The sequence below is a fragment of the Nycticebus coucang genome, chromosome 9 (genome assembly GCF_027406575.1).
Source record: "Nycticebus coucang isolate mNycCou1 chromosome 9, mNycCou1.pri, whole genome shotgun sequence".
NCBI classification, from domain to species: Eukaryota; Metazoa; Chordata; class Mammalia; order Primates; family Lorisidae; genus Nycticebus; species Nycticebus coucang.
In genome coordinates, this window is record NC_069788.1 from 52,236,691 (window position 1) to 52,373,470 (window position 136,780).

General features: G+C 39.5%; 1 protein-coding gene, 8 non-coding genes and 1 pseudogene across 9 annotated transcripts; 5 read left to right on the forward strand and 5 right to left on the reverse strand.

Annotated features, from left to right (window-relative positions):
* Positions 1-6,162: 6,162 nt before the first annotated feature.
* LOC128594303 (glutaredoxin-like protein C5orf63 homolog) lies at positions 6,163-6,514 on the forward strand (annotated as a pseudogene).
* Positions 6,515-16,916: 10,402 nt separating this feature from the next.
* On the forward strand, positions 16,917-16,989 carry TRNAK-UUU (transfer RNA lysine (anticodon UUU)). Its single transcript has one exon. It is a non-coding gene; the product is annotated as a tRNA-Lys (tRNA).
* A 2,305-nt stretch (positions 16,990-19,294) lies between these two features.
* On the forward strand, positions 19,295-19,366 carry TRNAM-CAU (transfer RNA methionine (anticodon CAU)). Its single transcript has one exon. It is a non-coding gene; the product is annotated as a tRNA-Met (tRNA).
* Positions 19,367-46,524: 27,158 nt separating this feature from the next.
* TRNAS-GCU (transfer RNA serine (anticodon GCU)) lies at positions 46,525-46,606 on the reverse strand. The gene has a single exon. It is a non-coding gene; the product is annotated as a tRNA-Ser (tRNA).
* A 14,417-nt stretch (positions 46,607-61,023) lies between these two features.
* TRNAI-AAU (transfer RNA isoleucine (anticodon AAU)) lies at positions 61,024-61,097 on the forward strand. Its single transcript has one exon. It is a non-coding gene; the product is annotated as a tRNA-Ile (tRNA).
* An 11,252-nt stretch (positions 61,098-72,349) lies between these two features.
* On the reverse strand, positions 72,350-78,759 carry PRSS16 (serine protease 16). The gene is made up of 12 exons (XM_053602993.1): positions 78,690-78,759; positions 78,449-78,615; positions 77,592-77,691; positions 77,304-77,433; positions 75,865-75,988; positions 75,578-75,655; positions 75,434-75,481; positions 74,806-75,096; positions 73,940-74,081; positions 72,831-73,010; positions 72,563-72,708; positions 72,350-72,461 (listed from the first exon to the last, which is right to left on the reverse strand). Exons 1-12 carry the CDS (start codon positions 78,757-78,759, stop codon positions 72,393-72,395), a joined length of 1,545 nt encoding a protein of 514 aa, XP_053458968.1. The 3' UTR covers positions 72,350-72,392.
* Positions 78,760-92,551: 13,792 nt separating this feature from the next.
* On the reverse strand, positions 92,552-92,624 carry TRNAV-AAC (transfer RNA valine (anticodon AAC)). The gene has a single exon. It is a non-coding gene; the product is annotated as a tRNA-Val (tRNA).
* A 20,716-nt stretch (positions 92,625-113,340) lies between these two features.
* On the reverse strand, positions 113,341-113,422 carry TRNAS-CGA (transfer RNA serine (anticodon CGA)). Its single transcript has one exon. It is a non-coding gene; the product is annotated as a tRNA-Ser (tRNA).
* Positions 113,423-116,169: 2,747 nt separating this feature from the next.
* On the forward strand, positions 116,170-116,242 carry TRNAV-CAC (transfer RNA valine (anticodon CAC)). Its single transcript has one exon. It is a non-coding gene; the product is annotated as a tRNA-Val (tRNA).
* Positions 116,243-128,942: 12,700 nt separating this feature from the next.
* Positions 128,943-129,016, reverse strand: TRNAT-AGU (transfer RNA threonine (anticodon AGU)). Its single transcript has one exon. It is a non-coding gene; the product is annotated as a tRNA-Thr (tRNA).
* Positions 129,017-136,780: the final 7,764 nt, after the last annotated feature.

Below are 136,780 nucleotides of genomic sequence, written 5' to 3' on the forward strand. Positions count from 1 at the left end.
ACCATGCTCATGCCTGGGAAGAATCAACATTGTTAAAATGTCCATACTACCCAAAGCAATATATAATTTCAATGGAATTCCTATTAAAGCTCCACTGTCATACTTTAAAGATCTTGAAAAAACAATACTTCGTTTTATATGGAATCAGAAAAAACCTCAAATAGCCAAGACATTACTCAGAAATAAAATCAAAGCAGGAGGAATTACGCTACCAGACCTCAGACTATACTACAAATCAATAGTGATCAAAACAGCATGGTATTGGCACAAAAACAGAGAAGTAGATGTCTGGAACAGAATAGAGAACCAAGAGATGAATCCAGCTACTTACCGTTATTTAATCTTTGACAAGCCAATTAAAAACATTCAGTGGGGAAAAGATTCCCTATTTAACAAATGGTGCTGAGTGAACTGGCTGTCAACCTATAGAAGACTGAAACTGGACCCACACCTTTCACCATTAACTAAGATAGACTCTCACTGGATCAAAGATTTAAACTTAAGACATGAAACTATAAAAATACTAGAGGAGAGTGCAGGGAAAACCCTTGAAGAAGTTGGTCTGGGCTAGTATTTCATGAGGAGGATCCCCTGGGCAATTGAAGCAGCTTCAAAACTACTCTACTGGGACTTGATCAAACTAAAAAGCTTCTGCACAGCCAAAAACATGGTAAGTAAAGCAAGCAAACAGCCCTCAGAATGGGAGAACATATTTGCAGTTTATGTCTCTGACAAAGGTTTAATAATCAGAATCCACAGAGAACTCAAACGCATTAGCAAGAATAGAACAAGGGATCCCATCGCAGGCTGGGCAAGGGATTTGAAGAGAAACTTCTCTGAAGAAGACAGGCACGCAGCCTTCAGACATATGAAAAAATGCTCATCATCTTTAATCATCAAAGAAATGCAAATCAAATCTACTTTGAGGTACCATCTAACTCCAGTGAGACTAGCCTATATCACAAAATCCCAAGACAAGAGATGTTGGCGCGGATGTGGAGAAAAGGGAACACTTTTGCACTGCTGGTGGGAATGCAAATTAATACATTCCTTTTGGAAAGAGATATGGAGAACACTTAGAGATCTAAAAATAGATCTGCCATTCAATCCTGTCATCCCTCTACTGGGCATATACCCAGAAGACCAAAAATCACATCATAACAAAGATATTTGTACGAGAATGTTTTTGCAGCCCAATTCATAATTGCTAAATCATGGAAGAAGCCCAAGTGCCCATCGATCCAGGAATGGATTAATAAATTGTGGTATATGTACACCATGGAATATTATGCAGCCTTATAGAAAGATGGAGACTTTACCTCTTTTATATTTACATGGATGGAGGTGGAACATATTCTTCTTAGTAAAGTATCTCAAGAATGGAAGAAAAAGTACCCAATGTACTCAGCCCTACTATGTAACTAATTTAGGGTTTTCACATGAAAGCTATAGCCCAGTTACAACCTAAGAATAGGGGGAAGGGGGAAAAGGAGGGGAGGGGGGGAGGTGGGTAGGGGGAAGGAGATTGGTGGGATGCACCAGCAGTGCATCTTACAAGGGTATATGTGAAATTTGGTAAACGGTCTGTGAAGCTTGTGAATGATGCCCCATGATTATATCAATGTACACAGCTATTTAATAAAAAAAATAATAATAATAAATAAAAACAATGTTGAGGGTTTTTTTTTATTTTTTTGTTGTTTCAGTTTGGGTGGGGCTGGGTTTGAACTCACCACCCTCAGTATATGGGGCTGGCACCCTACTCACTGAGCCACAGACACCACCCAATGTTGAGCATTTTTTTAATATACCCATTAGGCATTTGTAAGTAATCTTTTGAAAAATGTCTATTCAGATATTTTGCCCACTTTTTAAGGGGAATTTTTTTTTTTTTGCTATTGAGTTGTTTTGAGTTCTTTATACAATCTGGATAGTAGTCCCTTGTCAGATGAATAATTTGCAAATATTTTCTTGCACTCTGTTTTTTAGTTTATTGATTTTTTTTTTCTTGGATGGAAGCCTTTTAATTTAATGTAGTGTCATTTATCTAATTTTTGTTGTTGTTGCCTGTTCTTGTGCCTTGTTAGCCTAATTCGTAGTACATTTAGTTTTTAAGACTGCTTAGAAGCTGTGAAATTGATTTTGCCTTTTCGTAAAAGCATCTTTTCATTGATCCTCTATATTTTTTAGTCTCTGTTTCGTTTAGCTCGTCTCTGATCTTTATTCTTCTAATTCTGGGTTTGTTTCTTGCTTTTCTAGTTCTTTGAGATGCATTAAAGAACTACTGTTTTTCCTTTTCCTTTTTTTCCCCTTCACAGCCCTCATGCAGGAGGTACTTTTTTTTGTTGTTGTAGTATTTATTACAATAAACTTCTCTCTTAATGCTGTTTTGCTGTAGGTCGTAGGTTTTAGTATATTAAGTTTTCATTTTTATGTTTTAAGAAGTTTTACTGTTTCCTTCTTGATATTTTTAATGATCCCCTGATTATTCATTAGCACATTTAATTTCCATGTATTTGAACAGTTCCTGCAGGTTTTCTTTCTCTTTTTTTTTAATTTTGTTTTTCTTCTTTTCATGATTCATTCTCAAGTGAAACCATAGTTCCTCTTGTTATTGTTTTCTGGTTTTATTTGATTGTGAGCTGAGAAGATAATTTTTAAAAACTTGTTGAGATTGCTTTGTGAGTTATGTAATGAGTGTAATGAGTGTAATGAGTGTCTTTGTCTCCTTTTATATTTTTTTTTACTTAAGGTCTATTTTGTCTTAAATATAGCTACTACTACACACTTTCAGTTTCCATTTACATGGAATGTTTTTTCCACTTCTTCACTTTCAAACTATTCATTTTTTTCCCTATGATGTGAGTTTCTTATAGGCAGTGTGTAGTTGGGTCTTGTTTTTTAATTCATTCAGCCAGTCTATATCTTTTAATTGGAGGATTTAAACTATTTACATTTATTGATAAATGAGGATTTACTCCTGCCATTTGATTGTTTTCTAATTATTTTATATGCCCTTTGTTCCTTTATTTCTCTTTTATTTTTTGCTTTTATGTTTGGTTGTTTTTTGTAACCTTTGACTCCTTTCTCCTTTTCATTTTCATATCTGCTGTACCACTGAGTTTTATACTTCGATGTATTTTTGTGATGGTAGATGTAGTCCTTCTGTTTTCAGATATAGGATTCCCTTGAGCATTTCTTGTATATCTGATCTAATGATGATGAATTCCCCCAGTTTTTGCTTGTATGGAAAATATTTTTCCTTCATTTTTGAAGAATAACTTTGCTAGCAGGATTCCCCCCCGCCACCAGCAATTTGAATTTTTCATCTCATTCTTTCTTAGACTATAAGGTTTCTGCTGAGAAGTTCACTGTATGTGACTTGATGAATTTTTCCTGCTGTTTTAATAATTCCTTCTTTGTCTTTGATTTTTGATAGTTTGACGAAATGCCTTAGAAAAAGACATTTTTGGGTTGAATCTATTTGGCAATCTTTGAGTTTCCTGTTTGTTGATATCTATATCTGTTGCAAGACTTGGAAAATTTTCAGCTATTATGTCTTTTAAAGGCTTTCTATTTCTTAGCTCACCTTTCCTCTTTCTGTAATTCCCAAAATTTGAATATTAGGTTGCTTTATGGTGTCTCATATAAGATGTAGGCTTTCTTTTTTTTCTTTTTTGGTCTGACTGAATTATTTCAAAAGACTTGTCTTTGAGTTCGGAAATTCTTCTGTCTTCTTGATGTAGTCTATTTTTGAAGCTCTTAATTATATTTGTTAAATTTTATTCATTGAATTTTTTAGTTCCAGGGTTTCTGTTTGGTTCTTTTTTATGATGTCTCCTTAGTGGACTTCTCATTCAGATCATGAATTGTTTGCCTTATTTCTTTGTATTATTCATATGTATTTTCTTGTATTTCATTAGGCTTCCTTAATATCATTATTTTTTTCATGTATTTCATATATTTTGTTTTCATTGGTATCCATTGCTGGAGAATTATTGTGATTTTTTGGAGATGTCATATTTCCTTGCTTTTTTATGTTTCATGTGACTTTATGTTGATACCTGTGGATTTGGTGTAACACTGACTTCTTCCAATTTTATGGACTGGTTTTTCTGGTGGAGACTTTTTCCTATAAATGTGTCTATAGTGTTGGTTGGGTAGGGTGCTTCAATTATGTTTGGCTGCAGTAGTATAGTGTCTCTATGATTTCTTCAACTGTAATCTGCATCAGTAGTGTCTGTGACTTCCTCCTTGGCTTAGGTTGCAGTCATTAGTGGAGTTTATGTTGAGCCTTCACTGGGGGTGGGAATGCTAGTTAGGCTGGTCCTCATTGTTGACAGCAGTGGGCCAGTGTGCCAGTAGTGATATGCAAGGCCTCCAGGCAGCATGTGTGGGCAGCAATCCCCAGGCCCCTTCATGGTGCACTTGGGCACTAGCAATGGGCCAGGTGGAACTATCTTCAGGACCCTGAATGGGGTGTGAATGCCAGCTGTAGATGACAGGGAGGGTTAATACACATCTGTCTGGGTGGTGCATTCAGTTGCCAGTGGTAGTGGCAGTGGGGAGGGGCCCCAGAATGGTACCTGGACAGGCCAGTCCCCAGACTCTATTAAAGTTTCATGTAGCTACATGGTGCCCCCAACACTGGAGGGCGCAAGTTGGCTGTCAGTGCCAGTGGCCCCAGGCTGGAAACTCATGTTCTGGAGAGTATAGCTTCCCTGGTATATTGCATTGTCCATCGTCTGGGTATGAAACACAATGTGGGCTAGAGTGCCTGGGATCTGGCTGCACTGTGGGGTACCTCTGGCATCATGACACTGCAGCCCTGTGGGTAGATGTTAGGGATGTCAGCCTCCAAAGTGCTAGCATTGGAGTTGTTAGCCAACACACTGGGCCAGGAAATTTGTTGAAGTAATGTTCACTGAGGTATATTTGGATCAATAATCTTTCCATAACAAAGGCTCTAGGCACAGATCGCTTTACCAGTAGATTCTATCCAGCAGTTAAGGAAGAGCTGCTTCTTTGTTCCAGAGACTAGAGAGTTTGAAGGCTTCAACTTCTGAGTCTGGTGTAACCTTGACACAAAAATCTGACAACGACAGTACTTAGAAAAAAAAATTATAAGCCAGTCTCTTTCATGAACATAGACATAAAACTCCTGAAAAAAATATTGATCCACTGCCTAGCAACATATGTGTGAAAGATAATATAGCATGCTAAATTGGTTTAATCTAAATAATGGAAGTTGGCTGAACATTATAAAAATCGACCTATGTTAATTCATCACATTGAAAGATCAAAGGAGAGGCGGCGCCTGTGGTTCAGTGAGTAGGGCATCAGCCCCATATACTGAGGGTGGTGGGTTCAGACCCAGCCCTGGCCAAGGCCAAACTGCAACAAAAAAATATCCGGGCGTTGTGGCGGGCGCCTGTGGTCCCAGCTGCTCCGGAGGCTGAGGCAGGAGAATCGCCTAAGCCCAGGAGTTGGATGTTGCTGTGAGTTGTGATGCTATGGCACTCTACCAAGGATGATAAAGTGAGACTCTGTCTCTAAAAAAAATATAAATAAATAAATAAATTTATAAAAGATCAAAGGAGAAACAAATTATCTCAGTGGGTGCTGGAAATGTGTTTGTTAAAATTCAACATTCAGTAATAATAATGATAATTCCTCTAAGCAAACTAGGAACAGTAGAGAACTTACTCAATCTGAAAAAGAACATGTACAAAAAGCCAAGGACAAAATCATATTCTATGGGGATATGGTGAAAGCTATCTCAAAGTGGAAATAAGACCATCACTCCTGAACCTTGTACTTAGGTCCTACTCAATCAGCAAAGAAAAAGAAATTAAAAGAAAGTAGGAAATGATGAAATAAAATTATTTAAAGATTCTATTTTAATACACAGAAAACGTTTAAATCCAGAGATAAATCATTCAAATCGTTAAGAGATTTAGCAAGATTTCTGTATATAAAATCAATTTTTATTCTCTATATCCTAGTAACAAATAGAAATTAAATTTAAAAATAATTTAGTTAAGGTATGAAGCTCAGGAGTGTACATCAGAAAAAGCCAAAAGCCAGCTGCAATAGTTCCTGAAGTTTTAATCTTGTTTTCAATTATATTAAAAATGAGAAACTATCTGGATCAGAATTAAGATGCTCTAGCTTCAAGGAAATAGCATACAACTTGTCAAATCTTCCCTTGGACTCTTGTGAAATCTCTCTGCCTCTAAGACAACTGTATATATGCTTTCTGGCCTTATTCATAAAGGATCCATCCCCCATTTGTGAGGAAGCCAAGGAAGTTCTCAAGCCTTATAAAAGCAGGTTTATTTTACAGGAGGTAGACATCACACTTCTTCCAGAAAACTCTGCTTGGTCTGAAAGGTATAAATTTGACATTCCTGTCTTTCATTTGAGTGGCCAGTTTCTGGTGATGTGTTGAATAAACAGTTCAAACCTTGAAAAATAACTCCTGAAACTTGAGCCACAAAGTGCTGAAGGCTGATTAATGCCCTCATGATTTTCAACCCACTCTTTACATAAAGTATCTTTCTGAAGAAATGTCCATGGCTTCCTACTCCCTTTATCACTTTCACAGAGCCTTGTGGATGTTCTGAACTCAGGACTGCCAAATGTTGAAGCTCCTCTACTGATTGTAGCAACTGTTTATTGGCATTTTATAAAATAAGAAGAGTATACTAGCAGGGAGAGATATGATGGAGGAAGGGAGAAGTCCATTTGTCTTACCTATCCCTTTTGTGTTAATATTGAAGCACTTCACATTCACTGGTACAGTTTAAAGGAAGAAGGCTCTGGATTCCTACTGCTGCTTTGGAGGACATAAGCTTTTAATGAAGGAATAAATTCTCTTCCACTTAGCAAAGTGAAATGTGAATTGTTGATAACTGCACAGTCAATAAGGGATGTTTTAACAAATGAAAAAATATTTCATGTACAAAGAGCACTAATTATCAAATACATAGAAATATATTTCTGTGAAATCCTTCATAGGAAAAATAAAACTATCAAGAGACATCAAATAAGATTTAGATAAATGAAAATATACATTTGTGGATTGTAACATACAATATTATAAAAATATATTCACCTAACTTTATAAATAGATTAATGTAATTCCAATTAATCAACATTTTGTTGACCTTAAGTTCTTTCTAAATATTTTTATGAGTACAAAGACCAAGAAAAGCTTAAACATTATTGAAGAAGAAGGAAAGGAGGCGATACTTGCTTAATCACTTATGAAAACTTCATTTAAAGCTATATCAACTGACAGTATGCTATTGGTATAAAGATGAACAAATGGACAAAAGGACCAGAGCAAAGAGTATATTTTGTACTTAATAAATATGATATTTCAGAGGAGTGAGGAAAGAACTTTTTCATAAATCATGCTGGCATAGATAGATATTGATACAGAAAATACACCATACACAAAAATCAATTTCAAGTACATTAATGCTGAAATGTACAAGGAAAAGTGTAAAGCATTTAAAGCAAATATAAAAACCATCCATAGGACTTTCAGGTAGGGTAGAATTTCTTAATAAAACATAATGGCTCAAAATACAAGGAGAAAATCACTAATGACATTAAATTTATAAATTAAGAATAAATGAAATGAATTATGTTCATTAAAAGACACCATAAAAGAATGAAATTGAAAGTCACAGGATGGAGAAGTTATTTGCAACACAAATATCCAGGATTAACATGAAAACACAGAATATTAAAAAAAATCTATGAATCAATGAGAAAAATAAGGCAACAGAAAAATAGAGAAAATTATTGAATCAGCACTTCCAAAAAGATGAGATCCAAAATGGCCACATTAAAAGGTAATTTGGCTTATGTATTGCTATGTTACAAACTACCATAAAGGTGAGTGACTTAATATAACATTTATTTTATTCACAGATCTACAGTTTGACCTGAGTGCCATGGGATCAGTTTATTTTTTACTCCCTAGGTATAAGCTGGGCAGCTCAAAGGCTAGGCTGAAATCATCTGAAAAATCCAACAATCCAGCATATAGAGTTTGGTTCTGGCTCTTGGCTGGGACCTGAAGTTAGACTCTGACAGGACCAACTAGATGTAGGTTTTCCACACTATTGATTGGCTTCCTCGTAGCATGAGGCCAGACCCCAAGGATAAGTTCAGAGAGGGAGAGAGAGAAAGAGAATATGTGAATAAGTAAATGAAACAAGGAGAAAGTGTTTTGCCTTTTATAATTTAGCCTAACATTTTAGGTATAGTGTCACTTCTGCTTCATTCTGTTTGTTAAAAGCAAGTCAGTGAGTTCCCTACATAGTCAAGGAGAGGGGAATTAGACTCCACCTTTTGATGGGAGAAGTACCAAAGAATTTGTGGACGTATTTTGAAACAATTACAACAATCAAACCTATTAGAATTTAGGAAAATGCACATCAATCCTGTAGTTAGATGCTACTGATCTTTGGCCAGAATTGGAATTGATAAAATTAAAAAGACAAGAATATTAATTATTGCCAAGGATGTGAACTTTCACCATTACTCTGAGAGTCTAGAGAATGAATTTTTTTTTTAAGAGATGAGATTTCTCTTTGGTGCCCAGGCTTGTCTTGAGCCTCAAGCAATCTAACCACCTCACCTTACAAAGCACAAAGATTACATGCCTGGATACAACCACTTTGGAGAACAATTGGATAGTATCTAGTAAAATGAAGATATACATATCCTATTATCCTAGAGAAATATTTACACATATGAAGCAGGAAATATATGCAAAAATGTTCATAGTAGTATTGCAGAATCAGAAACAACCTGTAGTAGAATCAGAAACAACCTGAGTGAACATTTACAGTCAATTGGATAAATGGTGTTGAATACAATTCAACAATGACAATGAAGATACAGAACTACTTATGATAATATGAATAAATTTTATAAACCTGATTTTGTGAAAACAGGACACCCACAAAAAAGTATGATTATACTTATATAAATTTCAAAACCAAAATTAGGTTATATCTTTATGTGTGTGTGCGCGTGTATGGTAAAAGATATTAATGATGTAAGTAAGTGACAACCATGAAAGTCAGAATTGTGATTTTCTGCAGATACAGATTGAGTGGAGAAGGCAGAGATTATAAATGAAAAAGGATATGCCAGTAGTGTTCCATTTGTCCTGAGTTATGGTTAAACAGATATACATTTCATAACTCCTTGTTAAAGCTGTATATATATGTTTTATTTACTTATCTGTATATTTCCATAATAGAAAAATATAAATCAAACACAAACAAGGAAGCTTTTTGTGTATCAGTGTGGAATAAATTTCTAAAATATGTTATGAAGTATCAAAATCAAGGTCTGGTACATATGAACCTATGTTTGTATTTACATGCCAATGGAGAAAGAAACTCCAGAACAATAGGTAAGAAATTCATAAGGAGAATGAAGGACAGGGTAAGAAATAAGTAGGTAGGTGACAGGGATGGAAGGAAACTTTTCACTGTGTAGCCATTTATACTTCTAAACTCTGTGAGTATACTACCTTTTCAAAATAGCAAATCAAATTAACAAATAAATAAAATCCCTTAAAGTGCTATTAAGAGGCCTCAGAGAAAAGTGTGTCTTCTTTAGAATGGATTCCCATTCCTTCAGGACCTTATATGTTATCTTCATTCTTAGGAGTCAGGGTTTGTTCCTGGACAAAGAGAAGTCTAAAAAGAACTAGTGATTACATAGGTCAATAGTTGCAGCTCTCCAGATGGGATTAGAAGTCTCAGGTACTTAGTCCTACTGCAGGATTAAACTTCAATTCCTTATACAAGCACTGACTAGTATGGTAATCAGTGATAGCAGCTTTGTGGTTAGCAACTTGGTTAGGTTTATACACACAATCACAATAGGGAGCTATGTAAACAGAATCCAGAACGCTTACCTGTGAACAGACTATTCCTGTCTCCTTTCAAGATTAAACTCTAGGACTTTGCTTAGACATCCTCCCGCGGGAAAATTCACATACTGAGTACTTCCTATGTACTTGGCAGACCATTTATTCAACAAACTACCCTGTTTCCCTGAAAATAAGACATCTTCCGAAAATAAGACCTACTTATAGGAAAGATAAGATGTCCCCTGAAATTAAGACCTAGCGCATCTTTGGGAGCACACCTTAAAATAAGACACTGTCTTATTTTCAGGGAAACAGGGTATTAAAGAGTAGTTAACTTATGATGTGTATTCCTCTAGGCCAATGGTTCTCAACCTTCCTAATGCCACGACCCTTTAATACAGTTCCTCATTTGTGGTGACCCCCAACCATAAAATTATTTTTGTTGCTACTTTGTAACTGTAATTTTGCTACTGTTATGAATCGTAATGTAAATATCTCATATTAGGTGACCCCTGTGAAAGGGTCCTTTGACTCCCAAAGCAGTAGCAACCCACAGGTTGAGAACTGCTGCTATAGGCACTGCAAATATAGTTATGAACATAGTGGGCAAAACTTTCTGTCCTCATGGAGTTTGTGTTCTAATGGGAAATACAAAAGAATGAAATGAATAAGTAAAATATATTATGTAGCAGATGGTGATGAGTACTAATGAGAAAAATAAAGCCTGAAAGAGAATAGCAATGACTGTGTTTTTAAAAAATGTTTTATAATTTTAACAATATTAAACAGATAAGTCACCAAAGCACCTATTTGCGAAGTTTTTAGCAAACACCAAGTGTAAAGGCCTGACTCATGAGGAAGAACAAGGGGTCCTTGTGGTTAGAGAGGGGAAGGGAAGAGATCCCTCAGGCCACTCAAAGCACTTTGGCTATTATACTAAATGGAGGGGAACCCTGGGAGAGTTTTGGACAGAGGCACTACTGCTGTATTTAGAATAGGGAGTGAGAGAGTAAGGGTAAATAGAAGCAGGGAGACCAGTAAAGAGTCTATTGTACAAATTTAGATAAGACAGGCCCAAGGTTTACTTGGGAGGGCTCTCCCAGGGTTCCCCTCCATTTAGTATAATAGCCAAAGTGCTTTGAGTGGCCTGAGGGATCTCTTCCTTTCCCCTCCCTCTCTTACCACAGGACCTCTTGCTTTTCCTCATGAGTCAGGCCTTTACACTTGGTGTTGATGATAGATTTTGTAATGTGAAAGCAATGAAAGTTGTAAAAAGAAGGTTAGGTTATGGATATATTTTGAAAATGGAGCTGATAGATGGGATGTAGGATCTGAAGGAAAGAAGGTTTATAGATGATTGCACAGATGGAAGGTCTGTTTATTGAGATGGGAAAGATTAGTGAGGAGCAAGTCTAGAAAGATTAGGAGTTCAAAAAGTTAGTTAACTTGGAAAAGTTAAGGAACAAGTTGCTTGCCAAAAAACCAGTTTTGTGATTGTAATTCTAGAACTAAAAAATAGAAAAAAAGAAGGCAAATGTAAGATGGAAAAAGAAATGAAGAGGTTTGGGGTCACCAGATGAAGGTGTCTTGGTACAAGGAATAAAGAGGCTTAACACAGTCTGTCAGGTACTGAGGAACTCTGGGAGGAGCCCTCCTGAGTAAACCTTGGGCCTGTATTTATTCATTTATTTTGTTTTTATTAAACCATAACTGTGTACATAGATGCATTTATGGGGTTCAGTGTACTGATTTAATATACAATGTGAAATGCTTACATTGAACTGATTAACACATCCATCACAATTATATTCTTTTCTTAATAGTTTTGAAATGTACCATTGCATCATGCACATTAGGTTAGGTCCCCCCAATTACCTTCGCTCCTCCCATTCCCCCCCTCCTCTTCCCTTCTACCATCTGGACTATAGTTACGTTTTACCATTCATATGAATGTGTAGGTGAATATATATTAATTTCATAGTAGTATTAAGTACATTGTATACTTATTTTCCATTCCCGAGATACTTTACTAAGAAGAATATGTTCCAGCTCTATCCAGGTAAGCATAAAAGATGTGAAGTCTCCATCTTTTTTCATGGCTGCTTAGTATTCCATGGTGTACATACACCACAATTTGTTAATCTATTCATGGGTCGATGGGCACTTGACCTGTTTCCATGTCTTGGCAATTATGAATTGGACTGCAATAAACATTCTGGTACAAATGTCTTTGTTGTAAAATGATTTTTGATCATCTAGGTATATACCTACTAGAGGAATTGCAGGATCGAATGGTAGGTCTACTTTTAGTTCCTTGAATATTCTCCAAACTTCTTTCCAAAAAGGTCACATTAACTTGCATTCCCACCAGCGGGCCCATATTTATTATTATAACACAAGAAGATACAGACAAAAGCTGCTTGTCCGACATTAGCACAGACTAGGGAGCAGATGGAGAAGGTTAGAACATCTCCACCTTTGTTTTTGCAAAACTGCAGACCTTGAGCACAACCTCTGCCTCCAGCATCAAGAGACCTCTGGAATCTAGGGACTCTTTACTATAATTATTATTGCCATACCTCACATATACATTTTCTTTCGGAGGCCAGTTTTCTGATCTCCTGCACATACACAACTCACATGCCATTCTTGTGATTCTCTAGGTCTCTCAAGCAGGAAGTGGGTCTTATGCTAAAGATCAGGACTCAGTTTCCATTACAAAGAAACATTTGCATACACATGGTATTTAAGGATTGAGCCTTGAGCATACTAATATTAATATTTATGGAATGATCGCATAAGAGATAGTTAAAATGTAACATATAAGTGATATTAATGGAATTGAAATCTCAGGAATCCTGGTTGTATTCCAGGATCTTCTAAACCAGATTTGGGGTGTCAATGAAAACTCCCAGAAAAGAGGTAATGGGTTATGTCTTAATTTGCCATTGCCAAATGCAAATTGGAGAAGGGACTACAACTCAGGAGAAAGGCAACTGCAAAGACGTCAAAAAGGAGAGGACATGAAATAATCATGAATTTCACTGTCTTTCTGTGGAGATATGGGAGAACAAGATGGAGGAAGCAGAGGCAAGTGCCCTCTTTAAGCATACATAAATTGAATTTTTCATGAAAAGTTTATGTTAAGTGTAGGTTAGGGAATGCATATTTCCAATACAGGAATAAAAGAAAGGCAGACGAAGTGAATACTGAAGAGAGCATGTACACAGGAAGACCACAATGTGTATTGGGAGCCCCTAAAGTCTGTTGAACACTACAGCACAGACCTTGAAAAAAAAAAAGACAAGAAATGTCTTGCTGAGCCCTGAGTCTCCTCTCTTCAGACCCTGTTCAAAGGTCTTGGAGGACTTAACGAGCTGCTGCCAGAAATTGGAAACAGTACCACAGCTGGTTTTCTGTAGAACAGAAACAATCTCTTAGAGTCTAGATAAGAAAAACATGTTCTTTCTCCTTTGCTCCCGATATGACTATAGCCTTAGCCTATCTGCCTGCAGAGACCTTGAGGCTTAATTGTCTCTTTTGGTTGCTGTGTTCATGGTCACACCTGTCATTTGCTTTTGCAGCCTACTTCTAAGTCCAGTTCTTTGTGGTTCTTTAAACCGTATCTCATTCCTTGAGTTATAGATAACAAAGAGTGGAATGTAAACAGTTACAAAAGTTAAATACACCGCAAGATTGATGACATATAGTGCAGTTTTTGCTTTGCCCATTGACTTGCTAGTTTGGTGATAATGTATGTAACAAATACTGAGTTAATGCAGAGCTAAGGGTCCTCGCTGTTCCTTATCCTTCACATAAGGCAACAAAGGTTCCCCTAGGCCCACTCTTTTAACTCCTACTCTGTGTCTTTGTCTTTATTTTCTTCATTCTCATCTCCAAGCATTGGGGATACCCACAAACTGTGTAGGGACACCTACATCTTCTACTCCAACCTCTATCATACTTGTCCTTCTGTTGGAAGAATGACTTGGCCTGAACCTCTCTTGGGCTCTCATCTCTGGGTACACTGCCCAACCCCTTTCAGAAAACAGGAAAATAAAGAATCAATATAAAACTTTCATTTTTTTGAAAGTTAAATTGGACAGATTTGAAATTTGGATTTGGCAAGCAATATTTAGTGTGGTTCCTACTCACTTTTGTGTGGAATGAAATTATTAGGCTTCTAGCTCTGTAACCCCTAGAACATTATTGTGCAGAGGTAGCCTCAATAAAAGTCCAGCTTCCTGAGATGAGCTCTGAAAATACAAATCCACATTTCCCCTCTTCCCAAGCAGGGTTTCCTGGGAGGTTCCCCCTAGATTTTCTGTGTAGTTCCTTCCTCCTCTGAGCCCAAACAAAGATTTAGAAGTTAAATCTTTGGTAGAATGGGATAGCACAGGATGGAAAGACTGCTGAAGACATCTATTTCTTGAGGGTGTTACCAGCGTAGGCCTTTGGGCTCTCTATGCAATAGAAAAGCCAAAGGCCCAAAAGGAATCACAGGCAAATCTTTACTGAGGTTCATGTTTGAATGTAAGGGAGATAATGCTGGTTAAGAAGCAACTAGAGGGATCTCTGAATAGAAGACTGCAGAACTTTTAAAGGGGGTGGGGAGAAAGAGAGAGAGAATGTTAGTACTAGCACTGAAATCATAGCATGTAGAGGCAGAGTTTTGTTGGCAGCTGCCCATCTGGTGATCATGCTACTTCATACATCTCATGTGCTATTATCATGTTAAATCTCCACCTTTGGGTATGATTTTTAGCATTAAAATAAGGGGAAAAGTCTATAAGAGTTTGGCTTTGGGCTTCATCTTGGCAGCAACCAGTTTTTGCTGGCTTTGACTGAGGCCAGTGGGCCCCTTCTCCAAGGTTGCTGCCACCCATTAAAAAAACAAAACTAAATAGGCAGTGCCTGTGGATCAAAGGGGTAGGGTGCTGGCCCCATATGTTGGAGGTGGCAGGTTCAAACCCAGCCTCAGCCAAAAAACAAAACAAGACAAAGCAGAATTGCCTTCCACTGAAGCTGAGCATTAATCAATTTCTAGGCTTTTGTTCATTATTGTAAGCTGACTTAACCTTTGACTCAAGCAGGTAGTCAAAAGCCACCTTCTACCAGGAGTCCTCAAACTTTTTAAACAAGGGGCCAATTCACTGTCTCTCAGACGGCTGGAGGGCCGGACTATAGTTTAAAAACAAACAAACAAACAAACAAAAAAACTATGAACAAATTCCTATGCACACTGCACATATCTTATTTTGAAGTAAAAAAACAAAACGGGAACAAATACAATCACATTGCCTCATGTGGCCCGCGGGCCGCAGTTTGAGGACCCCTGTATACTATGGGTATCTCAAGGGGACTGATTTTTAGGAGCCTTAGGCTAGTGAAGAGATAGGAAGGAAAAAGACTCAGAGAACAATGAAACCACCTTCAGTTGGAAAAACTGACTGTGAGAATGGAATTGAATATTAACAGAGGGTTCCTGTTTAAAAACAGAGGCATATGGGGCACATAACCTAGAGGTTGAGGAATTGGGATTACCTCCCCTACAGGGAACTTGAAGTTGAATGAAATAAATCTACTTCTATACCTTCCATGTTCCTTGTCCTAAAAGTTACCTGCCTCATAATCAAAGCGTGTCTTAGAAGTATGGCACCCAAATGCTACCTTCCATGGAAAGATATCATCCTTTTGCAAGACAAATTAAGACATTTCTGATAATTGTTTGCCTGTGATACATTGCCCCAGGCCTAAAAATTCTGTCTTCTCAAGTGTCCAACATGAAACCAATTGAATCGTTAATAGAGGGGGACTTGCATATTTTATGGACAAGAGGGAATGACAAATTCCACGTTTACTTCCATAACACCTTCCAGTAAAGGCGTTTTCAAATTATTATTTATTATGTTTCAAATGATTATGTACTACTAATCGATGTAATTATAGCACAATCTAGGTGAATTATTTTTAACATACATTTCAGGTTACAAGAATTTCAATATTTACATCTATATTTGGTTCAGAGAAGTATGGTAGAAAGATCAAGAAAAAACTACAAAATGACATTGTACTGGAATAAAATTCTATGAGTGACATCAAATGACACTATAAAAATGTCAGGGGCCTAAACCCTTTCCTCATCTCCCTTCCCACAGTAAAAAGGGCTACCTGGCCCTGCCCCCAAAAGTTCTGCCAGAAAGACCCTAGCCTGCGGAAACCTCCCAGCAACCTATGGAATCTTCCTCCTCCTGAGCCTACTATAAAAACAAGCCCCAAACCACTCTCGGGGCAGCTGTTATCTTTGCCCAGGCGGGTCTCAGTCCCCTTTCATCAAACTGGGCCTGAACTTCTCTCTATTGGGCTCAAGTCTCTAGGTGCACTGCCCAACCCCTTTCAGAAAACAGGAAAATAAAGGATCAATATAAAAGCTTCACAATTAAAGTAGGGCACTGTTCATGTCTCTTCTTAAAGGGATCTTGCTAAGTATTAAGTTACTAGGGTTTCCTTTAGCAAAATTTAAACTTATGAAAAATGTTAGATGTCTACTAAAAAAATGTAGTACATACCACGTTTATAAAAATTCTTTTTTTCTTTTTTTAATAAAAATTCTTTTAGAGGGTAAGAACACCCCAGAGCAGTGAAGGGGACAAAGCACTGCCACCACAGTCACCAAACCATTCTATTCCTTTTTAATGACTTGCTTTTTTTCTTTCTCCAAGGAACAAAAGGGGAGATTTAATCAAATTTGTAAGGCTCTTACTATTGCTCTCCATTGATTCCTTCCAACTTTGCTTTTTATGCTCCCTTTTTCCCTTTTTTGTGTCTTTTTTGGCATCCACATTCCTTTTCTACAGACCTGCAGAAAATATAAATAAGTCTTTGGGTGAATTGCCTCTGTGGGGGTTAAGCATCCGCTTTGCTTCCTGAATGCTAATATCAAGCAATAGCACCATTAAACTGTGATTATTCATGTTATTCCTGTGTATGTGAAGCTGTCTTTCTGAGGGCCTGGGTAGCTCAGTCGGTAGAGCATCAGACTTTTAATCTGAGGGTCCAGGGTTCAAGTCCCTGTCCAGGCGCTACAATTTGCTGTAAAGAGGTGTCCGTTTTTACCTTTCTTGTAAAGAGACTTGTTCTGTGAAGTTTGCATGCGGTAGAGGGGGTGCACTTGGGGATCTGGAAAGGTCGCACATTCCGTTTGAGGGTGTTTTTAAAAAGGAAGTACAAATTATTGAGTAAAGTACTCACCTTGTCAAAACACAGGAGCTTTAGATTTTCAGTACCTCCCTCCCACAATTGAGCTACTTGGCAGTGGGGAAATCTCTCTGACAAACCATTTTAAGAATTATACGTGTATAGTAATAAAGGCTGTTATTAACAAAAGAATGAACAAATAAATCAGAGATACCCAAGAGAGAGCCCAGAAATCACCATATGTAAGTATAGCTAACTTATTTTTGACAAAAAGTACTGTTAAAATGTATGGGAAGCCATTCATTTGGACTGAGTTCCTGCAGTAGGCCCCAACAGATCAACCCATCGACAAACTAGGGTTCCACATCGACAAACCCAAATCTAAATTATTTACTTGTAAGAGCTGACCTTCCAAGATTTCCAGGAAATCAGGAGGGCGATGATAGTCAAATTCCCCAAACAAGCCAGTGTGGAAACAAACAAAAAACAGGAGATCCAAACAACCAATCAAAATGCTTCCAGTCAACCTGAGCTGGTATGATAAAGAAATCCTTTTGTTTTAACCACAGGGAAAATAACTTGAAGTAACCTGATGTTAACCGATTTGTTTTTTGCATGACTCGTGTCCTTGTTCCTGCTCAAGTTACCTTACAAAACCAGCCTGTTCTGCCTCGCGCTGAGAAGCCCCTCCTATTTTGTAGGTGTGATGCTGGAGGTTCATTTATGATTCACTAAGAAAAGGTTTGCAACATTCCAGAATGGCGCTGTGTAGAGTCATAGCAGAGGCAGCTGTGAACAGAGCTGGTGTTTAGGAAATTCCTGAAAGGCCTGTTCCCTGATATAAGTCCCAAGAAAAACCTGTTTTTCTTAGTTTATTGCTTTTTATTTCTTTTTGTCAAAACAGCCCCAGAGGAGATCCAATAAAAAATGTAGCTGTCGTGTAATAACTAGAGCTGTATAGCTACTATTTTCCAGGAACATCGATTTGTTTTGTTTTAAAATATTGAGCCCTTGCAAGCAAATAAAAAACCCTCCTTTTTTTTCAACGGATACCGAATTACAGCTAAATAGGAGGAATAAACTCAAGTGTTCTGTAGCACTTGAGGGTGAATATGGTTAACAATAATTTAGTGTATATTTTCAAAACACTACAAGAGAAAATTTTGAATGTTCACAGCACAAATGATAAATGTTCCAGCTGATAAATACATTAACTACTCTGACCTGATCGAAATATCACGCTATCTGCCATAAATGTGTGCAATTCTTACATGTCAACTAAAAAGTTTTAAAAATCACTTTAATATTACTATCTCATAAAAGTCAAAAGTCGGAAGCTGCCGACCTCATGGGGGTGGAGACAAGTTTCGCAACATCCTAATTTTTGCTGGAAAGTTCTAATTTTATCTTCAGTCATAAATAGTTGTTTTCTTTGAAACAATAGACTCATTTGGTTAATTTTTTTATAAATCATGTCTGCCAAATACAATGCCCGTCTTAAGAGCTATAGCTTGTCAATTATTCTTTCAAAGAAAAGTGGTGTTTCCTGAAAATTCCACTAGTTATGCTTGCAACACAATCAGCCAAAGAAATGCTTTTGGGGGAGACAACCTTTTAGTGAAGTATAAAACAGAAGTCCTTTGCGTGCTTCCGTCACGCAAAACAGACAACTAGAGTTGAAATTTAATAAAATAAGGTTTTTTTCCTGCATCAAAGCGGGGGGACTCATGAAACTCCTCTTTCTCATCCAAACGATTGGCTGGGCGAATTTTTTGACAGAAACAAATGAGATAATTAACACGATTCCTCTCCAGAGGTAGCAGCGGTCACCCCATGACTGGCCAGGTTCTGCTGAAGAAAACTACACCTAGGGTTTTGCACCACAAGTTGAGGGTAGAGCTGGGGTGGGTAGTAAGAGCCGGCGAGGGCGGCCCGCAAACGATTTCTAAGCTGATATTTGGCAGGTTGAAAAAGCGCGCAGACCTAAGAGTGATGGCCTGTGACCATCTGGTTGTCAAGTAGCTGATCTTAGACCTGCGGAGCAGAGATAGGAACAGAGCGTGCAGTCTGATACAAAAAGAAGCAATTAGAAACAAAAAGGAACATTTTTCAACGCTGAAAAAAACGATTGTGGCTGTTGGAGGAAAGTTAATAGCTGCAGTGAGTAAAGTAGCACATGAGCTTACAGAAAGCAGAGTGGCGCAGCGGGAGCGTGCTGGGCCCATAACCCAGAGGTCGATGGATCGAAACCATCCTCTGCTATTGGAACTTTTACACAGGGGGTAAAAAATACTTATAAGTAGTATTTAACTGTTTCTTCTTACCAACCACCTGCTCTAAGGTTTATTAATTCGATCCCATCTGCTTTTGAAGTTCCTCTCTTCATTCCAAAACTCATATATCTGTACTACACTGCATATGTGGTAAAATTCCTTCCCTCCCTTGTGGCCAACGAAGGAACAATTGAAAGTTCTCTTTCGCTTTCATATGAAAGTGTTTATGGAGATGGAGGTGACACATCCCACATTTACTTCTGTTAATTGCCAGGACATTCTCTTCTTTATTAATGATTTTCTTTCTTTAATAAATATTTGAAAAATGTAACTTTATTTCTCTCAACTAGTTGCTCTCCACTTCTCTATTATTACTTCTGTCGCTTTTCTTTGTCACTGGAAAGATTCTTTTTGGTTGCTGATATTGAATATTCCATCACCATTTACTGAAGACAATCAATTGGTTCCACCTCTTGAATCTCATCTTTTACAAACTGTAGGTAAATAAGTGACTGTTGTGTTGATCCCATCCATATGCTTGCCTTCTGTATAGACCAGCGTGGTTTCTTAGACTTAGTGCAGATAGAACAAATAACAGCTCAATGGTGAATACCAAATCATGCTCAGAGTACATTGATACACTTCTGTTCAATGAACTATCTTCATGGAATTTTAATCCTCTCCTTAGCCATCTTTTCTGAATCCAAGAATTATTTTACAATACCAATCAATAGTAGTAATATTTGTTAAAACTGTTTCTGGATATGAATAAGTCTTTTCTTAGGACATGGCTTGGTTAGTACAACACCAGACTTTACTTTGACAGTCAGGGGTTCAAACTTTTGTCCTGATGTAGTGATGTTTTCTAGCTTATATAGCAAAGTTCCTCTCTATTTGAGAGGGTGTACTTAAGCAACTATACCCAAGTGTATGGATATGTTTTAAATGGTAAATTCTGAAACCTGTAGGCCCTCTTGGAAGATGGTGAGTGTATTTTGCATGTGGGAGAGACATGGATCATGGGTTGACAGAGGGTAGATCAGATAGGCAGGCCTCTAAGATGATCCTTCTACCTCCTAATATTCATGCCCTCGTGTAGTTTTCTACAGCACTGTATCAGGTTTGGTCTTTGTGGCTAACATAGTGGTGGATCTGTCTCTAGTCCTGTAGCTCCATCAGGAGCAGCTCTGTGTAGTAGCCCATTTGGGGAGAGAATGCTTCCTCCCAACATCTGCTAGAGAAATTGAAAGCTCCTCCAGCTCTACTCAAGCCTTAAAAGGACTAGAGCCCTAGCTGACATCTTAATTGCAACCCCATTAAACACCCTGAGCTAGAAGTACCTGAGTATGACATTCCTGAATCACTGACCTTCAGACACAATAAGATAAAAAATATTTGGTGTTTTAAACCACTAAATTTGGAGTTATTTGTTACAGCAATTGATAAGTAATACAAATTTCAAGTTAAGTTTTATGACTAAGGCTCCCTGAACTATCCAAAAAATGCACATCCCAAATGCATATCTGCTGTAAGTGGCCTTATGGCTTTGATTTCTTGGAATAGGAATATTTCCATTTCTTTTACTCTGTGACTTCCTAAGTGACAAGATAATCTTCCCTGATCATGCCTGTGATCTTAGAACTCTGAGAGGCCAAAGAAAGAGGATTGCTTGAACTCAGGAGCATGAGACCAGCCTGAGCAAGAAAAAACTCTGTCTCTACTAAAAAGAGAAAAATTTTCCAGGCATTATGGTGTGTGCCTATAGTTCCAGCTACTGGGGAGGCATAGGCAAGAGATCACTTGAGGCCAGCAGTTTGAGGTTGTGGTGAGCTAAGATGATGCCACTGTACTCTACCCAGAGCAAAAGAATGAGATTCTGTCTCGAAAAACAAAGCAAAAAACAGTTCCTGCAGTTCACTGGGAGTGATGGTTGGGGTTTCTCTCTAGGTCATTAATAATCTGAATGTATATCACTGGGGACATATAGGATGATTCTCCATTTTCAGCAGATACCAGTGAATTCAGTTTGCCACAGTTTACAAGCTGCCAAAATTTAAGCTCAGTTTTGTTTCTAGGAGCAAGAGCCCTAAAAGCAAAAACGATTTGGTGTTATGGTGTTCTGGGTATCTGGGTTCTCATTTTCTTTTGGATGTTTTCTAACATGTCCCTTAGGTCTCTTTAATGTTTTACTACTTTGACATTTTAAAATGATCTTTTAAAGAATTGATTTACAACATATTCTACTAAAAGTACAAATCATGTGGGTATAGGTAAATGAATTTTCACTCAGGGATCCTAGAAGTAATCTCCTCTAGAGCAAGAAATAAAACATTATCAACATCTCAGAGACTCCTTTTGTGCTGCCTTTCAGTCATCCTTCCCTTCTTCTGCTAAAGTAACCGTCATCCTTACATCTAACACCAGAGTTTATTTCTGTCCTTAAAATTCGTGTAAATGGAGTCTATTGTTTGTCTTCTTTAATATTTGACTTCTTTTATTCAACTATGCCTGTAAATTAACCCATAGCATTAAATATGCAATAGTTTCTTCATTTCCATAGGAGTAGAATGTTTCTTGTTTTTTTTCTTTTTTGGAGTTTTTGGCCAGAGTTGGCTTTGAACCTGCCACCTCTGGTATATGGGGCCAGTGCCCTACCCCTTTGAGCCACAGGGGTCACCCTGTTTCTTGTATTTTTATTACACAATTTACCTATTTCACTACTGATGGACATTTATATCAGTTTCATTTGGGGGCCATTACAACAAACAATGAAAACGAGAATATGTTAGTATATTTCATAGTGCTATATGTGTGCATTTTTTCTGGATCTATACACAGGAGTGAAAGTGATGAATCAATGAGTATGCATAGGTTGAACGTTATGAGATATTGACAAACAGACTTCCAAAGTGATTATAATGATTTATATCTTAAATTCTAACATTCTTCTAGGTGTATGGTGGACTGAGGTGTTTTAATATGCATTTCTTTGATTAATAATGAAGCTGAACATATTTTTGTATGTTTATTGACTATTCAGGCATCCTCAAACTTTTTAAACAGGGGGCCAGTCCACTGTCCCTCAGACCGTTGGAGAGCTGGATTATAGTTTAAAAAAAGAACTATGAACAAATTCCTGTGCACACGGCTATCTTATTTTGAAGTAAAAAAACAAAACGGGAACAAATACAATCACACCGCCTCATGTGGCCCACGGGCTGTAGTTTGAGGACCCCGAGACACTATTGTAAAAAGGTTTTTCAATTCTCTGGGCTTCTTCTATTGAGTTGTTTATATTTTTATTATTGATTTGTAGGTGTCATTAACATAGTATTGATAAGAGATTTGTATCAGTTATGTGTAGGAAGTATCTTTTCCCACTCTGTAGTTTGATTTTTTCTTTTTAAAAATTTTAATAGATTTAAGGAGTACCATTTGAATTCCATTACATGTATATATTATATAGTGTATAGTGGTGAAGTCTGGGCTTTTTAGTTTCACTTTTAACTCTCTTAATAATGTCTTTTGATAAGCAGAATGTCTTAATTTTAATGTAACCCAAAATATCAATATTTTTTTTAATGTTGGAACATTCAATATCCTGTTTATAAAATTTTTGCCTACCCCATGATCATAAAGATACTCTCTTATGTTAGCTTCCAGAAGCTTTTTGGCTTCATTTTTCACCTTTAAATCTAAAATTAACTTTACATTGATTTTTGTTTATGTAATATACAGGACAGAATTTACTTTTTCCCTGTTAGATATCCAAGGACTGCATCAATATATATTAAAAATACTATATGCTGCTATCTTTTTCACAAATTGTGTCTACAAATATTTGGCTCTGTTTCTGGAAACCCTATTTGATTATATTGGTCTATTTTTCTATCCTTATGCAAAGTGTACACTGTCTTAATTACTGTAGCATAAGAAGCCTTGATATTCATGTGCATTCTCTAATTTTTTTTTTTCAAAATAGTAGTGGCCATTCTTGAACCTTTATATTTCCATATAATGCTTAGAATGAGCTTGTCAGTTTTCACAACAATATTGTCTTTTAACTGTAGTTGCATTGAATTCATAATCCATTTTAAGGAGAATCATAATCTTTTACTCTTCCATTTGATAAGTATAGTGTATCATTATATTAATTTAGGTCTTCTTTACATTCTATTGGAAATGTTTAATTTTTTTCTGAGTAGATTTGTAAGATTTGTAAGATTTATTTCTAGGTTAAAAAAGTGTTTTATGGAGCTATCGCAAATAGTATTATTTTAAGCATTTATTGAAGCATAATGTTGCGTGAGGGGCCTTCAGGTGGTCGATGACGTGGAGGTTAGATCTGCTTATTGAAATAGTATTAGGCAAAAATGGCTACAAGCTGTGGTGGCAAGTAGCAAACTTCTTTATTTCTAACTAGAAATCTTAAATAACAAGTTCTGCATGTACACACTATTAATCTATAATTACACAATGACTTCAGGTGTCTATTGAAAAACTCGATTAACCTTTCCCTGGAGCCTGCTAGTCTACTGATTAACTAATACACTTTTTTCTAAATCTAAAAATAATTCTCATGGAAAACATGTTGTTAACTGGTTCTCCACAGACCGATAAGTCACAAGATCGCAGTGGGGGAGTAGGCTGATTGCATGCCTGATCTCCAGGGGCCTTTAGCCACCCGGAGGCAAAGACAATTGATCTTACAAAACCACAGCCCGGAGGTTCCTAAGACTTACCAGTGACGTGTCTGCACGCCCTGGCCTCATGCCAAGCTTCTGAGAACTGGACTTTTACTTCCTGAGCACTCAGGCTTAACGGCTTTTATTTGAGTTCAGCCCGGGTTCCACCCAGACTGTGCCAAGCGAGAATATGTTTCTGCTCACTCTCGGGTTGGTGGGCACAGATACATATAGGCTTTTCGCCTATACATAATATACATATACACATAAGACTCCACATATAAGTGTAAATCTTGATGAATTTTCACAAACTGAACATACTCAAACAAGAAATTCATTGAATTGAAAGATAATGTATTATTAGTCTATTAGGGAGTGCACTCTCAGGACAGACTGATTAGGAGGAAGAAAGTGTAAAGAATCTATTCATCAACCACTATCTCTAGTTGATCAACGTTTTGCTCCATGGAACGTTAACACATAGAGGTTTTGTATGTGCAGATATGAAATATCTCTCCAGCAGCTTATGTCTCAGTAGCAATAGAGAAGCCCTATAGCAGATGAGATGAGACAAAAGGTGAAGTCCTTTGGGTTTCTACATGAGAAATTGGCTGCGGTGACAATTAAGTTAAAACAAGTGGCCAGATGGCTGGGCACCCATAGTTCAGTGGTTAGGGCACCAGCCACATGCTCCAGGGCTGGTGAGTTCTGGCCTGGCCCTGACCTGCTAAACAAAAGCAAGTGGCCAGAGTAAGAAGGCAAGAGAATCTGAGGTGGTATGTAAGGTGTATCTGATACACTCAAGGGTATGCTTGTCTTACGAAATGATTTAAGAAGTATTCTTTTTTTTTTTTTTTTTCTGTCCCTGGACAGCATTTGTAGAAGACTTGTATTGTTTGTTTCATAAATATTTGGAAGAATTCACCTTTGAAGAATTTGGACCTGCAGTTTTCTTTGTGGGAATATTTTTAAATTACTCATATTTAATAGGTATAGGTTTATTTACATTTTCTATTACTTCTCGTATCTGTTTTTATAATATGTGTTTTCCTAGGAATTTTTTCATTTCATTTACATTTTCACATGTATTAGCATATGCTGTTCATAATATCCTCTCATATGTTTTTTATTGTCTACAGAGATGCATAGTGATATCCTTTTTCATTCTCATATTAGTAATTTATGTTAACTCTTTTTTTTTTGTGAGACAGAGTCTCATTGTATCATATTTGGTAGAGTGCTGTGTTGTCACAGCTCACAGCAACCTCAAACTCTTGGGCTTAAGTAATTCTCTTGGCTCAGTGTCCCAAGTAGCTGGTACTATAGGCGCCTGCCACAATGCCCTGGCTTGTTTTTTTTTCTTTTTTAATTGTAGTAGTCATTGATGTTTGGCAGACCAAGGCCGGGTTTGAACCCACCAGCCCTGGTATATTTGGCTGGCACTCTAACCGCTGAGCTACAGGTGCTGAGCCAACTCTTATATTCTCAATTAAACTCTTTAGGAGTTACCTATTTTATTAATATTTTCAAGGTACCGATGCTTGCTTTGTTTATTTTCTATGTAAGGTTGTTTTCCATTTTACTTCTGTCTGCTTTTAATTTTACTTTCTTCTTTTATGACATATAACATTATGATTTGCTATTCTTGTTGTACATTCTTTTTTATTTTATTTTATTTTATTATTATTATTTTTTTTTTGTAGAGACAGAGTTTCACTTTATTGCCCTTGGTAGAGTGCTGTGGCATCACACAGCTCACAGCAACCTCCAACTCCTGGGCTTAGGCGATTCTCCTGCCTCAGCCTCCCAAGTAGCTGGGACTACAGGCGCCCGCCACAACGACCGGCTATTTTTTGGTTGCAGTTTGGCCGGGGCTGGGTTTGAATCCGCCACCCTTGGCATATGGGGCTGGCGCCCTACTCACTGAGCCACAGGCGCCGCCTCTTGTTGTAAATCCTTAAAAATTAACATTCAAAGATATATGGAGAACACTTAGAGATCTAAAAATAGACCTGCCATTCAATCCTATAATTCCTCTACTGGGCATATACCCAGAAGACCAAAAATCAAATCATAACAAAGATATTTGTACCAGAATGTTTATTGCAGCCCTATTCATAATTGCTAAGTCATGGAAAAGCCCAAATGCCCATTGATCCATGAATAGTTCAATAAATTGTGGTATATGTACACCATGGAATACTATGCAGCCTTAAAGAAAGATGGAGACCTTACCTCTTTCATGTTTACATGAATGGAGCTGGAACATATTCTTCTTAGTAAAGTGTCTCAAGAATGGAAGAAAAAGTACCCAATGTACTCACCCTTATTAGAAACTAATCTAGGACCTTCACATGAAAGCTATAACCCATTTACAACCTAAGAATAGGGAGAAGGGGGAAAGGGAGGGGAGGGAGGGGGGAGGTAGATGGAGGGAGGGGGATTAATGGAATTACACCTGCGGTGCATCTTACAAGGGTGTATGTGAATCTTAGTAAATGTGGAATGGAAAGATGTTAGCAAAATAACTAAGAAAATGCCAGGAAGGCTATGTTAACTAGTGTGATGAAAATGAGTCAAACGGTCTATGAACCAAGTGTATGGTGCCCCATGATCATACTAATGTAAACAGCTATGATTTAATAAAAAAAAAAGAACATTTAGATTATTTTTTTTTAGCAGTTTTTCTTTTTTAATGCATAAAATATTTTACCTTGGAAGACATAACTTTAGCTACCTTTCACAAGTTTTGATATATAGAACTTTATCATTTAGTTAAAAATATATTCTAATTTTTACTGTGACTTCTTTTTCTCTATAGTATTAAGGATTACATTTTGTTTGTTTGTTTGTTTTGTTTTTTATGGCCGGGGCTGGGTTTTGAACCCGCCACCTCTGGCAAATGGGGCTGGCACCCTACTCCTTTGAGCCACAGGCACCTCCCAGGATTACATTGTTTAATTTGAAAACATATGGGGAGATTTATATTATTCATTTTCTAATCAGTTTCTATTAGTTTCTAATTCCACCCTGGTTAAAGAATGGCCTCCATATATTTTATTCTTTTGAAATCTGAATAATCACATGCCAGTGTGTTTATTCAGAAATAGAAATAGATTCTGGTCCTTGCCAAGCCTCTTCTAACAATCTATGAATCTAATTGAATCTATAAATCTAATATAAAATTTATGCAAATAAAAGATACAAATTTAAAAATATAAGAAGAACGTAGAGAAAATTAGAGCAAATATTATGTATTTTAAACTTACTTATAAGGCATTTTCCTCACATACAAATGTCGAGTATAATAAACATAAAACTTATTTCAGGAAATAAAAGATTACAAATGAAGTCCCCTTTATTCTCGACTCTTTTTTTTTCTTTGCAGTTTTTGGCCGGGGTCAGATTTGAACCCACCACCTCCAGTATATGGGGCCAGCAACCCACTCCTTTGAGCCACAGGTGCCACCCTATTCTCAACTCTTTTTATATCTTCCAAACCCCTTAAAGATAACCACTTTTGGCCAGGTGCGGTGGTCAATGCCTGTACTCCTAGTACTCTGGGAGGCCAAGGTGGGTGGATTGCTTGAATTCACAAGTTCAAGACCAGCCTGAGCAAGAGTGAGACCCCGTCTCTACTAAAAAATAGGAAAACTGATGCAAGAGGATCACTTGAGCTTAAGAGTTGGAGGTCATTGTGAGCTATGACACCATGGCACTCTACCCAGGGCAACAGTTTGATACTCTGTCTCAAAAATAAATAAATAAATAAATAGCTATGTATTATTAAAAAAAAAAAGATAAACACTACCTTGAATTTTATTTTTAACATCTCTATGTATTTCTTTATTTTTACCGTATTATAATTTTTATTGATAGAAATTTTCATACTTATGCTCTTTTATGTTGGAGAAATATTCAGATTGAATCACAATGAATTATTGTTTCTTACATTTTTACCAAGTGCAATCAGGACTAGTGCTTAGACTGAGAAAATTAAAAAAAAATAAATCCTGGCGGCGCCTGTGGTTCAATGAGCAGGGCGCCAGCCCCATATACCGATGGTGGTGGGTTCAAACCCAGCCCCAGCCAAACTGCAATAAAAAAAAAAAAAAAATAGCAGGGTGTTGTGGCGGGCGCCTGTAGTCCCAGCTACTGGGGAGGCTGAGGCAAGAGAATCTCCTAAACCCACGAGTTGGAGGTTGCTGTGAGCTGTGATGTCATGGCACTCTACCAAGGGTGATAAAGTGAGACTCTGTCTCTAAAAATAAATAAATAAATAAATCCTCTTTTGTAGTAAAAAGAATTTTTATCAGGATTCCTCTGTTGCAAAAAAAAGTTCTGTAATGAGCAGGGAAAATTATCATATTTGAAATATCACAGGTTACTTTGGAAACTCTATTATCATATTTAATCAACATAAAAATACAGATAATTGGGTAGCATGATGAAGAAAACTACTAATTCTCTCCAGCATCAGGTTTTTCTCATGTAATGGAAAGACACATGTTAGTTTCATAAAAGAAAACAAAGCAGCTTACCAGCAAGAGGACAACATAAGTGGCTTTTGTTTCAGGAAAAGATTGAGGAGAGAGGCTGAAATTGTGAATATGAAGGACTATTTCTGCCAAAAGAGGATAATCACCACATAGAAACTGGCGATTTGTCTCCAAATCATGAGGAACAAAAATAGGAAATCCTGAGCGAGCATGGCATTTTGAAATAACATTGCATAATGGTATATAAACTGTCTTGTTTTACAGTACATCAAAGAATAACAAATTCAACAATTCCACCAGTGGAATTGCTGGTGGCAGTAGTGCTTATAATGACTCACATGTTGATTAGCATGTTGCTTATTCAGGAATAAATCAATAAGAGTAGAATTTGTGAGATTTTGGGTTCATTCCATTACCTTTTGGAATCAGCAGAACTGATAGTAATGGCCTGAAGTGTACACAGGACAGAATATAAGTGACACTCTGTTGTCACTTTATAAATGTATAGCACTGACTCACACTCAACAGCAACCCAAATGTTTCTAATTACAAAGAATGACATTATATATAGAATGCCCCTGAAGACAACTGTTTTAAATTAGCCAAAGTTATGAAGTGAGAATCAGATCTAAATGTTTCTTCAAATGGGATTGAAATAAGAAGATGTGCATGTATGTAATGAATAGCAGTAAGTACCCCTTAAGCTCAGTGACAGTTTGAAAGACAAGTAAAATTCCAGCATTGTGCTTCTTGGAAATGAAACATTTATGATTTTCTTTTAATTAAAGCCAACACAACCTAAACAGTAGCATAAATACATTCCACATCTGAAAGTTAGCAATCACTGAGTCCTTAGAGATGTCAACTCTAACAGCTCTATCATGGAAGATGGACAAATACTTGTAGCATATTTGTGGCATTTTCAGAGGCTGGATGCCATGTATTGTTCAAATGTCTAGAGATGAGATCAGGTTTATGTAATAGTTAAGCTTTGCATACATATTTATGTTATTTGTTCTAGCCCATTTTCCAGGAGCGGTCTGTTCTATTCCAAAAACAATTTTGCATACAATAAAAACAATTTTCCTTTAAACTCTAGTGTTACATTTTACTTTTAAACTTATAATTTTAAATATTTTGTTCTTTTTGTAGACTTGTAAAGTACAAAGTACTTCTTTTTATAAGAATACTTATAACCTACAAGTAGTAATACATGTATTAAACATTTCAATCCACTTTACAGCATGCTAACTGTAGCATACCATTCTTTTATAAATAATAAAATTTATTTATAGCATGTGGTTAATAACAATTGAGTAATTTCTGCCATTAAAATGCTAATTTTCTTGTTATAAAGAATTTCATTTACTTAGGGAACATATTTAATATTTTTATAAATACAGTGAGAGTTCAACTGAAGTTGACAAATTGATCAAATGAGTATGGTATTAAATCAATTTACTTTCTAGTTAGCCAACAGAGTTGGTGAAGTCTTTTTCATTTCATAAACAAATACATGTAGCCCTTCTCCTGATATTGAATTGCCATCTAGTACGTACATAATTTTCTATGTTTCTTTATAGCAGGGTATACTAAAAACTTGATCTCCAGCTTGCCCTGCAGGATTTCAAATACTACACACACACACACACTATGCCCTGTTGGTTCTATTTCTCTGGACAACCCCGACTAAGATGCCAGGGAATCTGGAGTGCAATGTGCATGCCCATGCTCAGGTGCATACCCCAGAAAGACCTAAGAGGACCTTAGGCATGCACCTCGGTCATGCCTAGGCGATTGGTCTTATAATTATAATCATACCTGATTAATATCACATATGTGGTGAAAGAGGATACAAAAACACAAATGTATAAGTAATGTGATGTTTTGCTCACATCATGTTCTGTAAAATCCTATAAAGTCAAGCTTAGGATGCAGAAAGCAAAGTAACAAACCAAAATGAAAATAAGAGTGTTTTTACAATGAAAAGAAGATTTTCACTAAGATGATCTAAAATATCAAAGAGTATTCATTATTGGAAGTGGTGTATTGAGGTCTCCAAGTATTATTTTGGAATTGTTTATTTCTCTTTTAATTTCTGTCAGCATTGTCTTCATGTATTTTTGGTGCTCCCTTATTAGGTACATAGATATTTATAATTGTTATAACTTCTTTGTTCCTATTTATCCATAGTAATATTAACTGTTTTAAATTCTATTTTGTCTATTAGCATAGCCATCACAGCTTTCTTTTGGATGAAATTTGCATAATATATATTTTCCATGCTTTTATTTTCAATCTACTGGTATCTTTGAATCTAAAGTGTGTCTCCTCTACACAGCATAGAGTTGAATATTGTTTTTACATCCACCTTGACAATCTCTGCCTTTTTATTGATTTGGTTAAGGCACTCATGTTTAATGTTATTACTGATGGATTTAGATTTGTCTGTCATTTTTGTTATCTGTATGTCTCATGTCTTTCTGGTTATTCCATTATTCCTATATTCTTTTTTAGCATTAAGCAAATATTTTATATTTTAGCATTGAATTTCTTTAATGATTTTTCCAATACATGTTTTGAGTTATTTCTTTAGAGGTTTCCCTAGGACTTGTCATGTATATCTTACCCAAACAGCTTCAGATTTATACTAAATTCCAGTGATTTAGAAATCTCACTTCTCTATAGCTCTATTCCCCTTTCCTCCTTTATGTCATATTAGTGTTATATATATGTCTATAAACATTATAAATCCAGCATGATATGATTACTTTACATAATTTTGTGTGTTTTAAAGAGGTTAAGAGAAAAAAAGGAGCACACATACACAATCTTATTCCATACTAACCTTTTTATTTATCACTTCTAGTTTCTTGATTTGTTCTTGTGAATTTGAGTTACCATCAAGAGTCATTTCCTTAGCCCAGTACAGCATTCCTCCCATCCATCCACCTCCTTGCTCTATTACTAGCAAATATATTACATTTTAATATTTTATAGGCTCCCAGGTATACTATATGCCTATCATTTTTACAATTACTTTAAAAAGCAATTAAGAGAATAAATATGCATCTATACCCTCATTTATAGCTATATAATTTCCTTTACAAAGCTAAACTTCCCTGTACAAACAAAACAAAGAATGCATTGTTTTGTTTTGTTTTGTTTTTTGAACAGGAAAGTTTAGCTTTGTAAAGGGAATTATGCAACTATAAAAGTGTTCTTTGTTTTTTTGTGTGTAAATTACCATGTGGTGTCACAGTCAGTCTGAACTTTGCTTAATATTTCTTGTAAAGCAGGTCTGCTAGCAACAAATTCTCTCAGTTTTTATTTACATGAGAACATCTTTATTTTGCTTTCATTTTTGAAAACTTTGATAGATACAGAATTTTTAACTGACAGTGTTTTTCTTTGACCACTTTGAATATCTTATTCTGCTGCCTTCTGGTTTCTATTCTTTTGTATGACAAGACAGTATTTAATTTTATCAGGGTTCCCTCTAACTGATGAGTCATTTTTTTTTTGCTATTTTTAAGATTTTTCTCTTATCTCTGGCTTTTAAGTTATTGAGCTTCCTGGACATGTAGATTAATGTTTTTCAATTAGATTTGGAAGTGTTCAGGAATTGAATTTTTTTCCTACTCCTTTCTCTCTCTCTCCTCTCCTGGTATTATTATTATGTGTATGTTTGTGTGTTTAATTGTGTCCTACATTTCTTTACTACCCCCTCCTAAAACCACTGATCTTTTTATTTCCATTGTTTTGCTGTTTACAGATTGTCATATTATATTTGGGATCATATATAGCTTTTTCAGACTGGTTTCATGCACTTAGCATTATAGATTTAAGGTTCCTCCATGTCCTTTTGTAGTTTGATAATGCACTGATTTTTAGCAATGAATAATACTTTCTTGTATGTATGTGCCAGAATTTGCTATCTATTCACCCACTGAAGGACTTCTTTGTTGCTTCCAATTTTTGTTAATTTTGAATAAAATTTCTATAAATATTTGTGTACATATTATTATGTGGGCATAAGTTTTCATTTCATTTGGATTAATAGCTAAGATTGTGCTTGCTGGATTGTATGCTAAGACTATGTTTAGCTGTGTAAGAAATTGCTACTGCCTCAAAAGTAGCTGTATCATTTGTGTTTCAACTAGCAATGGATGAGAGTGCCTATTACTCCACATCATTTTCATCCTTTAATGTTGTCAGTGTTTTGAATTTTAGCCATTTGAATAGGTGTGTAGTAATATTTTATTGATGTTTTAGTTTGCAATTTTCTTACAACATATAACTTTGAGCATCTTTTCATACATTTTTCCAACTATGTATCTTCTTTGGTCAGGTGTCTGTTCAGATCTTTTGCTTATTATTATTTTTTAACTTATTGCGAGTTTTAACATTCTATGTATTTCGCATTCCCAGTCCTTTATCAGACACATATGTGTTTTGGAAACATTTTCTTCAGTCTGTAGCTTGTGTTTTCATTCTCTTAACAGGGTCTTTCTTACAGCAGAAGAATCATGAGGTGGTCTGGCTAGGGAGTGAGCCGGCTGCCTGTAGAGGGCTCAGATTCTGGGTGGAATACACACGATATCTCATTTGCCTCCTCAGGAGCCTCGAGGCTGCGCCGGATCGCAACGGCCTTGCGTTCTCCAAGTGTGATCAATAGGAAGGGACCTGGATTCGGCCTCTGAGAACAGCTGATAGAGCCAGGTGGTGGTTCCAGTTCTCTGAGCAGATGACTGGCACCTACTGGCCGCGGCGAGAGCTGCAAGGAAAGGAGGATGGCGGGGATTCTCACCCAGCAGGCTTCTGACTGTTAGCGCCACAGAAGCCACCAAGGCTGCACCGCTCTACCGGTCCAAGTCTCCAGTCCTGCGCACCCGCAAAGCCGTCCGCAGGGAACTGGCGAAAAGACAGATCTTCTGGAGACCCTGAGCCGGGACCCTGGAGACCCGCCGAGTCCGAGCCTGTGAGCCCTGGCCACGCTGTCTCAAACAGGCAGTACTGACGCTAGGACGACGAGCCACGCGCTTCCTGTGGAGTTCCTCTCTCCACGCAGAGTGCTGAAACTCCAGCAGAGAAAGCAGAAGGCTGAGCTGTCGACTTCGGCCTCAAAATCTCAGATCAAGCTAGTGAAGCTGCCGAAGCCCAAGGCGTCCCCTGTTCCCGTGGGTGAGGAGTCTGTCAGGTGCCAAGCGCCCTGATACCCTCGCGCTTAGATCCCAACTGTCACCCGTACACAGTGCACTTCGACTCAGGCAAATCCGCAGATGTCCGAAACTTCAGAAGCCGAAACCCTTCTCAAATTCACTGGCCACACCTCATCTCTGCTTATGGGTAGTTACCTGGGCAAGCCAGGACCCTCGCCGTCGTCTCCAGCCCAGATGCGCACCGATTTGCCCGAGAAACCTGGGAACTCCCAGCCAGCTCAACCCCTTCACCAAGTTCATCTGGTTCAACCCGTCCTCCCGGCTCAACTCTCCCGGCGGCGATACAGACCTGCCAGGAGGCGGCCAAACTGGGATCCTGCCAATCCAGCCACGTGGGTGGTCAAGGAGGCTTGCTGGCGCTTTCCCAGGAAGAGATCCCAGAATTCCACGAGGGGGCCTCTTCCCTCAAATCTGGGGGAAAGTTACTTCAAGAGGAGTATTTGGTCTCTTAGACAACCCAGGGCAATTTGGAGTCCAGTAACCATCAAGATCACTCCTCCTGACCGGAGAGGGCCCCCTTCTGTTTCTCATTCAGATGTCTTCAACTCTGCAGGGCCCTCACAGTCTGAGGAGCCCCCAGGCTCATGTGCAAGAGAGACAGTCCTTAGGGCCCTCAGAGACTGCAAGAAGGGGAAAGTGAGGGTGGAAGAACCGCTCTTCCCTGACGGCGTGGAGAGTAAGAGGAGCAGTCCAGAGACCAGACTATCCGCATTTAGGCCCCTGATGAAAAATGAAGCCCTCGCTTCTTTGGTGCCCAGGCCAGGGCCTCTAAAAAGAAACGTCCAGTCCTGGAGATCAGACCATAGTGTGACTAAGAGGCCCAGTTGCTCCTTGGCGGGCTTACACACAGGTGGCCCCCTCAGCTCCAAAAGGAATGCCATTTCTAGCTCTTACAGCTCTTCCAGAGATTTCTCAGAGCCTTGGAAAAGACGTGTTCTCAGTGCATCATTGCAAACTCCAGAGTGGCCAGTAAAAAAGAAAGAAATGAATCACCAGTCTCACTCTCCAGTCCCACTGGTATTAGACAGTGAGTCCCCAGGAGCACCTGGAAGTTCTGGACAGCAAAATCAGATGTCACTGCTGCTCTCAAGCCCTGAGAACTTGCTGTCTGTGACTCCATCTCCCCAGTTTGGTTATGCAGTCCCTGATGGGGACTTGACCTTAGGGGAGAAAGCTGGGCTACAATGGAGCAATAAAGCCAGAGAGGATACAAAGGAGGCCACCACAGACCCTGTTTCTGAAACTTGGCCTGCTATTCAGTCTTCCTTGTCTCTCACCTGGCCATCTTCAGGAACAGTTCTAACCAAGTGCACAAATCTTCAGTTGGAAAATTTAAAGAAAAGGCCGAGATCTATGTGTCCGCTGACCACTTTACAGTCAACCAGAGAGGCAACCAGTGTGGCCCATTCACCTCTGAAGACATCCAAGTTACTAATCCCAGATGGGTGTTCACCGTCAGAGCTCCTTCCAGACATTTCTGTAGACTCAAAGCCCACAGCTACTTTTATCCCGTTGGTCCCCACATCATCAGTCACTGATGCCATCTGGCTACCTTCAACCTCTCAGGCTGACAGGTCTGTCAGGACCCCAGACTCACTTACCATTACCCCTGCAGCACCCACCATGCAAAGTACTTTCTTTGGAATGATGGGAAACCCAGCTCCCCATCTTTCTGCATCTACATCTTCTGCTGCAACTTCTGCTCACCTCAGGTTAAGACCCATTGTTGAGCCCCTGCACAATAGCAACATTGGAGGATCACTGTATTCCAGAATTTCAGTCACAGCTGCAACATCTTCAGGCTCTTCCCTCTCCACAACTCAGAGCATCTTAGCTCCTACCTTCAAGCCTATCTTTGGCAGCATAGGACCACTTGAAACGATGTCCCCGATAGCTCCTTCCTCTTACAAGCAGATCTCTTCTGCATTTACTCCTGCTTCTACCCATCTCTTTCAGAGCCCGGTCAAAGCCACCACTGTGGGCATGTCAACCACCTTAGCCAGCACATCCACAGATTCTGCTTGGAAGCCACCTTTGGATTTTGGTGTAGTGAATGTTACCAGTACTGTGGGCAACACTTATTCTATCCCTTCAACTTGTCACACTTTCCTGCTTGGGTCTGCTCAGGCCTTCAAAGCTGGCTTCTCCCCAGCCACAAGCTTCATTCTCCCACCACACCATGCTACCAGCCCTGCTGTACACACACTCACACTCTTCAGCCAGGTTCTTTCCAGTGCTGTCCAGATATCTTCAAGCAGCAGCACTGGTAATGTTAGGGACATGGGAAGCCATCTGTCAGCCTCAGCCCCAGTACACACAAACCAGTCTGCACTGTCACCCAGTGTCTCCAACCTGACCTCAGCATTCACAATTCCCTTGGGGTCCAGCTCAAGGCCATCTTTCCCACTATCCCCAAGAGCCACTTATCACCCTACATTTGGGGCCACAGATGGGCAGAAGAAAGGTGTCCCCCAATCAGCTCTTGCCCCAGGCTTCAGTAGCTCTTTTCTTTTGGGAAACTCAGCAGTGGCATCCCCAACCCCAATGCCAACTCCAGTTCAGCCAACCTTTGGCATTACTACACAGTCATCCTTTGGGGGATTGACATCCTCAGCTTCTACCTTTCATGTCTCTGCCAGCATCCATCCAGACTTTAAAAGAACCTCTCCAGCAGATTTTCCCTTTGGTCAAGCTAGTACAACTAGCTTAGGAGTCATCACCCAGATGCATCAAAGTGGGGCTTGTGGCTCAGTGTTTGGCAGCACAGCCCCACGACCTTTTGCCTTTGGGGGATTAGTAACCCCTATGGACTGTGGGGATTCTGGGATCAGTGTGACTGCCCCAGACATGAGCTCTACATCTGGAGCTTTCAGTGTTGGAGCAGTGCAAAGCAGGGCCACTAGCACCATGACCCACTTTGGAAAAGACTGGAGACAGAACACTCAGGGCCAGAGTACACCTTTTGCCTTAGGGAAGGCCAGCATTTCTGCAAGGGAGACTATGTTTGGAACTCCCTCCATGTCCTCCTTTGCTCAAAGAACCCCTGTTCCCAGACCAGTCAAGTCAGGCAGCAGTGTTGGTTTTGGGATGCCCTCTCCACCTGCCCAGAGCTCTTTTGGGAGAAGACCTTTTAGATCTTCAGCCCTTTCACTTTCCACTGGTACAAAATCAAAACCCCCAAAGAATCGGGAGCAAGGGCATTCCCGAAGGTATCATGCCCACAAGAAATAGCCCGTGTTCCCCAAAGTTAGAATTCTAACCCAAGTATGTCTGACTCTAAATATCTATGCTGCTGCAATATTTAAAGGCATCCCACAACCCAGAATTGATACCTTGTCAAACAGGACAAGAAGGTAAACATTATACACTGTCTACTGCTTTTTGCATGATAATTTAACATTTGTCTAGTGATGGCTATATGCCCTCAATTGCCCTTTGCATTGAACATTCAGAGGTGAAGGACAACTCCTAGTTTGGAGATTACAGTTTAGTGGGAAGATTGATATGGAAGTTAGTGATTCCAATACAAGTGACAAGTGCGAAGGGAATGGGAGCAGGGAAGAGAGTCATTTTATCCACGACTAAGACTTGAAACTTGAATTCTACCTGACAGTGTGTGTTCTAGGCACCAAGTGGAGAAAGGTATTGCAGGCCAAGGACAAAACATGCACAATCAGGTAAGGAAGATAGAGCAGGATCTATTAAGAAAAACTTTCAAGGAGTCAGGCTTAGCTGGGGATTAGCAAGGGCAAGGCACCGATATGCTTATAAATGAAGTAATGCAGTATGGACAGTGTCCAAACACAAGAGAGAGTAATGAGAAAGATTTTGAGCAGTAAAGAGACAAGTTTATACTTGGCAAAAAAAGATGTTTATACTTGGGTTTTAGATTGCTGTGCCTATCATGGGAGGGAGGATCAAATGGGAACAGACTGGAGGGTTGGAGATACGTGGGAAATTCTGTGGAGACACTAGCAAACATTAAAATTGTGAGTTTAAATCAGGTAGTTATTGGTAGTTGTCAACCAAGTATTTAACATTGCAGATGCAGGGGCACTAGGGAAGAGGAGAAATAAAGGAACAGGACTTGGGGAATCATTGACGGGATCTGATCTGGCTTAGACTACTGCTTTTTTCCCCCGCTAAGGCACAGGCTTATTAGGTGGCCCAAGAGAACTGCAAAGCCTGGACCTCTGGCACATGGAAATGGCAGTCTGATTACCAGTCTCTAAGTTTACCTCTGCCTCTCCAGGTTCAACCAACCCTCTTACTCCCAACTTCTGCTATGAGTATCCTTCTAGCTATCAGTCAGTCAACAATGCAGACTGACACTTACGTTAGCCAATATATAATATATTATATTACATATATATATATTTAATATCCTTTTACTTGCCCTTCAATCTTTCACTCAGCTGGGCTGTTCTGGGCTCCTTTCCTCAGGAAAGGGATGTCAAAGGTAAAAGGAACAACTGTCCTTTAAATCTTTTCCTGGATTTGGTTTCCAAAAACCTAATGACTTTGTGATGGCAGAGAAAGATCAAGACAGAGGTAAGTTTTAGGAAGATGCAGGGTTTGGGGACAATGGGACTGGGACATCCAGAAGTGGGGTTGCTGAATCACAATGGCAGTTCTATTTTTAGTTTTTTGAGGAATCTTCATAGTGTTTGGCATAATAGATGTACTAATTTACATTCAAACCAACAATGTGCAATATTTTCTCTGCATCCTCATCAACACTCAGTGCCTCTATCACTTTCTTACTATGTGTCTTTAGGCAGGCTATTCAGCTTCTTCATTTTTCTGTCCCCAACTGTAAAATGGTAGTTGATAAAATACCTACGTCATGTCATGAACCCAATAGTATGACAGTTTCTCATAAAGTTAAAAATATCTTATTATATGACCCAGGAATATCACTCCTTAGAATTTTCCTAAAGAAATAAAAACATATGTTCACACAAAAAACCTGTACATGGATGTTTATAGTGGCTTTGTTCATTATTGAGAAAAACATTAAAACAACCTAAATGTACTTCAACCGGTGAATGATAAATGATGATAAACTTATCTAATTGAATACAGATCATCAATAAAAAGAAATCATTGGCATATGTAACAGCTCAGATGAATCTCAGCAACATTATGAAAGAAGCCAGTTTTAAAAGGTCACATACTATTTGATTTCATTTAAATAACATTCTCAAAAAGACAGCTCATAGTAAATGATAGAGAACATGTCAGTGTTTATCAGGGGTAGGGATAGTGGTATGTATGAAAAAAATCTTCTTATCGATAAACACTCGATTTGTTTGCAAAGTCTGCATATTATAAATCCTAGTGCTAATACACCATTACCTCGGATCTACTTGGACTTATGTTTAGATATGCTACGGTGTATCCTTAGGAGAATTGATGGAATTTTGGGAGTCTGCTTTAAGAAATTCTTTATCCCATTCCCTTGAATTTTCCTCTAAAACTCTAAAAAGTTTTAGAGTTTTTTCAGCTGCATTATACTGCTAAACAAGCTTGGACTTTCTCCTCTTTGTTTGATAGATAGACAAATGCTCCAATATGGAGTGGCCATTTCCCCACCCAATTTTTTTAATAGATGCCATGCCATGTCTTTGGTAATCTATGATACCACCTCTGCTATATGTTAAGTTGTTATGAAATGCCTGTATATGTTTCTGTTCTATTCAACCTTTATCTAATAATGTATTATGAACAAAGAATGTTAATGATCGTATATTTATAACATAAGTAAAAGATGATGGTCTAAGAATGGTAATTTTATTTTTCTCAGCTATTCAGGCCTCACATTTGTTTATCATATTGCATCATCATGATTTCAGTTAACAAATTTACAAAATTCCTTCCTGCATCTTCCTCATCATTTCGCCTTCTCTCCTTGCCCAAGGCGTTCTTTCTTCTCCCTAAGGCCTAGTCTTCCACTTGGAGCCAATTTCTCCATGCTTTCTCCTCCTCTCTCTCTCTGGTGACTTTTGTCTCTACCTATTCACATATATTTCCTATCAGCATTGAAACATGCTCAAGTCCTACCTTAAATTCTAGCAAAATTTAAGAATCTGCTCCATGACTTCCCCTAGGTCTTTTTTATTTTTCTACTTTCCTCCAACCTAATTCTGTATCTCCTGTGTCTATTTGCATTGCCTTGTGTGATCTACAAAACATTCTAGTCTGCTTTCAGTCCACATTGCTTGAACACAGCTTGAACATAGCTCAAGTTCAGCATTGACTTCCTTGCTCCATCCAGTGGACAACATTTTGTCTTCATCTTTATACTTCCCAGTAAGTAGCCTTTGAAATGTCTCCTTGGCATAAATGACACTGTCTCCTTTCTCTACATCCTTTCTTGCCCTTTTTAATAGACCCTTTTGTAGGTTCACATACAAACTTTAAATAGTACTGTTTTTCAAGTCTTTGTCTTTGATCTTTTCCCCCGTTGGTGTTCTCTACCAGGACAACTTTATCATTACCCAGAATTTCAGTTCTCTAGCCCACAAGTTATAATGTTTAGATTTCTATATCCTACTGCTACATAGTAAGATTCTCTATTCAGCTACTTTATATATCATAAACTTGACTTTTGTGTATCTGAATCCTAATCAAAACAAACAAAAGGCAGTGCCCGGTAGCTCAGTGGGTAGGGTGCTGGCCACATACAGCGAGCCTAGCGGGTTTGAACTCAGCCCAGGCCAGCTAAACAACAAAGACAACCGCAACAAAAAAATAGCCGAATATTGTGGGGGGCACCTGTAGTCCCAGCTACTTGGGAGGCTGAGGCAAGAGAATTGCTTAAGCCCAAGAGTTGGAGGTTGCTGTGAGCTGTGATGCCACAGTACTCTACCAAGGGCAACAAAGTGAGACTCTGTCTCTTAAAAAAAAAAAAAGAAAGAAAGAAAGAAAAAAGAAAAAACAAACAGGACAAAAATTCTGTTTTTCCATGTTCTTTACAGACCATGTGATAACATTTTTTGCAATATGTTTAGGCTGATAATTTTTCAAATTATCAAATTCCGTTCTTTTTTTAAGAGTTCCATCTCAATTTATCTTTTTTCCTTTTGCATTTTACTATAAGGAGCAAGAAGAAAACAGTCTTTACCTTTGTTGGAAATCTCAGCTAAATATCCAAGTTCACTGCTTAAAAAGTTTTATTTTCTTCCCAACCCTAGAAAACTTTTCAGCCAAGTTTTCTGCCACTTTATAACAAGAATTTCCTTTCTTCTGGTATCCAATAACATGCTCCTATTTTCCTCCTGAGGCCTCAAAGAAGTACTTTAAATTGTTAGTTCTCCCAGCATTCTGTTCATGATACAATCTGTATTTTCTCAGATGATACTATATTAACAGAAAATAAGACAAAACCCACATGATTATTTTCAATTGATGCCTCTCCTCCAGCATCGGATAACATGCTCTTTATTTCCTCCTGAGACCTCACACCCTTTCATGATAAAACCACTCAGAAAACTGGAATAGAAAAGAATTTCTCAAAGTGATAAAGGACATTCATGAAAAACCCACAGCTAATTGTAGATGACGTGTTTCTGGGTCAGAGTTTTGAACAGGCAACCTCGCTAGAATCTATTGAAAGTCAGCCCTCCACACAAGGGTTTGTTAAACAAACAAACAAACAAATAACAGCTAACATTATAGTCCATGGTAAAAGACTAGTCTTTCCTCCTAAGATCAGGAACTAGACAAGGATATTTACATTTACTATTGCTATTCAGTAATGTACTAGAAGTTCTATCCAGAGCAATTAAGCAAAAATAAAAAAACTAAAAGGCACCCAGATGGGAAGAAAATGTAAAGTACATCTATTCACAAATGACGTGATCCTATATTTAGAAAATTCCAAAGAATATGCACACACATAAATACAAATATTAGAGCTCATAAATGCATTCAGCAAAGTTGCAGGGTGCAAGATTAACACACAGAATCAGTTGTGTTTCTATAAACTGAGGTGATATTCTCTTTAAGGATGTGTTCAGAGGTGAGGTAGACAGCACAGTTTTTCTATTTTATTAATACATTTTCTTTTAATGTATATAAGTGCTCTGTTCACATGGCATTAGGTTAAGTTAGGGGAAAAAGTGGGTAAAGGGAACATGAGTAGATAGAGGGGCTGTAAGAGAACTGAGCACTTTATTACGTCGCAGTATTTTCTCTGTATCCTCAAAGGTGCCCACTAAGTACCACACATAACATTTTTTTATTTGTTCTTTGTGTCTTCTTCATAGAAACCATTAAACTAGATTTAGGACTCTTAAAGGTGACATTACAAAATTTCTGAGCATGTGTCCGTGGATAGCATTTTCTCTCAAAGGAGTGAGAGATCATCTTTCCAATTTAACAGTTAACAAATATGAAGCTTATGAATATTTCCTAGGTCTATGGGTTTCTTAACCCATAGACAACAGAGAGAAAACCTGTCTGTTTTTGGCATACATAGACCTTGAAAACATGTTTAGCTGAATGAAATGACATGATCTTCACCTGAGAATGTGCTTCCAGAAAACGAATAACCATGCTTTACTTTTGATGTCTCTTAATTCACCTCCTAGAATTGATACAAGAGAAAATGGATTTTTTAAAGAATACATTAAAAGCCAACTTTCTTCAGAATGCTTTCAAGATCTATCAGAGCCACTACCTCCATTAAATCTGACATTCTGTCATGCATTAAAAGTTGGCACGTATAGGCAATCCTGCCTTCCTAGAAAGAGAGCAAGGCTTGACAAAGCAGTGTATTATATTGATAGGGTGTTATCAAACCACTGAGGCACTTTTTCCAAATAGTGCAGGGAATTTCTTCATCTTTCTAAGGGTCACTTCATGGCTCTACATCTTAATTTTGGAAATTGTTCTCTGGTCACTTTTGCCTTAGTTTCTTGATACATACACAGAATGTGACCCTTCCTTCCTTCCTTCTTTCCGTTTTCCCTGCCTTCTTTCCTCTCTTCCTCCCTCCCTTCTTTCCTATTCCCTTTCCTTACATTTTTTTTTGCCTGCCTTTCCTTCAGTACTTCATTTACGTGTAGTTTACATATGATAAGATGCAAAGATCTTAAATGTTAATAGAGCCCAGTGCATTTTATGTATGTGTAATTCCCAATAACTACCACCCAGATCGAGATTGAGAAAATTCTCATTATTCCTAAAAATTGCCTTGTGCTCCCTTATCAGTCAATACAGCATTCAGGAAACTCATCACTGTTTTGATTTCTATTACCACTGTTACTTTGCAAGTTCTTGACCTTTATATAAGTGAAATCACATAGTATGTTTTATAGTGTGGTTTTGAGATTTACTTGTGTCATTTTGAGATTTATGTGTATCATTAATTCACAAAACGTCATTCTTCTTGGAGCTAAATTTCACTTTATGAATAAATCAGACTATTGATATGAAGAAAATGAGATATACATAATGTTTATAATAAGGTAGGGCAAAGAGTTGGATCCTGAGAAAGAGAGTGGTGCAGCAGAAGTGTGCTGGGCCTGTAACCCAGAGATTGATGGATTGAAACCATCCTGTGGGTTTCTTTTAAGGCCTCACATTATTTTTCCAGGATCTCAGGCAAAAGATATCGTTAAGAAAATCACTTCCTGGTGCTCAGTGTCTCCTTAATTTGACCTCTCTTAAAATTTGTTACTTCTCACCTGATCTTTCTAAATACATTAAGCATTTTCTTTTCCCATTTCTTTTACCTGTCCTTCTCACTCATTTCAAAAGGAGGCAAATCTCTCTCCCCTTTTTGCCTGGGAAGAAGTGACAAATTCACCATAATTTCAATGGATTCTTTGAAATGGATATTTTAGAAGACACACCCATCTCTAGTATGTTATGGATATATATGTGTGTGTGTATATATATACACATATATATTTGTGTGTGTATATATATATATATATGTAAAGTATTTTTGACTTCTGCCTAATGACTATACAGTCTTCCTTGGTATTTATGGTCAAATTGGTTCCAGGACCTCCTGCAGATATTAACGTCTTCGGATGCTCAAGTCCCTCACATAAAGTGGCATATAGTATTTGCCTAACCTATGCGAGTCCTTTGGTCTTCCCCGGCCCCTTCTCCTTTCCTCCCTTCCCTCCTGCCTTCTTTCCTCCTTTTTGCTTCCCTTCTCTCTTCTTCCCTTCCCTTCCTTTTGTCCTCCAGTCCTTACCTCCCCTCCATCCTCCCTTCCTTCCCACTTTCATTTTTTCTTCCCTCCTTCCTTCCTTCCCTCCTCCTTCCTCACTCCTTTCTCCCTCTTTCCCTCCCTCCTCCCTTTCTTCCTTCCTTCAGACAGGGTCTTGCTCTGTAGCCCAATCTGGAGTGCAGTGGCACAACCATAGCTCATTGTAACTTTCTACTCTAGGGCTCAAAGCTATCCTCTGGCCTCCCAAGTAGCTAGGACTATAGGCACGCACCACCTCCTGTGTATCTTAAATTATCTCTCTATTACTTATAATACTTAATGCAATGTAAATGCTATGTAACGAGTTGATATGCTGTATTGTGTAGGGAATAATGAAAAGAAAAAAAGTCTATGTGTTCAGGAAACATGCGATTTTTTCCCCAGTGTTGGTTGATCCTCAGGTGATTGAATACACCAATGCAGAACCCACAGAGAGGGGGATGGAGCTGGCAGACTGTTATTGCATTTGTAATTTGGTAGGAGTCTCTTGTTCATTGCTACTCCTTTATTTGCTCCTGTGTATGCATGATTTGTAGAATTTAGATAATTAATAGGAATGCTTTGAGAATTCTTCTCCAAAGCAATACATGTTGCAATAATCATGAACAGAGATGTATCCTCACATGCATGAACAAGATTGCTGTGAACTTTATGGGAAAAACAGAAGCAAGGAAGTTAAATATGAAATAATAGAAAAATGGAATGCATTAATATTTTTAAAAGTTTATTTGTCAGGATTCCATGGGCAGTCAGGAGGATGGGAGAAAGGAAATCGTAGTAAGAAATTTGCAAATTTTTTTGAAGAAAAGTCTTATTTTATTTATTTTTTAATGCATGCTGCAAAAATAGGAGGAAATGTTTTAAATTAAAGCATTCAATAGTGAGTTTCTACATATGGCAAGAAAATATACATTCTCCTACACAATGAGCACCCTAAATTATGAGAATTCACACAAAAAATTCAAATGGAAAAATAGAAATAAGGTGATAAGGGGAATATGTTTTGTTCCTTTACTTTGCTACTTTGAAGATGTTGTTATCTGGAAGTCCCCTAGACCAATTAGTTTTCCCCTAATTTTGTCCACTGATCCTTAAAAGCATTTTGACAAAATTTAAATGTCCAGGAATAGGAGACTATTTGTATACCTATGGTACATGTATACACTAGGGTACTACCAAGCTGAATGAATATATATATAAAACTATATATGTATAGCTATATTAATTTTTGTGATGCAAGGTAAAAGGGGAAATGAGAATACATAAAATAGAAGGATAAATCAGAAAGCAATAAAGTTAATTATCTCAAGGGTAGTGAGGGTGGAGTAAGGTCAGTGAAAGAGATTGGGTAGAAGTGACACTTTTCTGAGTATCTTTTTTTTTTCATGAGAAGTGGTTTTAAAAAATGCCTAAAACTGAAAGCAAAGTTAAAGAAATAAACCCAACTATATTTTCAGTGAATATCATACCATATCAAAGGGACAAAAAGAGCTAAACCAAGTTATTTTAAAAACAATATTAGAGCAGGGTGGGAAATATAGCAAATTCTGGACTATTTTTAATGTTTAATAACAAAGTAATTCTGAAGGTATTTTGGGTGTGTTATAGGATAAACCCTGTGAGTAAATATCATTTCAGCCAGTGTTCCAGTTGTGAAAGAAAAGGCATTAAAAATAAGAGATAGGGTGGGGGAAAGCAATAGAGTACCCTATGGGGATAGATTAAAATTCGGAAATACATTGCAAAAACATGGCATATGTACATGTCCATATACCATGTATGTGTGCACATGTATATATCTATAATATATATATGTAAGTGTGTGTCTATGTATATATAGCATCATGTATGTACATGTGCATTCATGAATTTTTGCTGAAAGGTCCTAGAAGCAAAGATACTCCAGAAGCAATAGGCACATCTAGGCCCTTTTTTGGTCTCTAAAGTTATTCTTCATTAAAAGCTCACCTCTGAGAAATAACTGACTTCAAGACTGGGATAGGGTGGATGTAGTCAAACCTGGAACAACTTGTTATGCCAGAAGCCGATTAAGAAAGTCCTAAAAGTTATGATGGCAATATGTCACAAGGACATAATAAACAGCTTGAAGGGGCTCCCACTGACCAACTTGGGTACAAATCATGCATTAACTTGGGTTAATTTGAATACCAACATAATTAAAGGTAATAATGAATTGTACACCATTTAAAAATAGATTTCACAAGTCTGTAGGCATAAAAAAAAAGGCATAAATAACTAGAGGTTCAGGAAGGACTCCTGCGTACAGGAGAATGCCAAAGTGCAGACTGGTAAATGTGAAGAGAATGCTGAAATTGAAAATTCATTTTTCAACAGTCATAGTAAAAACAATTCAGGTAGGAATTATCAATAGAGGCTAAATCAGAAAACAATTAATATGGAGTAAAATATGTGTATGAACTTCATCTATTTTCTACAAGCTTTTGGGGGCAACTAAGGTTTGGAGTAGAAAAGAAAACTTCCATGAAGATGGCCAACAAGGATGGGATTTGAACCCACGTGTGCAGAGCACAATGGATTAGCAGTTCATTGCTTTAACCACTCTGCTACCTTGTCTTAAGGTCCCATAGGCTGTTGATTTCAGTAATCTGTATATCATAGTCCTTGCACTCAATTTAAAGAATTTTCACACCGGACAAATTCTTTTCACCTTCCTCCCAACAGCCGTTCACAATTTGATGATCCTGCCTTAACCAGCGGGTTTCTTCAGCCTCAAGTGTCATCATTCCCCAGTATCCACACTTGCTTTCCAGCTTTGGTGAAATTTTTTTTTCTATTCTCTCCACATTCTATATTCCCCTTCTGTTTCTTTTCTACCTGCAACATTCTTTAACCCTCCTCTTGAGTTAGGTGTTACAGCCCTTTTTACTGAAAGCTAAACAGTTTACAATTTTTGCCAGACTTTTCCTCTTGCAAGCATATTTCCACTGTATATCACAGAATTTTATCCCAATGTTATGTAGTTCTATGCTCAAAGACGCTGTCATGCAATACTGCAACAGAAAATACCTGCATAAATTGAAACCTGAATTTTTGTTATTTCCATTGACAAAAAATCTCTAAATGTTTTAGTGATTTTTCTTCTGGCTTGAATTACCTTTACTTTTAATGGTAGCACCCAATAAAAGACATAAGTAGACAATTTTGATAAGTAATTTATTATATATAAAAAATAGAATTGCAGAAAATAATCTTTTAAAGAACTGATAATATTTTTCCCTCAATTACAGTGATGGCCAGTGAATACTTCTTATCTTTGGAAGATGGTTGTTGATGAAAATTAACAGCACAAAAGACTAGTAGTTTGTGGTTTTGAATAAGTCAGGGGCTTACAAAAGGTGTTTTTGTTATTACTTAGGGCGCATTTTTAAAAGTAGAATCTTCAACAAAGTTCAATTAAGTCTATCTAAATTTAATAAAGAAATGGTATCAATAAATAAAAGTGATAGCGAGCAGAGGATTTCGGACCATATTCACATTCTTTGACAAAAGCAAAAGAAAAAATTTATTAGTCTTAGTGTATAAAACGAAAGCACTAACCTTCCGTGATATGTGTGAATGTTCCCTTTCTTTGAAAGTGTAATGTTATTAGTCGGATGTAAATGAGGAATTCATCACCTCCATCAAATCATGTAAAATATTCAACTAAGGTATGGCTGTGTCTTGTTTACAGAAGACTTTGGAGACATCAGTATTGCCAATTGTTCTTTCTGTCTTAGTAAGATAACATAGAAATTGAGAATGATTCGCAAGGGAAGATGGAAGCAGAGAGCATTCACATTCCACAGGGAACTATGTGGTCGGGCAGGCATATTTTCAAAAAGTGTTTGAGAGAAAGGAACTTCAAGAATTCCAAGGTCTCCGTTCCAGCAACACTGCAGCTGAGGTGCTCTGTTGCACCGGGCACTCGCTTCTCTGAGCTCCCTTAGCACTAGAGTTTTTCTTGCCTAAATCCCCCGGCTTTCTCACCTCGCCGCCTCCTTCCTCTCATCCGTGTCTTTCTCCGAAAACTAACCGCCCCAGCCATTTCTGGGTAACTGAGCTTTGCCAATCTGCCCAGGAGGGTGATTTTTCATGAGCTAGTCATGGCCTAGATCAGGAGGGAATCCTTGCTAGGAAAGGTGGAGGCGATGTGGAGTTAACTCTGGTCCTGGGCGGAAATCTATTGGGGTGGGAGAGGGGGGGGAAATCCATTCAGCGGAAATCTATTCATTCCCCGGGTTCTCTGTCCAAGGAAAACTTGCTCTTGGAAACTTGAAGCAGCATGAATGTGTATTGACTATTGACTATCGCCGGTTGCGTCTTCCCGGCCACTTCTATCCCTTTGTGGTCTTGTCTGAGGACAATTTTCTCTCCCAGACCCATTACTTGAGGAAATCCTTTTCTCAATTTCCATCTCAACTTTTCTGTCACCAAATTTCGTTTCTTTCCTTCTCACCAACTGCCTATCTCCTGTCTCCACAATTGTTTGCAGATCTTCTCTGGAGACTTTGATTTCCATCCAGTTCCAGCAGGGCTTCGTGATTTCCTTGGGCATTTTCTTTCCAGATTTCTCCCTTTTTACCCAAGAAGCAAACTGTGCTCAGCAACAATTAAGTTGTTCTTTGGTTGGTGATGCTAGGTTCAAGAGATGTGACTTGGGAATATTAGGAATTAAATTTGGACCAGTGACATTTACGATCAACAGGATGGATTGTGGAGAGATGGAGGAAAAAAAAGTCAATAAAAATCCTAAGGCTCCACCAAGACTTGAACTCAAATGACTGGATTCAGAGTCCAGAGTGCTAACCATTACACCATGGAACCCCTACTCCAATGATCTTCTCTGAAGTTGTGGATGACCTATTTCTCCATTCTTGGGTTTTCTTCCCTTTGTCCCCCTGAGATGTAGACACCTGCTTTTCTTCCCCTAGCATAAGTCATTGTGCTTACCCACGTGTCTAAACCCCAGACCCGCACTCCCAAATGTTTGGAATTCTCCCATCCACTCACCCACCCCAGTGTTTCCTCTTAAGTGGTTTGGGAACGTGGTGCTCCTGGGCCTTTATTTCTTTGCTGAAAAACAAGCTAATTTGTTTAACAAGACGGGACTGTATGCCAGGATTTGTGGCCGTGTTTTCTATTGTTATCTTACCTAGGGCTCACAGCCCTGTGAGTTGGGAACCATTATCTCTGTTTCACAGGTGAGACACTTGACTCAGCAATCTGAGATCCATCACTCCCGCTTCTTTATCAGATCTACTGCTTTCTTGAAAGTCATTTTTTATTAGGGTTGCATTTTGAGAATGTGTTGTGAAAAGATTTTACCAAAGTCACAGGGGCGGTGTTGGTATTTACAAAAATACCAACACCGGAAAGAAATGTGCTTGGACAGTGAGGCTGGAGGAAGATACCAGTAGTTCAGTAGGAAGGGGAAAAAGATACCAGTAGTTCGGTAGGAAGGGGAAAAAGAAACCCCTTGAGAATTTCCCAGGACCAAGTGCAGCCTACTATATAGTTCACCAATGGAAATTATGCTGGTGAGAGACTCCCAGATGGATCCAAAGAATCACACACAAGAGCCCATGTGCAGTACTGGGAAAACACACATGCACATACATGTACACACCACAGTTGATTTCTGTGATGGGTCTTGGTGAGTATCATAGAGTCGTGTCATAGGCTGAATCATGAAGAAACAGAAAATCTGAATAGCCCAATAATAACAGCACAGGGATTTGGAACTTCAAAGAGCATCGTGTATTATTCCGACCTTTTTAACAGGCAAAAAGGTGAGAACCTATAGGAATCAGGAGATAGAACCCACAACCTTGCTATTACTAGCACCATGCTCTAACCAACTGAACTAACCAGCCCCCTTTGTTTAGATTTTTTTTTTGTTTTCTTTCATATCCTGAAAAAGTTAAGTGTGTCAATATAAATTCCTTGTTGTATAAAGTTTTTTAATTTTACCAATTTCTATCTTTAATAAAAGGAATGAGAAACTTTCTCTTAAAAACTAAAACAAATAAGTCCATTTTTACTGGACTCACGCATGGCTTCCATGCCTGCCATCAAGCTACTTGGTTAGTCTGACCAATTTGCCTGGTGCTGGAGTTTCGAATCACCAAGGCTGACTGAAAAAACTGGCAGAATCATTACAGTTATTTAGTTGCTTAGTGCTTCTGTGAGTACTGTACTGGTGAACATTAACATGTACTACAAAGATTTTCTTACTTTGTGCCCACTCATTTGCCCATCCAGGTTTCTTGCAAGGTTCCTAGTGTCCATACATGCAGGGAAGCACTCTAACCTCACCTTAATTTCACCTAGAGCTCCTGAGTCTAAATGGAATTTTGCAATCATTTTGTAGAAACAAGACTCTTAGCAGTAAGTGAGCTCCTGGAGCCCAGACTGGACCTGGAGTGTTGGATCCAACCCAGCACTCTAAAAGCCTCTGACTTTACTCAAAAACGTGGCCTTGCATTGACCCTTTAGTGGGGATGCCCCAAAGTGGGAGGACCATTTCACAAAGCAGCTGTGAACTGAGAATGAATCTGTGGTCTTTTGGGGATCAAGAAGTGGGAAATGGTCGTCAAGACCAGCAAGTTACTTGGTAGACTCTGAGCCACTGAGTTCTCCCTAAAGAATCTTGTCTTATGCATCTCTCTCCTCATGGTACCTCATATTTCTCTCTCTTCTTTCCTAAAAGCCATGTGTTATGTCTAAAAATATTGTCTGGCAACAAATAAATTTTTGGAGACTGGTAATGTCCACTTAGTGGCCATAAATGTTGAGTCTACAAGCACAGATCTTTTCCTTGAAGAAATCCAGAATGGCCTAAGGGGAAAGCCTGCAGTTAGTACTTCAGATTTGCAAAGTACAGAGACCCCCTAAACCTACCCCTAACCATTATCTACCATGACATGGTGATCTTCTATTCACACCACGGCTAATATACAGGGGGAAGATAGTTGACAGAACAACCTTTTTATGAAGGCTGAGGGAGCATGAAGGATCCTGTGACTTTACAATTCTGAAGATTTCCACTGGAAAGTTCAACTAAGAAAACTTAAAAAAGAGTAATAGACTTTGGAAAACATGCACTGCTTCCACCTGGTTTTGAACTGGGGGAACTTTCACATGTAAGGCAAACGTGATAACTGCCGCACTATGGAAACATGAGTTGGATATCTGGTTTCCTAAGAGATAATTCAATTTTTCAGATTGTTTTGGCACTGATATTATCAAATTGATTGGCTTCTCTTTTCTTTTTTTAGTTAATAGATATTTATTCCTTTAGTTGAACAATCTGTACACAAAATTAAAGTGTATGGAATGTATAGTATAAGATATTTTCTCTTTTGAGTAGAAAGTGATTTAGGTCTTAGGTCTCAAAAAGTTGTCAGAGCCTGCTATGAGTATTTTCTAGAAATTAATTAGCTGAGCCTTTTTTTTTTTTTCCCCTGGGGCTGGGTTTTAACCTGCCACTTCCAAGCATATGGGATCAGTGCCCTACTCTGTTGAGCCACAGGTGCCACCTAATTAACTGAGCCTTTGAAACCTCTAGAGAACATAGGTGAAAACTAGTTCAGAGAAACCAATTGAAATTTGAAATCAAACTATTAAATTATCAAACTAAAAATATGGACAAAATGGAGCAATTTCTCTTCTGTATTTCCTTCACACTCAAATATACCCTAGGGAACATTACCTTAGTCTACTAGCAGACATAAAACATAAATGCAACACAATGTGGTAGGATGTTTAAAGTGAAGGTGAGCATACAATGGCCTAATTTTGTGAAATGCTATGGATTTTTAGGGTGGTTTGAACAGAGATGAGAAAAATAATTGTAGACGTGCAAGTTTAGATGAGAGACCATTAACTTAAATTGACACAACTATGACTTTTCCCTGGAGCCTTAAGGATGTCCTTGTATGCACCCATCTTGCCTCATCTGATGGCTGCTGCCAGACCTGATTGGTTTTCTTATTAAAAAATTATCAAGGTTACTGCTATTTTCTATTTGTTAAATCAATAATATAGAAGTCTATGGTTGATTTTATCCTACAAATTAGCAAAAATTTATTCCCAAATGAGTTATTCTTTATTGACACAATGATAATATATTATAATTTATTTAAAACTATGTTCCAGGTTGCTCTGGTTTGAATATTTGTCCCCTCCAAAGCACATGCTCAAATTTAATTCTCAATGTTGTAGTATTGAGAGAGGACTTCAAGAGGTAATTGGATAATGAGGGCAGAGTCCTCATGAATGGATCAATCCATTGTTGATTAATGAATTAATGGGTTAAACTGGCAGTGGGATTGGTAGCTTATATAAGAAGAGGAAGAGAGACTAAACTCATTCCTTTCCCTTCCACCCATGTGATATTCTGCACCATTTGGAGACACCAGTAGCACCACCTCCCTCAAATGGGACTTCTTGGTCTCCACAACTGTAAGAAATAAATTTCTTTTCTTTACAAATTACTCAGTTCCAGGAATTCTGTTATAAGCAATAGAAAACAGACTAAAAATATGCAATTATTTGTCTAATGTAAATTTTAAAAGAATGTAGATGTTAATTGACTGATCTACTCACATCACTGGTCTCAAGTATAAATACATGTTAGTTGCAAATGTGAGAAGGGATACTGACTGTAAACTTTCATTAAAAAACTCATTAACCTGACAGAGGCTCCCGTCCAGTAGGAGAGTTAAAGGACAAAAATTCAGCAAGTAACCTGGTGGATTTGAGCTGCACTAAGGGAGAAGGTTGAAGAATGCACTGTCAACTCCGCTGAGGCGAGCTGCGACCACAAGGATACAAACAAAAGGGGAACCACAGAGTTGTTCTGTTCTGTTCTGTCAGTAACATTAATCAGAGGCGAGACTGGACCTGAGTGAAAACCCCCCAACCTTCATTAAGCACCCGAGGTTTTCAGGCCTCACCTCCTCCTGCTAGAGAGAGGCAGAGCGCAGCAGCCTGGCAGACTTCCTTGTGATTCAGGCAGGTGCAAACTCCTAGAGTACCGATTCACTACAGGCAACTGGGTCAGCCAACTGCAGGGCTATCAGTGACTGGGTGTGACGGTGGGAAAGGAGGCAGCAACCTTCCTAGACTGATCTATTGGCTGGGTGGCTTCTCCTGACTCCACACAGCACTGGAGCAAGCCACACCACAGTAGTCACCAGACCCCTGTGATCCAGTTCCCAGAGACCTCTTAAACTCTATCACCCGAGACAGGTGCAGACTGAGACAATTGATTTGGACTTTTTGAACTGAACCAATTGCCTGAGGACAAATCAGGTGGTGCCCTGGGTGCACGGTGGTAGGAAGGTTTGATTTTTCTTTTCCAATTGTTTGCCGGTGGGGGGTGGGGTGACTTAATTGCTGATATTTCTCCACAGCTGAGACTTCAATCCAGAGTATCTGTTTCACTAGGGTGGAACAGAAACCAGCTGAAAACAAGACAGAACCACTTAGCCCCACCACACCAGACAGGGCCCCAGTTTCTCAGGCCACAACACTGTACAGACCCTCGACAAAGCCCCAGGGGAAAAAATCAAAGGGAGTAAAACAACCATGGGGAGGAATCAGTGGAAAAACTCTGGAAACATGAATAACTAGAATAGATCAGCCCCCCCAAGGAAAGATATGGCAGATGTAATTGAAGATCCTATTCATAAACAACTGGCTGAGATGTCAGAAATCAAATTCAGAATTTGGATTGCAGACAAGATTAACAAAGTGGAATTAGGAATTCAAGGAGAAATTCAAAACTTGTCTCAAGAATTTAACGAATTTAAAGACAAAACCACCAAAGACAGACACACTGAAGCAAGAATTTGCAGACACACTGAATAACAGACACACTGAAGCAAGAATTTGCAGCCCTCAAAGATATGAAAAATACAGTAGAATCCCTCAGCAACAGAATGGAGCAAGCAGAAGAAAGGATTTCTGACATTCAAGATAAAGCCTTTGAATGCTCCCAAACTCTCAAAGAGGAAGAGAAATGGAGAGCAAAAATGGATCATTCTCTCCGAGAGCTATGGGATAATACGAAGAAGGTGAATATCCGAATCATTGGAGTTCCAGAAACAGATGAAGTGGCCTCGCTGGGCACAGAGGTCCTTCTGCATGAAATTATGAAAGAGAATTTTCCAGACATGCCTAGAGATTCTGAAATTCAGATAGCGGACAGCTTCAGAACCCTAGCACGACTCAACCCCAATAAGACATCCCCCAGGCATATCATAATTAACTTCACTAAAGTTAATATGAAGGAGAAAATCCTCAAAGCTGCCAGGAGAAAGAAAACCATTACCTTCAAAGGCAAGAATATTAGAATGACTGCAGATCTCTCTGCTGAAACTTTTCAAGCCAGAAGAGGGTGGTCACCGACTTTTAATCTCCTAAAGCAAAATAACTTTCAGCCCCGGATCTTGTATCCAGCTAAACTGAGTTTCATTTATGATGGAGAAATTAAATACTTTAATGACATTCATATGTTGAAGAAATTTGCCATAACCAAACCAGCTCTTCAGGATATTCTCAGACCTATCCTCCATAATGACAAACCCAATCCTATACCACAGAAGTAAACTCACTCAGAAACTTCGGATCAAACTCCAATTTCCACACTGGCGAAAGGATTAAAAATGCCCACTGGACTTTTGAAAAACTCTATACCCAAAACTTCACCAGACTTATCAATATTCTCCATTAATGTGAACTGCTTAAACTGTCCTCTAAAGAGGCATAGGTTAGCTGACTGGATACAAAAACTCAGGCCAGATATATGTTGCATACAAGAGTCACATCTTAACTTAAAAGACAAATACAGACTCAGGGTGAAAGGATGGTCATCCATATTTCAGGCAAATGGTAATCAGAAAAAAGCAGGTGTTGCAATTTTATTTGCAGATACAATAGGCTTTAAACCAACAAAAGTAAGGAAGGACAAGAATGGTCGCTTCATATTTGTTAAGGGTAGTACTAAATATGATGAGATCTTAATTATTAATATCTACACAACCAACCAGAATGCACCTCAATTTATAAGAGAAACTCTAATAGACATGAGCAACTTGATTTCCTCCAGCTCCATAATAGTTGGAGATTTCAACACTCCTTTGGCAGTGTTGGATCGATCCTCCAACAAGAAGCTGAGCAAAGAAATCTTAGATTTAAAGCTAACCATCCAACATTTGGATTTAGCAGACATCTACAGAACATTTCATCCCAACAAAACTGAATACACATACTTCTCATCAGCCCATGGAACGTACTCCAAAATCGATCACATCTTAGGTCACAAGTCTAACCTCAGTAAATTTAAAGGAGTAGAAATTATTCCATGTATCTTCTCGGACCACCATGGAATAAAACTTGAGCTGAGTAACAACAGGAATCTGCATACTCATACAAAAACATGGAAGTTAAATAACCTTATGCTGAATGATAGCTGGGTCAGAGATGAGATTAAGAAAGAAATCGCCAATTTTTTGGAACAAAACAACAATGAAGACATGAACTATCAGAACCTCTGGGACACCACAAAGGCAGTTCTAAGAGGGAAATTTATAGCACTGCAAGCCTTCCTCAAGAGAACGGAAAGAGAGGAAGTTAATGGGACATCTCAAGCAACTGGAAAAGGAAGAACATTCCAACCCCAAACCCAGTAGAAGAAAAGAAATAACCAAAATTAGGGCAGAATTAAATGAAATTGAAAACAAAAGAATAATACAACAGATCAATAAATCAAAAAGCTGGTTTTTCGAAAAGGTTAATAAAATAGATAAACCTTTGGCCAACCTAATCAGGAAAAAAAGAGTAAAATCTCTAATCTCATCAATCAGAAACAACAAAGACGAAATAACAACAGACTCCTCAGAAATACAAAAAATCCTTAATGAATATTACAAGAAACTGTATTCTCAGAAATATGAAAATCTGAAGGAAATTGACAGATACTTCGAAGCACGTCCCCTTCCAAGACTTAGCCAGAATCAAGTGGAAATGTTGAACAGGCCCATATCAAGTTCTGAAATAGCATCAACCATACAAAACCTCCCTAAAAAGAAAAGCCTCGGACCAGATGGTTTCACGTCAGAATTCTACCAAACCTTTAAAGAGGAATTAGTACCTATGTTACTCAACCTGTTCCAAAAGGTAGAAAAAGAAGGAAGACTACCCAACACGTTCTATGAAGCAAACATCACCCTGATCCCCAAACCAGGAAAAGACCCAACAAGAAAAGAAAATTATAGACCAATATCACTAATGAATATAGATGCAAAAATATTCAACAAGATCCTAACAAACAGAATACAGCAACACATCAAACAAATTATACATCATGACCAAGTTGGTTTTATCCCAGGGTCTCAAGGCTGGTTCAATTGACTTAAATCTATAAGTATAATTCAGCACATAAACAAATTAAAAAACAAAGACCATATGATTCTCTCAATTGATGCAGAAAAAGCTTTTGATAATATCCAGCATCCCTTCATGATCAGAACACTTAAGAAAATCGGTATAGAAGGGACATTTCTTAAACTGATAGAGACCATCTACAGCAAACCCACAGCCAATATCATATTGAATGGAGTTAAATTGGAATCATTTCCACTCAGATCAGGAACCAGACAAGGCTGCCCATTGTCTCCATTGCTTTTTAACATTGTAATGGAAGTTTTAGGCACTGCAATTAGGGAAGAAAAGGCGATCAAGGGTATCCATGTAGGGTCAGAAGAGATCACATTTTTGCTCTTCACAGATGATATGATAGTATATCTGGAAAACACTAGGGACTCTACTACAAAACTCTTAGAAGTGATCAAGGAATACAGCAGCGTCTCAGGTTACAAAATCAACATTCATAAATCGGTAGCCTTTATATATACCAACAATAGTCAAGTTGAAAAAACAGTTAAGGACTGTATCCCATTCACAGTAGTGCCAAAGAAGACGAGCTATTTGGGAATTTATTTAACAAAGGACGTGAAAGGTCTCTATAAAGAGAACTATGAAACTCTAAGAAAAGAAATAGCTGAAAATATTAACAAATGGAAAAACATACCATGCTCATGCCTGGGAAGAATCAACATTGTTAAAATGTCCATACTACCCAAAGCAATATATAATTTCAATGCAATTCCTATTAAAGCTCCACTGTCATACTTTAAAGATCTTGAAAAAATAATACTTTGTTTTATATGGAATCAGAAAAAACCTCGAATAGCCAAGACATTACTCAGAAATAAAAACAAAGCAGGAGGAATTATGTGACCAGACCTCAGACTATACTACAAATCAATAGTGATCAAAACAGCATGGTACTGGCACAAAAACAGAGAAGTAGATGTCTGGAACAGAATAGAGAACCAAGAGATGAATCCAGCTACTTACCATTATTTAATCTTTGACAAGCCAATTAAAAACATTCAGTGAGGAAAAGATTCCCTATTTAACAAATGGTGCTGGGTGAACTGGCTGGCAACCTGTAGAAGACTGAAACTGGATCCACACCTTTCACCATTAACTAAGATAGACTCTCCCTGGATTAAAGATTTAAACTTAAGACATGAAACTATAAAAATAGAGGAGAGTACAGGGAAAACCCTTGAAGAAATCGGTCTGGGCGAGTATTTTATGAGGAGGACCCCCTGTGTAATTGAAGCAGCTTCAAAAATTCACTATGGGTCTTGATCAAACTAAAAAGCTTCTGCACAGCCAACAACACAGTATGTAAAGCAGGCAAACAGCCCTCAGAATGGGAGAGGATATTTGCAGGTTATGTCTCCGACAAAGGTTTAATAATCAGAATCCACAGAGAACTCAAACGCATTAGCAAGAAAAGAACAAGGGATCCCATCGCAGCCTGGGCAAGGGATTTGAAGAGAAAATTCTCTGAAGAAGACAGGCGCGCAGCCTTCAGACATATGAAAAAATGCGTATCATCTTTAATCATCAGAGAAATGCAAATCAAAACTACTTTGAGATACCATCTAACTCCAGTGAGACTAGCCTATATCACAAAATCCCAAGACCAGAGATGTTGGCACGGATGTGGAGAAAAGGGAACACTTTCGCACTGCTGGTGGGAATGCAAATTAGTACATTCCTTTTGGAAAGAGATATGGAGAACACTTAGAGATCTAAAAATAGATCTGCCATTCAACCCTGTAATCCCTCTACTGGGCATATACCTAGAAGACCAAAAATCACATCATAACAAAGATATTTGTACCAGAATGTTTATTGCAGCCCAATTCATAATTGCTAAGTCATGGAAAAAGCCCAAGTGCCCATCAATCCAGGAAAGGATTAATAAATTGTGGTATATGTACACCATGGAATATTATGCAGCCTTAAGGAAAGATGGAGACTTTACCTCTTTCATGTTTACATGGATGGAGCTGGAACATATTCTTCTTAGTAAAGTATCTCAAGAATGGAAGAAAAAGTACCCAATGTACTCAGCCCTACTATGAAACTAATTTAGGGTTTTCACATGAAAGCTATAACCCAGTTACAACCTAAGAATAGGGGGAAGGGGGAAAGGGAGGGGGCGGGGAGGTGGGTAGAGGGAAGGGATTGGTGGGATTAACACCAGCGGTGCATCTGACAAGGGTATATGTGAAACTTGGTAAATGGTCTGTGAAGCTAGTGAATGATGCCCCATGATTATATCAATGTACACAGCTATGATTTAATAAAAAAAAAAAGAAAAAAGAAATTAAAAAAAAAAAACTCATTAACCTGGGGGAGGGGAAAGGGATTGGGTAAATTCCCACCCAACAGGTATATTGAACATTTCGTAGGTGAAGGGCACAAGTACAACCTGGTCTTTAACCTTATAAAAGCAAACTATGTAACCTACTGGTATGTACCCCTATATTAATCTGAAATTAAAAAAAACTCACTAATTTATAAAATAATGCTCCCACACAAACGTGAAACTATTAAGGGAAGCACAATATTTGCATTATATATAGTATTCAAGAGAGAAAATTTATTCTTTTTGTTGTCTCTTTAATATTGTAATTGAAAGTGAATTATGCAAATTAATCAAAAGACACACTAGTTCCTGGAATCTGCACAATCTGAGTGTGATTGCCTTGTTTTTCTTTTAAGTCTTGATGAACAGGCACTCCACAACTTGGAGATATTGCTTCCTACCGAAAGGATTTCTGAAGGGTATCATGTTTTTTGAGATGATTCCCCCAGGGAGTCGTCCATTCTCCCTTGGCTGGCGTGCCCAGGGTCAGGCTTGGATTCATTCAGTAGCCTTCCTGTCTTTGGCCTCAGATTTTCCGAGTGACCTCAGCTCGGCTTTGTGTGAGCTCTGAGCCCAGATGAGGTCTGAAAATGTGATTACAGATACCATTCCACGGGCAGCAGGCAAAATTTCGTGAGCCGTGGTCTGCATTGGTTTATCCCAGTGGTCCTCCCCAAGTTATAAAACAATGGACTTCAGAAACTGAGCATGCATTATTCCTCATCAGTAGGCTTAGCCTTCTGCATAACCTGTTTGTCCTGACGACCTGTTTCCTCCACTGCTTGGTTCCCATGAAGACCTCCAGGACTTGGCTTGTAGCCACCTTTGTTGAATCTTTCCTCTCTGGGTCATTTCTACTGCAGGGTCAATGTCAAATAGCGCCTTTGCAGAAAGCCAGAGTTGCTTGTTGCATTGGGCAGGACCGAACCTCCAGGTCCAGGCTGGGCTGCAGTTACTTGTTGCTGGGAATCTCGCTGCAGTGCAATCATCGCGAAGTTCCACTTAGGTTTAAGAGGTTCGGCGGAAGGAGAGGCAGGCGCCTGTAGTTCTAACTACTTGGGAGGCTGAGTCAGGAGGATCGCTTGAACCCAGGAGTTTGAGGTTGCTGTGAGCAAGGCTAATGCCACTGCATTCTGGTCAACAGAGTGAGACTCTGTCTTATAAAACAAAAACAAACAACCCCCCCCAACAAAAATAACTGCGCATTAAACTATGATGAATGTCATGTAGTTAAACACTATGCTTGCATCTTTAAAAGAGAATAAATAACTCTTTTCTGTTTTGATATGGAAAGATTACAAAAATAAGTTCCAGGTAAAGAAAAATTAAGAGACAGAAGAAATATGGATAGAATGCTACTGTCTGTGAAGAAAAAATAGTTGTATAACTTTGCTTATGCATTTAAAATTTCTGAAATGATAAACAAGATATTAAAAACAATGGAAACAGTTTGGGGGGGGAGCAAAGACTGTTTAGAAATATTGGGCTCACAGAAAGATTGGCTTTAACGGCCTCTGGAATGGTGACGAGAACCACATTTCCAGAACACATTAATACCAAGATCACTTCTCTTACTTGTAATCTCTTGACGATTTGAGAAAGGAGGTTGGTTGGTTTCAGGGCTATTTTGGAAAGACAATTTATAAGTGACCTTTGTTTTGCGGTCATTCTGGAAATCTGAGGCAACAGGTAGGTAGGAAGACTCCCTAATGGTGATCAAGTCTGGTCCTAGTGGCTCCTGGCATAAGAAACCTGGGAGACTGGAGGACAATTGACAATCAGATCTGTTGGGAATATCTTTCCGGCACCAATGTGCATGGATTCAATAGGAGTAGTAGTAGTAATTCATCATGTCACACACGGTCCATACTACCTACCAGACATGTCGAGAGCAGTAAATATTTCCATAGATTCCCAGGCCGTTAGCCCAAATTTCAACAGTTTAAGTGTCCTATTTCAGGTCTACGAATACGGCTTAAAAATCAATGTTCTTTCTTTTCTTTTGGTTTTGTTTTAAGAGAGAGGTTTTAATTATTTTTATTAAGGATGGAAAGTAGTAAAGAAAGTATTTTTTTCCCCTTGTGTGACAACGGAAAATTATCTTTACATACATAGTATTTTCGAAGGGGGGGAGGAGAGAACGTTTTCTGTTGAGAACAATTGTAATGAAGGGAATCGTTACTTGCTGCCAGGTGGCCGGTTAGCTCAGTTGGTTAGAGCGTGGTGCTAATAACGCCAAGGTCGCGGGTTCGATCCCCGTACGGGCCATGTTTTTGCATTTTTACAACAGTGTACAATGCTTCGCGAAATTATGTTGTGCAGAGTTCCAAATCCATCGCCCTCTTTGTTTCTTAACCCACACACAAGCCAACTCTCCTCCCAAGTTCCCAAACATTTCACATTTCCCGTTTCCTCTAAGAGTTATACCCATGGGGCAGAAGGTCGAAGACTGGGACCCCTGCATAATGGAGAAAAAAAAGTGAAAAAAGTTTTTGACTTTTTTTAAAGAAAGTTTATTTGATTTCAAATCGTCTTTTTAAAATAGTCCCGAAATCAATCTCCTCTCTCAAGTTGCCAAGAGATAAAAGGTAAAAGGAGAAATTCTTGAAAGTTTGTTCTTTTAGATGTCTCTGAAGACCCTTTCAGATTTAGCTGACAGCTGATTGCCCAAAGAGAGAGCTATCACTACTCTGATAGTGGATAGATGGACTAAGACATACCAGGAAAAGGAAAAAATAAAAGAGCAGAGTTTGTGTTCCTTGTGACAGACGAATATGAATTCAAGTCCCAAAGTATTAAACATGACAAAAGACCAATTTTAATGTCAAAGACCTAGAATCCAATAAAATTAGAATCGTTATAAATAGCTATCTACTGAAAAACACATTAACCACATTTATGAAGTAAAAATTATAGGATACAAGGAGATTTTAAAAAGCAGTGATAATAGAGATTTGAAACTGTGGCTCAAGGAGTAGGGCGCTGGCCCCATATACCGGGGGTGGTGGATTCAAGCTCGGCCCCGGCCAAAACTGAAAAAAACAAACAAACAAAAAAAAAAAACCGATACTCTCAGTATAAGATAGATTAAATGAAACAAAATAAGTAAGGATATAGAAAAACTTAAAGCATATAATCAAAAGGTAGATCTTATGGATGTATATATATATAATTTATAATCTGGTGTAGATAATACACCTTCTTAACTGCACAGGAAACATTGAGAGAAATTGATGATACAGTCTATCACAAAAAGAACATCGTTGAGTTCCTCAAAGTAGAATATGGGCTTGCTTTATAACACCCTTTAACACTCAGCCTGGATCTTGAGGAGTGTTCTGCTCATCCAATTCCTGATTTGCTATGTATAGGGAAAGTGTAAGAGAGTTTAGGTGGAGAGTCAGGACGAGAAAAAGGAGAGGAGAGATAAATACCTAAAGCGGGAGCGGAGCTAACTTAAGCGAGGGCAGTGGGAATACTCCTTAACTTTTCTAGAAGAGAAGGGGTCGACTTTAGAAACTAATATCCGACCCGAGCCTGGCCACTCCTTACGCGTGCTGGGGTCTCTACAGAGCCCCGTGGGTCCCCACTCCTCTCTCAGAGCCCAGCTCCTCTCGGCTAAAAAGAGGGAAGCCCTAAGGTCTCGTGGGGTGCTGCAGCCGGGTGGGCTGCGCCGAGGCTCCCTAGCCAGAGTGTGGGATGGGGAGTGCAGGGCTGCGCGCTAGCGAAGTGAAGCCGCGCGACTGACAAGTTAGAGGGAGTGGTAGGGAGGCCGCAGCTCCCAGCCGAAGACTGTAGTAGTGAGGCTAGGTGAGGCGCGGGGTTCCCCTGTCATGACCCCGGAGGCCGTGGCCGCCAGCGGGGAGGCGGGCGGTGGCACAGCACTGGGGAAGAGTGCAGACAGCGGGGTGTCGAGCCCGGAGCTAGCAGAGAAACTGGGGAGCCTCCCTCCCGCAGGAGCCTAGCTTTCCTCCGCCATCCCCACTCCGCGCGCGTCCTGCTCGCCTTCTCAGCCGACTGCTGCAGGAGTGACTGGCCCGCGGTGCTGGGGCCAGCTAAGCGGCGCGGGAGGAGGAACTGCCCCACACGGGGCGGGCAGCCAGTGAGGCAGCGCAGAGCAGTGGGCGGCGGAGCGTACAAAGATACCAACGCCGGCGATCTCAGGTCGCAGGGCTGCCAGCCTCACTGCGCTCTGCGCCGCCAGCCCCAGGCGCCGTGTGTTTTATACACAGTGCATTAGAGTTCAGCTCAGCGCCAAGCAGCCTTCGACGCGATGTTCCGCCGGAGCTTTAACCATTTTGTAATTACACTCGCAGGGGCTCCACACGTGCGGGGTTTTTGCTCGCCAGCCTCTTCGTCGAGTCTTTCACAGCAATTTTCTGAGGGACTAATTACATGTCCCAGAGACGTCACTACCACTACCCTTTTTCGATTTAGCTGAAACATGTTGCCCAGACAGCCAAGATGGGGAGGCAGGTAAGGTTCTAGGGGTATCCCACATCCGCCCCCAGAACAATTTAACCAGGGTTTCCTCGAGGTTTTGAGGTCTGCGTCAGCCTGGGGGGCGCCCTCGGGCTGAACGGTGGGAGGCTCGTAAGGTGACTGACACAAGGGCCCATCATTTGGCCAATTAGGCGAAGGCAGAGAGGGTTATTATCCGGGAGGTCGCTTTCTTTTTGTTTCCTCTGCTGCGAGCATATGGAGGTAAATCTAGATCTGTCCCTGTGGCTCAAAAGAAGAGCAGGGGCTCAGGAGACCGAGGGTAGGGCAGGACTCCGCCTTGCCTAGGGCTTGACCCAGTAGGCGGCTGCTGACCCGAGAACAGGCAAATCCTTTTAGAGACCCATAGTACAAAGCTCACCTTAAGGGTGTTGTAAAATTGAGGGGACTGTCAGGGTGGGCCGGGTGGATGTGGAGATGCAGGGAGGCCGCAAGGCTGCTGCGGATTGCAGGTGAGAAGCCTGGTGGAAGACTGAACGTCTCGGTCCTCGAAGCCGCGGGAGAAGGCAGGCTGCCATCTTCCTTCACTTTTACCGCCATCCTAGTCCCTAGAAAAAGGGAAATGCGTTTTCGTGAGAGTATTGGCATAGAGAAAAACGATTTCTGGCTACCAACTTTTTTGAGTAAGCCCTTTACTCCTAGGAGGTATATTAAGAATGGAACTGTGGCTCCGGCCTAAGGACGAAGGATTCCTTGAGCTTAGAAGTTACCCCAGTCTCTAAAAGTAGAAAGAGTGGCTGGGCGTTGTGGCGGGTGCCAGTAGTCCAGCTACTCCGGAGGCTGAGGCAAGATGTTTGAGGTCGTCTCTACCTGAGCATCTGCTTGAGCCCAGAGGTTTGAGGTAGTTTCTACTAAAAATAGAAAAATTAGCCAGGCTTGTGGTGGGCACCTGTCCGGCTACTCGAGAGGCTGAGTAAAGATTGCTTGAGCCCAGTTGTTTGAAGTTGCAGTGAATTATGAGTGAGACTATTCTCTGACAGAAAAGAAAAAAAAAAAAGGCAAAATAGGGCCATTTACTTCTACGCTGCTATCTGTGGCAACTTTATTAATTGCTAGAGGAGGTGGCAGGACTAGGACGTTATTTCTGCTAATGATGTAAAATAAAGAGTTCCTCTGCAATTTTGATTTTTCTGTAGTTAAGAAAAAGGGTTGAGGGCTGGGCACATGCCCCACAATCACCTTTAAAATATGTTTGAGAAATTGTTCATTTGGTTCTTTTCATATAATTATTCTAACCAAAGCCATCTTTACTTTGATTGTAATAGTGGTTACACGTATCTATAAGTATGTCAAATACATAAAACTGTACACTTAATATGGGTGTGTTTTACTGTATGGAAACCATCCCATAATGAAGTTGCTTTAAAAATTAAAAAAAAATCAGAATCTTGCACAAACTGTTCCAGTTTCTGCTTTTTGAACATAACAAGATATCATCAGCATCTATAAAACACAGAATAAAAACTAATTATTGTGTTTGGGAGAGTGGAGACATTAATAATTGTTAACACATATTCATACACTATTTTAAGTTTTTAGGCAAAAAGTGTTTTGTTTGTCCCCTCTGTAGGAGAGCTTTATGAGTGTCATCATCCTTCCTGCTTTCCCGTTTCACAAAGCCTCTTGCTTGTATATGCTCCCTCCTTCGATGATTACAAACAGAACATCTCAGGTTTAACTTCTGTTGAACATGCCAATTTGGTGGAAAATAAGCTCTGATTCTGTCAAGTGTACAATATTGAAAATGCTATCTGATAGATCTCCAAATACTAATAAAATAGTGATTCCAAGTTACTCTGTTATATGATGAAGGAAAATTGCAGTATGATGTGTAAACATGCTAACTATTTTGTAAAAAATAGAGAAAACAAGAATTTGTATACATATTTTCTGGTGTAAGGAAAATTGGAAAGAATACCTAAATAACTACACATAGAGTTTACCCATGGATGTTAGAAATTATTTTGGGGGCTTGGCATCTGTAGCTCAGTGACTAGGGTGCTAGCCACATACAAAGGAGCTGGAGGGTTTGAACCCAGCCAGCCCGGGCCTGCCAAACAACAATAATTACAACCAAAAAATAGCCGGGCATTGTGGTGGGAGACTGTAGTCCGAGCTATTTGGAAGGCCGAGGCAAGGGAATCGCTTAAACCCAAGAGTTTGAGGTTGCTGTGAGCTGTGATGGCACAGTGCTCTACAGAGGGAGACACAGTGAGACTCCGTCTCAAAAAAAAAAAAAAAAAGAAAGAAAGAGAAAAAAATGATTTGGAGGTGGATGAGGTATAAGAAGAGACTTCTTACTGTATCTCTATTTTTGTATTTTCTAACTTTGAAATGTGAATCTATTTCATGCTCCCCAATTAAACTTTAATTAAGCATTTAAAAATAATGCCTTAGTCTATCATGAGTTCCAGGAACATGATTAAAAAGAAAAACAGATGTCTTCAACATGTTGATTCAGTCTTCAGAAGGTTTAAATGAAAGTTTTCTTCCTGTTGATGTTAATGAAAAATTTTCATATGTTGTTTAAAAAATCTTGTTTTGTTTTTTACCAATCTGGTGACAACCCAACTGGAGAAGTCGTAGTAAGTGTGGATGGTTTTTACATTTTTTTTTCTCAGATGGAAACAATCCATATAAGTCCGTTTTTTCTGCATAATGGGGATAAATCAAAAACCTAAGCCATTAGTACAGCCATCAGAAATATCTGTTGAAATCATCGTCTCAGTTCAGATCCTCTAAATTACCCATTGAGAGTTACTGCAGATATTGTTCCAAACCTTAGGATGAGCCTGAGAGACCATGAAATATGCCCAGGCCAAACAGGGTTGAAACCCAGCATCTTGATGGCATTAGTACTGTGCTCTGAACAGCAAAGCTAACTGACCATAGCAAGTGGTGCCTTTTCTTTTTCTTTTAAAAACTTATGCCAAAACGATTTTTCAAAAGTTTTTTTTTCTAGAACAAAACAGGAAACTGACTCTTCTTTTACTTTAGCAAGATATCGAGTTATATCTGCTATGGCAAGTGGAGCTAACTTTTTATTATTTTATATTTTGGAATCTCTCTTGGTTGCCCAGGATGGATGCAATTCTGCCATGGTAGCTCACTCTAGCCTCAAATTCCTGAGTTCACATGATCCTCCCGAGTAGGGACTCCCGGCGCTCGCCACCACGCCCTGCTAATTTTTAATTTTTTTGTAGGTATAGCAGTGCTCAGACTGGTCTCAAACGTCTGTCCTCAAAGCCACATGCCAACCGTGGCATCCCAAAATGCTGGGATCACAGACATGAGTCACAACCCAGGGCAAGCAGTACTACCTTCCCAACTGTCCTTAAATTCAGCAGTGGCAGTTTTAAAGCTTGCCTTCGGAGGCAATAAGACGGAGTTGACAAAAGATGCAAACATAAAACAAATCCCACTGATGGTTGGTACAGGGTCGTTACAGGGATCAAACCAGCAACCTTGGTGTTATTAAGACCACATTCTAACTAAATGGGCTAACTAGCCACCACTTGAAGCTCATTGCTCTTTTTTAGAAGATATAAACAACGACAAAATTAAAACTTTATTTTCTTGGGAATAAGCAAAAGCCGGAGATCATCAAAACCAACTTTTATAAATCCCCACATTCTTCCTATATCACTCTCCCCATCCCGAAAACGGAAAAAAGAAAAAGAGAAAAGCTCAATATTTAGCTCAAAGGAACCCTGCCTCACGTGAAAACCTCGCCTTTGTCAAACAGCCAATTCTGACCCGGAAGGTTCAAGACAACGCCTCTGAGGCGGGCTTCCTTTCTCCCACCTAGAGAAGGCCGGGAAGAACGGGAAGCTGCTCTAAGCCTGAGGTCTCGGCCAGAGGATCACGGAACCCATGTCTGAGCCGCAGCAGGTTCAGAGGAAGCCGCTAGTGTGCGTGGGTGCGGATTCTTCTGTGTTCCTGCAGACTATTCCTAACAGGTGGGCCCTTTCCGCAGTCGTCTAAGCCGGGAAACTTGCGCCTTCTCGTTGGCTGTCCTCAGGGTGGTTCCGTGGTCACCAAGACACTGAAATGGCTTTCGTTCTGCGTGGGTGTGATTAAAAAGACCAAGTAGAGCATCTTCTCCAGAATTCTGGCTCCTCTCCACCTCCTGGCATAATCAAGATCCCCAAATCAATGCCAAGAACTCAACGCCAGGTCCCCAAATAAATGTCCAGGGTCATGTTTACCTAGAGCTGGAGAGAAACGTCTAGATCTATGGAGTGTGTAGGCGTTGAGGCTCAATTTGGGCAACTTCAGAGGCAGGAGGCAGGAAATATCTGCCCCTGGCAAGTACAGAACAGAAGGCCTTTATCACTGGCCATGGAAATAAAACTCAAAACTCATGGTGGTGGTTGGCTTTGGCTCTGAGTTGCTGCCATAAGGGGAAATGGTTAATTCAGGGGTGTGTGTGTGTGTGTGTGTGTGAGAGAGAGAGAGATAGAGAGAGAGAGAGAGAGAGAGAGAGAGAGAGATGGGGGTGGGGTGGAGGAGGAAGAGAGGGAGAGGGAGAGAAAGAGAGAAAAAGAAAGAAATACAACATGACCACCAGGCTGGTTTTTTGAAGGAAAAAGAAGGAAAAATAGTCATACTCTTGAAACTGGTTGTCAGAAAACTTTTAACATTAGTTAAGCAATTTTAATTTTTGACAGAGGGTGTTTGATCTAGTATCAAGAACTTCTACCATTTCCACTAACACACATATACCTCACACTTGCAATCATAACACTGATAGTGAAATAAGATGCTCAAAAACTTCTTGAGATCTCATTGTTCTAGTCAGTAAATTAGATTGTGAAATTCTAATTGATGCATTGATTAAATGACTGTTTTTGAGTGCTTATTTTGTGCCAGACACTATTCTATGAAATAGGATATAGAATTAAATAAGCAAACTAAATTATCTGTCTTTATGAAGCTTACAGTTACAAGCACTATGACATAATTAAACAAATTACATAATATAATAAAAGATTATTAGGAGAAATATAAAGCCAGAAATTGAGGAGAATTGGAAGTCCACCCTTCAAAGCAATTTTGGAACTCCTTTTCTGGAATGACCTTCAGAGCTATCATTGTAGGACACACAAAAATACTCCAAAATAATGAACCCCATTCAACAAGACACGTTCCCATATCATGTGGACATGAATGCAGGTGTGAGACAAGTTGTTTGTACAGTGCTGCCAAGGTACACACATGGTGGCAAGTTCACAAATTTAATTGTTAGACCTCCACATACCCAACCTATTATGTAATCTGTTGTATAACCCCCACGTTGATCACCCAAAAAGGTGAAAACACCAACCAATCCTGCCAGGAGAAAAGCGGGACAAACTAGTTAGCATGTAAAAGGCAGCATATATGGAGGCTTTGTGGTTTTTCTCCACTCATGGAGACTGACCCATTCCTCTCACTTTAGAACATATTTTCACTTTGTATCATATAGCTTCTTTTTTTTTTTTTTTTTTTTTGTGGTTTTTGGCCGGGTCTGGGTTTGAACCTGCCACTTCTGGCGTGTGGGACCGGCGCCCTACTCCTTGAGCCACAGGCGCCACCCATAGCTTCTTTATTGTTCTTGTAGTAAACTGTTTGTGTGGAATTGTATTCAACTTGGTAACAGTACTCATTCTTGATACTGGAAACTGGGGGACCAGGGAGCATTCAGACAGACTTAATGGATATGCAGGATTTTCGTTTAAACTTTCTGGAATTTGATTAAGTTCCTACAATATATTAAGAATCACTCACCGAATTGTGGTAGGAACAGTGGAAGTCTTTTAGAGAGGACTGATGGCTTCCATGCCCTCTTTTCTAATGCTCCACCTTTGTGTGAAAAGGTTCTGCACTAGTGGGCACGGCAAGCCTTGAGAACTGGCTGCTCTGGGACCCTGTCTGAAGAGAGTGACTTTATTTAGAATACAGCATGGAAAAATCCATGCCCAAGGGCACTGCCGAAAACAAAAGATATCTCCATGAAGAGTAATCAGGGCAGTTTGACATGTCAAGGATATTAATAGGATAGGGACATAAAAATTAGTAGATTTAATTTAGAAATCTATCAGAAATTTAATGGGAATATCTAGGAGAAAAGAGCCAAAAAGGGCCCTGTGAAGATCACACTCAACTCTAGTGGTCTGAAAGATTGTGGATATGCACAAGGCTGCACCTGCTCAGGAGAGACCAAAGACTTTGTCTCTGGCTAAATGCAGGAAAGCACCTTGAATCTAAAGAATGGTCCCTAACCCACACGAGATTCAAGGGGGAGAGGTTTAGAGAAGAATATACACATGGACAATGGCCAAATTCTATGTAAAAATAGAACTCTGACCTAAACTTGTAGTAACCAGCCCAGGCAGCCAATCTAGTACTCACAGTAACCAGTCCAGAAGTCAAACAACTATCTGTAGCAACCAATCAGAGAAATCAAACAATAATTCCTGTACCATTTGGCTCTAAATGGCCAGGATTTGGTTAATAACTCACAATTTCCTAATTTTTGCCCTTGCTTCAAACTTAGGATAAACCAGGCAAAGCTAAATATGTACTCCTAAGCAATCGCATAGAATGTCCCTCTTCTAGTTAGCCAGCCTGCTGCTTCCAGTTAGGACATGCCTAAAATGCTCTCTTTTTTTTCAGCTACAAAATGTTTCCACTCCTTTGCTTATCTGTGAGTCTCTGTGGCCGACTACCTTGGTATAGCAATTTCTGAATAAATAGCCTTCACTTGCTATCATGTGGGTACTGTTATGGTAGGGTCAAACTCTCCGCCCCCCCCCCCAATTTGGGGTATTTTCTGCTGCATAACCCCCCAAAGATATCTTGAATTCCTAATCCCCAGTTGCTTGAATCATGACCCTATTTGGAAATACAGTTAGTATCTTTACAGAGGTAATCAAATTAAAATGAGGTCATTAGGCTGGACCCTAGTCCAATATAACTGGCATTCTTTTAAAAAAGGTAAATTTGAACACAAAGATAGGCAGGTATACATCATATATGTATGAATGTTTCCGTATATGTCTGTCCTGCCCTATTGATTTGTCTATATGCTAATAACAAAATCACATTTTCTCAATTATTGAAGTTTTATTGGAAATCTTTTGATCAGGTAGCATGAGTCCTCTACCTTTGCACTGCTCCAGACTCAACTAGAGAGCTTTCTAATGAGTGATGTTGAGAGTGTGGTCTAGTGAGGGAACATAGAACAGGCATGTTTATAAGGCCCCTGAAGTTCTGCCTCTGGGAGAAGGTTATGCCTGGACACAAGCCAGAGTAGAAACCTCTAAAGCACAGTGTCAAGGACACGGCCTCACTTGATCATAATGAAGTGTGGAATTGTTTGAGAGAAACCAGAGATCATCAGGACGCAATGTTTCTAAATTCCTCAACACCATTTATCCTCATTAAAATGAAAATCTTTTCTGTGATGCTGAAATAACCCATTAGTGAAAGTAATAGGCATATAAATCACAAACTTACTAATGCACCTTCATCTTGGAAAGTGTTTTGTAAGCTTTGGCCCAGTAAACTGATGAGCTTTTGGGAAAGAACGTCATGTAAAAATTGTAGAGGTTGTGAAATATGGAATTAATACAGGTGTATTTATTACAATAGCTCAGTTCCCTCTTTCACCCTAGTAGTCTAATACACAGAAGTTGAACAAAAATGAAAAATGAAAGATGAAAGAAAGTAATATCAGATAGTGCTTGTGGCTAGGAAACATATGAAACAGGTAATATGATCAAGAGTGGAGCAAGGAAGTAGTCAGAGAAGGCTTCTTGGAGAAGGTGACATTTAGTTGAGTTTGAATGTTACAAAGAAAGCAGCCATTGAAGGGTTATTAAAGGGAACAGCCTTCTAGGTAGAGGAAGCAGCTGATACAAAGCTGATTTTAAGTAATCAAAGGAGGCCATATAGTTCGCATGCAGTGATAGGAAATGAGTTCAGAGAAGGGTTCAAGAGCCTTTAGGTTTGTAGGCTGGAAGTGCCTGGGAGTGACATTCGATTGAGGAAAGAGATGATGAAAGAAGAGTTTGGAAAAAAAGGCTAAAAGAGCTAGAGAATAACAAAGATTAAAAGTCATAGGAAGAGACAGAGAAAGAAGTGTCAGAGACAGAAACAGATATAACCTGAGGGAGAGAGATTAAAAATACAGCAAAGGAGAGACAAGGAAAGTTTAAAGCAGTGGTTCTCAACCTTCCTAATGCTGCAGCTCTTTAATACAGTTCCTGTGGGCCGTGACCCACAGGTTGAGAACCTCTGGTTTAAAGGAATATAGGGATACAGAGACAGAGAAAGAGAGTGAGAGAGAAAGTGACTTGGAGAAACAAAGAGGCCAAGAATGAAAGTCAGAGACAAACAGCAGGGGAGGTACCAGAATAGGCCAAGAAAGAGAGGATAGTAAAGGTGAAGACACTGACCAAGAGACAGGGGCAGAAACACAGACTGAGAGACAGAAAAATAAAAAGGGAAACAGACTGAGATACAGAGAAAAACAGAAATGAAGATATTCAGAGAAACAGAAGGAGACTGAGAAAGACAAATAGTGACAAGAGAAAAAAATGGAGAGAGAGAGAGACTGAGACTGAGAGAAGAATACAGTGAGAGAAACAGTGAGAAGCATAGACAGGGTCAAGGTCTGAGCTCCAAATCACAGGGTCATCACTGGAATAGGGACAGACAGAAACTTGCAGCAGTGTCCCCAGCCCAGGAGCTGAAGTAGCAGAATTTGAGCCAGAACCTGATTAGCAGGGGGAGGATATCAGCATAAGGAATTATATCTCTTTGACATTTAACATTTAAAATGCCAATATTCAAAATGAGAACAGTCATTTATTTATATTTGCATAACGCTTTGTCTATAACAAAACACCTTTCGTTGAGAGTGAGGATGTTTGCAGACACCAGCCAGCTATATGCAGAATAGGTTCTGAATCCTAATTCCTGGGAATTTCATCCTCAAAACAAGCTGTTTTCTTTTGTCCAGTGAATGCATATGTCCAGGGCTGAGGTGGCCATGCAGGGAGTAGTGAGGGTGTAGGATTAGACCCCACCCCTAACCTGGCTATCCTTTGCCAGCCTGAGCCAGGTCTGCAGCTGCTGGGAGATGCTCTGTGAAGAGGTGGGAAGAACTCTTGTGAATCAGGTTCCAGCAGTAGTACAAGGAAGGAACATCCAAATAAGCATGCAAATTACCCAAAACTCTCTCTTACTTGGCGCCCTAGCCGGAGGCTGGGGGAATCTGAAGGTCTTTCAGGTGCCATGTCCAAGCAGTGGGAGGCACTGGGGATGAGAAGAGCTGACTGTGAGGATCCCAAGGCCTGTGTTACACTTAGCACGTGCCAGGGGTCTGTGTCCCCTAAAAAGAAAGAGGATATATGTTGATATGTTGAACTGGGGCTAGGTGGATGCTTAGGGGAGAGGTTTCTTTGGTTCTTGTTCCTATTTTGGGGGGGAGACAGGTTTTGATGGTATACTTACCATTAACAAACAGCACTTGGGTGGCCCCAGGGGTCTGTCCACCATAGTAGGAGTTAGTCTGGGCCACAGCCTGGGCTACAGATGAGGCTGAGAGCCCAAACACCTGCTCACATAGGTCTAGCTGGGAAGGCAGTGCTGGAAGCTGGGAGAAAGGACACATGGGATCCTCACACGTGACATCTGGGGAGGGAGATACATGTAAAGGTGGGATATATGACTGGCCCCTCAATCTCCTTTAATAATCATTTATATAGCTCCTCCCAGTGATGGCCAAGACATTTCTGGTCTTCCATTCAAGGAGCTCACAGTCCTGGTAGAGATCCACACATCCCCTGACAGTGACAGCCTGGAGCAAATAGGGCTATGATGGAAAAAAAGCCAGGTGGTGGGGATCCCAAAGGAAACATGGTGGGCTCAGGGAGAGCACTTTGCAAGGGATAAGACCTTAAGAAATGAGTAGGAGTGAGCCAAACCAAGAGGGAGAAGAGAAGATGTATCCCTGAGATCACTGAGGAGTCATGGTTTTGAGCAGAAAAGGGACAGGTCATATTTAAAAAGATTTCTCTAGATGTTGTGTGGATGTTGGATTATATGAGTGATGTGAAAGTCTGGAGACCAGGGAGGATGCTAGGGCAGGGTCCCAGGCAGGAAAGGATGGGGGCCTCTACCAAGATAGCAGAGGTAGGAATAGAAGGAGCAGGAGTGGACTAGAGAGTTGTCCAGGTTGCAGATTGGGCACGACTGAGTAATTGACAGGCTATTTGGATAATGGGAAGGAAGCAACCAAAACAAGGCTAAACTACCTAGTTTAGGGATTGTGGAAATCATAGGGTCATCACTGGAATAGGGACAGAGAAGCAGAGCAGGTTGAAAGAAAGATCATGCATACTGAAGCCTGATGGTGTGTGTGAGGAGGCATATAAAGGTCATATAAAAGCACAAGCACACTCTAGTACGTAGTATGGGTTTTACCCTTTCGAGCCCAACATCTTTGGATTACACAATGCCTAGAAATCAAGATCAGTTGTCCTATGGAAATGAAAATGAGTTTGGACCATACGATGACTAAAATGTATGTTTTGTGGATAAGGGTTAGGCCAGGAACTCACAGAAGCCGAACTCGGTACATGTCTGGTACAACCACTGCCGGTCACCAATGCCAGATACTTGGGGTTCTGTGGCCTTCAGCTGTGCCACTGTCTCTGCTCGGGAAAAGCTTAGGCACTTCTGACCTAGGCTTTGCATGACAATCTAGGGAACAAAAGATATACATACAGAAATTTCTCCTTTCCTCCCAGCAAACTAAGGCCCAGAGCCACAGGTCAAAAGTCCGAAGTAGAATGACTAGTTCCTGAGTTCCCCTGGGAGTCTGCAATCAGTGGGGTGGATGCCTGGGTCTCTGTGAGTTAGAGATCAAAGCACTGGATGACTGGGACTATATTATCTGTGAGACCATGGGCAAGTATAAGCTTTCGACTTCAGTTTCTTCCTCCATACATGGGGATAACAACAGTGTCTATCTCCTGAGAAGTAAATGAAATAATATATTTAAAGCATTTAGTCCACACTTGGTCCACACAATGCTGGAAAAGTGGCAGCTGTCTTTTGGATTCAGAGTGGAGGATCCAGGAAACTGGGAGAACTCAGGTCCCCCGTGTTACATGTTTTCATTCCATGAATAGTAACTGAGCACTTGCTATGCGCCGGTCACAAAGAGGGCAGTACAAGAAAGGCAAAATAGGTAACAATCACCACGGTCTCTAACATTTACACGCTGCCTGCTGGGCTTCCAGTTGATTGTTTTATATATCCCATTTCATTTCACATTCTCATCCGGCCTGTGAGGTGTCATGCCCATTTTACAGATGAGGAAACTAAGACTCAGAGAGGATTCTCGCTTGTCCAAGACACACTGCGAGGGTGGAACAGGAATCCTCCTCTGCTAACTCTTCTCAGCGTGTGGAGTGGGGCTCACCTGCGCCGCCCGACGAAGCCCACCGTAGGGCATTGGGTGGCTGCGGTTGCCCCCGCCCCCGAGGAGGAGTCCGCAGAGTTGTCGCACGCTCAGTGGCGCTCCCGTCTGCCCGTCGTACTGCACCGCGCCTCCTACCAGTGCCTGCAGCTCCCCCAGCAGCTCCGCCTGGTCTTCAGTGCGGCTCAGAGACCCGCACGCGCCCAGCTCCGCCCGCAGTGCTGCTCGAACCGCTCCTCCGGCGCTGAGCCGCCGCTCCACTTCCGCGAAGGCAGCGGACACCGCCGCCCGACACTGCGCGGAGCGAGAGGCAGAGCTGGCCAAGACCAAGACTAGCTCTTGGCTTTTCCTGCTCGGGACTGCGCCTTTCAGAGTTCCCCACTTTCCCACAGCCAGACTCCCCCAGGCTGGGGGACCCAGCCCAGAGCCCCCCCCCACTGGGATAAGGCGGATAGGATATTGTCCCTTTCCCAAGCCCTGCTTCCTACTGGGGATGCTCTTCTGTTTTTGATGCCCCGTCCCTCTCCAGTTCCCGCCTTCTTCCAAAATCTGCCGTGTTCCTGGGATCCCACCTCCTTCAGACCCAGGCTTTCACGCTGTCCCTATCCCTCTCCGTCTAGGCGCTTCCTACCTCCAGGGACCCGCCAATCGCTATGCTCTGTAGGCTTCTGGACACCACCTGTGGTCGCACCGTAGGAAAAGATATCTGGGAGGTGTCTGAGGATTCCGCCCAAGAGGAGTCCCCTCCTCCCGCACCTGGGCCCGGCATCCTTACATCATTATACTCGGAGAAATCCAGCACTGCCCGCACCGGAGCCGAGGAGGCGATGGAGGCGAAAATGAGATGAGGGAACTAAGGGAGTAGAAGCTGTCAGCCCGGGGACCCCCTGTGTTCCCGCCCCTGTGTCACTCCACTCACTCTGTGTGATCTCAGGCTCTTGTGAAGACAGCTTGAGGTGAGAGGAAGCTTGGGCGTGTTGGGAGGGTATTCCTATTATCTGAAACTGGGACCCCCGAGTTCAAGTTCCCTCCCTCTATCCCACCAGGCAGTGTCCCGGGGACCTTCAGCCGGGCCCAGGCGGCCAAGGAGCCGGCGTAGGAGCCTCCGAAGCAGATCCAGGGGCTGAGGGAGGAGACGTTGAAGAGGCGGGAGAGTGACAGTCGTGCAGAGACCACGTCAGCCAGCCTGCGATCAGAAGAGAGGCTCTGTCCGTCCTCATCACTGGGAATCCCTGAAGATTTCCCCACTGCACAGGTGGGGAAACCGGGACTCAGAGACGTGAATAGGGAGGAGTTTAGCCAGAAGCCAGGACTCTTCTCATGATGCATTTCTGAGTGCTCTCCACAGTCACATATAGTTTTGAAAGCACGCGTGCCCAGGCCAAGGGAGACCCTGCCTAGGGTTCTAAAAAGCCTCCATCCTCCGTCTCGTTTTAATAGGAGAAATAAATATTTCCAAAGCAGTTTTTAGATGAAAACCTGACAGATATAGGGAAGGGTTGGTGGCAGTCAAGGAGGGCTACTCAGAGGAGCAGTCCTTAGCTGGCTGGGATAGACGGCATTCGGGAGGGATGAGACACAAAGATACACAAGAAACGGAAAGAGATGTTGAGATATGTCTAATGTTCTTTCAGGGTCAGTCTTTCTTCCTCAACCTTTCTTACATGGTTTGCAGTTAGTGCCATCCTGCTGTTAGTATAAACCAGTTTGGCTTGAAGTAGACAGAGAGGGAGAGAAGAATGAGACAGAGACAGGCAAAGAGACTGATACAGAGAGAGAGAAAGACACCAAGGAGGAGAGGGGTGGAGAAGCCCTGTTGAGAACGATAAAGCAGGGGAAATAAAGCTAGGGAAAAAGAAATGATGAGCGTTGTTAATATGAATGAGATACACTGAAGGAGCTGGGAGAAGGCCACTCCTTGATGAGGAAGGAGTTCAAAGGAAAGTACATATAAGTCTGGAGAACAGCAAGGATCTCTGTGTAGCTGGAGCCCAGTGAATGTGAGAGTGGAGGTCAGAGTTAACTGGAAGCCAAGAGCCTGTGAGAATCTCATGGCTGTTGTAAACACTTGGACTTTATTCTCAGCAATATGGAAGACATGGGAGGAGTTTGAGCTATGGATGATCATGACTTTATGCTTTAATAGAATCACTTCGCTTCTACCTGAAAATCAATGGTAAAGGCAGGGAGACAGCTGTGGATGCTATGGCTGTCATCCAGGTAATAAATACTGGTGGTCTAAATGAGTAGGCTACAGTCAGACAGTAGTGGACTTTAGTCAGTGATAGAAACAGAGACAAGAATACAGTGTAAGAGACAGAGTCAGAGACCCAGAGATGGAGAGAGAAAGAATAAGATACTATGAAAGACAGAAAAGAAAAGAGAGGGAACCAGAGATTCAGAGGTTGACTTTGGGTGGTGGAGAGGGCCAAAGATGCAGAGATACCAGGACACAGACATTCCCATCCTTTGACCACAAACCTTTCCCTACCCCAACTCACGCATGGCGGCTAGACAGGAAGTGGAGCTGGGCCACGTCTAGGCCCCCAGCAGGTATACTCAGGCCATAAAATCTGTGCTCCAAGCTAATCACCAGGGCCCCTAAGGCTGGGGCTAGGGTTGCAGGATGCCCTGTGGAAAGTGTGGAGTAGGGGTAATTTGAGTTGGGTTTAAGCCACTACACCCCTTAGATCTCACAGGATTGAAACACATGGCTCACCTCCCTGATTCTCACATCTTCCTAATAATCATGTCTTTTGTCTTCCCCACTTTTCCCCCCTTCCTCTTACCTCGCATCACTGAGCCAGGTCCAAGACTGTTTTCACCTCCCAGATGCAGGAATACAGGTCCATCCTGGTGAGCCCAGTGTTGGTCATTAACCCAGTAACGCTACAAGGTATGTTGTAGAAGAAGAAATAGCATTTCAAGAGTGTTGACTTACTCTGAACTCCATTTGTTTCTGTTTCTCTCCCTAATTTATCTTTCCTTCCATTTTAGTACCATCTGAAATGAGCTTATTTATATGTTCATTTCTTTCTATTTATCTACTTATCTAGAATGCAAGATCTATAAAAGCAGATAATGAGGGGAGCAGATAGTACATGGAATGCACTTGCTATTTTCTGAAATAATAATCATAAAACAAATAACGAATGCAGGTGGACATGTGGGACCCAAGAAGAAATGACCTTTATGGACTATGTATAGAGAAGGCTCTGAAAAATGGTCAGTTAGTTCATTCATTCAGTAGATATTTCTGAGTGCATATTGTGAACTGAGTCTATATCCAAAGCTTGTTCAAATTTCTGTTACATGTTGAGATCTAGTGGTGGGTTTTACCTCTAATCTAGACAGGGAGTAGAATACACTAAGGGACAGTGACAGAGTGGTAGTTGATGACAGAAGGAAAGGGTGAAGGACAGAACCCAAGAAGCCAACAGAATGGAGCCCCAAGGAAGGAGAGAGGAAACTAAGGATGAGTCTAAAGAACAGGGCTGGAAGAGGATACTGCCAGCAGGTGTAGCATGAGATGCAGAGGAGTGTGGAGCCTGAGGTGTAGATAGCGGAAAAAGTGTAGATTGAGGGACAGATGAGAAAACTGAGAAGAGGGCAGGGTACAAAGTGGGTTCTCCTCTCCTGTCCTTACCTGCAGGAAGGATCGTCTGTCAGATGAGTTGAAGGGGTCCAGCAGCTGCTCCAGCCACCCCACTTTTGGGAGAGCTACATCATCTGGCCCCAGGCTCAGGCCCAGGCCCAGATGAGAGCTTTCCTGAATCTGTTGAATGTGCTCTCCCAAGCGCCTAAGAAGGGAGGCTATGGGATATAGAGGGGAAGGAGTCAGGCTAGCCCGCTTATAATGCCCTGCTAGACCCTCTGCTCACTCTTACCTGGAGCTGAGAGCCCCCAGAAGGAAACAAGGAGCAGAGGGCCCAGCCATGGGGCAGGCCCGATGGTCATACTGTCCAGTGCTCTGCCAAAGGGCCTTAGATGCTCTGTTCTTCTCTACTCCTTAGGGACTTAATTCTGTCCACAGGGGCTGGGCTTTAAATTCATCTTCTCTCATCAGAAGCTCAAGTTTCTTTTCAGACGCCTCTCCTGGCAGGTCACGCATCTGTAGGAACCATTAAAGCGGGGCAGGGACGCCAGCGTCTGTATGAGGAGGCTGCTCGTATGGCAACTGAATAACCAGTTTCTTCTGTCTCAGCCCCTCAGCAGCCCCCACTGTGCCTTTATCTGCTCCTTTCCACCCTTTAGTTTCCCTTCTTTGCCTGAGACTCCCCTTTCCTATGCCTTCTGTCCTTCATTCTCTGCCTCTCTCCTTTTGAACCTTCCATTGGCCGTATGCTCTCTTTCTTCTCTCCCTGCCCCTTGGCATATCTTCAGTCTCTCCTAGTTGTCCCATCACTCAGTCTCTACCCCTCTTTTTTTATCCAGTCCCGGCATCTCTTTTTCAGTCCTATCTGTACTCCAGTCTCTTCCAGTGCCCCTTTCTGGTTCCCATCACTCCCCTCAATCCCTTGACCCAAAATCTCACAGCTCTCCTTGAACTCTTTATGGTTCTCTCAACAGGCTGGGCTTGCTCCTGCCTCAGAATTCTCACTCTTGTCATTTCTACTCTGTGGATTGCTGTTTCCTTTTAATCCATGTGGCTTGTCCCCTTACCTCAATCAGATCTTTATTTAGATGTCATCTCTTCAGAAAAGTCTTCCATGGTCACTATCTTTTTAAAATTTGCCAAACCTTTGACCTTCCTCTATTTCTTTTCCAGCTTTACTCATTATTATTTTTCATAGCACTTATCATTATGAGAAATATTACACAGCAAAAAATTATATGGCTCACAGTCTGTCTCTCTTTCTGGAAACTAAAGCTACACAAAGGTAGGGTTTTCATCTCTTTTGTCCATTGCCAAATGCTTAATTTCTATTACAGTTCACATAGTGGGAAATCAATAATATTTGTCAAGTGAATGGGTTATCCATCAATTAATGTTGCTGGTTCTGCTTTAAAAAACATATCCAAAGTTTGATGATTTCTTACCATCTTCAGCACTACCACTTCTGAGCTACTATCATCTCTGACTTGGGAGAGGCTTTTAGTTGGTTTCCTAGTTTCTGCCACATGGGTTTATTCTCCACTCAGCAGACAGATACCTTATTAAACGTAAGTTCAGTCATTCGCTCTCTGGTTCAAAACACTCCCCTTGCTTCCTATCTTAATTAAAGTATAATCTGAAGTTTTGAATTAAAATTCCACATGACCTAGTCCCCTGCTCCCTTCCTTATTTTATCTCCTACCCTCTGCTCCTGGGCTCATTGTACCAGTCATATGGGGTTACTTCATATTTCACAAGCATATCAGCCACACCCCTTCCTTGGAATCTTTGCTCTCATTGGAATACTTTCCCTCCAAATATTTGTGTGTGTCTGCAATCGTTATTTTATCATTTCTTGTAGCTCCCTACTCAAATTTCACCTTAACAGATAGGTTTTGCCTGACCATTCATATAAAATAGCACAACCCATGACACTCAGTCCCCTGACTCTACTGTTGTAACTTCTCGATAGTGATCATATCTTACTGCATTACGCTTCCAAACCATTCTCCAGGATATAAGTTTGTTGTGGAAAGGAATTTTGTCTATTTTGTTCACTATGGACCCATAAATCCCAAACATAAACACCAAACTTCAAAGCACTTGATAGGTGCTTAGTAAATATGTAATAAGTAAAAGCCTATATGGATGAATTCATTAATTCATCAATTAATTTTCTATCCAAGAAATAATCTCCTAAGAATGTGACTTAAGAGTTGAAGCAAGGGAGCAAGGAGGGAGTAAGAGAGGGAGGAAAAGAGTGGAGGCAAGAAAGAGGAGCTGTGGGAAGAATGAGGTGATCTGGGATAAGCATGAGGCGATTCCTGGGCCAAGAAACAGCAAGTGCAAGGACTCCTTCAAGGAACATCAACAATCAGTGGTGCTGGAGGAGAGAATGAAGGAACTTGAATTAGGTGAAAAGAGAGAAATCAGGCTCGGTGCCTGTAGCTCAGTGGCTAGGGCCCCAGCTATATACACCAGGGCTGGCAGGTTCGAACCCAGCCCAGGCCTACTGAGCAATAATAACAACCACAACAACAAAAAATAGCTGGGCATTGTGGCAGGCGCCTGTAGTCCCAGCTACTCGGGAGGCTGAGGCAAGAGAATCACTTAAGCCCAAGAGATGGAGGTTGCTGTGAGCTGTGACGCCATGGTCACTCCACCGAGAGTGACATAGGGAGACTCTGTCTCAAAAAAAGAAAAAAAAAAAGAGAGAAATCAGTAGAGAGTCAACCTTACTGGCAAGTCAAGGAAAAGGGTCGGACTTTTATTTAAAGTTTGATATGTTGCCATTGAAGACCTTTAAAAATTAACATTAGTACATCTATTAATTTTTTAATAAATATCAATTTCCTCAATTGTTTTAATTGCTAAGGTGGAAACACAGGGATCTCCATTCCAACTCAATAGTAAGACCAATGCATAATCAAAAAGAGCAAAGGATGTGTATAGATATTTCTCCAAAGACAACACACCAATGGCCAATAAGCACATGAAAAGATGTGCAGCATCATTAGTTATTACTGAAATGCAAATAAAAACTATGAGATACCGCATCACTGGAATGGTTATATTAAGACTTACAAGCATTAGGAATATAAAAGAGAACAGCCATTTTAGAAAATTCTTAAACTCATTTTTTAATGTTAAGTTTAGAGATGAGTTCTCATTCTGTGAGGTTGCAGTGGTGTGATCATAGGTCACTGCAGCCTTGAACATCTGAGCTCAAACAATCCTCCTACCTTGGCCTCCCAGAGTGCTAGGATTACAGGCATGAGCCACAGTGCTCTGACTTAGTTACTTTTTAAAAGATTAGTTTTAGTAACTATGTGCTGCTCTGGGAGGTCTTCGTCATCTAATCAGATTCTCATAATTCAGCTCTCATTCCAATATCTCTGTGCTCCTACTTGGAAAGTTCCTTGTGAAGCAAATGAAACTAATGAGGACAAAGCCCATCAGAGTCTGGCCCTGCAGGCAGAATGCTTGTGACTATATGGAAGAGCTTTCATCTCCTCTCTGGGCCCTTCTTCACTGTCTTCCACCATCAGCTTGCTCTCAATAGCAGTCATAGGCTTGTGGTTCAACAACTGAAGATTTTCAGCTACGGTCAACTTATGGCCTTTAACTACTGTGAGAAATTCTCTGACAATCTCAGGACTCTGGTGCCTGAATGGTGTTTTGATATGTATCTCAGTGTTTCAAGTTTTATTCTCCAGAACTGTGTTTATTCTTTCCATTTTCTTTATGCAGTTATTTCAGGTTAATAACTGGAACATCTCTTAGTTAATGAGCTGCTCAGAACTGGCATCCTTACCTTCAGTGTCCTCTCTGCCTAGATAAGGAATAGTTGCTTTAGGTTAAAATGAGCCAAGGCTCACCTTAGAGGAATTTCCCTGAGAACAGCAGAGATGAGAAAAGGCTGGCCTGGTCAATTTTTTATCAGCTTTGAAGGCCCCTTCCTCTCCTGACATAGGTCTTTGTTTACCAATACACTGAATGACAATGGCGAAAAAATAGAGTATTGGCTGCCTTAGCAGAGACTGCAGATGAATTCCAGGCCTCATTTTAGGTCCTGATTCCTCTTCTGGTCACTTAGGCATTAGAAAGATGCAGGCCAAAATTTGCATAATAACAAAGAGTTTCTAGAATTCAAATTTCTTTCCCTAATGTCTGAGGTTCTGGAGAAGACAGCTGCTTCCCTTCAAAGGGAAAGCCCAAGAAAGTGGTCCTAGGGAGAAGATAGAAGATTCCTCAGAAAAATCAAACTCTCAAGGGAAGGGGAAGGGGTGGAAGGAGAAGGTGCAGAAGTTGTAACTTTCAGGCTGTTGTCTGTTGTTGCTCCTGGGACTGTAGACCCTTGGAGTAAAGAGACTGGGTGCTCAGCAGTAACTTTTCTCCACAAATCAGAAATGATTTGGGGTATCACGAAGAACCTCATGTACTAAGTTTCTAGCTGGGTGGGGGGTGTGGGCGGAATGGGAGAGAAGGGGATTGCACAAAGTTTTTATTTGTTTTCAGAATGGAGATCTCCAAGGTGTTATTGAAGACCATCTTCACCATCCTCCCACTGGACTACCAATGAGATGAATATGATACTGGAATTTCGTCTTCAGTGGGTTCTTGGTATCAGTGATTGGAAAAATGAATCCATGGGTCCACAGATCAGTGGTAAGACAGGATTTATTTACAGAAAAAAAAAAAATACAAAAACACCAAAGCTCCTGGCACAGAGAAAAAAACCAAGTTGGGGGAAAAAAGCTCTCTCTCTGGGCTCTTTGTCCAGGGGTATATATAGTCTCATGGGTTCTTGTAGTTATATGAGAACAGGAAATGAACGGATATAAGTCCTTTCTGCAGGGGCAAGATGAATGAGTGCATTAATGAATGAATACAGTCCCTTCTGCTGGGGCAAGGGGAATGAATGCATTAATGAATGGACACAGTCTATTCCTGGAATTGAGGCCTAGGAAACTTACATGAAACTGACCTAGGCATAGGAAATGGGGATTTCCTTTTCAGTCAGGAGTGCTAGTGGAAGGAGACACCAAGGCACTGGTGTCTCCCCAGCAGTTGAGCGGCCTCTCCAGCTTCTAGAGCCTGGGGCAGGGTCCCTCTTGCTTACCCTCCAGCCTGCAGGTTCCTCTGCCGGCTGCCTCCGCACCAACTTTGCCCAGGTGGAGGTGGTGGGTCCTCCATCTCAGCTCAGCTGAGCTGGCTGGGGCACCACCTGTCCTGTATTAAATTGATTTCTGTTGAAAATAACTTTTTGGAAAGAAGAAAAAATTCAGACTCCTGATAACATTTGCCTGATGCCCGAAGCAATTTTGAGCTCCACTTGGAAGACCTGAAAACTAGAATCAGCAAAAATGACCTCTGCACACCTTTTCCCCGTTAATTAAATTAAATGATTGTGCTGCCTACTATGCTGTGCAGATACACGTGATACTAGAGGAATGAAGAATACGGTATAGTCCTAGTCCTGGAGAAGAGGAAAGAGGAACATATCTGTAATCAGTTAATTATAGTAACAGTATTGGAGCAACAGCCATACAAACTGCTGAGCATTTTGAGGGGAGCACAGAGAAAGGAGCATCTCCCAGTCCTTCTGACCTGGGAGGGAGAACTGCCAGAGATTTCATTCCTTCCTGTAGGGAGAGATTCCTCGTGTCACTAGCAGGGAGGAAATCCACCAGCTAACCTGGGTGGTGGGTCAATTTTGTAATCAAACCTTTCGGCTGTACAGTTCAGATGGATCAGCTTCTTCCAGATCCTTCCCAGGGTCAAAAGAAGGAAGCCTTGCTTGTGAATTTTTCTATGCAGTATTTTCTGAGGTGAAATAGGCGAATTTGAGTAAAGTTTTATTTTCCCAAAGGGGCGATGTTCCTTTCTCCGAGATGTAGAGTTTTCGCCTCGTCTCCCACCCCCCCCCAAACATGGGGGAAGAGGAATTGCAAAGAGAAGAGAAGCTTGATCATGTGGTTGTAATTAAAAACATCTAACAAAAAATTTCTTCAGGAAAAAAAAAAGAAACCACAAACTTTTTGCTTTTTAAAAATTAAAAGAAAGATCACACTGTGAGGGGCTAGTTGGCTCAGTTGGTTAGAACATGGTGCTAATAATGCCAAGGTTGCAGGTCCAAGGTCTGTGTGGGCTGTGAGAATTGTGTATTATGTTTTTTGGGCTTATTTTGCTTCTGTCACTCACACTCAGCTACATATTGGAAATAGTAACCTCTTGTACTTAAAGGTGGAATTAAATGTTGACTTCATTTCTTAATCTGGGTAGCAGATAATGGGTAGCAATAATGTCTACCCATTCTGTCCCAATGCCCCTCCAAAGGGGCTCATAAAAGAAAGAAAAAACACTGAACAAATAGCATGAAGCCATAAGATAAAACTTTTAGTGAAAAAAAATGAGAGTACTAGAGTGCGGGTGGCATTTGTGGTAGAGATGTCTGATGGCCGCTGTCCACCTAGCTCCAAGGTTTCCTTGTCCCTTTTTCACAGTTCAGAATAGGTAGTCCGGGTGTGGCTATCACGTGCCTCCTTTACCTGAAGGTCTCCTTGTTTCTCGCTGCTTTTTCCACATTGTTGAAATTTCTGTTTTTTAATTGTTAAGATAATTGCAATTGGGCACAAAGCATAATTTTCTTTCCCATTTCTTCTTTTTTAAAAAAACAGTGGGCTTCCAGGAGGACAGAATGGTAAAAATGTATTTAGTTTTATAAGACACTACAGCACTGTCTGCCAATGTGGCTGTACCATTTTTCATTCCCAGAAATGAATGAGAGCTCCTGTTGTTTTACATCCTTGGCAGCATTTGGTGCTGTCAGTGTTTTGGATTTTTACCATTCTAACAGGTATGTGGTGATGCCTCATTATTCTTTTAAATTACAATACCTTCATGACTAATGATGTTGAACTCTTTCTAGGATTATGGACCATCTGCTGTTCAGATCCTTTGTCTGCTTTTTTTTCTTGCCAGAAATTTGGGATTTATTTTGACAACTTCTTTTTTTATTTTTTTTTTTATTGTTGGGGATTCATTGAGGGTGCAATAAGCCAGGTTACACTGATTGCATTTGTTAGGTAAAGTCCCTCTTGCAATCATGTCTTGCCCCCAGAAGGTGTGGCACACACCAAGGCCCCACCCCCTCCCTCTTTCCCTCTCTCTGCTTTTCCTTGCCCCTCCCCATGACCTTAATTGTCATTAATTGTCCTCATATCAAAATTGAGTACATAGGATTCATGAGAATGGAGAAGCATGAATCCTTTGTCTGCTTTTTAATCAAGTTGTTCATTTTCTTTCTTTTTTTTTTTTTTTTTAGAGACAGAGTCTCACTTTATCACCCTCGGTAGACTGCTGTGGCGTCACAACTCACAGCAACCTCCAACTCCTGGGCTTAGGCGATTCTCTTGCCTCAGCCTCGCGAGTAGCTGGGCCTACAGGCACCAGCCACAATACCTGGCTATTTCTTGTTGTAGTTTGGCTGGGGCCGGGTTCCAACCCACCACCCTTGGTATATGGGGCCGGCGCCCTACCCATTGAGCCACAGGTGCTGGCCCCAAGTTGTTCATTTTCTTACTGTTGAGTTTTAAGAGTTCTTTGTATATTTTGAATAATAAGAGTTTATAAGATCTGAGTTTTTAAATATTTTCTTCTCGTCTTTGGCTTGTCTTCTCATTCTCTTGACAATGTCTTTTGCATAGCAGACATTTTTAATTTTAATAAAGTCTACTTTATTGATACTTTCTTTTTCTTTGTGGAGCATGCCTTTGGTATTGTATTTAAAAAATCACTACCATACCTAAAGTCACTTAGATTTTTTTTTCCTATGTTATCTTTTAGAAGTTTTGTAATTTTACATTTTATATTCAGGTCTGTGATATATTTTGTGTGAAGAGTATAAGATCTGAATCTAAATTTATTTTTTTGGGAGGTGGATATTATGTCGTTCCAGTACCATTTGTTGAAAAGATTATCTTTCTTCCATTGTATCACCTTTCCTTCTTTGTCAAGGGCAAGTGCCTACATATGTATCAGTTAATTTCTGGGCTCTATATTCTGTTCCATTGAGCTATTTGTCTTTTCTTTCACCAGTGCTACACTGTCTTGAGTACTGTAGCTTCATTAAGTATTAAAGTTGGGTAGTGTCAGTCCTTTGTCATTGTTCCTCTCTTTCTATATTGTGTTGGCTTTTCCGGGTCTTTTGCCTCTCCATATAAACTTTATAGAGTAAATTTATTAATATTTATTGAACAACTTGCTAGAATTTTGATTGGGTTTTCATTAAATCTGTAAAACAATTTGGGAAGAACCAACATCTTGACCTAATTGAGTCTTCTTATTCCTGAACATGGAATACCTATTTATTTATTTGGTTTGTTGATTTTTTTCATCAAGTTTTGTAGTTTTTCTCATATCAATCTTGTACATATTTTGTTAAATTTATACCTAACCATTTATTTTTGGGGGTGCTAATGTAATGTGTTCTTCATTGAGCATGTCTGTCCTTTCACCTATAAGGCTTATACACTATAGGGAAGGAATGTGCCAGACAATTAAAATTAATCCCTCAGGAAAAGGGAAGAATGCCTAAGGCAGGATTTATGGTAACAGTTGAAGAAGTAGGAGTCCTAGAGACCTTCCTAGAACAGGGGTTAATCTGAAATCAACATGGTGGATTAGCATCCAAAGAGGAGTTGCTTTAATCTCCACAAAATGGTATTGTGTTTTTAATTCAAATTTTACCATTCATTGCTGGCAAATAGAAAAATGATCAACTTTTGTATATAAACTTTGTAGCAACCTTGCTACAATTGCTTATTAGTTCCAGTTTTTGTTGTTGTTGTTGTTTGTTTGTTTTGAGATAGACTCTCACTATGTTGCCCTTGGTAGAGTACCATGGTGTCACAGCTCACAGCAACCTCAAACTCTTGGGTTTAAGCTATTCTCTTGCCTCAGCCGCCTAAGTAGCTGGGACTACAGGTGCCAGCCATAACGCCCAGCTATTTTTTGTTGTTGTTGCTGTTGTAGTTGTCATTATTGTTTTTGGCAGGTCCAGGCTGGGTTCGAACCAGCCAGCTCTGGTGTATGTGGCTGGTGCCCTAGCTGCTTGAGCTATAGGAGCCGAACCGCAGTTTTTGTTTCTTGATTTTTTGTTTGTCTGTTTGTTTTGTTTGTTGTTCTGCTTGTTTTTGTTCTCAGGCATTGCCAGGAGAACTTGCCTGGGGTTAGCATGCTGGAGAGTAAGAGATGTGTGCCCAGTGACTGATTATTATTCACCAGATACCTGAATCAGCCCAGCTGGGACACAAACAGTTGGGTCAATCCCAACCTATTAATAAACCACAGACTTTTGGGCTAAGTAGGTTCTAATTGTTTTAAGCTACTGAATTGAGATGGTTTCTTAAGTAGTGTATTTGTGGCAATAAATAACTGGTATGTATGTTACAATATCATTCTACTCCAACAAAGTTAGCTTCTTTGCTATTCTTCTAATACACAAAGTAAACTTCCTATTAGGATTTTTGTGGGCGCCATTTCCTATGTTTCAAATGACTTTACCTAGCTATCCCATGGATTATTTATTTCTTTCCTTCAATAATATTCACTCTATTTAGAGTGAATTCAAGCTGGCTCCTGTTGCTCGGTGGTTAACATGCCCACTCCACATACCAGGGGTGGTGGGTTCCAACCTCACCTGGGCTTCATAAACAACAAAAACCAAAAAATTCAAACAAACACCCAAGCCTAGTAACCTAATTCTTTGTACTTTCAATGAACTTGAAACGCACACAAAAAAAGAAAGAAAATTACAAACTCAACCCTAATAGCCATCCTTGATTATCACATCATCTAGTATTTTATAAATGTTACTTTATAAACTTATAACTTTTTCCCTTAAAAAAAGTTCTGTAATCCTGCCACTAGAAAGGAAAGAAATTCTATTGATTGGTGCTATCTAGTGCTTAGTGCAGTAACTTGACACATAGTATACATTATACATAATATACATAAATATTTATTGAATGAATGAGTGATTCTTCTTTGTCTAAAGAAAAGAGGACACAGACTTGAAGAGAGAATGAAAGAGGAGCCAACATCATTACCTCACTTACCATTTTTTTTGTTTGTTTTTTGAGACAAGAGTCTCACTCTGTTGTCCAGACTAGAGTGTTGTGGGTTCATTATAGCTCACAGCAACCTCAAACTCTTGGGCTCAAGGGATTCTTTTGCCTTAGCCTCTGGAGTAGCTGGGACTACAACTGCCTGCTGCAATGCCCAGTTCATTTTTCTATTTTTAAAGGAGATGGGCCTCACCTGTGCTCAGGCTGGTCGTGAACCCCTGAACTCAAGCAATCCACCATTGTAAGGTTCCTAGATTGCTAGGATTACAGGCAAGAGCCACCCTGCCCAACCTGGGCAGAGATATTTATTGAAGACTAGCTCACAGAACACTTGCCAGCCGGTGGATTGACTGCTTTTGAGAGCTCTGGCCCAGTTGTATGTAAATTGAGTTTGAGACTTATATCTTAGAGAATATGGCCACTTTCAAAGTGTATAGATCACTTTTGTGATAGCTTACTGAAGGTGGAGCAGTATTTATTAAATGAAACTAATGGCATGGCAAACCGGTGGATCCCCAAGTCTGTTACTCCATAGTGGACTTTTCATAATTTCTTCTACCATTTTAAAATTTAGCATAGCTATTCTAGAATGAGTCTTCATGTATCTTTGTCTTGAAAAGGAAGAATAATTAAGAGAAATATGGGATTAAAATCTACTGGTCACATGTGGCTATCAGAGAACTTAGAAAAATTCCATATTCTCCTCAAGGGGCAGAAATTTTCTCATGCTCCTATCAGTGAATTACCAATGACTTAGAGTTATATCTGCATTATGTTCAGCAATGTTCTTCTGACTAATAGGATATTTGCATGAAAATTCAAATATGCCATTTGACCTCCATCTTCAAAAAGCTATTTCTTGACTCAACATTTTCCTTTAGCTAGTGCCCCATTTCTCAAATGACTTTATAAAAAAATCTCCGTAAACAGTTACCCAAATTTACTATCTGGAGCTCCTCTCCTCCCATTCCTTTTAAATCTATCACCTTCAGATTTTAGGGGCACCCATTCCTTTTAAATCTATCACCTTCAGATTTTAGGGTGCTACCACTTCATGGAAACTTCTGGTCAACATCACTAGTGACTTCTACATAACTAAAATTGATGATCACTCCCAAGTCTTTATTTCTCTCAACTTCTCAGGATCAATAGGCAAACTGTCATTCTCAAAACATTTTCTTTATTTGACTTCCAAGACACTGCTGTCCTATCTTTCTACCTCACTAGCTTCTCCAACTCAATAGACTTTTTTTCTACTTACCAGCCAGTCTTATGGTGGAATATTTCAGGGCTTGATTCATGTATCTCTTTTCTATATACACTTATTTATTTTCATGGTTTAAATAATGTCTACGGGCTACGTGCAGTGTCCTCTAATCCTAGCACTCTGGCAAGCTGAGGCTAAAGGATTGTTTGAGCTCAGGAGTCCGAGCTCAGCCTGAACAAGCATAAGAACCCTGAGAAAATAGAAAAATTAGCAAGGTGTGGTGGCATCTGCCTGTAGTCCCAGCTACTCAGGAAGCTGAGGTAGGAGGATTGCTTGAGCCTGGGAATTTGAGGTTGCAGTCAGCTATGATGATGCCCAGTCAACAGAATAGTGAGACACTGTCTCAAAAACAAATAACTAAATAAAAATAAATAAAATAAAACTAATAAAAAATTTAAAAAAATAACATTTATATAATTGTTACTCACAAAGTTCAATCTGCCGTCTAGACCACTCCATTAAAATCCAGACTTTTATATTGCACTGATTCTTCAACATTATACTGGGGTGTTTTAGTATGTCTAAAATGGAACTCTTAGTTTTTCCCTAATAATCCTGCTATGTTCAATGTTTCCCATTTCAGTTGATGGCAACTCTATCCTTTCATTTCTCAGGTGAAGAATTTCAAAGTCATCACTGAGTCCACTCTTTCATTCCTCACATCCATTTTCTTTGAAATTCCTTTAAATTCCTTCAGACTCTACTTTTTATCACCTTGACTGCTGGCATTCCATCTAAACCTAACAGATCTCCTTGGTTCCATTATTTTCTCCCTACAGAATATTCTTCACATAGCTGACAGAAGGACCTTTTAAAAACTTATGTTCTTGAGGACAGGAGGGTAAAAACAAAACAAAAAACCTAAATCCTTTGAAGTCAATTCACTGCTTAAACCCAACATCTCATTTTGTCAGAGTAAAGGCCAAACTCCTTTAAAAATAGTCTAAGACTCAATCTGTTGCCCATATTCTATCACCTCCATTCTGTTACCTCTCTGGTTATTCCTCCTAGTCTATTTGACTCACTCAGCATTGGTTACAGTTGACTTCCTTTTTTTTTTTGGCAAAGAGAAATTTATTTTATTGCCAAGAGAAATTTAACCCAAGGAAAACAATGTTTTTTTTTTTATAGCTGAAAGTCAATTAATGTAATACATTCTGTTAATAGAATAAATTTCAAAAACCAAGGATCATTCCAGTATAAAACCATTTGCAAAAGTTCAACACCTCTTGATAATAAAATATTCAATAAAAATGAATAGCAGGAAAATGTTTTAACCTGATTTAAGACATTTATAAAAAACCCACAGCTAACATACTTGGTAAGATTGAATATTTTCCCTCTTAGATGAGAAACAATATATAGTCTTATTACAGGTCTCTCTCTTTAATTGATAGTGAACTGGGCAAATAGCAGCTGGAAACAATTACAAAGAGTAAAGAGCAACAGATGAAAATAATTCATATAAGACTATATCATAAACTTTACATACCTATAAATTGGCACCAACTCTTTATTAACAAAGAATATGAAATAAAAACTTTTACACCCCCAAGTTGGTGTCTCTCATAAGAAAAAAAAGGTGAAATATATACAAGGGTATCCAGAGTCTGACACATAAGGCCAGTAAGAAAATCACTACAATTAACAACCTCATTTTTTCAATGGCTCATTAATCACAGAAAAATTAAGCAACTATATGAAAATTAAACCTGTCTACGTAATAAAAATACACTTTAACTTACCCACATACCCAACACACTTTAAAATGAATAGAGAAAAAAAGATTATTAACTAGGTTTAAAAACTCCAAAACTACCTTTTTAAGTCACATACTATTTTTTACCTACAAAAATAAGTTTCTTACCTAAGATTACTTACAAAATTCTTACCTCAATGTTTTCTTGAAAAAGAGGAAATACATAGGCCAAAGACCCTCTTTAAGAATGAACCACTGATAAACACAATATATTTATAACTCATACATTTCATTCATGTTGTGAATTTTCTCAAGTATTATACAATAAGTAATTTGCATCACTTTCTGGATTATTTAAATCTGTAGAATTTCTTTTCAGTAAAAATTTTCAAAGTAATTGTTGCTGGGCACGGTGGCTCTTGCTTATAATCCTAGCACTCTGGCAGGCCCAGGCAGAGGATTGCCTGAGGTTGGGCGTTTAAGACCGGCCTGAGCAAAGTGAGACCCCCATCTCTACTAAAAATGGAAAAATTATCCAGGCATGATGGAGGAGGATTGTTTGAGCCCAGGATTTTGAGGTTGCTGTGAGCTAGGCTGAGGCCATGGCACTCTAGGCCCAGTTCCAGAGTAAGACTCTGTCTCAACAACAACAAAAAGTAATGGTTAAAACTGAGAACATTTTAGTATTGTCCACATTGCTGGAAATTCAGTGTGCCTTTTTATAAGATCCAATTTCAAAGTATGTTATTCTGATTTTGAATGGATACAAGAGAAATGAAGGCATTTTCACATTCCGTGCATTCATAGAGTTTTTCTCAAGAATGAGTTATTTTATATCCTCAGATAAAAGGACAGGTAACTTCTCGATCCTCTGAGCAAACACCAACCACACTCCTATCTCAGGGCCGTTCACTCTGTTCCTGCTCCAACTGGGCCTCTCTCCCTATAGTGGCCAACCACAACTACAGCCAGGTGCAAAGTCCTCTTTTGGAAAGAAAGCATGAAAGTTTGAGATTTTGAAATATAAGCAGATTCAGAGTTATTAAAAGCACAAATCCTGTTTCCACCTGGTTTCAAACCAGGGACGTTTTGTGTGTTAGGCAAATGTGATAACCACTACACTACAGAAACTTGCGTGTTGGCCATTCTTACGTTTCTAAATTAGTTAAAATGAAACTAAAATTTATCTTTTCCTCCAGGCCTTTTTTAAAAAAAAGTTTTGGCAGAAGCACATTTTCCTCTGTATTTTCTGATTCTTAAAATTAATAGTTTCAAAACTCGATAACTCATAGCCAAACAAATACTACTCCTGGAGCTCCCCTTTTCTTCCCAAGCATCAAGCAAGGAAATCTTACTCTCCTATGAAATTTTATTTCAAGAAATTTCTTGGTATATTTTATGCTTATTTCTGCACTTCTGAATAGAAAATTAGGCAGGATATCAACTTGATGTTTTTCTCTTCATATTGGGAGCCTTTTAGAAACTTGGTAGTGAGTTTCATTGAAACTCCCTCTTACACCTAAATGAGACACTTTCTTGAGGTTTGAAACAAAAGGTATAGTCAGTGTTCATGCAAAGGTGTATAACAAGAAATGAATAGCATGGACGTGTGTGGGGAAGTTTAGAATCATGACAGAAAAATTTTATTCATTACAGCCAATTACCAATGAGCAAATATCTATATACTGCATATGCTTGTTGTTAATAAATGTGTGTGTGTGCACAAACTGTGTATTTTTTTTCCCTTTCATGTATCCATGTTGGCAGCTTCCATATTCATAATTATCTCATACATAGCGTAATGAAAAATATCTAGGAGATATCTTACTGCTCCTGAGTTGATAGAAAAGTCTCCTATGTATAGCAAAGATTTTCATTGAAGAAAGGCATATTTAATCAGCAATTGCTATTTGCTAGGGACTAAAACTAATATGAACTGGTTGGTTTCATAAGAAAAAGGGTATTTTGTCTGTTGTGTTCACCATCTTATTCCCAGCTATTTACCAGGCCCTGGTTTATAATAGAAACTCAATTAATATCCCTTGAATAAATGAATAAATAAGAACCAGGTAAAAATCAGAATTTACTTTTGAATATCTAAATTTGACCTTTTCCCTATTCTAACAAATGGGCCTTTCAAGTTTGTGTTAAGCAAAGTGCATATAAGTTTACTAAGCATTTAAAATATCCTCTTTACCTAAGCTGGTGGTGAGACTGTCCTTGAATCTGTTGGCTGTAGTTTATTTGTTGTTTGTCTTCTGTTATTTCTAATATTTGTACCTATCCTCCTCAGCAGTGTAGTGTAGTAGTTACTGCTTATGTGTTAGATGCATAAGGCCCTGGTTTTGCAAGAGATTCAAAATAAACCAAGCATCAATTCCTTTGTCTTAGTTTTTTTATTTTATAATAGAGAGACAAAGGAGTTGTTTTATAATCTTTCCCATCTGGACACTTGCATCAGTGTACTATAGGGTTCTGGCTGACATTCCTTCATTTTTTTCTGGCTACAGTAAAGGGCCCTCTAAAACCATTTCAATAAAGCCTTAGTGCTTATAATTGCCAAACATTCTCTTGGAACACAAAATTAACAGCCAATTTCTGGGACCATTGTGGAAATTATGGAAATGTGGGATGCTGCTAGCTTCAGCCAATAAAGAGAAGACCCTGAATACAGATGGCCGGAGCAAAACTTGAGTCCAGCACCACAGAGACAAATTAATGCTCAGGAATAGAAGACAGTCCTACTTGTGTGAAAAGTTGGAGCAGTAAGGGGTAAAGTATATGCTAACTGAGCCAGTATCTGTCAGAACTTAGAGTGATTAAAAATGACAAGAAGCTTGCAGATGAGGTTTGGTTATGTCCTAGATGTGATATGTGTACTACCTTCAGCTTAACCTCAGTAGATTGAGATGGTTAGTGATGACATGAGAGTTAGGAAAATTTATCATAAAAATAATTTTCTAGCCTCTTTAGTATTTTGATCCCAGTATAAATTTATTTATTTATTTTTTCATATGATTGTATATCTGGAAAATACTAGGGACTCTACTACAAAACTCTTAGAAGTGATCAAGGAATACAGCAGCATCTCAGGTTACAAAATCAACATTCATAAATCGGTAGCCTTTATATATACCAACAATAGTCAAGTTGAAAAAACAATTTGTAGGATAATATTTAGAAATAAACTTATCCTACAGCAAGCACACAAAGTAAAATCAGTGTGAGTTTAAAATGACATGCTTTTCTTCCAGAGGCTTAAGACGCTTGGACCCCCCTGGGTTACTCACAGAGTTAGGCTCTTTGGAAAATTCCTTAGGCCTTTTCTCTGAAGCAGTACACCCCGTGAAGCCTGAGATCCAAGGGCATGCCGCCCTTCCTCAGAGATACGGGCCAGAGGGTTGACATATGTTAACAACATACTGTCAGAGGTCTATAGGTGGTCTGCCCTGAAGGAAGGTCACAGTCATTACTTCATACTGAGTAAACTGAGTGAATGCTTGAAGATTATCTCTGTTCCCCTATAGCTATTTTTGTCTTTGTGCCCTGCTCAGAAAACTAGTCACGGTTTAGAAGAAGAGATTTACTACATAGGTGGTTACATTGATATGATAAATTTCCTTTCAAGTTCAAATTCAGCTTATAGATAATGGATTAGGTGTGTACGTGACTGGAAGAGTATAAAACTAAAACGTGGAATAAAGAACTTTGCTATATGCCATCAAACGGTGTATAGTCTGTTTCTTGACTTAATAATTACAGGAGCGAGTTTACACCTACAGCAAAGCTGCTGCTCGTTCGCGTCTCGGTTCACGCAACATAATTAAGGACTCTATCCCATTCACAGTAGTGCCAAAGAAGATGAAATATTTGGAAATTTATCTAACAAAGGACATGAAAGATCTCTATAAAGAGAACTATGAAACTCTAAGAAAAGAGATAGTTGAGAATGTTAACAAATGGAAAAATATACCATGCTCATGGTTGGGAAGAATCAACATTGTTAAAATGTCCATACTACCCAAAGCAATATATAATTTCAATGCAATCCCCATTAAAGCTCCACTGTCATACTTTAAAGATCCAGTATAAATTTATTAACACCCACTATTTTACTAATCTTCAGGGGTTCCTAGTGATGAAAAATCATAGTCAATTAGAGATAGATCTAATTATAATGATGGCAAATTAAGCACAGCATTTGCTTTCTCTTTATGCCAAACTACACTATACAGTTCATTAAGGGTGTTTAAAGGTATAAATACATGAATACAAACAGACGAGAAAGTGGAGAACAGCAGCAAGATTTTGAAGATCTGAAAGCAGAATAATTAGTGTTAACATAAGGAAAAAGCTTATTGTGTTAAGTGTCTTTTTAAGAAAAAACTTTAAGTTTTGCATGCATCTTTGCATGTACATATACTCTGTTGCATCTCATAATTGCATAATATTCAATATTATGCATTTAGTGCACTTTACCTGTCTGGTGTTCAAATGATGGCGTCAAGTTTGAAAATAATTATAAAAATCAAAATAATGCTGTGATTACTATCCACATATGATACAATCTGTACCTTTGTGATAATGGGAGGGCTGCACCTAGGAGCAGAATATCTGAATCATTGGATGTAAATATCTTAAAAAATATTAGCCCACTCTCTAGAATGGCCGCATCAGTAAAATCCGTTTGTGACTCTAGCAAGCTCTGCAAATTCCCAACAAGAGCTAAATTCTTTCTGCATCAGTGATTTTATGTCTAGAGAGGGTTATCTGTGACTCTTCTGTGTTTGTGGTATAGTTAACACCCCCTCCCCCCCATATTGTAGTTCTTTCCCCTGGTAACCAAAATAACAGAGCAGAAAGGTATTTATTTATTAACTTATTTTTTCTCTCTCATTAAATGTTTTATAATGTTTATAAACGGATTCCAAACCCTACTTCAGGATTTAATTTCATCTCAGGTTCTAGAAGTCTTTACAGACTTTCAACACAAGCCCTCAAATACCCATCTGAGACCTGCTTCAATTAGTTCTTAACCCACCACTTCAGCTCTGAAGTGTCTGTCAATGTCCTACTGACTTGATAGATTATGCACAAACGGTTCAGTGCCCAGCCATAATAGGTACCTAGGAAAGATACTTCATTTGAGGGCAGTTAGAACTCTTGATTAAAGTAATTTCTTATTAAAATCAATCAGCTTTATGTTCAGTCTTAAAATCACTTAGTTTGAGTCATTTAACTTTGTTTTTGTCTTAATAATAACTGGCCATTTGAGTTCTTTGGATTTTTTCCATAAATTTTAGAACAAACTGGTCTATTTCTACAAAAATATCCTCATGGGCTTTTTATTTGAATTGCATTGAATCTATAGATCAATGTACGGAAGAATGACATTCTAACAATATTAAAATTTTGATCCATGAACAAGATAAATGCTTTCATATGTTTTCTTGATTTATTTCCTGAGTGCTCTTAGTATTAAGAACACATAACCTACACATATTTTGTTAATGTTACACTTATTTGGTGCAACTGAGAATGGTATTGTCTTTATATTTTCATTTATAATTGTTCAATTCTACTATAGACAGTCCCTGACTTGCCATGTTTGTCTTATGATTTTTCAACTTTATGATGTCTGTATTGGGGCATTAAATACATTTTTGACTTGATATGATTTATTCAAATTACAATAGGTTTATTCAGATGTAACCCCATCATTAGTGGAGGAGCATCTGTATTTATTCACTATCTCACAGTCTTACTAAATTCTTTTATTATTCTATTTTAGATTTTATTATTTTAAAATTATTTCTTTTTGATTATTATTGTTAGGTGATATTATTCCTAGTTTAGATTTTTTTTGTATTTTCTGTGTAGAAAACCACGTCTGTAACTAGAAATGGTTTTATTTCTTCCTTTGTATCCTAATTTTCATGCTTTTATTTATTTTTCTTATGTTATTGTGTTGGATTGGAGTTTTAGTTGAATAGTGGTGGTAAAAGGAGACATTTTTGGCAGATACCCTATCTTGGGAAATCATTTAATTTTTCATCATTAAGTATAATGTTAGGCTGTTTGTAGATTTTTTTTTATCAAGTTAAGGAACTTACTATTTCCAATTTACTGAAAGTTTTTATCATAAATTAATGTTGAATAGTTATTGAATGTTTTTGCACATCTATTGAGATGGTCATGTGGTTTTTCTTATTTAGTCTGTTAGTATGGAGGTCCTGGAACCAATTCATCTTGAATACAGAGAGCTGACTGTACTCAGTGGAGTCTTCAAAGAAAAACCTGCAAAAGTATGCCAGCTCCTCTTCAGTAGTTCATCTTAGGGGTTCTATGATTTCCTTTTAGTCACATTTGGATTTTATCAAGTCATCATAAAATACTGAATTTTTGCTGATGTTTTTCTTTCTTTTTTTTTTTTTGGCTGGGGCTGGACTGGGTTTGAACCTACCACCTCTGGCATATGGGGCTGGCACCCTACTCCCCCAAGCCACAGGTGCCATCCTGCTGATGTTTTTCTTACTCTCTTGCATGAAGTCCTTATTTTTATCTCACTGCTATGGGTTATCCAGTACTCATGTCCCACTTCTACTTTGAAGAACATTTTTCTTCCCTTAGATTTTAGACTATTTTGTTGTTCTGAGACCTTAACACTTTCATAGGTTTAAGGAAAATTATGCTTTTGAGACTATCAGGACTTACTTATAGTTAGTTTAGAAGCAATTTTCTTTCCACTTTCTACATCCTAGGTGGAAGTTGGAGTCCTCCTTAGAATTTTAAACTGAATATAAATGATGACATCCTCTGCATTACCTACTATACTATTTTGCTAGTCCTGTGAGTGACCAACATTATGAGAAACATAGAAAGTCAGAGACTGAACTATTTACAATAATTATATATTAAAGACAGGTACCTGATGTCTCTCAATCCAAAACTCTAGAGAGAGAGAGAGAGAGAGAGCGGGGGGGGGGGGGGGAGAGAGAGAGAGACAGAGGTGCTTATAAATACAAAAGGAAAGTAATGGGAAAGTAGAGAACAGTAGCAAAATTCTGGAAACCAAATAGCCAAAGGACTAGTATGATACACAAGGAAAGATTTACTTTCTACCAGAATTGGAGAAAGCTGAATAGGAATATAACCTATTTTGTGAAAATAAACTCCCCAAATTTAAGTAATTGATAGTATATGCATAGATGTAGGTGAATATGAGACAGAAAATAGAATTTGTTTGAATGTTACATTAAAGGAATTTAAAGTTATATGACCCCCTCCTTCAATTTCAGGATATGGGGCAAAATTATGGCATAATATTTGAAGGATGATTCCATTAAGTGAGTAAAACAAAGGCTTACTGCCCTAGAGGGTGCTAACAAATTTGAAAGATGTATAACATTCTATAAGCCACTGGAATATTCTACCTTACCAATTAATTTTTGGACTATAAGATTCTGAAAATCTGTCCAACACACTTACCAATCCTTACTCATTACTTACTCTCTTCTGACAGTGGAGATTTCTCTAACCAAAATGGTCAAGGCATATCAACCCCAACAGCCTCACTCAAGTGCTCTGAGCTTCTAGTCAGTAGGAGTTAAGGGGTGTGAAGGTGGGCCTGGATACTGTCAAGTAAAGATAAAGGTCTGAATTTCACACTTGGCCTTCTCTGACACCCCAGCAGCCTCTGGTCAAAGATAGGCTCCCCACTGGGCCTTTTCAGGTAAGGAATGAGAGAGTAGAGGTATTGGGACACACCATTTTCTGCAGTGTGTTGTTAGAGTAGAATGTTAATGTGTAAAAGTTTTCTGTCTTGCCAGGTTGCTCTTTTCCTGGTCATTTGATGAGAGAGAGCTGGCATTTCTTGAGGCTTTTTTGCCTATATTAGTTGCCAATTAGTTGTTGGCTTCTCCAGCATTCAGTGCAGGATATATATGAAAAGGAAATTCAGGGAACTTACTTTCCTTAAGTTACGAGGTCTCTTGTCAATTTGCTCTCTTCTCTCAGTTTGCCTTCTTATGTCTGTTTTATACTATACGGTATCCTGGATTTTAAACTGTATTTAGTGAGAGGGACAGAGAAAAGTCCATGTGCTCCATCTTCTCAATCAGCATTTTAGTTTCCTATTCTTAAATCTATGTTAAAGAATAAATTGTGCTCCCCATCCCCAATTTGTATGTTGAAGTCCTAACCTCTAGTGGTTCAGAATGTTACTGTATGTGGAGTTAGAGCCTTTGAAAAGGTAGTTAAGTTAAATGAGATCATTACATGGACCCCAATCCAGTTACTGGTGTCTGTATAGGAAGATGAGATTAGGATACACATACACAAAGAAGAAAGGCAGTGTGAAGACGCAGAAGGAAGACCATGTGAAGGCCTGGGGAGGAGATGGCCACTTGGAAACGAAGGAAAGAGGACTCAGAAGAAACCAATCCTGTCGAGACCTTGATCTTTGGCCTCTAGCCTTCAGAAACGTGAGAAAATAAATTTCTGTTCCACCCAGACTGCAAAACTGTGTTATGGCAGTGCTAGTAAACTACTACAATGTGTATAGTGTAAGAATCACCAAACATACATACATAAAAAAGGAGGGATAAAAGGAATGAGATTTTAAAACAGTAATTTAAGGAAATATAGACTTTGGATAAAAACTTTTCTAAAATCAAAAAAGAGGTTTTGGAAATCAAAATTATGTTAGTAGACAGTAATTTAAATATGAAGTAAATGTGTTTGATAAAAAAGAATAGGAAAACTGATTAGCAATTTTGAAGATGATATAGGTAGCTTGGCCTGAAGGAAAAGGACTTGGAGTAGAACAAATCATCCAGAGAAATCTGATGTGCCTTGAGGAAACAGAAGTAAAAGACAAGAGCACAAATATGGAGCATTCACTATTTATAAAATGTGTAATCAGTGGAATCTATTTAGCAATTTTCAGTGTGTTATGAGCTAGCAGATGTAGTTCAGTGGAAGCTGCTCCAAGAACCTAGTCATTCTGTAGCCATCTGTGCTAATTATTGCTTTGTTGGTTTGTTCGCTTTTTTATTTTCTAGAATGCTTTTGGAAAAGGCATCTGAACCCTTTAAATTGTTTTGTTCTTTTCTTGTGCCAGCTGTCACTGAAATTTTGTCAGTTGAAAATACTACAGAGACATTGCAAGAGGAAAAGGGTTTTGCTTTCTGGTTCCAGCAGCTCCTTTCTATCTTCTCAGTGTTCTATCTTCTCAGCAGCTCCATTCTATTGACTTCCATAGACATGGAGAAATGAAATTGAATGTTCACTGATACATCCACAAAAATTTCTTGGACAATATGTAGGATGAATATTGTAGAATGCAAAAAGAATTAAGACATCGTGGGGATCATACAAAATTAAAAACAGTCATTTACAGCAGCCACTAAAATTCTTACTGTGGATTCTCAAATGGCAAAATCATAGATCAAAGACAAAATATTCAATGATTGCAAAGGAAATCACTGGTAATCTCATTGTGTAGGGAAGGAGAATTGTCATCAGATGAAAATTCTGAATTTTTGATGTCCAAAAAATGCAGTGCTTTAGTAATGCCATATGAGGGGTGATTTTTCAGGCAGCTTTTCATATATTCCATCCAATATTTTCTCCTTTCTTCCCTAAAGATGTCCTGCCTCCCTCAGAAACCACACCCATAACTAGACACCAGGTTCTTAGTTTTCCGCACCATATAATAATTGAATAACACAGATGTTAACAAGAATAAATTCCTCATACTATATTCAACAAAACTAGGGTTACATTTTTCAAAATTGTAAAGCTTATGGAAAACCCCACAAAATTGCAGTACAGGATCTTCTGTTTACCAATCAGGCTCTTTATTCAGCCAACTCACAGAACCCTCTTAAATGAGAAAAGTAAAAGCAGGGAAAGAAATATAGTATGAAAAAGTTACCATTTTGCACACTAGAAATTGCTTTTGGAGATGTGTTTATTGAAGGAAAATCAACCAAAAATGTGTGGAATATGACAGACACCACCATAACAGAGTCTGCTCAGAAGGGACTGCATCCCTGGTACATTGCTCAAAAGGATTGTGTCCCTTGTACATTTCTAACACTTTACTGATGTTATCACATCAATAACCACAAGGTGTAAGAGTTAATGTATAATATCATATAATAAGCAACTGTAAGTTTCTAGTAACCACATTAAAATAAACAAGTGAAATTAATTTGTGTGTATAGATAGATAGCTATATTATGAGACAGTGTTCTTGCTATATGGCCCAAGTTGGTCACTATCTCCTGGGCTCAAGCAATTCCTCTGTCCACCTCAAAAAGCTGGGTCTACAGGAATAACACTGCTTCTGGCTAATTCTATTTTAACCCCCAATATTATAATTTCAACATGAATCAATGAAACATGAAATATCCCTCCTTCTGTACTAAGTTTTCAAAAGTGTGAGGGCCCTACATGGTGGTTCATGCCTGTAATCCTAGCACTTTGGGAGGCAGAAGTGGGATGATTGCTTGAGTTCAGGAGTTCAAGACAAGCACGAACAAGACCGCCCTCCCTTCCTCCAAACAAAAACTAGAAAAAATATTTTGTAAGTGGTGGCACATTTGTAGTCCTAGCTACTCGGGAGCCTGAGGCAGGAGGATCACTTGAGCCCAGGAGATAGAGGTTGCAGTGAGATATGGTGAAGCCATTGCATCATTGCACTCAAGACTCAGTCTCCCAAACCTCAAAACAAACACCCCCCCCCCACCCACACACACAAGCACAAACGGCTATCTCTAGAATACTCTGGAGGAAAAGGAAAAAATTCTGCAGATTTTTCAAGGGTGGGATAAGGTAAGTTCAACAGTGTACGTAAATATGCTTATTATATCAAAGGTCTTTTGTGTAAGAAGGAGGTGGTATATTTCTAAAACAAGCCACTGTCACAAAGACAAACAAAACAATTGATAAAATTTACACGTTTAAAAAATGAAAACAAAAATTTAAAAGAGTAGAAGGTGATTATTTTGGTTGGCTAAAGTCTGGTGATAAAAAAATCCATTATGGGTTTCCAAATGACACTTCATTTTCCCCCTTCTTCCATGGGGGGAAGAAGTGAATATTCAATAGAAGTGAAGTGAAGGATAGAGGAAGAAGTGAAGTTTCCATTGCTGTTACATGTAAAAAGTGGGTGAAACGAACAGACAAACAACAAAACAAAAACACCAACCAAAACACACTAGTACAGTGCTACTTACAGTATGGTTGGTTGGTATCACTTTGCTAAAAATTAGAATCAATGTAGAATCACTAGAAATGAGGCCCAGAGAACTGGGTTTGGGACTCCTTCCTAATAATTCTCCAGTGCACTAAAAGTTGAGAAGCATTTACTTTAAGAAATTCTAAATCTTCTGGACCATCCCCAAGCCCTCTGTCTCTTATTTACCCTCTAATAGCCCAACAGAATGAGGTTGCACACTCCCATCTTAATTCCCAGCACCCCTTATAATACACATAGTCCAGCATCAATAAATTTTTGTGAGATAAATACCGTGTACGCCACAAATTAAGATCTCTTTTGCTTTTATGGGTTCTTCTCCCTTCCCCCCTCACCCTGGGTGACCTTGATTTTCTTCTCAAGCTCCTCCACTCTGCTGCAGCCATCAGGATACTGTTCAGAGGAACACCCAGAACTGACAACTATCCTGTTGAATCAGGCATTGCCCCAAAGCTGCTATTTATCTTGACTGTTTTACACCATCACCCTCTTATTGTACATTTAACTTTTGTCTGGCTGACCCCCTGCCTTTCTTGATTGAGATTCAGTATTTCTCCAGGTAATGTCCCTTCTCTTTCCTCCAGGGTGGATGCTCAAGGACAGAAATCTGGGTGGAGAGAGTCTGAAAAGTAGACAATCTGCCTAACAGAAAATACCTCAATGGAGAAAATATCAGTCAATTTTTATTGTATTTTTTTCTTTTGATACTCCTTGGATTAAACAAAATTAAGATGTAAGTCACATACTATAAAATCCAAACTTTAAAAAGTGTACAAATCAGTGTTTTTAGTATGTTCACAGACTTGGGCAGCCATCACCGTTATTTAATTTTAAAACATTTTCATCACCTCGAAAGAAACTCAACCCATTTCTCTCTCCAGCCACCAGAAACCATTCATACTTCCCATCATTACATTTTTGCTTATTCTGGGCATTTCATATAAATGGAATCATACAATAGGTGACCTTTAATGTCTGTGTTCTTTTCCTTAGTATGATATTTTCAAAATTTATTCATGCTGTAGCATGTGTTAAGAACATTTCTTTGTATTGTTGAATAATATTTATTTGATTTTTTGACTTGTCTTTTCAAGAGATCTCTCAGCCAACTTTCCTTTATCAGTATGGGTAAAAGAAAGGAGATAAAAAAATTTCAAATACTTTGAATATTCACTCAAACCTGTACTGTTTGGCAATACCATGAAAGGTGAAGAGCCTAGTTTAATTTTTCTGAAAGACTTTAAGAACTTGTTTTTGTTATTGGTTTGAATAATGTACACAGGAAAGTAATTAGTATACAAGTAAAAAAAAGAAAACTGAGCCAGCCAGAAGTTGAACCTAGAAACTCCTTGGTCATAGTCAGACACATAATCCATTGCACCACTAGCCCTCTTCCAAGAGTTGGTATCAGTTGTCTAATTGTTTGTTAGGATTAAAAAAACAGTTGCTTTGTGATACAAATGAACAAGACTGTGGATTCCTGCAAAGCAAACAGATTTTCTTTGTGGTCAATATAAGTTACATTTTCTTAAGATATTTGTATTTATAAAGATATTTTCTGCTTAGCAACAGCACATATGTGAGGGAATGACTGTCATTCTCATTTTTTCATTGATGTGCTTATTTATTTCTATTGTTTGTATCTGTGAATGCTTCATTAATTTATGCAGTTAGTTCATTTATCCTTTCATTAAATAATTTCATTTAAAAATATACTTAATACTGATGTTGGGTGTGGGTCAGTAATTAGTGACCCATATACTGTTAGGCCCAAAGTTGCTGAAAATCAGGACCACAGTGACTCCATCTTATGGCGCCCCCCCTCCCGCCCACCACTGGGTTAGACACTCAGTGGAAATTTCCACTGAGCACCTGAAGCTGCTTGAGCTGTTTGAGCTCGCTGGCAGAAACCGCCAGTGTTCCACTTCTGTAAGTTAGCTTGCTCCCAGAAACCGCCGTGTTCCGCTTCTGTAAACAAGCTTGCCCAGCTTGTTTGACACCTGGAAAGTCCCGACGCCCTGGGCTCAAACCCCGCCTTTGCACCTCCGTCCCCTTAAAACTCCCAACCACTAAAGCTTGGCTGCTGTTCTCCGCAGTCTTGGAGACTGGGGGCAGTCGGTTGATTGATCTAAATAAAGGACTGTATCATCTTTTAAATTTATCTGAAGTGCTTTTCTTCTGTGGCTCAAATTTTATGCACAGCGTTTTTGGAGGCACATAGAGATCGAGCCATAGAGCACTTAGATACCTGGAAGTCCTTGGGCCTACCCCTGGGAGGCCCTTGGGATTCTGAGGGGACGTCCCCCCCCCACAACAAGTCCCAGGGCTCCTGGGTCCCGAGGACCCCCTGAGTAGCGCTGGACGACCATTGGCAGATACTAAAGTCCTTCTAAACCTCTGGAGGTAAGAGAACACTGGCTCTAGGTTTCTGTTTAGTGACTGCAGTTGTCGGGTGTCTGTGGGATGAGGGAAGTTCAGACGTGACACTAACGGGCCTCCACAGGGCGCTGTGGCGGGTTCCTGGTCTGTCAGGTTTTCTTCTTTGGACTCACAGAAGGTGAGTCCCCGGTCCTGAGATCTGAGGGTAAGTCTGGGCCTGGTGAGCTTCTGGAAATCTTTTGGTTTTGTTTTATGTCCACGCTACTATGTATGAGTTATTTCTCAAATTTGTTTGTTCTGCCGCTTTCAGTGTTTTGCCTAAAGTTTACTTGAGAACTGGACGAGACCCCAGTCCACTGACCCTGAACACTTGCTCGAGTGGATCACAGTTCTTTCAGGGAACTCTCTTAGACTTCCATCCCGGAGAGAGGTCTCTGTATTTTCCATCCTCCTCCTTTTTCTAGTAAACTGATTGTTCGTTGTCCCACAGTTATCATCCTTGCCTCTTATGTGTCCAATATCACTTACTGCCTGGTGTGCCTTTTCATTTTTCTTGGTGGCATTTGACTGGATAGTGAGGCCCCTCCAGGCTAGACCATCAGAGAGCGCGTCTCTCTGACTTGCTTTTATTTCTTTATTGTAACCCTGTTCGTTCTTCTATTCTCATCTGAAGTAGAAGTATTCTCCTTTTCAGACAACTCTTCTCTGTCCCTTTAGGTGCTCTTTTACCCCCTTTTCCCTTTAGGAATATATGCCCCTCTCACACGCGGGGCTTCCCCTGTTTGCCTCCTTAAAGAGTGACCTGCCTCCAGACTACAAGACCCTCTTATCCAGATTAGTCCCCCCCCCCCGCCTATTTAGCCAAGAAACCATTAGGTGTTGTTACTGTTGTCAGGGGGACTTGGGGGGAACAGTGTGCTTCAGAGACAGGATATCCGTGGCACCTGCCTGGTTGTCAGACGGTCGGGTGCCACCAGCTTCAGTGGAATTTGTAGGCAAATTGCTCATCTATACTTTTCCCTTGGTGGGTCCAAAATTCCCGCCCTGCTGATAGCTTAGTTCACCTGTTCTGTCATCCCACTCTTTCTGTTCCCCATGGGAGTTTGTCCTCACAGAACCGACTGTCCTTGTACTTGAGAGTTTTTGCTTTTCTTCAGGCGCATTACAGAGCCCTTCATTTGAGTCCAGGGTGGGGGGTCAACTTTGCCGCCCTGTCTTCAACCTCAACTCGCCTATTGGAGGTTGCGGCTGGCGGTCGTGGAACAGGGGTATCCCCCGGGGCCATCCGGACTCCCCCGGGCGGGTTTCAGAGCTTGGGCTCGGAAGTAGGGGCTCTGCTATCCTGGCCCTTCTACGACCCCTTGTGGACGAAGTCCGGATCTTCCTGAGTCGCGCCGGGAGTGAGATCGTGGGAAGCGCACAGTCCGGTACCCAAACCCCCCTTGACTGTTTCTCAACTCATTTTAAACAAGCTTTCTCCCCTGAAAGACGAGAAGAGTTCGGAGTCAAGTTTTCTCGGGGCCGTCTCCGAACTCTCTGTGAGTTGGAGTGGCGGTCCTTTGGAGCCGGCTGGCCGTCCGAGGGATCTTTTAACCCCGCCCTGTGCCATGCAGTCCGGCGGGTCATCACAGGAAAACCGGGCCACCCGGATCAATTCCCCTACGAAATATGGACAGAACTTTGCGAGTCACCTCCAGCGTGGCTCCGTGGGTGCTCTCTAAAAACTGAGAGTAAGATCCTGGTGGCCACATTCCCAACCCCGCCCGCCAAGGCAAAACCCTCTAACACGAAAACTCCCCCTGTTCTCTCTCAGCCGAACGATTTTTTAGACCTGACTTTGGATCCTGTTCTTCTACTCCCATACCCTCAACCGGCCCCATCCCGTCCTTCAGCTCCGGCCCGAGTCACGTCCTCTTTTCTCTGTTCCGCGCCTGCCTCCCCTTACCCTTCCGCGCTGCAGCATCCCAGAAGCCTTTCACCCGTCCCTCATTCCCCTTTACCGCCAGCCCCGGGCCCGACTCCCCAACCCCTGTGCCCTGCTTCCTCTGAGCTCTGCTACGGGCCTGTCTTACGGAATCTCCCCCCAGTGGGCACCGCCCCCCTCTTCTCAGAATGCTGTGCTCCCCTTGCGGGAGACATATGGAGGGGAAAGGGATTATGTCCCCCTTTCCTCCAGTGACTTATATAACTGGAGGCACCAAAATCCCCCCTTTTCTGAAAAGCCGCAAGCTCCAATTTCACTCCTGGAGTCTATTTTCTTCACCCACCAGCCTACGTGGATGACTGTCAGCAGCTCCTCCGTGCCCTTTTCACATCTGAGGGTGCGGATTTTGTCAGAAGCCCAGAAGGCCGTTGGCACCCAAGGAGGCGATCAGTTGGATCAACAGGAGGCCCGCCTAAATATACTCCTCCCCTCCCGGTGCCCCGCGTGGAACCCCAATTCTTCGGAAGGTAAGGAGGCCCTAGACACTTACCGCCAGCATCTTTTAACCAGCTTAAGACATGCAGCTAGGAAACGCACCTATCCGTCCAAGGTAAACGAAATCCAGCGAGGGTCTGCCAAGTCCCTGGCGGCCTTCCCGGAACATCTATTGGAGGCTTACCAATCTTACACCCCTATAGATCTAGAATCCCCCCAAATCGCAAGGCTATAAACCTAGCCTTTGTGGTGCATTCGGCCCCAGACATTAAGAGGAAAATTCAAAAAATTGAAGGCTTTAATGGGAAAAACAGGGATGAACTAGTCAGTATAGCCCAAAAGGTTTACAATAGCCGGGAGTTTCCTGAGGAAAAGTCAGTGAAAAAAAGTAGCTGAGTAACCGTGGCTGTCCTCCTGGCTGAAACTCCCCATGCTCTACCCCAAAGGACTCTTGAAGCGCCCAGGATCATTATGAGCCACAGAAACCCCCCTAGGCAGGGATCAGTGTGCTTATTGCCATCAAAGGGGGCACTGAAAGAATGAATGTTCCCTCAGGGGAAAGCAGAAGCAACCAAAGTCTCTTCTGGTGGTGAGCACACAGGACTGAAGGGGTCAGGGCTCTTTGTTGCTTAGTCCCCATGAGCTCCTCCAGGTAGGGGACACCCTGTCAAGTTCTTGGTTGACACCCGTGCAACACACTCAGTCTTAACCCAACCCCTGGGCCCTCTATCTAGAAACACCACCCAAGTTCAGGAAGCCACGGGCACCACTGCCACCTATCAGTGGACCACAACATGGAACTTAGACCTAGGGAAGGGAAGAGTAACCCATTCCTTCTTGGTGATCCCAGACTGTCCCCATCCCCTCTTGGGATGAGAACTCCTAAGAAAATTGAGGGCGACCATCTCATTCCGACAAACCTCAGGTGACCTTACCATGGCACCAGATCAAACTCACATTCTAGGAGTCATTACCTCTTACCTCTAGTACCGGTTCCCACCCTGCCGCAAAAACCTGACTACAGCCAGGAAAAAGAGATTAAGTATGAGACTAAGGGATGGGAGCGGGACTCAGCAGGCTGGTGGCAACGTCTAAGCTGCAGTTTGCAGTTTACTCCAGCAAGTCCATCAAGCCTCCCACTTAGATGAGTAAATTAAAGAATACCTATTTCTTTCTCTCTCTCTCTCTCTTTTTTTTTTTTTTTTTGCAGTTTTTGGCTGGGACCGGGTTTGAACCTGCCACCCCCAGAATATGGGGCCAGAGCCCTACTACTTGAGTCACAAGCATCATCCAGTGAATACCTATTTCTATCTTCCCAGGCTTACCCAAGCCCTACGAGATACTGTGGCCAGGTGCGCGGCATGCGCCTACACAAACCCTAGAAAACATTTAAAGTAAGTTGAAATTAGGTATAGGGGCACCCAGCCAGGAGAACATTGGGAAGTGGATTTCACAGAAATTGTTAGGAGTACCTATAGGTTCAAGTACTTATTAGTATTTTTTGGACACTTACTCAGGATGGGTGGAAGCCTTCCCGACAAAACAGAAACAGCACAAATAGCTGTAAAAAAAATTAATTCAGGAAATAGTGCCCCGATTTAGCCTTCCCCTGTCGCTGGGTCCGACAATAGCTGGGTTTTCACAGCTACCGTATCCACCCAGCAGCCAGAGCATTAGGCATTAAATTAGAAGCTCCATTGTGCCTACTGGCCTCAAAACTGGTCAGGTAGGTCAGGTAGAAAGAATGAATAGAACATTAAAGGCAACTTTAACCAAGTTAACCTTAGAGACTGGCGCTAAGTGCCCGGACCTCCTCCCCTTTGGCGTTTTTCCGAGTCCGGTGTTCCCCCTACGGGATAGAATTAATTTCCTTTGAAATTTTATTTAGCAAGCCTCCTCCTCTTATTCCCCTCGACTCCCCGCTGAACTTGAAGCTGAAATATCTAACCAAACTTTGCTTAAATCCCTCATGCGCTGCAGGCAATCAGAAAAGAGATTCATAAACTCATTCGTGAAAGCCTTCCAGATCCTAATTCCTCCCCGATCTTACCCTGCCCCCACCAGCCAGGAGACCTGGTCCTAATCAGGAGGTTCAACGCCCGGACTTTAGAACCTCCTTGGAAGGGACACTATATCGTAGTCCTGGTCACCCCCACAGCAGTGAAGGTCGCCGGGAGCCCCACTTGGATTCATCACTCCCACGTGAAGCCTGCCCCTCCGGAGCCAGAGAACCAGCGATAGACAGTGCAAAGAACCGACAACCGGCTAAAGATAAAACTTTCCCAGGCACCTTTGTAATACCGATTTTTATACCTGTTTAATTACATCCTGTCATACTCCCCAACCCTAGGCGTTCCCCCTAACAACACCAACCTAAAAATCGGACCTGGGAGCTAAAGCTTGCATCCACAGGGGAAATAATTCAGTCTACAACTACCTCAAACCAGCCCATTTTCAGGGTAGACCTCTCTGACATGGAGTTTAGGAAGCAGGGAATCCCAGGACCACCCCTGTGAGGGAAGAGGAAGCTAAAGGACTATGGAATGGACAATTCATGTGGGAGCCTCTCGGGAGGAGAGAGGCCTGTGAAAAGTGCAGCTGTATGCTTGTAGGGCAGGGAAGGACCCCCAAGTGCGAGGTAAAAGGCTATTTTCATACCAGTATTGGGGCTGGAAATCTAAAGCCTATTGGACTCACACTGACCCCTGGGTCTCCATTTATAAAACCACCAACAAGACCTGCTCTCAACTAAGCATATGTAATCCATTGACCATCACCCCAATACAATGGTCCCTAAATTTTTACACTATATTTGGGCCCAAATGGTCCATGAACATCACTTGGGGTATCAGCTGTAGTAAGGCCAGACGCCAGGCAGGATATTGTCATTCAGAGGAGAAAGCCAGACCCTGCTCCTGTGCCCCTAGAACCCAACTTCAACTTTTTACAGATAAAACCATGATCCCTACCAGCTGCTAAGTCTCCCATCCTGCCACATCAAACTCCCAAACTGTACTATACCCTAAGAACAATTTCCCCTTAACTGATTCCAGATTTAGCTTCCCAACCCCCGCCACACTTAAGAACACCTACCTATGCCTGCTATAGGCTATGTATGCCTTTTTAAGTTCTTCCAACCCAGACCTCACCACTGATTGCTGGCTGTGTCTACACCCAGAAACCCCATTTAATATAAGCATTGGGCATAGTGTCCCCATCAAAGCCCTGAATATTGGCACATCCGAAACATGTAACTGGACTCATCCCTGACTCACATTAAAAAATGTTCAAGAACAGGGACTTTATCTTATGAGCCACAATTACCCCTTAAATGCCTCCCCCCTACGTCCAGCTCTGCTCTGTAACCCAAAGAGTAAATTACACAGAGGGAGCCCAACTAACTTTCTACCCAGCCCCTGAAAGCACTTAGTTCGCCTGTGCCATGGTAATCACCCTATGTGCATTAACCAGCCTATTCCAGGAACACCCCATTTTTTATGGACTAGTTCACATTATTCCACAAGTATACAAATATGAAAGAGAAGGGGGAAGACAACACATTTATTCTTATATGCGATTGTCTATCCTCAAGTTAAAACAGTCCCAGTACTCAACCCTTTACTAGTGGGCAGCAGGAATAGTGGGCACTACAGCCTTAGGGGCCAGTGCTCTAGCCCTCCAGGATGCCGATTTTAAAACCTTAAGCCAGCAAGTAGCTGAAGACCTAGGACATCTAAAACAGTCTACTTCCTGACTTGAGGTCCCAGATGGACTCCCTGGCAGAAGTAGCGCTACAAAACTGCCTGGGATTAGACCTCTGATTTATGAAGGAAGGGGGGCCTGTGTGTAGCTTTGGGGGAAGATTGCTGCTACTGTGCCAACCAATCAGGAGTAATAAGAGAAACCCTAGCTATGGTAAGGAAAAACTTAAAAACAAAGTATGCTCAACAGAAAGAGCAAGATAACTAGTTCCAGTCCCTATTCAACTGGCCCCCATGACTCACCACCCTCCTGACTGCCCTAGCTGGACCCCTCCTCATAATACTACTCCTCCTCACCTTGGGCCCGTATGTAATAAATCGAATAGTAGAATATGTTAAAGCAAGAATAAAATCAATTAAATTACTCATTTTAAACTAAGCTCATAAATATACACCCCCTCAACCAGGATGAATCAAGGATTTGATTTAGGAACACAAAACCAGTGGGGAATGTTAGGCCAAAAGTTGCTGAAAATCAAGACCACAGTGACTCCATCTTATGGTGCTCCTCCCCCCCTTGCCCACCACTGGGTTAGACACTCAGTAGAAATTTCCACTGAGTACCTGAAGCTGCTTGAGCTGTTTGAGCGTGTTCCACTTCTGTAAGTTAGCTTGCTCTCAGAAACCGCAGCATTCTGCTTCTGTAAACAAGCTTGCCCAGCTTGTTTGACACCTGGAAAGTCCTGACGCCCTGGGCTCAAAGCCCCCCTTGCACCTCAGTCCCCTTAAAACCCCCAACCACTGAAGCCTCGGGGCAGCCGGTCGATCAATCTAAATAAAGGACTATATCATCTTTTAAATTTATCTGAAGTGCTTTTCTTCTGTGGCTCAAATTTTATGCACGACAATACTTTTAAACTGTGATCTAATGAAAAAGAAGTGGAATAAAATAAATTCTTGAGGTATTAATCATGTTTTCCATTCCACTCTCCAAAGAACCATAACTCACTAAGGAGGAAATAATTTCAGACTCTGCGCAACAGAAAAGACATTAAGAAACATCTTCCTCTCCTCCAAATTAGGCGAAATACATGCAATAATCCGATAAGGTAAACACTTGAGGAACTAAATTCACATAGCAATTTAGAAGCTCATATTTAATATGATTACACATACAAAATTAAAGGATAACATTCATTATTAAATAATTTGACTAAGTATTACTGAAAGGCTCAAGGTAGGCAAAACAGACGCATGAAAATGCGAAAGTATTTGTTTTTTTTTTTTTTTTTTTTTGGCCGGGGCTGGGTTTGAACCCGCCACCTCCAGCATATGGGACCGGCACCCTACTCCTTGAGCCACAGGTGCCGCCCAATGCGAAAATATTTGTAAATGGGGGCAGTTCTTTCCTCTGAGAGCTAGAAGATGCTCAAGGTTTGGTACCCAGCGCAGCCACAATGCCTTGGCCAAGTTGTGTACAAACAGTCCCCGAGTTACAAACATCCAATTTGCGTACAGATCTCACGAAGGAAGCTATTCCAAGTAATGGGATACTTGTTCCAACTCACATGGTAATTCAACTTAAGAGCAAACCTACAGAACCTATCTCGTTCGTAACCCGGGGGATGCCTGTATCCTTTTGCCTCAATTTCTTCATTTCTATACAATATTTTCAAGAACGCCTGGTTCTTTTGGTTCTAGTAAGCCTGCTTGGTTGGTTTGTTTTTAATACCAGAGAACTCTTTCAGGACAACACTTTTATTATCAGCATGAGGAGCCGCCGCTTTCACATTCAGTGATCTCAGTACAATACAAGGAGCTATTCTGAATGCTAATTCCCAGGCTTTGTGTAGACAATAGAGTGTGGACCCTGAGGCAAACAGAGAACCTCCTGGTGCTCAGGGGCAAAGATTACCCCGCTTGGAGAAGTAGGAAGTAAGAGCTGAAAAAACCAGAGAGGGGCCTAGGGCATAGTTCGCTGCGCCAACACGGAGGTCGAGGTAAAATGCACGCGGTTCTGTTAGTTTGCATGTGGAATACCATGAGAGTTACGGAAATTTGTGACTTGAGAAAAGTATCAAGGACCGCTGTGAGCAGGATTTGAACCTGCGCGGGAAGACCCCATTGGATTTCGAGTCCAACGCCTTAACCACTCGGCCATCACAGCCTAGTAAGATACTGCTATTTACACCACCTTAAAAATAATCATAAGGCCTTGAGTGTTGTAATCTTTTCTATTAACGTTAGCCACTCTTGTTTACTTGGCATGTTTACTTTAGGCAGTTCACAGAAGGAGGTCTTTCCCCAAGCCCCTTTGACACATCTCTCCACTTAGTCCCTTGCTACCCTCAGCCAATTTCACACTTTCCCTCCAGGCCCAAGGCGGCTCTTAACCTCTTTAAGAGAAGACAGCATTCCCACCCTACAAGAATTCCCTGTAGTTTTCATGTATTGCCTTGTTTTGCTTCATAGCTGTGGTAGGGGATGAAGTAAAGAGTTGTGTTAAGATGTGTTCAGGATCCCATCCAATTGTACTCTTCACAGACAATACATGGTGATATGGAGGACAATTTGGCAGGAGCTACCAATATTTCAAATATACAGATCCTTTGACGCAGCATTCCCACAAATGTGTATATACTAGCACACATGAGAGATTATTTATTGTGTTTAAGCTTATTTTCTGCAGTATTACTTATAATTGCAAGAATGAGAAAAGCCTGTCATAAATATTTGTTAATTTATTAAATAACTCAGAATTATTTAATTAAATAAATTATGATGCCAGAATTATATTTGACAGAGAAATTTAAAACCTAGGAAAACATTAATAACTAAATGTTACTCGAGATCTGTCATCCTAGGCCATTTTCAAATTGCTTTATTGAGGTATAGATGATATACAATAAACATAAAGTTTACAGTTGGATAAGTTTTGACAAGTGTACACAACTCTGAAGCCATCACCGCAATGAAGATAGTGACTACATCTGCCACCTCCAATGGAATGCTGCTCTGCATGCCTAATTCTATGGCTTAGTCACTGACACAATATTCCACTTATGATGAGCATCTGAGGCCATATGGTAACCTGGTGGCATGTAGTTAAGCATTTGGTGTCTTCTAAGAATCTGGGAATAAATAAAAAGCTTTTTTGAAAGGAAGAGTAGTTAATCATAGAGGATGGATAACTTCCGTCCAAAATTCTAAAGGTCTGTGCTATGATTCATCTGTAGGAACTTACCAAAACCTCTAAACAGTACCCCTATTCACCTTAGAAACTTCAATCAAAATGAGCTCTGCAGGTCCACATGGTTCCAGTGGCAGAGCTACTTGCATTGTAGTCTGGACCTGTTGCAAAGCCATTTCTTGTTTTAGGGCCTATTCAAAACTGGAAGATTTTCAGGTTACTCAGTAAATGTAGCATGCCTAAATGTTGCCTCCAAAATCTAAACAGTTCTATTCTGCTGTACCACATTCTTAATAGAGATTTCTGAAGCAGCAATCTGTTATGCTTCAGACAACTGGACCCCTAGAAATTTCACTAAGGGAGTAAGACAGAATTTTTGTGAGGTTTATTTCCCACCCTCATGTATGCAAATGTCTTACCAACGTTCTAGACAAGTTGTTAACCTTCTTATCACTAAAACTATGATCAAAATAAGCGACCAGAATGAAGTCTGTGGAATGGTAAGGTGGTAAATTAGGTCTTCATGGACTAGATTGTAACAAGGGGTTGCAGAGTCAATATACCCCGGAGATAAAGTAGATAAGGTGTACTATTGACCTTGCATACTGGTTCTGGTGGTTTTTATGATTAAGTATAGAGAAAAAAATTACTATATAAATAGCTGCATACCAGGTACCAGGGAATGTTTTAATTTTCATTACTGAAACCACATCTGGTATGTCAGATGCAATTGCAACAATCACCAGACTAAATTTACAATAATCCACTGCCATTCTCCATAATTCATGTCTTCTACAGTGGAATAATGATTTAAATAGAGATATGGTTAGGAATGAGCTCTCCTTCTTTCTTGATGGTGGCACTGATCTCTGAAATCCCTCTAGGAATGCAATATTTCTTTGGGTTTACTATTTCCACAGAGGAATTTCTAATGCCTTCCACTTGGCCTTTTATATCATAATAGCATTCACTAGAGCAGTCATGAAACTTTTTAAAGATTCAGTCTGGAACTGGGGAAATAACTACAGGAAGAGTTCAGGGACCCACTTGTACCTATGCCTACAGTGAAATGGACCACAGGCAAAACTTCGTTCATTGTTTGACCTCCATGGATTCCCATATTGCCAGGTGGGACAGTGATTTTTTTTTTTTTTTTTTATTGTTGGGGATTCACTGAGGGTACAATAAGCCAGTTACACTGATTGCATTTGTTAGGTGAAGTCCCTCTTGCAATCAGGTCTTGCCCCCAGAAGGTGTGGCACACACCAAGGCCCCACCCCTCTCCCTTCTTCCCTCTCTCTGCTTTTCCTTCCCCCCAACATGAGGGACAGTGATTTTTTATATCCGGTAATAAATGTCATTCCAGGGCCTTTGTCTAATAATTCTTGCAAAGAAGATGATGAGAGAAACTATGGCAGAAAGTGCAGACGGCACTCAATTCTGGCTCCCAGAGTCATTTCTGGATAAAGAAACTGGGGTATACAATTTGTGGAGGTCTTGAAATCAAATTCTCTAGGGTGCTGGTATAGCTTTTCACGCTTGGAATTTGTGCAAGAATTGGGACCTTAGGAGTAACTTGGTTAATAAATTGTTTTTGTTTTCGAAAATATTTTATGGGAAAGGAGGAAAAAAATGAATGACAAGAATCATTCGCTGTAAAAAACATGCCTAGGCTCTAGGCAAAGCCTTCTGAATTAAGTAAGAGGCCACAAACTGTCACAGTTGTTTCCGTAGTGTAGTGGTTATCACGTTCGCCTCACACGCGAAAGGTCCCCGGTTCGAAACCGGGCGGAAACAAGCTTTATCGTCTGTTATTTTAGACTGTAGAGACTTTCCACTTTCCCTTATCTTTTCATGAAAAACAAAACTTGGGGATCATTGCATTTGTTCTTTGAAAGCAGGAGGCTATTCTGAGACGCGCAGTTTTTTTTTCTCTCCCCTTATTCCTCTTCCCTTCCCTTCAGCGCGGCGCCTCCTGGGTCTGAGGGTTCTCAGAACAATGGAGAAAGGAGATGAACCGGCGACAGGTGCAGCGGGCACCGCCGCTTCTTTTGGAATCTGGATTTCTAAGGAAAGCAACAGCTCCACCTTGAAACCAAGTGACGCAGCCACTCGGGTGTCAGGCAAGGACATACTACCACTTACAATTTATCTCTTGCTAGATAATTATTTTCAACCAAAGTCTACTCAGCCCCTGAAGCGGAGGAGGAGAATGTTGCGGTGGGCAGGAGATCACTGGTGGTTTATGAAAAGCCCCAGTGATCAAATACTGTCAAAGACGCTGTCTTAACTAATTTCTGATACTCCCTTGCCCTTTTGGCCCGACCCAGCCCGATTGGCAGCGGGTTTCAACCTGAGGCTGTTTAATGCCAATTAATGTTAAACCTGCTGAGGAATACTTTAAGGACCCATCGCTGTAGGTATAGGGGTCACTGCAACAGGGTCTTGCAGAGGAAAAGAGAAATTGGGCTCAACGCTAAAGACAGCATGGGCAAGCGGGAATGTGTAGCCAAGGAGCAGCGTAGGAGCCAGTGGATAGGAAGTTTCTAAGAGAAAGCATCAGTCGTAGGAAGGACTCTGGCTAAACCATCTTAGCAGGATTCTTGCTGAAGACAGGCCAGTGTGATCAGACATTACCTGGGGGTTGGTGGAAGATGAGGAACCCTGTCAGATACTGTGGGTGAGAAGTTATCAAAGGTGGGAGGATATTGCTAAACTGACTTAGCATGGTTCTTAGTTAATACCATGTTTTACAAGGACGTGCACAGATGGGCCTAGGAGAATGTTCAGGAGCCTAACTAAAGCTTGGTCAAGCAAAGAATCTTTGTCAATCTCCACAGTTGTGTGAGTCAATTAAAAAAAATCTTTCTGTATATACACATCCCTCTATTGGTTCTATTTCTCTGGAGAATGCTAAATAATGCAACTTTTAATAATTTAAACACAAAACCTAACTTTTTCAGGAAATAGTAAATATCACTTACTGTAATTTAAACAGCAGCGTTCCAATCTTAAGTAAGTTAAAAAGTAGTCCTGGTCCTGCCATTGAAATGTTGTGAACTGTCATGTCAGTGCCTGGAAAAAAAAATTTGTTTTTTTCTAAGAGAAACAATTAAAATACTTCCTGATTAATCTCTTCGTCTTGTTTTTCTTTGGCACGTGGCAACCTTTTTCGTTTCCTACTTTTCGTTGAAAATACTACCCTAAGGTCAGCTAGTGGCTCACACCTGTAATCCTAGTACTCTGGGAGGCTGAGGTGAGTCGATTGCTTGTGCTCAGAAATTCAAGACCAGCCTGAGCAAGAGCAAGACTCCCTCTCTACTAAAAATAGAAAAAACAGCTGTGCATGGTGGTGAATGCTTGTAGTCCCAACTACTTGGGAGGCTGAAACAAGAGGATAGCTCAAGCCCAAGGGTTTGAGGTTGCTGTGAGCTATGACGCCACGGTACTCTACCCAGGGTGACAGAGTGAGACTCTGTCTCAAACAAAACAAAGCAAAACTTGAATTTAATTATAGTTAGAAACAAACAAACAAAGCAAACATGTCTGAAGTTTTTTTCTGCCTCCTCCCCCTCTTCAGGGAGTTTAGATCATAGGAAGAGAGAAACCTAACAAAAGTAGTCTGTTTATATAAATTATGTCAGATTTGCTCATTTTTCTTATTTTTCTCATGTTTCTTGAAAAATAATGCTCAAATTTGTGAGAATGTAACCTTAGACATGTGAAATCATATAAAGGCACATTAGAAACCTAGTGTAAACAAACTTCATGTATTCTTTTTTACTTGAGATGGAAAGAAATTGGCTATTCATTGCTATTTGCAAAAATCGGTTAAGGGCCAACTATAGTGCAGGTACGATAAATGTTTTGATGGTGACAAGAAAAAGAGTAAAGGAGATAACACAAAAGTAGAATGGTAATGCACAGAGACTGATGAACTCCCTTGTTCCATATGATATATAAATAGAGATCAAGCATCATATCCTACACCCTATTTAGCTTATTCCCATGCTTGCATTCAGGCTCCACTGCACCCCACAATTTTTGGCAATTACTGAATGAGAATTTTGCACCCTCTAATTTCCAAGACAGAATTTAAAGTACCGATTTGATGCTCCACTGGAAATGATTTTTCATGCAATCTTTTATATGGCCCAGTCTTTCCACATCAGCACTTCTCTACAAAAAAAATACCCATTCTCATCTCTTGCCCTAAGAATGAATCCAATTTTTCTAGAAGAATTATGGTTCATAATTTTTTCCATCATTTAACTTCTAATTAATGTATGCTTTATCAACTTGTCTTCAACATTGTTAGTGATAATACTCTCCAAAATTGCATAAGGAAAGGGAGAGGGATTCTAATACAGGATATTCTGTTAAGTAGATCTGCCATGAAGCCCCAATACGGAAGTTTTTCAAGGCACACAGTGTAAGTATTTTCACTGAAAAAGGTTGCTATCTGTCCTGATCATTGGTATAGAAAGCTACATCAGATCAAAGAAGTAGAGACGATCCTTCTTAAGGTAAAATGAAAACACTGCCTAGGTGGACAAGACCTTATGTTCGTTTAGGGAATTGATAAGAAGTCATAGGTGCTATAGGATTTTAAGGTCTAGAAGAGTTGGGGAGGGACCATTGTGGTTTTGGGGATAATATGTCCATGGTGAAGACTACACTGGATCATGACAAGTTCTTAAAAAATTTTGTCAAATCAGTGAACAATACTAGAGGTAACTTTCAGACATGTATCCAAATTTCCATATGACATTCTGTTGTCCTGTATGCGTGAGCAATCCTACCTTGAAGTATATATAAAGTCTAGCGGTGCACCTGTAGGTAGGTGGTCAGCCACTTCTCTTCTTGATGTTTTCATGACATCCTATTGATAATATTTCACAGTTGGTATAACTTCAATATAAGAACAATAATAGCTACCTCTGAATGTCCATTGAATCAATGAAGTGTGACATAATGTTTACCTGAAACGTGCAAAACACCTGGCACAAAGTAGGCCCTCAAACTGTTAGTTTTCTTAATGAAAGGGGGTGAGTTGTTGCTATATATCTTAAAAGAGATAATTTCAAGGAATGACAAAAGCAAATTTGAGACAAAATCTGGAAACATATTGTTGAAAATTCACAGCACAGAGTTCTGTTTCTGGTAAGGTTGCAGAACATTGCAAGACTCTGTAGCTTTTAACCTACTAACTAAAGGAAGACCATAGCTATTGAATTGTAGATTTTCTGAATCCATCACGGAGTTGAGGGCACAAAGGAATCTAAGTAAACCTGACTCTGGAAAGAGACCTTCATAGAAGCAAAGAGAACTTCATAGGAGCAAAGAGGCCTCTGGCTGCTGTTATTTTCCAGTATATGGGCAGAAGGGCAATGAAGAAACCCTCCAAAACTTTAAGAGATTTACAAGGTTTGCCTGGTGGCTTTCTTGGCCAAAGCATAGACTTGCAGGTAGCCATTGCCAGTTGCCTCTGCTATGGGAGAGTATGGCAATAGAGGGCAAGGGGAAACTTGGAAAGGGGAGAATTATCAAGTGAGGCACCCTTAAGTGCAAAGTCTGAAGTGGAGAAACATGGCAACGGAAGTAAGAGAAATCAATCTAGGGCACATTGTATTTTTGCTGTCAAGAGTTAGGACTGGAGAGCTGAGAGAAACCCCTCCAAGGGTTTCTGGTTGGAGAGAGAGATTTTCTAGGCAAAAATAGCCTGGGGAAGATAGTTCAACAAACAGAATGTCTACCAACTCTGGCAGCTGGCATCCTGGAGGTTAAGCAAGGCTAGATCTCTCAGAGTTTTCAGAACTGGAGGAAACAGTAAAGTATGAAGAAAAGAAAAGAAATACAGAGAGAAAGTACTGTATTAAAAAATAATAATTTTTGTTTTTCCATTCACTTTCCACCCAATGTTTATTAGAAATCAGAAGATAGTCTGCTGGAAGAATTCTCTTTTCCTCAGGGACCATCACTCTTTTTTCTCTTAAGGCCTTCAATGATTGAACGAGGCCAATTCATGTTATGGAGGGCAATCTCTTTTACTCAAAGTCAAAAGATATGAATGCTAATAGAATTGAAAACTACTACAGAAACATCTAGAATAGCATTTAACCAAATATCTGGGTACAGTGGGCTGGCCAAGTTAACACATAAAATTAATCATCACAATATCTCATATTCCTGAATTAGAAGATTTAATATTGTTAAAATGACAATTCTGCTCACACGTTTATAAATGTAATGCAATTCTTATTAATATCCGTAAGCTTTTTTCTTTTTTTGGAAATGGAGAAGCTGATTCTAAAATTCATATTTAATTACAAGGGATCCTGAATCAAGAGAAAAACAAAGTTGGAAAACTCATTATTCCTGATTTCAAAAGTTACCACATGGCTACAGTAATAAAAATAGTGCAGTGCTGGCATAACGATACATATTTATATAGAAAATTATATTAGGATTGAGAATTCAGAAATAAACTCAGATAGTGGTGGCCAATTAAATTTTGGCAAGGGCCAATAAGACCATTCAAGGATAGAAAGAATAATCTCTTCAACAATGGTGCTGGGACTACTAAAAATCCACATGCAAAAGTATGAAAGTGAACCCCTACATCACACTATGTACAAAAAATGTAACTCGCAATGGACCAAAGACTTATCCCTATTTTCCCAAAGACTTATTCCCTATTTTCTAGGGAAAAAATAGGGATAAATCTTTGTAACCTTCAATTTGGCAATGGATTCTTAGATATAAGACCAAAAGTATATGTAACAAAAGAAAAATAGATGCCTTGGACTCCACTGAAACTACAAACTTTCCAGCATCAGAGAATGCTTTCAAGACAGTAAAAAAACAATCTACAGAAGGAGAGAATATATTTGTAAATCATATATCTATAAAGGTCTAGTGTCCAGAATATATAAAAACCCATTACAACCCAACATCGCAAAGAAAAATAAACCAATTAAAAACTGGGCAAAAAACTTGAGTAGACATTCCTTCAAAGAAAATACACAAATGAGGAGGGAGGGAGGTGGGGTCTTGGTGTGTGCCACATCTTTTAGGGGTGACACAATTGTAAGAGGGACTTTACTCTACCTCAATGAATCTCCAACAATAAAAAAAAAAGAAAAGAAAAGAAAAAGAAAATACACAAATGAAAGCATATGAAAAGTTGCTGAATATTATTAATTAGAAAAATGCAAATTAAAACTACAGCGAGATACCGCCTCACATCAACTATTATGGCTAGAATTAAAAAGTTGAAAAAAAGTCAGGTAATGACAAGGGTTGGTGAAGATGCAGAGAAATTGAAACCCTCATCCATTGCTACCAGGAATGTAAAATGGTGCAGCCACTGTATAAAAGTTTAGTGATTCACTTAAAAAGTTAAACATAGAATGATCATATGATCCCACAATGCCACTCATGCATAAAACCAATAGATTTCAAAGCTGGCATTCAAACAAATACTTGTACATGAAGGTTCATAGCATCACTATTCACAAAAGCCAAAAAGGTGGAAGCAATATAAATGCCTATCAATTAATAATGCATAAGGAAAATACGGAATATCTATATAGTAAAATATTATTCAAGATAAAAAGGAATGAAGTACAACACAAATGGACCTCAAACATTATGTTAATTGAAATTTTTAATGGAATATTCAGAAGAGGTAAATCCGTAGATAAAGAAATTAGATTAGTGGGGCAGTGCCTGTGGCTCAAGGAGTAGGGCGCTGGTCCCATATGCCGGAGGTGGTGGGTTCAAACCCAGCCCCGGCCCCTCAAAAAAAAAAAAAAGAAATTAGATTAGTGGTTTCCAGGAGCTGGAGAAAAGAACAAGGGGACTGACTCCTTAATGAGTATAGAGTTTCCTTTTAGGGTGATGAAAATGTGTGGAAGAGATAGAAATGATGGCTGCACAACACTGTAAACATACTTAATACCACTGAATGGTGTACTTTACAGTAGTTAATTTCATGTTATGTAAACTTTACCTCAATAAAAATAATACATACAGATCAAAGATTTGATTTTATTCATTCAGTGAGGAAACCAAACAGAAGCTATAACCAGGTTAAAGGAAAAGTCAAAAAGCATGAGTTGATAAAGACTAGAGGAATTGAATTGGGAATGGAGGCAAATTTGTCTTTCCACTAGTGGGGGGGAAGTCAACTGAAACTCTCCTGGATGGGACAGAATTTGCATGCCCCCACCAGTTCACGAAAAAACGCAAAAGTTGTAAAATAACTTCAAGACATTAAGAGTCTGGAATCTGATAACCAGAAGGAAGTGCTATGTGTAAACAATGCATAGTTTTCCTTTGAAACACATTTATTTTCTTACAGACTTACCCACCTTGGACCAAAAATAATCTGAGAATATTCTTGATCATAACACAAACATGATGTCATTAGATTTTAGATACTTAATTATTTACATCTGTGTAGCACATAAGCTATGTTAAGTTTTGTTTTATTGAAAGTTTTCATAAGGACTCTCAGATTGGACTTTTTAAAGACTCATTATTTGCTATCTTTATTATTTGCTTCCTCAGAAGCCAAGACCACCAGATTTCAAGTGCAGTACCTATAAATTTGAGTGAATATCTCTCTTGTCAAGATTCCTAAAATATTCCCAGTTTCCGGGACCTTCCAGGAAATGTTCTTCCACACTCCCCTATAATTGGCCAGGAACCCTGCAAGCCAGGTGCCAGGCCAGTTTTCAGATTACTTTGGAATCCATAAATTCAATCTTTCTTAAAATGGTCTGGTCATATCTGATTAAATGAGCATCATTTTCAATTATGACATTTGAGGCAGAGCCTTAGTTGCATAACCAATGTTTCTAATTAGGTTCCAGTGAAAAGGAGAACAGGTTTTCAGTGAACCTATGCAAATACTTAAATTACCATGAAAATAAGAATACCCAATATGAATTTCCCAATTCTATTCAGGCAGTGACAACCAGACATTTACAAATATTTTATTTTAGCTTACAAAACGAAGTCTAATAAATTGTTATGAGTAGATGGCTCATAACATAGATAGTTTACATATCCAGAATATAGAACACTAAAACAATGTCAGCAATATTACAGATGAAAACTACAGCTATCCCTCATAAGTTCATGCAGTCCTTTATAGTTAATTCTTGTCCCACTAGATCTTGAGTTAGCAGTTGTAAGAGTAAATTAAAATTATATTCTCTATTTATGTAAAGCAAAGTGTTCATTTCTTCTCCCCCCATTCATAGAGATAGAGTGAGCCTGAGTTCTTATGATATTCTTCAGAAATATGTATTATTAAAGATTAAATCCAGTCTATAGCTTTTGTAATTTAGAGCACTTCTAAGGTTTGGGGACAAAATAAACTTTAGATATGTAAAAATGTACCTCTAGAATTAGCTCAGAGATCTCTCACGTACATGTGTATGAGAGATTGCCATTAAGTGCAGCTCTTTGCCTCCCAAGAAGTTAAGGAATTATTGTTTTTTCTTCAGCTTTTCTTCATAAAATGAATGAGATTTAGCTCTCATTTTGTCATCACTCCAGGGCTTCCTTATATATATGTAAATCTGTTAATGCTCCATAATGTATTCCTTCTTTCTTGTATTGACATAGTAGGATTGTTTTATTTCCCCAGCACAGTCTCGTGAACCCACAGCTTATTGACTAGAGTTCTGGAAATGCTGGCTGAGTGGAACAGTTTAGAGTTGTGGAATGGATGCCATCAGAAGCCTGTGCCCCCAAATACCAGGTATAGTCTTTTTCCATGAGGTTTTGAAATAGTCCTTTGAAGGAAGTATCAAAATAAAACAAATAGATGACAAAAGATCTAAAATGCATGTAATTAATTTATTATTTATGATTTTCAAAAGGGAAAGAATTGATGAGAATTCATAATGAGAATAATGACACTAATAAGGGATTTTGTTTTTTTGGTGGCATACAAAACAAGATAATTTAGCCAATTTAAAGTAAACTTTAGACAAAACAGTTATGAACATAGTGATTAACCTTATTTTCTTCACTTTTTTAAACTTAATTTTTATTCAGTCATAACTGTATACATTTATGGGGTACAATATGATGATTTGATATGCAATGTGGAATGCTTAAATCAAACTAATTAACATAACCATCACCTCACTTATTTTTGTGCTAAGACATTTATAATATACTCTTAGTTGTTTTGAAATGTACCCTTGCATTGTGTACATTAGGTGAGGTCCTGTCAAATGTTCTCCCTCCACTTGCCCTCCCTGCTCCTCTCCCCCCCCCTCCTCTCTCCTCTTTCTTACTGGACTAGCTTTGTGTTTTATCATTCAAGTGAATGTGTAAGTGTTTATATATTGGTTTTTATAATTGCATTGAGTACACTGGATACTTTTTTCCATTTGAGATACCATACCTAGAAAACTATGTTCCAACTCCATCCAGATAAACATAAAAGATGTAAAGTCTCCTTCTTTTTTATGGCTGCATAGTATTCCATAGTGTACATATACCACAATCTGTTAATCCATTCATGGGTTGATTGGTATTTAGTCTGTTTCCATGACTTGGCTATTGCGAATTGGGCTGCAATAAACATTCTGGTGCAAATGCCTTTGTTGTAAAGTGATTTTAGTTCATCTGGGTAGATACCTAGTAATGATATTGCAGGATCAAATGGTAGGTCAACCTTTTGTTTAAACTTCTATACTGCTGGTGGAACTGCAAACTAATATAGCCTTTTTAGAAAGAAGTATGGAGAATTTTCAAGGAACTCAAAGTTGATTAACCTTATTTTGAAAATTTATAGTAAATATTGCATTTAATTTATAAAAGTCACTGAACAAAATCTTTATAGAGAAGAAATTCTTGAGATATAACATGTAACAATTCTGAGATATAGTATACCAAAAGCATATAAATCATATGGTAAGAATAGGTCAAGAATAATATTTAATAATATTTAATAATATTAAGTATAGTGATTCAGTAAGTCTAGAGTAGATCTTACACATTTGTGTATTAATGAAACTCCATAGGTAAGTAATATAAATTCCCCTTTGTAAACCACTGGCCTAGAAGATGCTAGATTCAAATTAAGAAAGTAAAATTGTGACTAACGTTTAAAAAAGTACTGAAATTGGGCGGCGCCTGTGGCTCAGTGAGTAGGGTGCCGGCCCCATATGCCGAGGGTGGTGGGTCCAAACCCAGCCCTGGCCAAACTGCAACCAAAAAATAGCCGGGAGTTGTGGCGGGTGCCTGTAGTCCCAGCTACTCGGGAGGCTGAGGCAAGAGAATCGCGTAAGCCCAAGAGTTAGAGGTTGCTGTGAGCCGTGTGACGCCACGGCACTCTACCCGAGGGCAGTACCGTGAGACTCTGTCTCTACAAAAAAAAAGAAAAAACAATTTACTGAAATTATACTGCTGTTGTCTAATATTGGACAAAGTAATACTAAGACTCTGATCAATAGAAACATGTCATGGACAGTAAGAGCAATGATAAATTTCTAGGAGGTTCTCATTCAGTATACAATTTCTGAAATATTTATATTACAGTAATAACATTTTATTCACGCAAATTTAACCTAGAGAAGACTAAGCATTTCTCTCCTTCCTTCTCTTGCTTTTCCTCTCTGCCTTTTCTTTGTCTTTCCTCCTTTTGGCATCTCTTCTAATTTGATAACTCTTCCTATGCTACTCATTGATAGTAACATATCAAAAAGACCTCATTATTTCCCGCAGTTCTCATTTTATAAATTGAAAAAACAAATCATTATGATTTTTTGGGAGACTTTTGGGCAATATCAAAGACACTTCTAGGTGCAAAAGATATCCTGAGAGTTTTATTTTACATTTAGATTTTATTTGTGGAATGCAAATATTAAAATTTATTAGGACTTTGTAACACTTATAATTGGAATTAGATCATGGATACTTGAGAAAATACTTGGCTACTTATTTTAAAGTGACAATAAAACATTTAAAAATAACATAGAAGTTAACAGCATTGTAAAAACTTTAGCTTATTTCTACATGAAAAAACTTTGTTTCTTAAAAGATGAAGGACATTATGATATAGTCAACATAAAGCAAAAAAAATTATTTTGCTGAAACACAGAATATTTAAACAAACACTTTTCATATTGTGGGTGAAGGCAGTAAATGGTGAGCCAAGAACACAAGCTTATTAAAATTGAGCAGGTTTTTCTTTATTTTAACACATTTCATAGTTTTTCAAACTCAGATATTATAAACAAAGAGAAATAGAATTCATTTTTAAATTTTTACCTTCACTAAGCTCTTTCACATTTTGGAACAATGTAACACTTTAGTATTGGTCTCAAGAGTCCTTAAAGTCAGAAGTAATTTTTTTCCTTAAAATATATATAATTTTTTTCTTTTTAGAGATAATGTCTTGCTCTGTAGGCCAGGCTGGAATGCAGTGGCATGATCACAGCTTCCTGCAGCCTCTAACTTCTGGGTTCAAGGTCAGAACTAATTTCATGCTGTTTCTAAGATGTGACTTGACCATTACACACTGTGCGTGTATACATGTATCAAAGTATCACATATACCTCCAAATAATTGTTATACATCAAATAAAAAAATTTTTAAGAGTTATTAATGTGCAACATGTTCACTATTGTTATTTTTAAATAAATTAGTAAGTATTCTAAAAAATTATGTTGGAATTGTTTGCTAATGGAACAAACATTCCAAGTTTGTATTTTTACATACTTCATCATGAATATATAATTTAGTCAATTGCCTATGTTTTTCAATAGTAGCATTTCAATTAAGAGTCCTTTAAATACCAATCTTCTGAGAACCGAATCCTTGGGTACATTGGAGAATTAAGCAAAGAACAGAAGGCTCTTGAGATGAAATGCTCTGTTTGAAGAATGTTAGGCCTGTTTTAGAGTGTAAAATAATTTTTTGCCATTAAAAAATAATATTTCAAGATCCGACTTACAAATCCCATCTCTTTAAAAACCAAAGCAAAGTGCTAGTAAACTGTCACACCTTTCATTTTCAAATGCTTTCCCTTTTGTTTGAAGCCTTTTAGTTTATTTTGTTTTGTCTGTCTTGCTTTCTTGAACGTGTTTTAATCATTATTTTTCTATGAATATTTCATGTCATTTCTCTATAAAAATTCTTCTCTGAATCTCTGGTATTTTGCAAAATTTTAAATAATGTTGACACCCTATATTCTGTCTTATCTTCTGTTGATCCTCTTAATTTACTTCTCTCTTTTCCTCAACATAGGAGGAAAGGAGAGAGGATTCCACTCCCTCATCCTTCAACCAGGCTGTGAGACAGTTTGGGAATATGTTAATAATGTAGGAAGCCTCCCTTCAATGCAGGCTGAGTTTGGAGTAACTGACAGGTTAGTTAGGGAGTGAGAGTTTGGCTCTTGATTTGTGTGCTCTACTTAATATTACAGAGAGTGATCATTTGGAGCTATTTAACTGACATGTACCCAAGAACATATTTGTCCCTCTATGATTGAACTTTTGGTAAATAAGGGCAGGAATAACACTTTAATATATAATATAGAAATCCAAGGATATTTTAGGTCTCACTGGATTTAGTTTGCAAGCAGTGAATACTACAATATTAAAGTTTGTTCCCATTCCTTTGGAAATAGATGGGGGAGAACTGCTATGAATAAAAAGAGGAAGCAGAAGTCAGGTTTACTGTGAAGTATAAGCAGGACATAAGGCATAGTGCAGGACATTGCTACTCAAGTGAAAAGAAAATGACTCTGGTAGAACTTCCAGTCATAACCTTTGAATTTTCTTTAGATAAAACTGAGAAGCCGAATGTGTAGGCCAGTACTATACAGAATACACTTTAGTTTACAAGCTACGTTGTTACTTAAGATTCAAGAAAGTGATCATTTATTTGTGATTTATTTCCTCAAAATATCATTGAGATCCATCCCCCCTCCCCCAACACTGGTAGGTTCTAGTGATGCATACATATGACAATTCTTAGGGTTATGCAAAACTGAAATGGTGAGAATCTAAAATCTACCAAAGGTCTCTTACTTGTTTTCAAAAATAAAAATAAATCTGACTCTAAACCAAATGCCACAGCTTATTAATTGTTTACCTGACACTGTTAATCAAAATCTATTATATAACTGAAAATATTGGCTATCACAGGTTAAGAGATTGGAACTTCTAAGACAGAATTTGAAGTGTTGCTGTGTACTACACACACACACGCACACACACACACACATATATTTTAAATAACCTATAACCTACCGGTTATTCCTCATCAGCAAACCAATTGCTTTCTACCAATTACAGAAGCCATATACATTTTCCCTTTCATTCCAACTGATGCAATTACCTGACAAGAGATTCTTGATAATTCAAATAATGACTGACACAGACTTCACTCCTATAAATTGGTCAGTGTATCTTCAACTTATTTCTTGGCAGCACGCTATTGAAAATGCAAAAGGGAACTCTTAAGGCCCCGCTGGGATTCGAACCCAGGATCTCCTGTTTACTAGACAGGCGCTTTGACCAGCTAAGCCACAGGGCCCCTCTTGAACATTCCCTTAGATATACCGTATTTATAACATTTCTGAAATGTAGCAATTTCCCAGAAGCTTACTTGCTTTTGTAATAAAGAAAACACATCAGTCTTTCTGAATTCGTAAAAAAAAAAAAAAGAGGAACTATAACATTGAAAACATACTTTTTTTAGTACAAGGTTTTAAAATTGATTTCAAATTAAAAAAAAAAAAAAGTACGATTTCTATTTGGTGGTGACTACCTCCCCCTGCAGGAAATGTTGGATATTGCAACATATTTGAAACATTTTATTTCTCCCTTAATTCATTTTGTCCGTTGAGTCATTTTTTCCCTGTATTTCAGGTACTTTTCTAGCTATTGGAGATAGAACAGTGAACAAAAAGTTAGAAATGTCTCCCAATACAGAATTTTTATTCTAGATGGAGTTAAAAAACCAATCCTTAAAAATTTGCCAAAACAAATAAAAAAAATCATGCTTCCTTCTATTTTGTACATTTTGGCACAAGAAAGCAAGCCCAGACGAGGACACACTGATTCAGAGGAGACCCGCAGACCCCGTTTCCCACCATCCCAAATCAGGCACAGGGAGACCTTTTCTTTCAAAGATAACTTTGGCGTCAACAGATCTGCTGTTAGAAGCAAGGAGTCAGGTGTTCGCAGGGTGTTCCACAGGATGGCCTAAGGCCCTGGAGGAAAAACCATTTGCTTCTCCTTTTGGAAAGCTTTCCAAGATATGAGCAGATATTTTAACCCAAAATGGAGGCTAGAGCAGCGTGGCTTCAGATTGCCACATATGTGAGAGAAACTAACACTCCTCCCCGCCACCCACCCAGAGCGCTCCACCTGGGTTTCTGCTGCTATTAAGAGAGTTCTTTTCCTAATTCCACAACTGTTGGGTATGCTCTACCTAGGATCTACCTTTCTCCACAACCTCTGTGCCTTCCCTAAATGTATGGTCTTTTATAGCAAACATTTTGGCCAAAAAGCCTAGCTCAAATCTTCAAATGAACCTCAATCCTGAGGACAGACAAAACCTTTTCTGTCATGGTTGGAATGAGCTTATCACCATCAAGTGATGAAGTCAGTTTATAAAGATGCTGAGTTTGGTACCAGCGTCTGCAACATCACTACTGCATAAAGGCCTTCTGCCACCTAAATAGCAATGCTATTTATTTATTTAACAATAATGGCTTACTCTATCATGTTTTTAGTTTGTGCCCCACTGAGCTTGTGTCACCATGTAGTCAATACCCGTAAATTTTTAGAACAAGTGTAGACGGTGGTAATGCTCATTACCTGTCATTGAGAGATTAGGGTGACAAGGCACAGAAACATTAAAAAGCTAATTTAAGGGACTGGGTGGGGTGTCTCACACCTGTAATACTAGCACCCTGGGAGGCAGAGGTTGGTGGATCGCCTGAGGTCATGAGTTTGAGACCAGCCTGAGCAAAAGCAAGACCCTATCACAAAAAAAATAAAAAATATAAAATAAAAATAAATTAATAAAAAGAGAAATAGCCAGGGGTTGTGGTGGGGTCCCTGTAGTTCCAGGTACTTGGGAGACTGAGGCAAGAGAATTGATTGAGCCCAGGTGTTTGAGGTTGGCATGAGCTATGACTCCATGGCACTCTACCAAGGGGGACAAAGTGAGACTCTGTCTGAAAAAAAAAAAAAAAAAAAAAAAGGCAGTTCAAGACCAAGAGTGCCATAGACAAAGATATTCAGTTTTCTTTCTGCAAATGTAGTTAACAGGTTATGTTAAAATGTTCCCACACGCGGTGCATCTTACAAGGGTACATGTGAAACTTGGTAAATGTAGAATATAAATGTCTTAACACAATAACTAAGAAAATGCCAGGAAGGCTATGTTAACCAGTGTGATGAAAATGTGTCAAACGGTCTATAAAACCAGTGTATGGTGCCCCATGATCGCATTAATGTACACAGCTATGATTTAACAATAAAAAAAAAGATGTTCCCACACTAATGTAAGTGGATTCATAAAAGAAAACTTGGAAAATGAAAACACTTTATCTCATAATACCCCTGTTTAGTTTGTATCAGATTTCTAGTGAGGCTCATTCAAAACTACAAAACACTGCTGTGAACCAGAGAATCTGAGGCATCTAATGTAAACACAAGCTCTGTACCAAGTACCATATGGTGCATGCCAAGTGAGCTCTCTACATTTTGACCAAATCACATCGTATTGGTCTTATTTATCCCTGCTACTCTCCTGGCACTACAAGTTGCTCTGTGCCAAATCTCGGACTCTAGTTTTCTCAGAGATGTATCCTCTGAGTTAGATTACATTAATTTCTTCTTCTCAGGCCAGTAGCACCTGTAGAAAATGTGTTTTAGGGAATTACAAGATCAAAACATCTGTCTCTGTCCAAAATCTGAGTTTTATCATTCATTTGTGGCAAAAGAATGGACAAGGACTGGTACTTTGGGGTCAATATGTACTGGGTCCCTGTCCTCACGCATGTAAAACTGATTAGAGATAAAATACACAGAAGAAAAAATTGAGGAAGAATGTGCTACAAGTGAACGTAGATTACTACTGTGAATGCTGCTAGATTACTAGGAAGAAGACTTGAACCAGGGCTGCTGGAAGAAAGATATAAAGTAAAAGATAGCTCAGTAACAATGTCTTGGAAGCTTTGTTAGTGTGAGTTTCAGAATCTATGTCAGGTGGACAGGTGGAGAAGAAATGAGGGCTATTTCAGCCCCTAGAAAGAGAGGCTCAAGAAGGGAAGAAAAAAGAAGATACTCTTATGCTAAAACTTCTAATAAACTGCAAAAAGTATGAGAAAGAAAACAGAAAGTATTTTTTAATTGCTATCAGTCCAGGAAAGCCAGGAGAGATGAGGTGCTATTTATGAGTTCTCAGGGTGCTGTGCTGCTCATGAGGACTGAGCTCATGGAAGCTCCTCTGGAGGTCTGCTTGTCTCTAGGTACCTCACAGCAGTCTCCAGGTAGCACCAACTACTTTTTCTCTCCTGTCCCCCCATGTCTCAGATCAACCCTTCTCCACTTCCACTTTACCACCTCTACTTGTCCTGTTCTAACTCACTCTAGAAATTAGATAGGCTAGAGATAGTAGCTGTATTGGGAGACATGATTTTCTCCCCCAATTCCTCCAATTTTCTCCAGATTATCAAAATTTATAGTTTCTCAGCTTTGGTCCAGCCAGGATACTTAGAAATTTGGATTAGAAATGAGGCCACAGTGCAGAGTACTAACCACTAGATGATTATAGCATGAGACTCATCTCAAAATCTGTGGCCTCAAAGCCACATGTGGCCCTCCAAATCCCCAAGTGCAGCCCCTTGAATGAATCTCTTTTAATAAAGGGATGTGCTCTGTAAAATTTGGATTCAGTCAAAGGTTACTCAAGGATCCAGAAGGCCACATGCGGCCCCAAGGTCCTAGCTTCCCTATCCTTGCAGCTGTTAGAAAATGCTCAGTGTTTTGGAGTACTCAGATCTTATAGTAAAACTTCTTTCCTCTTATCTACCTAGGTTACCAGAAAGGGGGTGGTGGTGGTTGCTTCTGGTGTGGCCTCAAAGCTCTGTGAGACTTCCCTTCCTCCTGGCTTGATATTCTATGAACATTCCTTCTAGAGTCAAGGTCCTAAATGTGTTCTACACTTGACACTGAGTGATTTCCTTTCTTCTTGGTACCTGGTTAAATTTGATTCATGCCTCAGCTTCAATTAATTAGGGAAGCATTTCCTGACCTCCCCTTTCTATGGAACACATTTCCTCCCAGACAAGGTCAAATTTCTTTATTTTCTCTGTTCCTTATTTTTTACTTTTTCTTCAGGGTCTCTATATTAATTTGTCATGATGTATAAGTTATTAGAGTTACTTTATTAATGTCAGTCTCCTTCTCTTTCCAGCATACTCCAAGGGGAGGTATCTACAGTAGAACCTCCATAATTGACGACCTCCTTAAATAGACCTAATTTTCACAGACTAGACATGCAACACACACACACACATATATACATGGGTACAGAAGGCCTTAGTTCCTTATGTTGACCACCTCTGTATGTTGACCAATTTGTTTTAGTCCCTCGGGTGGTCAAATTACAGAGGTTCTACTGTATTTTGTTCAGTAGTCTATCAGGAGGGCTCACCATTTAGTAGACTATTTGTCAATATTGTTTGATTGTAGAATGAATGAATGGGCAGAGATTGTAATCTAATGTAATCCAATTGCTTTATGAAAGCAATTTCTCTCTATAGCGTCTGGCTGGGCAGGATAGGCATCACTTTATTATGAGCAGAGGATGATACTCAGGTTTTGACCTTTGGTGGGAAAGAATTGATAGTATTTTCATTTAAAGAAGGGGGTTCAAAATTATCCCAGTAACTGTTCCATAATAAAGCTTCTTGGAGCCAAAATAATGTTTTTAGTTTTCTGAGATTTTCTTTATCTCCTTTTCTCTAGATTATACAAAACCATCCTAATTATTGGCAGATTTGCTGAATGAATTACCTGCTTCCCAACATTAATTCTTTTGATCAGGCAAGCGACCTGGGGGCTTTCTCATTCTCAAGAACATGAACTCAAAGAATGAAAATGCAACCAATGGAAATGCAACAGAATGCAGGGTAACCCTCTCTGACTTAGGTCTCTTTGAATTGGATCTCTCCTCCCTCTCCTTTCCTGAGGGATTTCTCTCACTCCATTTAGAAAGATACTGTGGATGGAAGTGCTTCTCAGCATTTTGGGCTGGTACGTTTTTGGCATTTGGGTCAATCTGAATGCCATTCTCTATAAGGAGACAGAAAAGCTGTATCTTTGGTGTCACAGGCCTAGAAAAATGTCTCAGGCAGGGCAGGGTGGTTCATGCAATCTCAGCACTTTAGGGGACCAAAGTGGGAGGCTTACTTGAAGCCAGGAGTTCAAGACCAGCCTAGGCAATATAACAAGGGTTTCCCTCCTACATCCCTCCACTGATTCTACAAACAAATAAGAGTAAAATATTAGGGCAGTTCCTGTGGCTCAGTGGGTAGGGCGCCAGCCCCATATACCAAGGGTGGTGGGTTCAAGCCCAGCCCCAGCCAAACTGCAACAAAAAAGTAGCTGGGCATTCTGGCGGGCGCCTATAGTCCCAGCTACCCAGAAGGCTGAGGCAAGAGAATCACCTAAGCCCAGAAGTTGGAGCGTTGCTGTGAGCTGTGATGCCATAGCACTCTGCCGAGGCAATAAAATGAATCTCTGTCTCTAAAAAAAAAAAAAAAGAGTAAAAAGTTAGCTGGGCATGGTGCCACATACCTGTAGTCTAGCTATGCAGGAGAATCACTGTGAAGTTATTGTAAGCTATGATCAAACCACTGAACTCTAGCTAAGTGACAGATCAAGACATTGTTTCTAAAAAAATAAAACCTCTTTTTTTATGCATAATTTTGAAGGCCATTCTGAGGACTTTAACAGATTAGCTACAGTGATTCCAAGAAAGATAAGAGACAACCTGGCATAGTCCAACCTACCATCTCATTCACTAATGCCATGCCCTCTCATACTTCTAAATTTTCTATAAGAAATAAAACCCTTTCTCCTACTCAAAGGCATAATTCCAGCAATATTTTCCTTTTTGTATTATTAAAAACCCTATTTGATCTCATAGGATCTTTCTTTTAATTCTTCCATCTGAATGAAATATTCTCCCGTCTTTCATGTTTTCTTCAGCAACTGATAGTTCTGCCCTTTGGTTTACAGCTATATACTCCCAATGTGTCATCAAACTCTATTTCATTTTGTTCTTTTATTTAATCTCCTTCAACATGCTTTCTTCCCAAACACTCCACTTAAACTGATATTTTAAATTTCACTAGTGGAAATGGCTATATCCAGTACTTGATTGTTAGAACTCATCTTACATGACTTCTCAGCAGCATTTGACACTATGGATCCCTCCTCTTGGAAATTGCTATGGTTTAAATGTGCTATGGTTTTAATTCATATGTTGATATGGATTAAAAACTATTAGTATGATAGTATTAAAAACTATTAAAGCAGCAATCAATATACAGAGCCATCTCCCTTATATCTATCTGTGATCAAAGAGTAGATCTGAGAGTAGCTTTTTAGCAGATTAGTAGTAGATTATTACTCAGTAGTAGTAGATTATTACTCAGAGATCCATTTGGAGAATTTTGTATCTTATTTATCCCTTTGACTTTGAGTTTTGAGAGATTGAAGGTCCTTATGCCTAATGGATAAATGTTTCCCCTAGAAAAACATTGTCACCTTTCAATTTTCTTACTGGAATGATTGGTCCCAATATCCAGGAGGTAACTGGGTGTTTGTTGTTCAGTAGATGTAAAGAAGATACTACTAATCTAGGGAAGCCTCTAAATATTCTTTGCTCACAAGCTCTGATCAATTAAAAGGTGTAGCAAAGCCAAAAAAAAAAAGATCACAAGGACACAGCAATAAAGGCATATTTTTTAACCACCATGTAAAGAGTCCAGCTAAGGTATTGAGAAAGATTAGGGTAACAAAGAATGAATTTTAGAAGGAAGCTATGATTACTTTTTTATTTTTATTTTTTGAGACAGGATCTCACTCTGTTCCCCAGGCTGGAGAGCAACTGTAGTTGTGTGATTATAGCTGATTGCAGCCTCCAACTTTTGGGCTCAAATGATCCTCCCACCTAAGCCTCTCAAAGTGCTGGTAAACATGAGTCACCACACCCAGCCTGTGATTGCTAATTTAAACCTCATGATCAGCTACAGAAACAGAATTCACAGTAGCTTTATTGCTATAATGTTAAAACTAATTTTACTTTTTACCTTAGTAACTTGTAGTAAGATGATAACTATCATTGTAGGTTTAAAGTAGGATTATAAACAAACTAATACCACCCCATGAGCTGGTTGTGATTTTATCCATCCTGTGCTGGAATGTAAACTTTCACTTGAGAAAAGAATATGAGTAAACATCAAAGGACAAAAGGAATGGACTGTGCCAGATTTTTACTATTGCCAGTCTGTATTTGCTGTCCCCTTCCTCTACCCTGTATCCCCAGGAAGCCGACCTATATATGAATTTAGTCTTTGCCTTTTGGCTTCTGGTTGGATTTAGATAATGGGAAGAGAAAACAGAGAGAGAGAGGAAGGAGCTCTTTCTGTCTTCAGATTTGTTTTCCTCTTATTACCCTTTTGGCCCTAGGTATAGTAATTACCTATATAATAGCTTCAGGGTACTACATTATCCCTTGTGGTTTTAATGCCTTGCTCACTCCTTTGCAAACAGCTTCTCTATATATAGCTTTTTTTTTTTTTTTTGGAGACAAAGTGAAGAGGTGTATTATAGAATTTAAAAACTGAATGACTTACCCAAGGAGACAAGGACAAAACACTGTGGGCCTAGGGGATAGCAAATGCAAAGCTGCAGGAGTACCAAATCAAATCAAAAGGCCAGTCCCTGAATATACATTCTAATTGTAGTCTGAAAATTTCATTAATTCCTAACATTGCCAAGCAAAATATGAAATACTCTGATTTCTTTTCAAAAATATAAATTAGCTTAGTAATTCTGCTGTGAATGGAATAAGGTTAGCTTTTAATAGATCAAATAGTATCAATTTACACCAGCAATTTTACCTGTGAATTTTTTTTTAATATTTTCCTTTGTATTATTCTAAGAACTAAGAATTATCTGGGATTTCAAGTTCATTTACTGATGGCTAGGTTTGTTTTTTTTTTTTTTTTTGAGACATAGTCTCACTTTGTCACCCTGGGTAGAATGCTAT

What these genes read in the sequence shown, in the direction of transcription:
- PRSS16 (XM_053602993.1), bottom strand. Translation starts at nt 78,759, where the DNA reads ATGACCATCGGGCCTGCCCCATGGCTGGGCCCTCTGCTCCTTGTTTCC. An exon ending in CTGGGGGCTCTCAGCTCCAG is followed by an intron (nt 78,616 to 78,689) that starts GTAAGAGTGAGC and finishes TATATCCCATAG; the next exon opens with CCTCCCTTCTTAGGCGCTTG. An exon ending in CGATTGGCGGGTCCCTGGAG is followed by an intron (nt 75,097 to 75,433) that starts GTAGGAAGCGCC and finishes CGCTCCGCGCAG; the next exon opens with TGTCGGGCGGCGGTGTCCGC.